This window comes from Triturus cristatus, chromosome 7 (genome assembly GCF_964204655.1).
Source record: "Triturus cristatus chromosome 7, aTriCri1.1, whole genome shotgun sequence".
NCBI classification, from domain to species: domain Eukaryota; kingdom Metazoa; phylum Chordata; class Amphibia; order Caudata; family Salamandridae; genus Triturus; species Triturus cristatus.
In genome coordinates, this window is record NC_140590.1 from 1535842478 (window position 1) to 1535986656 (window position 144179).

Below are 144179 nucleotides of genomic sequence, written 5' to 3' on the forward strand. Positions count from 1 at the left end.
TCCCCTGTCGCACCCCGACAGTTGCTCCACAAGGGCTTGGAGGGTCTGAGTTGCCACCCGCACTTGCTTAGGATAGTTAGCGCCCTACAGCGATTCCGCCTTGCTCACTGGACCGTAGATGCCACACACCCCCCTTAAAGTTCTTACGCTCAATATGCGGGGGCTGAATAATCCCGTCAAATGAAAGGCAGTCCTTAGCTACCTGGAACACTCGAAAGCGGACATATGCCTTCTACAAGAAACCCACCTACTGGCTAAGGACCACCATAGATTGAAATCCCGAGCCTTCCCCACACAGTTGTTTTCCTCTGCCAACTCCAAGACGGCTGGGGTGGCCATTTTGGTTTCCCGCTCCTTCCCTGGCAGGGTCTTACACAAAGGGGCGGAGATCAGGGGTCGACTACTCACCTATCAGATCTTACTGGGAGGGGTGACCCTGGATGTTGGTTCCATCTATGCACCCAATGACGGGCAGATTGCATTCCTCCTCAATGCTCTTGACGACACGGCCGCAGCTTCGGGCCGCTGTCTGCTGCTGGGCGGCGATCTCAATATCGTTTTTGACAACGCACTGGACCGTTCCGGTCAGAGAACTGGTCAGGCAGGTGTTCTCACAGCTGCCGGGCGAGCTCGTCTCCGGGATCCAGGGCTGTCGGACCTGTGGCGTCACTTTCACCCGTCTAGTCGAGGCTACACCTTTTACTCTGGGGCACACAAAACGTATGCACGCTTAGATTACTTCCTTAGCTCCTCATCACTTCAGGCCCATGCATTGAACACGGACATCTTACCGGCCTCCCTCTCTGATCACTCCCCAGTTCTGGCCACCTTCCAGCTACCGCCATCCCTGCAGCCTCTCCGACATTGGCGCCTGCGCGATACACTACTACACCACCCCTCTGTTGTTGAACAGCTCCAGAAATCTATCTCGACCTTCCTCACTCTCAATGCTAATCCGGATACGACTCTAGCGACACAGTGGGTGGCACTGAAGGCTGTTCTGAGGGGGGAATTCATAGCCATATCCTCTGCCCATAACCACGAACGCAGCCGCAAACGGGCGGAACTTTCCCAGCGCGTCTCAGAGCTCGAACAAATGCATCAGCGGACCGGCGCCTCCCGGGCCTGGCGGCAACTTTGCATAGAAAGAAAGCAGCTGGCTGCCTTGGATCAGGACAGGGACGAGTTTGCCGCGCTCAGGCTTCGACACGCGTACTACACAGGAGGAGATAGGTGCGGCCGCCTGCTGGCAAACAAACTGCGGGAGACCAGAACCTGTAACCGACGACGCCGGTATAGCGGAGGCATTCCGCGACTTCTACGCGGGCCTCTATTCCGGGGATCCCCTGGAGACCCAGGTCTGTGCTGATTACGTGGCGGGGGCCCACATGCCTTCCCTAACGCCCGTGCAGGCAGATCTCTTGGAGAGGGATATTCGGATAGAGGAGGTTGTCTCGGCGATCTCACGCCTTAAGCCGGGTAAATCGCCGGGCCCGGACGGCTACACGGCTGCCTTTTATAAGACTTTCTGCACCTGCGTGGCCCCCCTCCTGACGAGTCTATTCAATACCTTCGACCAAGCGGGAGCGATCCCGAGTGAAATGTTAGAGGCCGCGATAGTCGTCATCCCCAAATCAGGGAAGGATCGGACAGCCTGCAGCGCGTACAGACCCATCTCCCTGTTGAACATAGACATTAAATTGTACACTAGCATTCTCGTGGCTCGATTGGCGCCGCATATGGCCAACCTGGTTGAACCTGATCAGGCGGGCTTTATTCCACAGCGGCAAACAAGCGACAACACTAAGCGCATCTTGCATCTGATCGAAAAGGCGTCTCGTACGGAAGGAGAATACATGCTCTTGGCCATCGACGCAGAGAAGGCCTTCGACAGAGTGCACTGGCCGTACCTCGAGATGGTTCTGGAGAGCGCTGGGTTTGGGGAGAAGCTGCGTACCAGGATCTTAAACTGCTATCGCTCCCCCATGGCGACGGTCAGGGTGAATGGCTACACTTCCTCCCGCTTCCCCATTGGGAGGGGTACTAGACAGGGGTGCCCCCTGTCACCCCTTCTGTTCGCCCTCTATATGGAGTCCCTGGCTCTACGAGTGCGGCGACATCCCCTCATCACAGGGATTAAATTTGGAGGCGACATCCATACCATTAGTCTCTACGCGGATGATATACTGCTCTCCCTGTCCGATCCAATACCGGCTCTGCGCGCTCTCTTCATCGAACTGTACGGCTTTGCGCGGGGGTCGGGGTTCAAAATCAATCTAGAGAAATCCATTGCACTTAACGTCTCCCTCTCCCTGCAGACCCTGGCCTATATCCAGGAAGAGCACACCCTGAGTTGGGCAGCCGCCTCGATTCCCTATCTAGGCATTCACCTAGCCCCAACCCTCCAGGCCACCGCGGACATTAATTACTCTGATCTCCGCTCCCGCATTCGTACGGAACTGCGCAGATGGAAAACTTCTACGCTCTCTTGGCTGGGCAGGATTGCGGCCATCAAGATGACTGTCCTCCCACAGATCTTATACCTCTTCCAAACTCTCCCCCTCCGCCCACCGCCTGGCTGGATCCAACAGACTCAGGTGGACCTAGCGCGCTTTATCTGGCATGGCCGTAAACCCCGATTTCGACATGCAGTAGCGACTCTCCCACCGGAACGGGGGGGGGTAGGGGTGCCCGACCTTCAACTATACTATCATGCTTCTCAGCTTAGATACTTAGTGGAATGGCACCAATTGGAATCGGAGAAACACTGGCTGTTCCAAGACCAAGCGATGGCGGCCAGACCGCTGCAGGGCATCCCCTTCCTTCGTAAACAGCATAGACCACCCAATCTCTACGCTTCCTATATCACAAGCACGGTGCTGGAATCCTGGGATCGCACTAACCTTGCCCACCGACTGACCTCCTTTCCGTCACCGCTCACCCCGATATTTGATAACCCAGAGTTTCGTCCTGGTGCGGATGCCCAGGCCTTTCGCGCCTGGCGCTCCTCCTCTTGTAGGTCCTTGGGTTATCTTTTCGATTTTGATGGCATAATCACATTTCAGCAGCTCAAAGAACACTACGGCCTCCCGGAATCAGAGCGCCTGCCGTATTTACAAGTCAGACACTGGGCACTCCACCAACAGGTTAGGCCCCAGGCGCAGCGTCTCCTGACCCCTTATGAGAAATGGCTAATGACACTCACATCCAATAAGAAAATCATTTCTGACCTCTACAAAATGCTTCTGGACACCACCGCACACACATATAACGCAGGCCGGGCTCGGTGGGAAAGGGACCTGGGCAGATCCTTAAGCCACAAGGAATGGGACGGTATCTACCATAGAGCGCGGCACTCTGCGTACCACATGGGTCTCACGGAGACTCTGACTAAAATTGCCACTTACTGGTATTACACGCCAGAGCGCCTGCATCGCTTTGACCCTCGCCGGAGTGCGCTGTGTTGGAGGGACTGTGGAGAAGTGGGCACCCTCGAACACGTTCTCTGGAGCTGTACCTGTATACAACCATACTGGTCCCATGTTTTGGATGAAATTGATCTGCACTTTGAGACAGAGCTACCGCGCTTCCCCGCGTATATTCTTCTGGGCTTGCCCAACCCGCTGACATACCCACTCAAATCCCGGAGGGGCAGGCTGATTGCCATCGCCTTAGGCGCAGCGACACAAAACATACTGATACACTGGTGTTCAGCCCAGCTCCCGACACACTCTGGATGGCTCCAGAGACTCTGGGGGGTGTTGGGTATGGAGAAACTGACACTCATTTTAGCTGGTAGGGGATCCGAATTCCCAGAGTTATGGAGGCCCTTCCTCACCCTACTGGTGTCTGAATTCCGTGAGCTGACCTGTCCCCGTTATCTGCGGTTACTGCACCTGGCAGACACGCAGATCCCAAACGCCACTTCCCAGGATCGCCGCAAGCGGCGGCGTTGACCCTTCAGAGGCTGCCTTCACTTGACCAGTTCACGCGGACGAGGGAAAGGGAGGGGGGAGGTATCATTGGGGTTTGTATGATTTTATTATTTTCATATTTTTTGGTCCGGTTTGTGTCTACTGCCCGTAGTTTTGCTCAGCTTGGCAACCCAGTTGCCTCGTTGGTATTGTGCCTCTGGAATTGAGGGTGTTGTTGTTCACTGTTTGTTTGAAATCAATAAACAGATTTAAACCATAAAAGTAACTATGCCCCCAGCGATGGAGCCTGTCAGGGCTCGAAGACACACAAGGCCCGTGGGAGTCCCTCTGGCCCCTAAACAAATAATGCTGGCCGGCGTGGGAGTCCCTCTGGACTCTACAAAATAATCATGCCCCCAGCGATGGAGCATACTCGCGCTTTGGCCCCCAAAGAAATACCCCCTCTACCTTGGAGCCTCACGGGACTCGGGAGACAACACGGCCCCCGAAGTTGGAGCCTTCTCGGGGCTCTTTAACTACCAATGCGCCCCGTCGGAGCGGCCCGCTGCCAGGCGGGGCCGCTCTGCCTCTCACACTCACCGGCTGTGGGGATGGCAGAGGCGGGACTCCTCTCTCGCGGGTATCGGTGGTCTTCACCCGGGCTCCGGACCAGAGGACAGCACGTCCCAGTGCGGGGTGGGCTCCCGCCTGGGCAGAGGACGCGGCGTTGCTCTTCCGGGCCTCGGCCCCGCCCACACTTAAGGCTGCAGTGATTCCCTTCCGGGTCGTCGTGGGCAGCGCGGCGGACCAAGGTCCCCGGCGCCCGCTTCAAATACAGGGTAGGCTCCCGTGAAGATTACCGCATAAATGGGGTGGGCACCCGATAATCCACTTGACAGCGGCCAGGTCCCTGGCGGGGTGGGCACCCACTAGGGATATCACTTCCCTAACAAAGCGGGGTAAACGCCGGGTGGGCACCGGCTTCCAGAAATAAAGCGCCCCTGAGCGCAAAAGGAAAAATAAAAGCGCTTCCAGGCGCTTAGGGTTGCCAGAAAGCACAAAGCCCAGCAAAGTTCTTAGGAAGGTAGGCAGGGGGACAAGGCTGGGCCAGGGGCCAGCTCACTGGGCCCTCCATGGCAGGAAGGTAGTCCCAAGTGGCGGTTCCTCCTGGCCTCCAGCAGCAGCAGCCCCTCTCAGGATCCTGGAAGAGAACAACTTCTGTGGGGACACAGCCCCATTTTTATACATCTTTTCCCTTTGTTCTGGGTTCAGGGTGAGGGGGAAAACCTGTCGCAGCTGGTTGGGGAGCACCCTTGATGTGCTCAGCCCCTCACTCTATTCACTGGCAGGGCTAGGGTCATCAGTCGCACCACAGGGGGCAGAGCCAGCATTGTGTGGGGAAAACCCTGCCCTATTCAGGACCCAGGTGTACTCCTCCCACCCATCTAGCTGCTGATCTCCCCATTCACCACTGGGTGACTCATCCTGACTCTGGGGAATCCCTAGCCCGTCACATGACCTCAACCAGCCAATCACGCAACAAGGAACACATTTCACACTGCACACCGAAGTGCCCACTTCTAGAAGTGGCACTTCCACACTAGGTACATGCACGCCGCACACATCATCGCGCAGCATTCAATCACACGAGTCCGCACATACCAAACTCAGGCCTGCACACCCCACGCATCAGGAACTACTAGGGACACATACATTCCCCATGCATTCCTATGGGAGGGCAGGCCTATCTCACCACACGCACTCAGAGTGCGCACGCACTTTACCGTGGGACACAGGGAAAGTGCGCAGAAACGAAAAATCACCACACCAAGTCACCAATAAAAAGCAAAAAAAGTTCAGGGGTGAACCTGCCAGAAGGGCCAAGTCCAACACACATTCAAAAATAGAAATTAAAATTTTCAAAACAATGGACATACCAATACCAGTTACAACAACCTATTCAGTAATTGTAAGATCCACATCCACATCCACTCATTCACCAACAGTCCTATACAGTCACTCATACATGTACTCACTCATCATATGTACTCATACACCTATACATCCTGTTACACAACGCCACTCATCCATAAAGTTACTCACACACATAGTCACTCATGCTAATAAAGAATCAAACATCTGTTTACCTGCATATACAGTTATACACACACCACCACACTTACTTCTACAGAAACTTACACATACTTAGTCTTTTTAACAATCACTTATTGAAACACATACTTATTCATACAAGAACTCTTTCAATCTCTCACTCTCACATATACTCACTTATATACACCAATAGTCACATATACTAGTTTAAAACATATGTAGTTACTCATAGAGACACTATTGAGACAGTCATTCACTCACTAACACACCCATGCACACACTCATCCACCCATACAGTCCTGCACACATGCTGTCTTCAACACATACAAACAGTGAGTCACTCATTCATGCACCTATGCACTACGTAATACCCCCCACCGAACCATACAGACATCAGACACTTATACTGATACTCAAAAAAACAACTAATAACCTATATAGACACTCATGTATCTACTCACCAACCCATGCAGCCACTTATACACAAAGTGAGAGACTGATAGATATTTACATATTTAAACATTACTCACTAAGCCATGTATTCACTAAGATACACTTAATCAGTCAGTTATACAATCAATTTTTCAAAAACAAATCATCCATTTAGACACTTATATACCCATTTATTCTTCCATCGACCTTCAGATATACATATATAAAACATATGTAATTTTCAGAAAAACACACATTCACTGGATGATGTCATCAGTGATGTCATTTGAGATGTCATCAGTGATGTCATGAGTGATGTCACTGACCATGTCATGAGTGATGTAATATGTGACGTCATCAGCAGTGCATTGCGGGCGCGCGAGTTATAGTTTGCTGAATTAACTAGAACGGGGGAATTTCTTTGGTTTTGTACGAGTGAAAAGTCCAGCTAACTATAACGCCCCTGAAACCTATGGTTTTTTCAGTGAATATATATAAACATATAGACAGAGAGAGATAAGTGTATAGATAGATATATATATCCCAATACCGTTGAGACGATTGAAGATGGCAATGAAAGTGCCTCAGCTCCAAAGACCACACGGACACGGACCTTCAGTTGAGTGCTGCTTTTATTTTACTGGCAGTGTCGTCTTGACGTTTCGGCTCCCATGAGCCTTGTTCACAGATATATATATATATATATATATATATATATATATATATATATATATATATATATATATATATATATATATATATATATATTCAATGAAAAAAACAAAGGTTTCACACATGTTATAGTTAGCTGGACATTTCACTCGTAAAAAACCATTGAAATTCCCCCGTTATAGTTAGTTCAGCTAACTATAACTCGCGCGCCCGCATAGCACTACTGATGACGTCACATATTACATCACTCATGACATGGTCACTGACATCACTCATGACATCACTGATGACATCTCAAATGACATCACTGATGACATCACTGATGACATCATCCTTGTGATAGAGTGGCAGACCTCCTCTCCCCCTAATATAACCATTGAAACACACATTCAAAAATAGAAACTAAAATGTTCAAAATAATGAACATATCAATATCAGTTACAACAACCTATTCAGTAATTCTAAGAACCACATACACATACAGTAATTCACCAACAGTCCTCTACAGTCACTCATACATGTACTCACTCATCATATGTACTCATACACCTGTACATCCCGTTACACAATGCCACTCATCCATAGAGTAACTCACACACATAGTCACTCATGCTAATAAAGAATCAATCATCCATTTACTTGCATATACAGTTATACACACACCACCACACTTACTTCTACAGAAACTTACATATACTTACTCTTTTAAACAATCGCATATATAGAAACACATACTTATTCATACAGGAACTCTTCCAATCTCTCACTCTCACATATACTCACTTATATACACCAATAGTCACATATACTAGTTTAAAACATATGTAGTTACTCATAAAGACACTATTGAGACAGTCATTCACTCACTAACACACCCATGCACACACTCATCCACCCATACAGTCCTGCACACATGCTGTATTCAACACATACAAACAGTGAGTCACTCATTCATGCACCTATGCACTAAGTAATACCCCCCACCGAACCATACAGAAACTCAGACACTCATAGTGATAAAAAACCAACTAATAACCTATATAGACACTCATGTAGCTACTCACCAACCCATGCAGCCACTTATACACAAAGTAAGAAACTGATACAGATATTTAAATATTTAAAGATTACTCAGTAAGCCATGTATTCACTATGATACACTTAAACAGTCAGTTACACAAAAAAAATTCCAAAAAAAAGTATCCATTTAGACACTTATATACCCATTTATTCTTCCTTTGACCTTGAGATATACATAAATATAAAAAATATATAATTTTCATAAAAACACACAATCACTGGATGATGTCATCAGTGATGTCATCAGTGATGTCATTTGAGATGTCATCAGTGATGTCATGAGTGATGTCAGTGACCATGTCATGAGTGATGTAATATGTGACGTCATCAGTAGTGCATTGCGGGCGCGCGAGTTATAGTTAGCTGAACTAACTATAACGGGGGAATTTCAATGGTTTTTTACGAGTGAAATGTCCAGCTAACTATAACATGTGTGAAACCTTTGTTTTTTTCATTGAATTTCTAAGGTTTTTTAAATGCTAATTCCTAACTATAACGTGTGTGAAACCCATGGTTTTTTCAGTGAATTTCAAAGGTTTTTTAAATGCTAATTTCTAACTATGCCTACAGAGATAGGACATGTGAAGAAAGAAGAAAAAATGCACAGAAAGAAACAAAAGAAGTGCAGAAAGAAGCAACAGAAGTCCTCAAATACGAAGATAAGTGTAGGAAGAAGGATAACGTGCAGAAAGAACAAAAAGAAGAGCAGAAAGAAGCCTTGTTGCAAAATCATCCTGTACCCTCAACTTTTTCAGACGGATACTGGTGGTAACTGAGTCTGACTAACCAGTCCTAGAGCCAGTGCTATGTTAAAAGACACTTAGAATACAGTGAAAACACCTACATACACTAGGGAACATTATGCGTTGGGGTCCCCCTGTGATTAGCATGACCTCCTCTGTAAGCCCCTAGTGTATAATAGGGCATGGGGATTAAAACTACCTCTTAAAACAGGCCACAGGGCGTTTTTGCACACATTAACTCAGGCCCCGTCCCCTCCCTTCACCACTGTGTAAACACGCCCTGTGTCCATTTTTAGTTGGGAGATTAAGTTCATTTGAATCCTGAGGGTCCCTAGGGTCCAACTAGCCCACTAGGTACCTCCAGTAAGTGCCACAGAGCTGCGTTGCAGAGAGGTGTAAAAAGTGGCACGGCCTGGACCACCTCTCTGCAATGCAGCTCAGTGGCGCTTACTGGAAGCACTTGGTGGGCTAGTTAGCCCCCAGGGGCCCTCAGTATTGAAGGGAAATTATATCCCCAATTTAAAACATGCCATAGTGCGTGTTTGCACACGTCACCTCAGGCCCCGTCCCCTCCCTTCACCACTGTGTAAACGCGCCCTGTGGCTGTTCTAAGTTGAGAGTCCCCCTGAATCCTAAGGGTCCCTAGGGTCAAACTAGACCACTAGGTACCTCCAGTAAGCGCCACAGAGCTGCGTTGCAGAGAGGTGTAAAAAGGGGCTTGGCCTCAGAACACCTGGCTGCAGCGCAGCTCCCTGGCGCATACTGGAGATGCCTGTTGGGGGCGCGTTTGCAGAGTGCTGCACGGAGGGGGCATGGCCTCCGGCACGATGCCAGTCTTTTATTTATTTTAGTTTTTTAAGAAGGGGGGCTGTTTGGTTCCCCTTCTTATTCTAATTTATTGGCCCTGATGACCCCATCCCCCAGGGCCAGTCTCCTAATTATATTTTTTTGACCCCAATCCCCAGGGCCGGCCACTGTTTTTTATTATTTTTAAAAAATATATATTTATAGACACACCTAGGACATGCTGGACAAACCGTACGTACCTATCACCATGACGATTTGCGTGATATTCATTAAAAGGCGACTATGCATGCAATGAATCCACGTGGAATGTATTTACACCACTAGTGAAGCTCTGACATGTCTGATGCCCTACCGTGCCTAATCCTGGTAGACACCCTTGTCGTTTATTTATACAAACATGGGTAGCTATTGACGGGCACATTTAATACACATGCACACCAAGCCATTCAAAGGGGATTCGACAAAAATTCGACCAAAACTATGCAAGAAACCCCCCTCACGGTTAATAAAACACACATCCACTGCCGGATGTGTAATACTTTTTATTTTACTCTCTGGAAAGGGGACGAACATCACTTGAGAGTCACAGCGTGCTCCTGACAGAGCCCAATGCTGTGTTACACCCACCATTGCCTGCCGAGTGCCACACACCTCTGTGTTGTATTCCACTAGCTAGTGCATATGCTATGACACTCTCTAGCCCATGTGCACTGTAACACCACCCCGTGAATATGTCATGCCACACTTGTCTTCGCACGGGTTATATTGCCCCATCTAACGTGCCTTTCTCGATGCCTATGTTATAACGCACAGTGCTATGCCATACATATTACAATCTGGGATCCATATATTTGTCACAGTGCATATGCAACGTTACACTCCCCAGCACATATTTTATATTACAACTTTAGAGACTAGTTAGGTTACACAACACTGCCCTGTGCATATTACACTCCAAGGCGCATATCGCATAGCACGCGCTAGTGCCTGTGCTATCTCGCGCTCTCCAATGAATCTGTCATTGCGCACAATGTATTGCAAATTATATTTCACGCCCGGTTCATCTTATATCACACTTTTTGGTGCATAGTTTATACCATACACTATATCTAGTTTTCATTTTCAATCGTGCTCTCAGGACTATGTTCTATATAACACTGTGTTCACCTACCCTTTTCACGGGCATTACATTTTGCGATAGGGGGTGGAGGGTCAGGGGGTGTTTCTGCCAAGTGAGCCCGGAGTCACAGTCACAAACGTCCTCTTCTTCCTGAATAAAAGTGAGATTATGCTGCATACTTGTTCATATTTTAAGTAGTTCGCACAGACACAATGTTTTAAAAACAATAAAGTTCCTAATACCCGCCTTCTCTGAACAGTTAGCTTGCTGCCCCATCCCCTTCCTCCCTATCCTCTGTTGTGTGAATCCATGGACTAGCCTCCTCCCTCCTGCCATGCATGGTCTGATGTGCTGCCACTGCCCTCAATTTAGTATGATGTACCAGTCCAGTCCTCCTGCCCTCCATTGCCCAATTCTATGCCCCATCATTGACCTCCTGCTTAAACTCTGTGCTTAGCTTGCTGCCCCTATTCTCCTTCCCCCTGCCCTCCGATGTCTTTGTGCATGCCCCTGCTCCATCCTTTTTGCCCACCATGTCCCATGGACCTGCCACTCCTATCTACTCTGAGTGTTCTGTTGAGCTGCCACTCCCCTCCCACCTGCCTAGCATTGTCAGATGACTGTAACCTGTCCCTGCCACCTCCACCCTGCCTGTCCACATGCCATGCCCCTATCCTCTTCCTCCTGTCCTACATGGTCCATTGTACTGCCACACCCTTCTGCCCTCCCTGGTCTGTTGTGCTGCAACTGCTCCTCCTGCCTGCCCCGTGTGGTCTGTTGTGAGGTCCCTTCCCCTGAACTTTCTTGTCTGTGCACAGGTCCTGACCCTCCCTTCTATCCTCCATTGTCCTTTGTGCATGCCCCTCCACCCTCCTTCTTGCCCATCATAGCCATTGTGCTGCCACTAACCCTCCCACTTGCCATGCATGGTCTTCTGTGCTGCCATGGCCCCTCCCACCTTCCCTGTGTGGTCAATTAGCTGCCCCTGACCCCCTCCCACCTTCCCTCCATGGTCTGTGTGTATGCCATCACAGTCTCACTGTTGCTCTTCATGGTGTGTCTTGCTTCTAGTGCCCATCCTGCCTGACCTCCATGGCTATCTTGCTGCTCCTGCCCTGCCCCCTTGCCCCCAGCCCTACTCCCTCCCTCCTGGCTTGTCTGTTCCATTGTAATGCCCCTGATCCGTCCCTCCTGCCCTTTATGGTCTGTTATGCTGCAGCTTTCTCTCCTGTCTGTCCATTATGGTCAGCTAGCTACCATTGCCTCTTGCCCCTCTGTTCTCTGTTGTCCATGTGCATGGTCCTGTCCCCTCCCTCTTGCTTTCTATGGATTGTTGTGCTGCACTCCCGTCCTGCATGCCCTGTGTGGTGTATTGTGCTGCTGCAAACCCTGATGCCTGCCCTGCAGGGTCAGTTTGGTGCACCTCTCCATGTCCCGCCTGTCCTCTGTTATCCAAGTCCATGTCCCTATCCCATTTCCTTCCATGATCCAATGTACCATACTTGCGAACATTTTGAACTTGGTAAGAGGGAGATTTTGAAAAAAAACTGGGGTATTGATTTTCCCCTTTGAGTTACATTGAAAAAGAGGATATTGTAGACAGGAGACAGATCAAATAAAGCCCATTTGAGCTTAAAAACATTGGACGTTTCCTGGCTGAATCGGGTCTGTTGGCATGTATGGTTGTACTACCATTGCCTCTTCCTTCTGCCCACAATGGTCTATTACATTGCCACAGCCTTGAAGGAGGGTAGATTTTGTATCACAGGGGGCCCCTGGCCCGTTCTGTCCACACCTGAAGTATGAGACCTTTGTCCTTGCCATGCCAGCTGCATTTGTAGGCCGTATTAAATTGACCAGCGGGTCCTGTATTGCTATATAATTATCCTGAGACATCCTTACCACTCAGCCAGCATAAAACCCCTGTGTAGGCCCTTCTGTTCAATATGTAGGCCTCTTTGTTAAATTGACCATAGCTCTGCAATTTTAGTGTATAGCAGTCTGAAGGCAGGTCTGCGAGGCCTTCTGATCCAAACTAGTAGCCCCCACCCTACCCGAGTGCTCCGTGCTCGGTATCAAAGTTCAACATCCCCCTGAAGCTGTCGACATACAGTAGGCTGCATCCTGGACTGGTACTTGCTTCCTGGGCAGGTTTCCCGCTTTTAAGGAAGTGGCAACCGCAGAGCGTCAAGTTAGGAGAACTGAGGAGATTTTATACATGAATATATTGAATTCCCGTACAATACCCATTATATTCTGCTTGCTCTATGGAACTTACGATAAGCGATTGGCCTGAGAGACTGACCTTTTCACCCAGTCCATTGTCAGCATTAAGTGGGTAAATGACGAAATGTCTGGTAAAATCTGCAGTCGAAGCTTTTGGGTAGCATACGTAGGTAGATGTAGCGTGCAAAGGAGCCCACAAAATGATATAAAAAGGGAGCACCCACAGATATCGACGGACTACCTCGCCGTCTGTATGTAGGTTAACAGGCAGTGCAGGTTTTCCCCAAGAGCTGGGAGCTCTTGTCTTCCTTTGCTTAAAATGTCTTGCTCTGCTTTGCTTGAAGTATCTTATTCTATTTTACCTATATGAAATGTCATGTTATGTTTAACCATTGTTCTCTTTACTTTTGGATTTAAAAGATTTTGTATTGTAATTGCAGGAATGCTTGCTCTAAGAGTAAACGTGAGTGTTCCTAGGTAACATTTTCCTTGGTGTAACTTGTTTCTCATGATGCATTTATAGATGTGTTTTCTCTCTCTCTCTGTCAGTACATTAATTGAGATACAGAGAATATTATGACAGCTGTATGATTATCTGGATTCTGTTTTTTGTACTTTATGTCTCTATTCTGCGGTTTCTTTGAAGTTGCATCTTCTCATTAAACTGCCATTGTATTCTGCCTCCAATTCCATGTCTCATATGTCTGTTTTCTTCATTTTTGGAGCAAGCGTTCCTAGGCACCCCGGCTCAAATTAAGGTGCCCCTTTTGTCCCTGACTCACTCTCCTGCTCAGTTCTGTGGTGGCTCCCGGGGATCTGGGGACCGCCTCTAGCTTCCTTGACCCGTAATAGATCTTCCCTCCAACAGCCTCTCTTGCAAGTCCTGTATTGTTGGTTTGTTGCCCCTGCCCCCCTTTCCACTGCCCTCCATAGTCTGTTGTGCTTCCACGGCCCTTCCTGCCTGCTCAGTGTGGTTAAATTGTTGCCTTTGCACCCTCCTACCTGCCTTCAATTTTCAGAGTCCGTGCCCCTGGCCTCTGCCTCTCAACAGTATCCTAATGAACAACTAGATTGCTAACATTCTATATTTATTACAAAAGTGTGGAACGCCTGACATCATCTTGATGTAATCAAAACTGTAATACCTAGAGCATTTCCTTTAGAAATTACATATATGAGAGGGTCTTATTGGCATCAAAATTATGGTTAGTGCTCTAAAAGACTAAAATAAGGACATATTTTCTGAGTTTTCAAATAGCGACAAAGCACTTTTAAATTATTTGTTATCTTTATGTTTTTTTATCCAGTTGACCACTTGATTAAATGTTGCACTTAGGGGAGAGGATGTGGTGTTACTTCCAGAACTGCAGACTTTGCAACTGGGGAACCAGGTTGAAGTTTCTGCTTCAGCTCGACATTCTGTGATTCTGGTCAAATCACTTAGTCTCCCCATGTCTACAACCAAAATGAATTTGTTCTTGTGTGATGTAACCAATGCTCATGTAAAGCACTCCAATACCTGACAAGTCTGCACTATATAACACTGCAAAAACACAAAATAATAAGTGTTTTGCACACTTCTGTCATTGGGCTATATTTGGGCTACATCTGGTTGATTTTGGGCTACATTTGGGCTCTTTTGTCTCCGGTGGCCATCTTGGGAGATTTATTTGTTATGAAGTTTCCTAATTTCCTCATGTACTGCAGTCTCCTCAGTAGGAAATGCTTTCAGTGTTTTACTTTGATTCCATCATGAAGGTATTCAGATATGTCACACATTTGCCATAAATTCTGAATGTTAGCACTCTAGTTGCTCATTAGATCACTGTAGTAAAACTACTCCACCATGGAAGTCTGCTCCTGGTATTAAAAGTGCATGTTTCAGTCTGCATGTCAGAATTTTTTAATGAAATAGAAGAGGATTTGAGAAGTCACTCAAAATGTGCCCTCATTTTCTTTCTTCAGTATTAATCATAATTTCTATGGCAAAATGAACCTCCTCATTGTGTTCCTTTTTAAATTAAATGTTTTAAGTGTTACCAGTTTATTCCAATCAAGATGGCTTCAGGTGTGCCATACTTTTGTCATAATGAAGACAGTAAGCGCTCTAGTTGTTTTTAAGAACATTCTGGGACATTCTGTCATTGGGCTATACTTGGGCTACATCTGGGTGATATTTGGGCTACATTTGGGCTCTTTTGTCTCTGGTGGCCATCTTGGGAGACTTATTTGTTATGAAGTTTCCTAATTTCCTCATTTACTGCAGTCTCCTCAGTAGGAAATACTTTCAGTTTTTTACTTTGATTCCATCAAGAAGGCATTCAGATGTGTCACACATTTGCCATAAATTCAGAATGTTAGCACTCTTTTTGCTCATTAGATCACTGTAGTAAAGCTACTGCTCACCAGGGAAAACTGCTGCTGGTATTGAAAGTGCATGTTTCAGTCTGCATGTCAGAATTTTTTAATGAAATAGAAGAGGATTTGAGAAGTCACTCAAAATGTGCCCTAATTTTTCTTTCTGCAGCACTAATCATACTTTTTATGGAAAAATGAACCCCCTCATTTTGTTCCTTTTTAAATTAAATGTTTTAAGAGTTACCACTTTAATCCAAGCAAGATGGCTTCAGGTGTGCCATACGTTTATCATAAGTAGGACTGTTAGCGCTCTAGTAGTTCTTTGGAACACTCTGGGAAGCTGCAGTAGAACACAAAGGAATCAACTGACAGTCTCTGCCCTTGTTGGATGTACATGTTTTACTGAGAATATCAGACTTCATTCTCACATGACTGAGAAAGATAATGTGAATTTACAGAAAATAAGCTCTCAGTTTAGCCTATAGATCACCTTCCAAACCTCTGTGGTAAAAGCATGAGAAAATATTTTTCTCTCAATCATGATATCCCAGCAGAAGGCTTTTTCACATGGTGAAATCACCTTAGAACATACCACAATTCCTAAAATGAGTATGGTACCATCAACAAATGATTTATAATGTAACTAAAGTCTTAAAACCTTCTATTAACTGCAATGCTTTTTAATGAGGTGCTATCATGTATATTTGTCCCAAGATGGCTGCCAACACTTCTTGGATGAAGTGCTGACAGCCAATCAGATCTCAGGATGAGATGTGTGGTTAGGCTCCGCCCACATATATATATGCTTTTAAATGCTATTTACTCAGGAAATACTGAACAGATTTACACCAGACCTGCAAAAGGCACTTCCTTGACCTTATGGCTACCTCTCTGCCAAATTTCTAGTAATTCTGTTCAGCCGTTCGGGCTGTAGCTCGTTCTAAAGGTCCTATGGAAAAATGCATGGGAAAAACGCGTTTTGGGACCCCCCTTTTATCTCAGCCCCCGCTTGACGAATCCCCCCGAGACTTTCAGGGTAGGAGCGGAGCGTAGCGCCCCACCTATTTTGAGAAATTCGCGAGGATTCATCGACCGGCGCCAAAGTTATTCAAAATAGAATGTTGCGGATTTCCTATGGAAAAGGGGTCCTAACTATAACTACCTACTGGCGACCGCCAGTAGGTAATATATATATATATATATTTGCAAACACGATTCCACCTGGGCCACCGAACCTCGGTGGGTGCATCCGTATAACGGGGGTGGAACCCGTTTGTTTAATGTCCAAAAAAGTTTGGTGCACTCACGGGGCCTTCCGCAGGCCCACTTCATCCGCAGACGCGTTTCTGGCTTCTGCCTTCCTCAGTGCGGAAAGCCTCAATTCCTGGAGCATTCGTGACATTCAAACCACCTGGAATCTAATAGGTGGTGCTGTAGCCAATGGGAGAGCTGTATTCCTCAAAGGCCGGCAGTGGGGTCTACGTTACGATGTTATCTTATTAGAGCCTTGATGCTCCATTTCGTACTTTCAGTTTACCATATTCCACCGCCTTCAATCATAGTCACTGTGCCCCCATGCCCCTCGCCTGCCGCTGGATGGAATATACGATTGCCAAGTGGGTGTCCCTCTTATGGTAGAGCACCCCGGCTTTGTATAAGCCACGACCATCATGGGTCGACAAGGTCCGTCAGCGGCGGTTCTGTTAGCCCCATATTAACTTGCAAACACGATTCCACCTGGGCCACCGAACCTCGGTGGGTGCATCCGTATAACGGGGGTGGAACCGTTTGTTTAATGTCCAAAAAAGTTTGGTGCACTCACGGGGCCTTCCGCAGGCCCACTTCATCCGCAGACGCGTTTCTGGCTTCTGCCTTCCTCAGTGCGGAAAGCCTCAATTCCTGGAGCATTCGTGACATTCAAACCACCTGGAATCTAATAGGTGGTGCTGTAGCCAATGGGAGAGCTGTATTCCTCAAAGGCCGGCAGTGGGGTCTACGTTACGATGTTATCTTATTAGAGCCTTGATGCTCCATTTCGTACTTTCAGTTTACCATATTCCACCGCCCTCAATCATAGTCACTGTGCCCCCATGCCCCTCGCCTGCCGCTGGATGGAATATACGATTGCCAAGTGGGTGTCCCTCTTATGGTAGAGCACCCCGGCTTTGTATAAGCCACGACCATCATGGGTCGACAAGGTCCGTCAGCGGCGGTTCTGGTAGCCCCATATTAACTTGCAAACACGATTCCACCTGGGCCACCGAACCTCGGTGGGTGCATCCGTATAACGGGGGTGGAACCCGTTTGTTTAATGTCCAAAAAAGTTTGGTGCACTCACGGGGCCTTCCGCAGGCCCACTTCATCCGCAGACGCGTTTCTGGCTTCTGCCTTCCTCAGTGCGGAAAGCCTCAATTCCTGGAGCATTCGTGACATTCAAACCACCTGGAATCTAATAGGTGGTGCTGTAGCCAATGGGAGAGCTGTATTCCTCAAAGGCCGGCAGTGGGGTCTACGTTACGATGTTATCTTATTAGAGCCTTGATGCTCCATTTCGTACTTTCAGTTTACCATATTCCACCGCCTTCAATCATAGTCACTGTACCCCCATGCCCCTCGCCTGCCGCTGGATGGAATATCCGATTGCCAAGTGGGTGTCCCTCTTATGGTAGAGCACCCCGGCTTTGTATAAGCCACGACCATCATGGGTCGACAAGGTCCGTCAGCGGCGGTTCTGGTAGCCCCATATTAACTTGCAAACACGATTCCACCTGGGCCACCGAACCTCGGTGGGTGCATCCGTATATCGGGGGTGGAACCCGTTTGTTTAATGTCCAAAAAAGTTTGGTGCACTCACGGGGCCTTCCGCAGGCCCACTTCATCCGCAGACGCGTTTCTGGCTTCTGCCTTCCTCAGTGCGGAAAGCCTCAATTCCTGGAGCATTCATGACATTCAAACCACCTGGAATCTAATAGGTGGTGCTGTAGCCAATGGGAGAGCTGTATTCCTCAAAGGCCGGCAGTGGGGTCTACGTTACGATGTTATCTTATTAGAGCCTTGATGCTACATTTCGTACTTTCAGTTTACCATATTCCACCGCCTTCAATCATAGTCACTGTGCCCCCATGCCCCTCGCCTGCCGCTGGATGGAATATACGATGACTATGATTGAAGGCGGCATCAGGGTTTGCAGCAGCACAATACACCACACAGGGCATGCGGGACGGGAGTGCAGCACAACAATCCATAGAAAGCAAGAGGGAGGGGACAGGACCATGCACATGGACAACAGAGAACAGAGGGGCAAGAGGCAATGGTAGCTAGCTGACCATAATGGACAGACAGGAGAGAAAGCTGCAGCATAACAGACCATAAAGGGCAGGAGGGACGGATCAGGGGCATTACAATGGAACAGACAAGCCAGGAGGGAGAGAGTAGGGGTCTGCACATGTAAACAGAGGGCTGGGGGCAAGGGGGCAGGGCAGGAGCAGCAAGATAGCCATGGAGGTCAGGCAGGATGGGCACTAGAAGCAAGACACACCATGAAGAGCAACAGTGAGACTGTGATGGCATGCACACAGACCATGGAGGGAAGGTGGGAGGGGGTCAGGGGCAGCTATCTGACCACACAGGGAAGGTGGGAGGGGCCATGGCAGCACAGAAGACCATGCATGGCAAGTGGGAGGGTTAGTGGCAGCACAATGGCTATGATGGGCAAGAAGGAGGGTGCAGGGGCATGCACAAAGGACGATGGAGGATAGAAGGGAGGGTCAGGACCTGTGCACAGACAAGAAAGTTCAGGGGAAGGGGCCTCACAACAGACCGCACGGGGCAGGCAGGAGGAGCAGTTGCAGCACAACAGACCAGGGAGGGCAGAAGGGTGTGGCAGTACAATGGACCATGTAGGACAGGAGGAAGAGGATAGGGGCATGGCATGTGGACAGGCAGGGTGGAGGTGGCAGGGACAGGTTACAGTCATCTGACAATGCTTGGCAGGTGGGAGGGGAGTGGCAGCTCAACAGAACACTCAGAGTAGATAGGAGTGGCAGGTCCATGGAACATGGTGGGCAAAAAGGATGGAGCAGGGGCATGCACAAAGACATCGGAGGGCAGGGGGAAGGAGAATAGGGGCAGCAAGCTAAGCACAGAGTTTAAGCAGGAGGTCAATGATGGGGCATAGAATTGGGCAATGGAGGGCAGGAGGAGGGGACTGGTACATCATACTAAATTGAGGGCAGTGGCAGCACATCAGACCATGCATGGCAGGAGGGAGGAGGCTAGTCCATGGATTCACACAACAGAGGATAGAGAGGAGGGGGATGGGGCAGCAAGCTAACTGTTCAGAGAAGTCGGGTATTAGGAACTTTATTGTTTTTAAAACCTGTGTCTGTGCGAACTACTTAAAATATGAACAAGTATGCAGCATAATCTCACTTTTATTCAGGAAGAAGAGGACGTTTGTGACTGTGACTCCGGGCTCATTTGGCAGAAACACCCCCTGACCCTCCACCCCCTATCGCAAAATGTAATGCCCGTGAAAAGGGTAGGTGAACACAGTGTTATATAGAACATAGTCCTGAGAGCACGATTGAAAATGAAAACTAGATATAGTGTATGGTATAAACTATGCACCAAAAAGTGTGATGTAAGATGAACCGGGCGTGAAATATAATATGCAATACATTGTGCGTAATGACAGATTAATTGGAGAGCGCGAGATAGCACAGACACTAGCGCGTGCTATGCGATGTGCGCCTTGGAGTGTAATATGCACAGGGCAGTGTTGTGTAACCTAACTAGTCTCTAAAGTTGTAATATAAAATATGTGCTGGGGAGTGTAACGTTGCATATGCACTGTGACAAAGATATGGATCCCAGATTGTAATATGTATGGCATAGCACTGTGCGTTATAATATAGGCATCGAGGAAGGCACGTTAGATGGGGCAATATAACCCGTGCGAAGACAAGTGTGGCATGACATATTCACGGGGTGGTGTTACAGTGCGCATGGGCTAGAGAGTGTCATAGCATATGCACTAGCTGGTGGAATACAACACAGAGGTGTGTGGCACTCGGCAGGCAATGGTGGGTGTAACACAGCATTGGGCTCTGCCAGGAGCGCGCTGTGACTCTCAAGTGATGTTCGTCCCCTTTCCAGAGAGTAAAATAAAAAGTATTACACATCCGGCAGTGGATGTGTGTTTTATTAACCGTGAGGGGGGTTTCTTACATAGTTTTGGTCGAATTTTTGTCGAATCCCCTTTGAATGGCTTGGTGTGCATGTGTATTAAATGTGCCCGTCAATAGCTACCCATGTTTGTATAAATAAACGACAAGGGTGTCTACCGGGATTAGGCACGGTAGGGCATCAGACATGTCAGAGCTTCACTAGTGGTGTAAATACATTCCACGTGGATTCATTGTATGCATAGTCGCCTTTTCATGAATATCACTCAAATTGTCATGGCGATAGGTACGTACGATTTGTCCAGCATGTCCTAGGTGTGTCTATAAATATATATTTTTTAAAAATAATAAAAAACAGTGGCCGGCCCTGGGGATTGGGGTAAAAAAATATAATTAGGAGACAGGCCCTGGGGGATGGGGTCATCAGGGCCAATAAATTAGAATAAGAAGGGGAACCACACAGCCCCCCGTCTTAAAAAATTAAAATAAATAAAAGACTGGCATCGTGCCGGAGGCCACGCCCCCTCCTTGCAGCACTCTGCAAACGCGCCCCCTGGCGAGTTGTAAGTTGGGGAATTAATTCCTCTTCAATACTGAGGGTCCCTGAGGGCCAACTAGCCCAACAGGCATCTCCAGTATGCGCCAGGGAGCTGCATTGCAGAGAGGGGGTCCAGGCTGTGCCACTTTTTGCACCTCTCTGCAACGCAGCTCTGTGGCACTTACTGGAGGTACCTAGTGGGCTAGTTGGACCCTAGGGACCCTCAGGATTCAAATGAACTTAATCTCCCAACTAAAAACGGACACAGGGTGTGTTTACACAGTGGTGAAGGGAGGGGACGGGGCCTGAGTTAACGTGTGCAAAAACGCCCTGTGGCCTGTTTTAAGAGGTAGGTTTAATCCCCCTGCCCTATTATATACTAGGGGCTTACAGAGGAGGTCATGCTAATCACAGGGGACCCCAACGCATAATGTTCCCTAGTGTATGTAGGTGTTTTCACTGTATTCTAAGTGTCTTTTAACATAGCACTGGCTCTAGGACTGGTTAGTCAGACTCAGTTACCACCACTATCCGTCTGAAAAAGTTGAGGGTACAGGATGATTTTGCAACAAGGATTCTTTCTGCTCTTCTTTTTGTTCTTTCTGCACGTCATCCTTCTTCCTGCACTTTTCTTCGTCTTTGAGGACTTCTGTTGCTTCTTTCTGCACTTCTTTTTTTTCTTTCTGTGCATTTTTTCTTCTTTCTTCACATGTCCTATCTCTGTAGGCATAGTTAGAAATTAGCATTTAAAAAACCTTTGAAATTCACAGAAAAAACCATAGGTTTCAGGCACGTTATAGTTAGGAATTAGCATTTAAAAAACCTCATATATTCACTGAAAAAACCATAGGTTTCAGGGGTGTTATAGTTAGCTGGACTTTTCACTTGTACAAAACCATTGAAATTCCCCCGTTATAGTTAGTTCAGCTAACTATAACTCGCGCGCCCGCAATGCACTGCTGATGACGTCACATATTACATCACTCATGACATGGTCAGTGACATCACTCATGACATCACTGATGACATCTCAAATGACATCACTGATGACATCACTGATGACATCATCCTTGTGATAGAGTGGCAGACCTCCTCTCACCCTAATATAACCTTTGATACACACATTCAAAAATAGAGACTAAAATTTTCAAAACAATGGACATACCAATACCAGTTGCAACAACCTCTTCAGTAATTCTAAGATCCACATACACATCCACTCATTCACCAACAGTCCTATACAGTCACTCATACATGTACTCACTCATCATATGTACTCATACACCTATACATCCTGTTACACAATGCCACTCATCCATAGAGTTACTCACACACATAGTCACTCATGCTAATAAAGAATCAAACATACATTTACTTGCATATACAGTTATACACACACCACCACACTTACTTCTACGGAAACTTACACATACTTAGTCTTTTAAACAATCACTTATAGAAACACATACTTATTCATACAGGAACTCTTTCAATCTCTCACTCTCACATATACTCACTTATATACACCAATAGTCACATATACTAGTTTACAACATATGTAGTTACTCATAAAGACACTATTGAGACAGTCATTCACTCACTAACACACCCATACACACACTCATCCACCCATACAGTCCTGCACACATGCTGTCTTCAACACATACAAACAGTGAGTCACTCATTCATGCACCTATGCACTACGTAATACCCCCCACCGAACCATGCAGACACTCAGACTGATACTCAAAAAACCAGCTAATAACCTATATAGACACCCATGTAGCTACTCACCAACCCATGCAGCCACTTATACACAAAGTGAGAGACTGATACAGATATTTACATATTTAAACATTACTCACTAAGCCATGTATTCACTATGATACATTTAATCAGTCAGTTACACAATCAATTTTTCAAAAACAAATCATCCATTTAGACACTTATATACCCATTTATTCTTCCATCGACCTTGAGATATACATATATAAAACAAACTTAATTTTCAGAAAAACAGACATTCACTGGATGATGTAATCAGTGATGTCATCAGTGATGTCATTTGAGATGTCATCAGTGATGTCATGAGTGATGTCACTGACCATGTCATGAGTGATGTAATATGTGACGTCATCAGCAGTGCATTGCGGGCGCGCAAGTTATAGTTAGCTGAACTAACTATAATGGGGGAATTTCAATAGTTTTGTACAAGTGAAAAGTCCAGCTAACTATAACACCCCTGAAACCTATGGTTTTTTCAGTGAATATATATATATATATATATATATATATATATATATATATATAGAGAGAGAGAGAGGGGGAGAGAGAGAGCGGGAGAGAAAGAGAGAGGAGTGAGTAAGAGAGAGCTAGCAGCGACACGCTTCTCTGGTGTTGCAGCGACGATCAGCAGCATCGCGCTTCCTTAGCGATGCGACGGCCCTGCGACATGCTTCTCCGGTGATGCGACGGCACCCTCTGTGCGGCGGCACGCTTCTCTGGTGAAGTGACAGCGAACAGCGGCAGCGGCGACACGCTTCTTTGCCAACCCCAGACACACAGCAAGGGCAGTACTTCTCAGTCTCTTCAGCTGACCTTCTTTGGCAGGGATTCCTCTTGATCACGAAGTAGTCTAACTTTCAGGGGTTTCAGCCCTCATATTTAAACCCCAAAAGTCTATGTTCTCTATGTGTGTGGGGTCCTGGACCCAGTCCAAACCAGTTCTGTGTGCACTGTGCCAGTGCACAACTTCTTTCTTTGTCAGTGTTGGCCAGGGTCATCAGACACACCGCAGGAGGTGGAGCCGGCATTGTGGAAGGCAGGCACAGCCCTATTCATGCCCTGGTGCTACTCCTCCCACCACTCCAAATGGAGAAAGGTCTATTCAGCCTAGTGCTGACTCACCCAGACTCCTGGAGCCACCCACCCCAGCCCCTGCCACTCTCAAACTAGGCAGTCAATCCACAAACAGGCAGAGGCACACAGAAGGGTTGAACACGAAAATAGCCACTTTCTAAAAGTGCTATTTTTAAACACAGAATTTAAAAACCATCCCTCCTAAAAGATGTGTTATTAAATTCTGAGTTCAGGGGTACCAGATTTCAAATTTCTGTCTTGCTCCTATGGGAAGATATGCAGGTAAACATGTGACACAGCATTCCCCATTCTGGCCTATGGGCAAGAAAGCCCTTCAATAGTGAAAAACGAAATTGGCAGTATTTCACTATCTGGACATGTTACCCCTACTAGTACATGTCCTGCCTTTTACATACACTGCACCCTGCCCATGGGAGTACCTTGGGCCTACCATAGGGGTGTCCTAGGTGTAAGAAAGGGTAAGGCCTGACAAGTGGGTACATTGGACAGGTCGACATGGCAGTTATCAAACTGCATACAGGCACTGCAGTGGCAGGTCTGAGACCTCTTTTCAGCGCTACTCGTGTGGGTGGCACAATCAGTTCTGCAAGCCCACTAGTAGCATTTGAATTACCAGCCATGGCACACTCAGTGCACTTTACTAGGGACCTACTGGTAAAACAAATAAGCCAATCATAGATAGCCAATCACAATAACAATTTACATAAGGAGAGCTTGCACTTTGGCACTGATCAGAAGTGGCAAAGTGCCTAAAGCATCTAAACCAGCAAACACAAAATCCAGCACAGTGTTAAAAATACAGGAGGTAGAGGAAAAAAGTCTGGGAACACCACGCCAAGGTTAGGTGTTGAAATGAGATAAGAACTGAGCTCAGACTTTACTTTGTTTAACATGGTGTACTATTACTTCCCAGACTTTACTGATTTGTACATGGTGCACACAGTATGACTTTAAATATAACTTTAAACATGGACAACCACACTTGCCTCAAGGCTCACACTATTTCCTTTCCATGCATCCACACGTGTATAAACTGTAACTCTATGCTGTATGCGACTATAGACCTTTTACTAACAACTTTCTTTTTTTTTAAATGACATAAGGGCTAATGGCATAATGTGAAAAGCAGGGTCATAAATCATGTGATTTTAAATGCGCAGGAAAGTGTAATATTATGCGGTATGGTTGGGTGGCCTTGCCATGTAATATATATCATCACAATACCCCAAAGAATTTCCTCATGCCAGCTCCCCCTGAGAGAGTTCTCCTGTTCAGCTTGCCTGCTACCCTTTGCTGCCTGTCTACCTGCTGCCCTTTGTTTGTGCCTCCTCGTCTGCTCGTTTCTTGCTTACCATTTCTGTTTGCTTTCCTGCCCTCTGTTTTGCCTTTCCTGCTAGTTTTTCTGCCCTCCGTATTGTCTTTACTGCTCGTATTTCTGCATTCGGTTTAACCCTCTTCTGCTCTGTTTTGCCTTTCTGCTCATTTTTCTGGCCTCTAATTTGCTGTTTCTGCTGTTTTGCCTTGTCTGCTCATTTTTGTGCTCTCTGTTTTGCTTTTCTGCTCATTTTTCTGCCTACTGTTTTGCCTTTTTCTGCTAGTTTCTTCCCTCCTCCCGCTATTTCACTCCTCCCCCCATCCAGCGCCGTGCTCTCCCCCCAGGACCTACTTAAATGAGGCCGCAGAGCCTACTTATTGGAGGCTGCAGCGTGACCCCATTGAGCAGGTCCCCGTGCCAGCTCCCCCTGCAACCTTTCTCTTGTCTAGCTTGCTGCAGTCCACTATCCTCTGCTGCCTGTCCCCTTCTGCCCTCTGTTTGCGCTTCCTCTGCTCGTTTCCTGCTCTGTTTTGCCTTTTCTGCTAGTTATTCTGCCCTTTGTTTTGCCTTTTCTGCTCGTTTCTCTGCCCTCTGTTTTGCATTTTCTGCTTGTTTTTTTGCCCTCTGTTTTTCCCTCTTCTGTTTTGCCTTTTCTCCTTTTTTCTGTGCTCTCTTTTGCCTTTTCTGCTTGTTTTTCTGCCCTCTGTTTTGCCTTTTGTGCTAGTTTTTCTGCACCCAGTTTTGCCTTTTCTGCTCGCTCATTTTTCTGCCCTCTCTTTTGGCTTTTCTGCTCGTTTCTTCCCTCTTCCCGCCATTTCCTCGAGACCAGGCTTTTCGACGCAGACCTCGCACCCAGGTTGACAGTGCTGTACAAATGCTGATTGATTGATTGATTTGATTCACACTAATAAATCCTTAGCTCTGTCCTGGTAGAGTGGCAAAGAGTAGTGAAGCTTCACTAGAGGAACATGTGTTCAGCATTTCAGAGTACTAACATCGACGATAAGTAATTGACACAATTTTAGCGAAATCGGACATCAGTTTACACAAATCGAGTGCATTTTTATCTTAATTAAGACACCAAAATGAATGGAATAGCATGCATTTAACTGGAATTATAGATTATTTTGAAGCAATAATAAATCAGTGCAGTAAAATACATAGAAAAAATAACATTGCAGTCAATGGGAAAAACCACTGGTGACAATCGGTCACTTGAAGGTTGAGTTACTTGGAACCGTTATAGTTTTATGGTCATGTGGGCCACAGGACCAGGCCAAATCAGTCAGATCAATTTTACCTTGCCTTCTGGAGTCCGGGTGCAGAGTTGGCTGATCGGGTGCTGCGGGTGGTGCTAATTTTACCACTTACACAGTGCTGCAAGAAACAAAATTCAAAACACAGCAGGAACACAGCTGCTGATGCCATATGATGGTTGCACTGTGTTCTCTGTAGTTGCAGCATCGAGTGTGGGGGTTGGCTACTGGATTGGTGACCAACAAACCTTGGCAGCTTCTGGAACTTCACTGGGTCAGGGGGTGTTACGTAGCGGCCTGAAACTTTGAGGCAGGTGAGAAAACAACTCCCATAATGCACTAGACCACCTGGATTTAGGCGAACCTACAGAGGGCGCGATGGCCAGCTATACTTTGCATCCGGTGAGTGTTTTTACCTGCAGTTTGCAGGGGACTAGTGCCACTAGTCCAGGGGAGACTAAGGGGGCTTCCACAGAGGTCCCCTCTTCGGGAGTGTCAAGTTTTAGCCAAGAACGAGGGTCGATCTCTCAGTTCCAAGTCTGTTGCCTCAGGGACAAAGTATCCCTCTTTTGCTTTGTGCTGATGGGCAAAGTCCTATTGTCGGCGACACGGGTCTCCACTTGGTCCTTCTTCGAAGTAAATGTTCTTATCTGAGGTTCTGGTGTTAGTGGGATTCCAAAAAACATAGATTTAGGGGAGTTAGGGATATGGAAGCTAGTAGCCAATGGGCAGCTATTCCCTGCCGCAAGTCCGTCCCTGAGGTGATCACATCTGGTGGTGTAGGCCACCTTTTCTACCCAGAACCCACTATTTTTTGCCCTCCTAAAGATGGCAGAATTCCGTTGTAGTTGTACAGACCAGGCTACAAACACAAGAGGTGTGGTCAGCCTCCCTGGCGGTGTACACCTCCTGCATAGTTAAAATCCCATTGCTCAGGTGCAAGCTCACCTGGGGCAAGGGGAGGGCTGTGTCCTCCTCAGGGGGACAGTCCAGATGCATAGATGGGAAGTCAGAATCCTGTCTTGGCTGCAGCAGGCGCGGGAAAAGGCGGGCTGGTCAGCCAGAGACCAGTGAAGCTGAGGCAACCAGGTGGGTACTCTCTAAGATGCATGCCAGCTTTCTCTGGGCACCAGATATGTGTCAGGAGAGAGAAGGCATGTTGTTTGACACCAAACTCAACAAATTTAGGTGGTATCATAATGGAGCTAGCAGCCCGGGTCTGCCTGTGTCCTATTGACCGCCTATTTCTTGAAGTGTTCTTTAATGGTAAAGACACTACAAAGACATATAAACTTGTACTTACATGTCTACTGTCTTAATATGCTGCACACTACCTCCTGGGCACAGGAGGCCTTCTGTAGGGGTGAATGGCATATACTAAAAGCAGTGCATTTGACTGTGCCATATATGGTGACGGCACAGCTGAGTTCGAGCAGTTGGTACTGGTCCTGCAGTCTGAAATAGAGGGCCTGCTGTCAGTAGGTTGTTTGGATCACCCAGAGCGGCACAAAACCATGCTGCAGGCCTGGGGATCCATATACCACCTAGGCCCTGGGTACCCTGGTACCATATACCAGGGACTTATAAGGGGGTCATGACTGTCAATTTGGATTGCCCATCCACACATAACAGTTTTGAGGAAAGAGCACAGGTGCCTGGTTAGCATCCTACAGAGCACTGTCAGAGTCGAAAACCAGCATCTAGTAGTCCAAATGGGGGCAACAAGTGGGGGTACTTCTGCAAAATGTCCTGTTTTCGTACAAGATGTCATCAGTGATGTCATCAGTGAAGTAATTTAATGTTAACATGGCATGAGTGATGTCATACGTGAGGTAATAAGCAGTGCATGATGGGTTCTAGTTATGGTAAGTTCACTAAACTATTGCTGGCAAATTTCAGTAGTCTTTTGGTTTTTAAATGTTAGTTCTTATCTCATATCATATCGTTAGTTCTTATCTACATCTGACTGTAATGTCACTTCAACCCTTGCTTTTTCAGTAGAACTCTGGAATTTATTTTTTTTAATGTGAGCTTATATCTCATTACCTTACCTAAATGTAACTTTATTTTAAACTTGTTGTTTTTCCAGTGAATTTCTGTGTTTTTTTAATCAGATTCAAATTTGAGCCCAACCTCTTTGAACAACCTGCTGCCAACACCCCCACAGGTGCCCAAAACTCTGCTGCGCACAGCCTTCAGGGGGTTGGCCATAGGTCCTGACCTCTGACCAGCCCCTGCACCCTACCCCCACCAATGTAAGAACGTGGGTTTTTAGTTGGGAAGGATGTGCGTTCTTTTCAAGTAATAACTCTGCAACCTTCAGTCTACTGGGAGCCATGCACCTTGATATTGCACTGGACTCTCTCAGGGTAGTGAGACAGAACAGTCCAAGGCCTACTCACAAATGAATAAATCATAGCCCAGCCAGTGCTTTATTTATAAACGCACTCACTAATCAATACTATGCATTTCTTTACAAATATTTGCCAAGAAGCTTGTGGAAATACCTAGGTGCCGATTCCGATCCGTTAAAAAAAATTACCGTACGACTCCTACCCGTATTTTTTTACGTACGAATCGTACAAGTCCCGTACAAATGGTGAAGTACGATTCGTACGTTAAAAAATACATATGAATCGTATCGGGAAAAGGTCTACGAGACGTCCCCGGACAGTTTTACGTACAAGTCGGAAAACTGAAGTCCGAGCGCACAAGTCCAATCCGTACCGGCGTTCCGAGTACACAAGCGTATGGAAAACGTCCTGTACGGAGCGAACTTTGTACGACCCCTACCCCGGGTACACTTGTGCTTGGGGTATGAGTCGTACGGCCCCCCCCAGCCTCCCCCCACCCGCGTATGTCTGCACCGTACCCCCACACCTGCATATGTCCGCACCATACCCCCACACCCGCGTATGTCTGCACCGTACCCCAGGCGTACCCCAAACCTCGCGTATGTACGGACCATACATACACGAGGATTGGGGTACGCCTGGGGTATGGTGTGGACATACGCGGGTGTGGGGGTACGGTGTGGACATATGCGGGTGTGGGGGTACGGTGCAGACATACGCACCGTACATACGCACTGTTGGCCTATGTACGGTGCGTACCCCAACAGCGCGTATGTACGCACCGTACATATGCAATGATGGGGTACGCACCATACATGATGACACGTATGATGTGGTTGATGGCGTGTACATCGCATACCGGGCCCCCTTTTCGTCGTGCATTGCAGCGTACTTCGCTTTTCCGGCACTTTTTGGCTCCCGTAAAAAAATAGCTGTGCGGAGTGCTGTAGGTACGAATCGTACTTGCTGGTCCGTAAAACGCTGCCTGTCCAGGATCAGAATAGTAGGTATTTTTTATCCGTACGGTGTTTTTTACGATTCGTCCGGAAATGGTATTTCGTACCCGGGTTTTACAGGATCGAAATCGGCACCCTAATGTTGGACCTGGTCCTTTTGCAGGATTATCTTCAAACGTTTTGCCTTTTGCCTCCTATTTTTCTGACCTTCTTTTTGTTGGCATTAGGACTCTGGGCACTTCACCACTACTAATCAGTGCTAAAGTTCATATGCTTGCTGTGTAAATTGTATTGGTTATTGGTTTATCCATGATTGGCATATTTAACCCCTTCCCTGAGGGGGTAATTCCCCTGCGGTGCGGGGGGGGGGCCCGCGGCGCCGCTGTGCTCACAGTGACTCACAGTGCCCACTCATTAATTCTCCCGCACATGAGGGGAATTAATTGCGCGTGGGCAGGCCGCGTCTGTTATGATGAGCTCAGCTCATCATGAGCACAGCTCCACTGTGACTCATGACGAGCTGAGTTCGTCATGAGCAAACAACGGGTTAATTTACTGGTAAGACCCAAGTAAAGTGCACTGTGTGTGCCTAGGGCCCGTAAATCAAATGCTACTAGTGGGCCTGCAGCACTGGTTGTGCCACCCACATGTGTAGCCCTGTAAACATGTTTCAGACCTGCCAAGGCAGGGCCTGTGAGTGCAGTTTTAAACTGCCATGTCGACCTGGAAAGTACACCCATTGCCAGGCCCTAACCTTCCATTTTACTACATGTAATTCACCCCTAAGGTAGACCCAAGGTACCCCCATGGTCAGGATGCAGTGTCTGTGAAAGGTAGGACATTTGCTAATGTGTTTTTCATGTTCTGATAGTGAAATACTGCCGAATTTGTTGTTTTCTATTGCAAGGGCTAGCTCTTTTATAGGCTAGAATTAGAGCTGACTTGTAACATTTTACAAGTGTAACTTTAGATTGGGAACAGCTGAAGATTTGGAGTTTGGGCTCTCCGAGCTCAGAATGTAATGACACATCTTCTAGTAAAGTTGGTTTTTATAATGTTTGTTTTAAAATCCCACTTTTGGAAAGTTGGTAATTTCTTGCCTTACTGTCCTGTGTGCCTCTGCCTGCTAGTGGATTCACCATCTGGTTTTACACTGACAGGGGCTATTTGTGCATTCACTCCAGACACTCACACAAAGGGAGCAGAGGTGTGCCCTACACATGCTGATGAGCCATCCTGGGCTAGAGTGGTTGGAGGAGTTGCCACAAGCACCTGAATAGGCGCTGGCTGCCCTGCACAATGCTGTCTCCACCCCCTGTGGTGTGGCTGGACCAGGGAGGACAGAATTGGTTTCTACAGAGCAAGGGAGACTTCCTGACAAATCTTCAAAGGGAAAAAGGGGTATAAGTATTAGAGCTAAAATCCCAAACTGTAGATTGCTTCTGGACCAAGAGGAACCTCTGCTAAGGAGAAGGGCTGAAGAGCTGCGAGGAGGAGCACTGCCCCTTTGCTGTGTTTTGCTTTGCCTAGTTGGCCTGCAGTTGTCTGCTTCTACTTAAAAGAGGACTAAGACTGAACTTTGCTGTGTATCCTGCTTGAGAAGATCTCCAAGGGCTTGATGTAGAGCTAGCCTCCTGTTTTGAAGGCACAGGGACATAAAGACTTCACCTGCGCATCCACTGCTGGGAGTTCTGACATGCCTTGTGGTGCCAAATTCCAGTTCTTGGCCCCTGGAGGTTGTTTTGCTGCTCCTGTTGGTTAAAATCCATTAATTGCCCTTGAGGTTCTGTAGCGATCCGAACCCGTGAATTCGGTATCGTAGTACTGACACGATTTTGGTACCAATGAACCGCAAATGATCCATTGTATACGTGACAGTGTTTTCGCTGCGCAACTTGCATGAATTCACTGGAAAATAGGGCATCCTGTCATCCAAGTCACGGCATCCATTTTAGTTACGACATCCATCTTGTTTCTTGCCCTCACATAGTCAATGAACGGACGATGACCCCGGCAAGATCACCTTGTTAAGGACACGTAAGCTCGAGCCCGAGAAAGGCTGACGCTGCATGACTAGGCAGAATCAAGCTGCCTCCCTTGCCTGAGGCCAGTCCTGCTATACTGGTTCTCGTGTCCGTTGTCCTGACTGAAAGACCGAAGACGATTGCCCTGCCCGTTTATGATCCATAAACACCTCTTATCCTACATTTCAATCCTTTGCACCTGGCTCTGCTCCTTTCCTTCTGGGCTTTTACAATGGGGAGGTTGCGATTTTTATGACAGGGAGGATCAAGTAGAGAATGAAGAACTGACAAGAGAACCTGATCGAATACAGAAAACCCACAACTAATCATTGTTTGATATTTATTTATTACCTGTTTGGGATACCGGGTTGGGCATGAGAAATATTCGTGTAATGTTGCCCCGAGACATTTTTCTTGTATTTAAGAAGCGACCCACTTAATACAATTTGAACAGTCTCCTAGATTCTACCTCTGTGTGGTTCCTATGATTTCTGTGTCCCTGCAGTAAATAAACCTTGGTCCTTGATGCCGCCATCGAGAAGCCCGTGTCTCTGTTTATTTGTGCACCGAGACAGGAGGAACTCAGGGGTCTTCGGGTGTTGTTTCCCTGACACCTCTGGACTCTTAAAAGTCCAGAACCTCAAATTGGCGCCCAACGTGGGGCGACGTCATCCGGTACCGGTCCAAAGCCTGAAAAGTTCGAGAAGTTTCGTGTGAAGATTCCGGAGGGAGGTACCCCGCTTCATCGATCCCTGCATGTCGTAAAAGTGGCCCGACGATCTCTTCCACGAGGGTTCCCGTTCCCAGACGGCTACAGAGGACCGCTGCCTTGACTGTCGCCCTGTCTTGGACCCGAGGTGCAGACCTTAGTACGGCGAGACGTAGACGGGTTCTCCTTGGTGACGTCTTCCACATTTCAGTTAAGTATTAAGTGGGTTGTGCTCAGTTGGTTATTTGGATACGTTTGTTTTGGATTTGTAGATTATCATTGGTTGCTCTTGTTAAGATAATCTTTGTATTTGGTATTGGTTCATTTTGGTAGGCCTAAGTTCTCTGCGCATTTTGGTTGGAATATTCTTTGTAGTCATGACTAAGGGTAGCAACTGTTTTTTGTCCTGGTTACGTTGCAACGGGGATTCACGGTTGGAGGATTCATGTTCGGTTCCTCCGATTGGGACTCCTACATATGAGCTCTATTGTAAACATGGTGTGGGTCCTATTACGTATAATGAAGTATGGGTCCGTTATACCAAGAAAGATGGTGTCCTTAGTTGGCCACCGCATGGTAGTTTCGAAAGTGAAATCCTAGACAATCTAGAAATGAAGTTGTTCAAGAAAAAAGCCCGGCCGGCAATGTTTGATTCTTTTCGTGTATGGCGTAAAGAAGCCAAACAGAGAGAAATTAGGAAAACAAAGAAAGAACAGAAAGAGAAAGGGTTGACCTTAATGGAGTCTGCTAGGCAGCTGCATGTCAACGAGACTGAGAAAGCAATGGAGATGGCGAATAGAAAATATAATTTGGCAATCGATAAATGTTACCCTGTATTGCCATCATGTCCTGCTAAGCCGATAGAGGACCCTGAAAAGGATCCCCTGTTGTCTTACCTGTTAAGTTCACCTCCACCGTATGCACAGGGTATTACAGCACCACAGTTATTACCTGTTGTACAGCCAGCTGCTGGTCAGCCTGGGATAGGTGCTCCACTTCCTTTGAATCCAGCTCCTGTCTTTCCCGTGATCAATGATCCTACGGCACCCCCTCTTCCTGGGTCGCCTATTCCGCCTTTGCCTGTCGTTTCGCAAACTGCTTTACCTACTACTCCTACTCTTACTGTATCATCTGCTTCAGCTACCCTGTCCCCAAGCCCTGTCATTCTGACTCCGCTTTCCGTTCGTCGGAAGATAACCGACTCTGTAACTAATATCTTAACTCCTCTCTACAGGTCCTTAATTGGGACCCCCGTTTCTGACTCTATACAGAGACGTAGCCAGCTTCCTGGTCCCGAGGAACGAGACACGTTAGATTCGACAGCTCTTAGGTGGATGTCGAAAGCTGCGAAGTATGATGCACGAAGAGTGTTAGACACATTTATGCAGTGGAATGAACCAACTCAACGTTATGTTTTTGACGTGATGTGTTCTCTTGTGCGTGAGGAATGGGAAGATGATGACTTAGATTCCGTCCCTTCTGATTTAATAAATATTCAGCAGAAATTCGCCGCAGGAATGGTGATAGGTTCAGAAGTGGGGAGAGCGATAGAATTAATTTTAGCTTATAGGGATGAGTCCCCTTTTCGGGCGACAAGAGACCCTGATGGTACACCGATAACTAGGAAAAGACGAGGTCAGTATCCGATGAGAGAAGTTCCGCCCATATGGCGTGAAGCAGTTGCCGCTGATGGAGCTAATAATATTGTAGCTGCTCCAGCACAATTCCAGAGAGTGTGGATACACATTCCTTGGAAACGGGCTGAAGTATTAGCAGTAAAGCAAGCATTACCAGACCCGCGTAAAAATCCTGCTGGTTATTACAAAGAATTAACGCAGACAGTTCAAGCATGTATCATGAATTTGGCAGACATTGAAATGCTATTTGGTAATGTAGTGCCACAGCCTATATGGGCCAAGATTCGGCAAGAGAACCACCCAGTCGCCTTAGGAGGTGATTGGCCAGCTATCGTAGCGGCAGACGCACAACAGGTTGGTGGAGCTAAACCTGAACCTCTGATTGCTGACTTACCTGGCAGAATAATTAATCTGATGAAAACGCTGATGCCAGCGTTACGAGTAAATTGGGATAAACTATCAGCATGCAAGCAAAAGAAGGACGAAAGCGTCTCTGACTTCTTCACTAGATTTGAAGAGACCTTCGTAGACCACAGTGGGCAAGATATGAGTACCGAGGGAGGTCAGAGGTTGTTTGTTGATAAGTTTGTGTTTAATTTACTACCTGAGCTTAGTAATAAATTAAAGGATTCTGAAAGTGCATGGGCAGTGTCGACGACAGCACAGATACTTGCAACCGCACAGTATTACGAGAATAGAGAGAAAGAAGAGAAGGAAAAATCAGAAAAGAAAACGAAAGATTTAAAAACCAAAGTTCTTTTGCAACAGGCATATCCGCCTCGTTCGAATCAGTCAGATTCACAGCAGCGACCCCAATTTCAGCAACAGCCACAATTCCAGCAAGGGACGGTTCAAAGGTTTAATTATAATCTTCCCCGACAACAGTTAGCATGGAATCAATGTGCTTATTGTAAAAAGGAGGGTCATTATAAGAATGAGTGTCCAGTACTGCACCCACAAACTAGTGGTGTCCCAGCTCAGAGAGGTAATGTTGGATTTATGCAAACTCCTAGAGGTAGAGGGCGTGATACGATGACACCACAGGCTGATCGCCAATCGAATTATTTCGACCAGCGAAATATACAACCTACGCAACCAGGTAGATCTCCACAGTATCATGTTGAAGATTACTACGATCATAATGAAGAGATCCATAGAAGCGAGCAATAGGACAGCCGTAGGCAAAGAGAGGGAGTAGTATCAGTTCCAGTTGATCAGAATGGACCTTATGTCACAGTAGTTACCTCAGGCGTGGTCGAACCGTTTCTATTGGATACTGGTGCGGCAAAAAGTTCAATCATGCGTGCGAAACTCCCTGGCGCACCTCTGTCCGGCTTAACGAACACTTCAGTAGGTTTCTCAGGAGCCCCTGTTCACAATCCTGTGTCCAGTCCTTCATCTATCACTGTTGGGCCATGCGAGCTAGAAGCACCACTCATTTTAACAACCGGTTGTAATGAGAATCTGCTTGGTTTAGACCTGTTGAAACGCCTGCATGCGACGTTGTACTGTTCTCCTTCGGGAGTACAGCTCACATTAGGCAAAAGAGTCATCTCTCCGATGTACATGTCGATGGACAAGCTCCCACCGGAGCTGCGTTCTCTCCCTGATACTCTTTGGGCAACTGGTCCTAACGATGTAGGCCTCTTGGAAATTCCCCCTTACGTGGTAAGTCTAAAAGCGAATGTTAAATTTCCACGAATCCCACAGTATCGGATTTCAAATGAAGGTGAACAAGCACTTTTACTGATTGTAAAAGACTTGATACAGAAAGATGTGATAGAAGAAACGAGAGGAAACGTCTGCAATAGTCCTGTCCTGCCGATTTTGAAACGTACTGACCCTTCTAAACCTCCAATCTACAGATTTGTGATTGACCTCAGAGAGGTTAATAAAATTGTGATTCCACAGTTTCCAGTGGTACCAGATATCACTGCTTTATTGACGTTGATTCCTGCATCGGCATCATGGTTTACAGTGATCGACTTGAAAAATTCATTTTTCAGCATTCCGATAGCCGAAGAAAGTAGAGACATTTTTGGTTTCTCCTTAGGAGGACGCAGTTTCAGATTCAAACGCGCTCCACAAGGTTATTGTGAAAGCCCTTCAATTTATAGCCAAGCATTAAAAAGTCAATTAGACGCTCTTGTACTTCCTCATGGTGTTGCTCTGATCCAATACGTAGACGATCTTTTACTAGCCGCTGACGACAAGGAAACTTGCAAAGCAGCTACAATTTCTTTATTACGCCATTTGTCAGACTTACATCACAAGGTGTCACCTTCTAAACTGCAATATTGTTGCCAAGAAGTGACCTACTTAGGTCATCTTTTGTCAAAGGAGGGAAGAAGGCTGACCCCAGAGAAAATCAAAGCAATCTCGCAGATGACTGTACCAAGCACACAGAGAGAAGTGCGTGCGTTTTTGGGTATTACGTCATACTGTAGGCAATGGATCCCAAATTTTTCTCTCATGGCAAAACCGTTGGTAGCCCTGACTGGAAAAGGTGTTCCGAGCCCTTTGCCATGGTCTGATGAATGTCAACAGAGTTTCTCTGACTTACGTGATGCGCTGTGTTCAGCTCCTGTGTTGGGTACTCCTGACTACAGTAAGTCGTTTACACTATATGTCCATGAAAGAGAAGGTTGTGCATTAAGTGTATTAACACAACAATTTGGCGACAAATAGCGGCCTTGTGCGTACTATTCATCCACATTAGATCCGGTAGCCAGAGCATTGCCAAGTTGTTTAAGAGCTACGGCAGCAGCCGCAGTGTCTATACAACAGTCTGCTGGACTAGTCATGAACAACATGTTAGTAGTCATGGTTCCACATGCTGTGGATACACTCATGAATCGAACGAAAACTCAGCACCTCACCAGTGCCAGATTATCAGGCTACGAGCTAACACTTTTGGCAAGTCACATTCAGATCAAGCGATGTAACATATTGAATCCAGCAACGCTGTTGCCGACTGCTCAGGAGTCGAGTGATTCAGAGCCCCATGATTGTTGTTTCAGAACTGAGGAAGAGACAAAAGGTAGAATTGATTTAAAAGATACTCCGTTATCAGACCCAGACGGCACGTTATATGTCGATGGGTCCTGTTTTAAACTCCAGAATGGTGATGTGACGGCCGCGTATGCAGTTACGACTTTGAGTACGATTGTTGAGGCTGCAAGAGTGAGTCAGAATTCCGCCCAAGCTGCAGAATTAATTGCATTGACAAGAGCGTGTGTTCTAGCTGAGGGAAAGAGAGTGAATGTGTTTACAGATAGCCAGTACGCCTTCGGCGTTGCACATAGTTTTGGACGTCTCTGGAGAGAAAGAGGTTTTCTCACATCCCATGGAACTAAGATCCAACATGGACAGCTAGTCAGCGATCTATTAGAATCCCTGACCCTACCGAATGAAGTTGCGATTGTGAAGTGCAGTGCACATCGAAAGATTACGGATGATGTTGGCCGAGGGAATGCGTTTGCTGATGAGGTCGCTAAAGAAACGGCCAAGAACATGATGAGCCGAATGTATGTTGCAACATCTGCAAGGTGGATTGCTGAATCAGGAATGTGTGAGAATACGATTGACAGTGTGAAAGCAATCCAGAATGAGGCAACTGAAAATGAGAAGAATGAATGGAAGGAGAAAACGGGTAAAATGGATTCAAGTGGATGTTGGGTTGATTTGTCTGAGCAGCAACGCTGAATGTTACCTGATGCGTATGTACTTGCGGTAGTCACGATGGCGCATGGAGCGGCACACATCAGTTCAAAAGGGATCTGTAAAATGTTAGCTCCAGTATGGAAGAACGATGGAATTACTAAGTGTGCGGAAAGAGTGGTGAAAAACTGCATGGTATGCCTGATGCATAATCCTGGCAAGGGAACCCCAACCCCAACTGGTCATTTTGCTCCCCCTTCTTGTCCCTTTGAAGTGATTCAGTTGGATTTTATCCACATGGACAGGTGTAACAATCTTAAGTATGTCCTAGTGGTAGTATGTGCCTTTTCAAGATGGATTGAGGCATATCCGTTAAAGGATAACACTGCTATTTCCACTGCCAAAATCCTCCTCAAAGAATACTTCCCTAGGTATGGTATGCCACGGATTGTTTGGTCAGACAACGGAAGTGAGTTTGTAGGGAAAGTTATGAAGAGTGTGTGTGCAGGTCTAGGAATTGTACAAAAATTCCACAGTGCGAATCATCCACAGTCAGCAGGTTTGGTGGAAGGGTACAATGGCACCCTGAAGCTGAAGCTTGCGAAAATTCAAGCTTCCACTGGTCTCTCTTGGCCAGACGCACTGCCTCTTGCTTTACTGTCCACCAGAGCGACTGTACACTCTCGAGTAGGGCTTAGCCCATATGAGATTGTGTTCGGACGCCCTGCTAATGTTTGGGGAGTCCCTAGGCCAAAGGAATTCAAACAAATAGAATACCCAATGTTGATTGATTACATTCATGATCTGACTGCTAAACTAAGCCTTATTCATCAACAGGTGTTCGAATCCTTGCCTAAACTGCCGGAGAGTCCAGGCCACACGTTGAAACCCGGTGACCAGGTCGTGGTCCGGAACTTTGAACGTAGCCGGAACCTTCAGCCAAGATTCGTGGGTCCGTTCCAGGTCCTCCTCGTAACCAGAACTGCAGTACGCCTAGCTGGAAGGAAGAATTGGGTGCACGCTAGCCATACGAAGCGTGTCCCTCTTCCACTCCCCTATGACAATTGGGTTAGACAGGGAATTGGTGTATCCGAGACAGAACCTGTTCCTAGGCACATCCCTTTCAGTGATGCAGAGTACCTAACGGACCATTCACGAACTGAAACGCAGAACTTTGGCACCTCAGCAGAAACCGCTCCTTTGAATCCTGAACCGAGTATTGTACAAAGTGAACACTTGTCACCTGTGGAATCGAACATTTCTGCACCTGTGGACCAGCTATTTCAAGACCAAACAAGACCTGGAAAATACAGATATAATCTACGTTCTCATGTGATGAACTGATGACATTGCATTATTACATTTCTGTTTGAGAACTGTAAACCTGTATTGATCGTATTGCATCCCGTACAGTCAGGAAGTTTTTTTTTCCCTTTTTGCTATCCTCTTACCTTGCCATCTGGGTTACCGTAGGGTCGTAACGTGTGCCTTGTTTTAATTTACAGGGAATCAGACATTAGGTCGGTTTCTTATGTTTGTCTTGGGAACTCCCAGGATAGACAGAGGTAAGTTTTTAACAGGTACAAACCATCCGTTGCGAACGGTTGTAGAAGATGGAGCTTCCTGAATTACGACGGGTTAAAGTCATAAATGTGCACAAGACAAAATTATATGACATATTGTATAGTAAATGTTTCCTAATGCAATGTGCCCTGACACTTCTGATTGTTTTTATAACTCTAGTAGGCGGAATTATTTTTGGTATTCAATTGATCTTTGCACCTGTTACGTCTACAGTATCTCCTCATATTTCTGTTTCCCCAACTATTGGCACTATTCACTCTTTTCACCCTTTTCCTGCCCACGAGCAAGCTCGACGCTCTGAGTTTATAAATAACACTTTCATTCAGCTCTTGCACCAACATCAACTAGTGGTTAACACAACAAACTGCTGGGTGTGTGGCTTAATACCACATACCATGGACAAAGGCATCCCTTATTTGGTTCTGCCTTTCAGTTATAATGGATCATTCTGGGCATTTCAGACCATGTTCGCCTATGCTCTAGAGACCTACCCTCCACGACCTCCGCGCTCCACCCGGTATAACTCTGCTAATAGAGCCTTGGTAAAAGGAATCACTGATATGGTGAGAGATGTCACTAATACTCCGTACATTCCCAAGGATGAGTTGCGAGTTTACATGGGGTGGAACATTACAGATTATGGCATCACTCTGGGTGAGAACAAACGTAAGAGCTCAACTCCGATCTGGGTCGTACCCCACCAAGGTCAGGTCTGTCTGCAAGGAAATGGGAGGAATCCGAAAGCTCGACTAGAGAAGAGTGACTGTATTGAAACATACGTGTTCCCGTCACAATCTTCCCCTGCATTCTTAGCCGCTAAGGGTACCTATTTTTTTTGCCAAGACAGAGCATATACATGGCTGCCCGCTGACTTCTCAGGCTCATGTTATATCGCTCGACTGTTACCTCCGACATACACTGCTGCACCGGACTATCACAAAACAAGAGTTGTGAGAGGTGTATTCAGTAAAGAGGATACTGCTGGCCAAGAAGCAGGAGACTTTTTCAAAGGTTACCTTCCGTTCTGGGGGCCTATGGTCAACAGTAGAAACCTGCGTCAACTAACACGAGTAGTTGAATCCACCATTATCGAAACTACAGGTGCCCTTAGTAACCTGACAGCTGAGCTTCAAGCGGATCGCCTCATGACGTTACAGAACCGTATGGTTCTTGATGTGTTACTTGCAGATCGAGGTGGGGTATGCAAGATGATCCAATCAAGTTGCTGCCTTTTTATCCCAGATAATGCGCCAACAGTATACAAGGCCATCTCTAAGTTACACAAAATCTCCGATTCTATTCATGTAGAGGAAGGTGACTGGTCACTAATGGGATGGTTATCTGCATGGGGGTGGAAGGTTCTAATGGTCATTGGTGTTACGTTAGTATTTTTATTTTCGTGCTGTCTCATTATTCAGTGTGGCCCTGCCTTATGTAGCGTTTGTGTTTCATTGTGCGTAAGAGGACCACCTGTTTCCAGAGATACACCACGGGATAGAGTAATGCTACAACAACATATCAGTGACCTGATGAACATAGAAATGGACTCTGACATAGAGTGAGTTATTGCCTATGTAAGGGCAAAAGGACGGTCTGAGGTTCTGTAGCGATCCGAACCCGTGAATTCGGTATCGTAGTACTGACACGATTTTGGTACCAATGAACCGCAAATGATCCATTGTATACGTGACCGTGTTTTCGCTGCGCAACTTGCATGAATTCACTGGAAAATAGGGCATCCTGTCATCCAAGTCACGGCATCCATTTTAGTTACGACATCCATCTTGTTTCTTGCCCTCACATAGTCAATGAACGGACGATGACCCCGGCAAGATCACCTTGTTAAGGACACGTAAGCTCGAGCCCGAGAAAGGCTGACGCTGCATGACTAGGCAGAATCAAGCTGCCTCCCTTGCCTGAGGCCAGTCCTGCTATACTGGTTCTCGTGTCCGTTGTCCTGACTGAAAGACCGAAGACGATTGCCCTGCCCGTTTATGATCCATAAACACCTCTTATCCTACATTTCAATCCTTTGCACCTGGCTCTACTCCTTTCCTTCTGGGCTTTTACAATGGGGAGGTTGCGATTTTTATGACAGGGAGGATCAAGTAGAGAATGAAGAACTGACAAGAGAACCTGATCGAATACCGAAAACCCACAACTAATCATTGTTTGATATTTATTTATTACCTGTTTGGGATACCGGGTTGGGCATGAGAAATATTCGTGTAATGTTGCCCCGAGACATTTTTCTTGTATTTAAGAAGCGACCCACTTAATACAATTTGAACAGTCTCCTAGATTCTACCTCTGTGTGGTTCCTATGATTTCTGTGTCCCTGCAGTAAATAAACCTTGGTCCTTGACGCCGCCATCGAGAAGCCCGTGTCTCTGTTTATTTGTGCACCGAGACAGGAGGAACTCAGGGGTCTTCGGGTGTTGTTTCCCTGACACCTCTGGACTCTTAAAAGTCCAGAACCTCACCCTTCCAGCACCTGTTTTTGGGACGCAGCCCCGCCATGCAGGAAGAAATTCCACACACCGCCACCGTGCGGCTGAAGAAATTGACGCAACGCCAATTCGCGGGCCAAAGAATTGCCGCCGCCCGAGTCACGAGCACTGAGTCTCCAAAGTCGGAGACCACCACTCCAAGTCTGACCAATACTCTGCTGTGCACCTGGAAGAAATGACGCATCACCTGTCTGCAGCTGCAGAAATTGACGTAGTGCCTGGATTGCTGCTGCATCGGCCCGCAGCACCTGAATTTTCTCAAACATCACACCTGTGCACCAAATCTAGAACAACACTGGGCTTTTCAGTAAGAAACTGACGCATCGTCACCCCTTGCAGTAAGAAACAAACGCATCACTTCCTCTTCAGTAAGGAACTGACGAATCACCTCCCCTAAACCAAGGATTTGATGCATCACCTTCCCTGAGAGCAAGGAACCAACACATCACCTTCCCTGCTCCTGTTTTCGCCCTGTAATTTTGATGCATCTAAGGTACTTTTTTCAAAAAGTGACGCATCTATAGTTTTCTGTGGACAGAACTGTTTTTACCTTTTAAAAGTGATATTTTTATATCTGTATGTCGAATTTTTGTTGTTTTGTTCGTTCTTGTTTGGTTTAGATAAAGATACTTTATTTTTCTAAACTGGTGTGGTGTCCATTTGTAGTGTTTTCACTGTATTACTGTATGTGTGCAACAAATGCTTTACACGTTGCCTCTGTAGTTTAGCCTGACTGCTCTGTGCCAAGCTACCAGAGTGTGAGCACAGACAAACTTAGGTGTGTACTTTACTCATCCTGACTAGAAGGAAGGGTCTCTGCTTGGACAGGGTGTATACACTGCCAACTAGAGACCCCCAATGCTAACACCTATGGTGACATTCTCCTAACAGTCCAAAGCCCTAGGGAGTTCAAAACCACAGATCATGATACCCCACCTGCACATTTAGTAGACACAATATAAGCGGGTGCAGTTATCAAAGGGAAGGCCTACTAGTCAGGGAAGGGGTACTGTCTTTGTTAGGGTGTCACCACATTCATAAAAGGAGAAACATCATAACAAACCTTTACAACACCAGTACAACTGCTAAGGATTATACCACATTACAATGACATTAAAACTTGTATTGACTCACTTCTAGCTTGGGCTACTCAACGAAACAGTCTAATGATTTTCATTAGGATATATAAAACATTATTGCCCATTTTATCATTGTCAATAAAGCATCACATTTTAATTAAACCATAAACATGATTTCTTTTATATTTTTTATTTCAACATGCTGAAAGGCTTTTGACAAACTTTTAAAGGTCTATATGAACCTAAAATTGTCTGTAAATTCTCCTGGGGCTACCAATTTTACCACCTCAATGTACAGATTTGAACAATTAAACAGGTGGAAATACCTATGGTGACAGCATTGTAACAGTCCACACATCTAGCCAGCCTGAACCCTATGACCAGGATACACCCCCTCATATACTAGACAATATAAGGGTGGATAGTTATCAAAAGGCAGACCTATTGGCTTTTTCAGAGTGTGACTACATTGATTAAAGCAAAAACATACCATAATAGACCAATGCACCACTATTAAAACTGCCACGGATGGTACCCACTTACACTGATATTCATTAGAACGTGTAATGACACACTTTTAACCTTGTGAGTATCATTACAGAAATATAAAGCATTGTTGTCAATGTTATCCTTGTCAATAAAGCATTACCATTTTAATGATATCTCTGCATGACATTTTCTTTTACTTTCAACATGCTGTAAGCACAGCATTACTACCAACCAACAGAGATCCCAAAAACGCTGAACAAAAGCCCAATCTATAAGTAGCATTTGAAGCTACTCAAAAACTCTTCTGTCACCAATTAAACCCCACATGAGACTTAGGGAGAACTTGAAAAAAACATAGAGAGGCTCTTTCGAGGACTGTCTCATTTGTGGCAGCCCCACAAACATCTAGGGACATGCCTGCAATCTCTAGGGCACCACAAATGCAAATTTGAAATAGCCCTTGCAAGGCCTGATGGGGGTTCAAAGTCCCCGCTGACTGGAACCCTCTCAGGGGCCATTTGATCCATCTGCTGTGGAGAAAATGTGTTTTTTACTTTAAAATAATGTATTCATTTTATTTTGTGTTAGGAGCTGCAGGAGGAGCCGCAAGGCATACACAAGCCCTGCTGGCTCCACGCATGGTCAGCATAGCTGCTGTATGCCTCGTCGGAGCCGACTCTTCTCTGCTTCCTCTCACGCTGATCGTGGGCGGGAGCAGAAATGAAGCACTCTTCCTGCCTGCACTGGTGGTAGACAAGAGGTGGGGCACTCCCGCCCCTTAAACATTCGCACAGGGGCTGGGAGCATGCCCCTTGGCCTTGCAGGACGGGGGGTTGGACACCAGCGGGGGGTTGGGTACAGGTTCTTCAATTGGTGCCAAAGTTATTAGAAAAACAAAAACACTCTTCTTATGGAAACTCAGACCTAACTATAACTACACGGTGGCATTCACTACTGTGTCATAAATGAAAAAACAAATATATAATATGCGGGGGCGCGAGTTATAGTTAGCTGAACTAACTATAACGGGGAATTTCAATGGTTTTGTACGAGGGAAATGTCCAGCTAACTATAACGCCCCTGAAACCTATGGTTTTTTCAGTGAATTTCTAAGTTTAAAAAAAATGCTAATTCCTAACTATAACATACCTGAAACCTATGGTTTTTTAAGTGAATTTCAAAGGTTTTTTAAATGCTAATTCCTATCTATAACTTATCTATAAACCTATGATGTTTAATGATTTTCATAGGATTTCTAAATGTTTATATTTGTGTATCAATTCCTTTAATTATTTTTCATATTGTTTTTCACCATTTTTATAATTTTTTTTCACTTAATTCTTTTAAAAATAAAAAAAAATATTTGTTTTTAATGATTTAAAAAAAAAAAATATGTGTAAATTTTTTAAACTATTTTTTATATTTTTTAACATTTTTTAAACTATATTTTTAATAGTTTATTATTTTTTTTTACAAGTTTTTTTTGGATTCACGCACCCTATGCGCACCTTTCTCGATCCCTGCGCAGAACATAGTCGCCATTTTAAGATTGTAGTGTAGGATCCGCGTACGGTATGTGTTGGGTACGTATTTTCGTGCGCGATTGCTATGCGTCCGGTACGTGACTCCAAGCCCATACGCGACACGTACGAAGTACGTTACGCGACGCTTGCGTGCTTCCGCGTGATGTCATATATGGACTCAATGCGGTGGATGCGTTAGGAACCGCGCACCCTACGCAAGAGAAATCGTGCACCCAACGCGTTAGGATGCGCGACTCCTAATTTTACAGTAAAAAAAAAATCGCTCCTATCACAATTTTTTATTATCCCCGGGGACCCCATCCCTCGGGGCTTATAAAAACACATTGGGGACCGTGGGGGGAGCCCCCAACGCCCCCACGGTCCCAGCCAGCTCCCCGCGTCCTTCGGGAGCCGGCATTGCTTTTCCACATGGGGAGCTGCTGACATGCAGCTCCCCGTGTGGAAAAGCAATATGGTTTGGATTTTGAAAGAGAGAGCAGGTTTCCCTGCTCTATCTTTCAAAATCCAAACAAAGTTTGCTATGGGAGGGCGGGAGAGTCCCGCCTTCTCATAGCAAACAACAGTGTCCTGGGGTTGGGCACCCCAGGACACTGTAAGAGCTGGCCCTGGGGGGTGGCGGTCCCCAGGGCCCTCGAAGGCTCCAGGAGGGGGGCCACGCAGCCCCCCTCCCTCAATAAATAAAGCCCCGGGGGGGTGGTTGTCCCCGGAGCTTGGGGGGGCCGTTCAGCCCCCCCACCCTTTTTTATTTTCTAGCCCCGGGGTAGCAGTACCCGGGGCTGGGGGGCCCCCCTGGGCCCCCTTTTAATTTTGCTCCTGAGATTTGGCACCCAGGGGGCTAATTATTAAGGAAGCGCGAAAGCCTGAGCTTTTTTTTTTTTTTACGGCCGGATCCACGCACCCTGCACGCATTTTGCCGTTTAAAAAAAAAAGGGGCCCTGGGAGTCCTTCTGGGACCCCCTAAGCAACACTAGAGGGTCAGAATATTTCTACCCTGCCCCCTTTACATCTTTCACACACTTATTTCCCCTACTTCTTCAGCCTCGCTTCTACCGAGGCACAAAATGGCTGCCAACAGTTCCTGGTTTCGAATGTTGACAGACACTTGACAGCCAATTAGCATTCAGCGCGTGATCGGGAGGGTGCACGCACAGTTTGCAGAGAGTGCGCTCAGGGTGCGCATAGGGTGCGCGGATCCTCCGAGGCCATAGATATATATGTACTTTTAACTCTAATTTTCTCAGGAACTACTGAACGGATTTACACCATTTAAACAAAAGGCACGAGTCTGAACTGAGGACTACCTTTTTGCCAAATTTGGTGTAATTCCATTCAGCAGTTCGGGCTGTAGCTGCGTCAAAAGGTCCTATGGGAAATTGCATGGGGAAAACGTGTTTTGGGACCCCCCCTTTTTTCTCGGCCCCCGCTTGACGAATCACCCCGAAACTTTCAGGATAGGAGCGGACCGGAGCTGGCCAAAAGTTTGGAAAATTTCGCGAAGATTCGTCAACCGGGGCCAGACGTATTGGGACTAGAATGTTGCGGATTTCCTATGGAAAATAGGTCCTAACTATAACTACCTACTGGCAACCGCCAGTAGGTAATATATATATCTACACACACATATATATATATATGCACACATACATATATATTTGTTTTCTATAACTTTTTATAAGTATGCATCTTTAAAAAATATATATTTTAGCGATGTTTTGGTCATGTCTCTTTTGTTTCATTGTATTGATGATATTTTTTTTTTATTTTTTCGATTTATGTGTTTTAGATGCTTTTTCATGGTTATGTTTTTGTAGTCCATATTTGTATTTTGTGTTTTATGTATAGGTTGGTGATATTTGTGTTCTCAATATTTTTTTAACAATCATTTTATATGCTGTTTACTTTCATCCTGATGTTATGTCTTTAGGAAAGACTAGTCAGCAATCCCTTACTAATTGGTCTTCATGGAATTTCTAAAGGTAGCCATGTCTCCATTCTCTCTTACTTCAGTATCTAGGTCTCCTCCCTCCTGCCACAGTAATGCAGGTAATGCACTTTCACAGTTTGTGGAAGGTATATCTACTCTCTCTCTTTTGTGCCATGCTAACCCAAGGGCACTCCAAAAGTGATCCCACTGATCCCAGCAATCTTACTCTCACCACGGAGCCTTGCTACAGTACATGTTTCAATCTACCACGAATACACGCAGTTGACATGCTCACCGATTGTCAGCCCAAGAGTTTAGGTGTTACATCTCAGCCCAACCTGACATGACTGGGACTGCTAAGTGCACCTCTAGAAAAAGAGAAAATAGTCTGGTACGACTATAAATCCCCAAAAATCGGTATTCAGCATTCTTTGCTGTATGGCAACAACCCAGGACACACTGATACAGAGGCTACACTATAGGTTCAGGACATCGGCTTCATCATGGACTGACCTAGACCTCAACGCACAAGCTGGTTAAGATTGTTAGCTAAGGCCAGAAATAGGTCAGGATATCAGGTTTACATGGAGTCAGGTCACTCAGGACTAGGGTATACATCTGTCCATCATGCAGGGGTCATACCAGTTACAACATTAGTATTCTAGTTGTTCATTCAAACTATGTAGTACAGTTTCAGTAGAACACTGGGAAATCAACTGACAAGCTGCTCATGTTGCTGTTGGAAGGCCATGTTTCACTCAGCTTATCAGACTTTTTTTCACAGATAAGTTATTTGTGAATTTGCAGAAAATGTGTCCATTGAAGCTTCTGGGCCACTAACAGTACATTCTACGAGAAAATCGAGCAAGAAAACTGTTTTCCCTCAATAATTGTTTAGTGGATCCCAGCAGAGGATCAGTATTTTTCACATGGTGAAATTACCACATTTTTTTCACAAGAGGAGAGTGAGAGTTGCACAGTTGCAATCTCCCAAATGCTATATTTTCACTAAAGGCAACTGCTGTTTTCTGTTCTCCCAACCTGGGATATACAGACTTTCAGAATTCAATCTTTATGAGAAGTTCCCTGAACAATTGATATCTTAATACATAACCACTCAAAGAAGATGGAATATCCAATGATATTGGACAAGATGCCTCACTCACTAATAGTGACATGCTTCATCATTGGCGTCTTTCCACACCCAGGTAAGATGGTGCTACCTGGGCGGACTCAACCACAGATGTTATGGGAGTTCTTATATAAAGTGACAACTGGTTATGCAGGGAACCAGATAGGTGATATAATAAAAATACCTCCAGGTATACCTCAACTATATACATTATTCCTAAGGTACCTGGGGTATAAGATAAAATCGTGAAAATGGTGGGGTTCTTTTGAATTTGATTTATTCAAATATACCCTCTGTAAAATGTCAACATGTTTCGGCCCTTAATTACAGCCCTTCCGGGTCTAGGGCCTTCTTCACGGCTAAGGTGTCTACTCTACGGAGTCCCTGCCTTCTGTTTAGAAAATTATTCATGCAACACAGAAATGAGGCCTAATGCACTCACCTATAATCATATCTCTTCCAGTAGATTTTCTAAAAGACACAAAAATAAGGATATGATAATAAAAATTATATTGGATATGTATTTAAGAATCTCATATGCGTACTTTATACGTATATTATTTACACCCTGATTAATGTGTTCAGTCAGAGTGGTTGTGGTAATCAGTGTCAACGAACTATCGATTCACCGGTGCTACTACCATGGAATTAATGTGTTTCCCATTTGTGCTCTCTGTAGTCGTGATAAAAATCAGTTAAAATTAACGATGTGAATTATTGGTCCGTTGTATAGTTAGACCCTCACATAGTTCAGAGTATGATTTCTAATGGGGACCATGCTTTGTGAACATGCTATGTAACCCAGGTCAAAACCAGTACACCACGAGTACCCAGACTTGTTGTTATACCATGCAACAAAGTGCCTATCAATCTTTCCATATGACTATTCTCACCTACTGAATGGTGCTATTAAGCACCATGCGGGTCTTGTGTGTTACGGTGTCGTCTTGTAGTCACACACTGAAAAATATATATACATATGAAGGATTTTAATTTAATCCTTTCCTTTTGTAAACCTTAACAATAGTTTCTCAGCATTGAAATGACTGTCTAATCTATGTAGACCCTCTCTTAGGAGCTTCCGCTTTTCAAAAGGGACCACATTCATCACATCGAGCTATCCAGAAATCATCTAAGGTTTATAATAATTCCTAAAAAGTGCCTCTGTCGTGATTCTGTTTATGGTGTTCACTGTTTATTTACTCATTTCGTGGTGTACTCATTACAGTCACTATCTTCATATCCACATATTGTTTGAATGCTCTTTAACAAATCAAGCCAGACCAGTGTTATCTTCTTTCTCGTGATTTGACCCCTCTGAAACTGAAGGAAAATCCCTTGCATACGTCATCCGCAACACCAGTGCCTCGTAAATTTTTTGTTTGGATTCACTTATCTCCGTGCATACACCAATCTCCCTGAAGCGAATCAACAAAGCTGTATCACTGTTGTGGTAAGGAGGCCTGATATATGCTGTCCACTAGTTCTAGTGGGCACCTTGTATCAGTCCAAACAAACCCTTATGGTGATAGGTTAAAGACAACCTTTATTGAAAGCTATCCTAGTGGTAGCTATGGAGAGCAGCCTTCAGGCTAAGTCTTGAAGGAATGTAAAGCAGCTTGTTTACCAGTCTATAATCTCTTGAATGATAAAATGAAAGGACAACCACACCAGGTGTATATTTAAAATATATGTATTTAGGTTAACACACACCCCTCTATTCTCTTTATGAGACTGGAGTTCGAAGTACTTAAGTTACAAGATAGCAATCATCAGTAATAGCACAAATATACGTTTGGGCCCTAGGGGCGTACCAAACCATATACCAAAAAAGTGGTATAAGAACCACGACTGAACTAGACACAATGCCTAGAGCCTGTAGAATCGCTGGGACCCCAAGGAACCACCCAAGGTAGTGACACAGGGGACCCACGGGGACTGTATGCAGTGTGAGAACACAACCGCGGGTTCCCGTTATCTTCTATGGGCAATGTCGTGGTTGGAATTTTAAAGATTAGGGACACTTCTAATTGAGTCAGGACAAAACCCTTTTGGACTTAAGAAGTTCTAGGGCCAGCACCCACTGGAGCACCGGAGTACTCGAGTTACCTCACCCAGGGAAGCCGGGTGCATAGGTGTCTTTTGGTGTCGGGTCTCGTCGTCGATTTCAATGGAAGCCTGCAAAGAACTGCTGCTGCCGTGAAGAGGAGAAGTGTCTGAAGAGATCCAAGCCTGGATCTGGGATGGAAGGAATCTGAAACCAGATGGGACAGAGTCTGGGTCACTAGCCAGTGACCAAGGGCAGGATGGACCAATGCCCACAGATGTCGGGTGCTTCAGGTGAGTTGATGGGTGTCTTGACTCTTCAGCCACGAGGTCCAGGAGGCGTTGACGAAGTCCATGAGCCGGATTCGAGCTTTCCCACGAAGTTTGTCGAGTGTTGCAGTGTCGGCGACCAGATTGGACCCAACAAGCCTTGGCAACGGCAAGTCACTGGAATTCAGAGAAAGGACTGCGGTGCAGACCAGCAAGGTCTGAGGGACTCACCCAGCGAGGATAAGTAAGGGCACATCTCGAGCAACCAGGAAAGCCCAAGCAGAAAAGGAGTTGCCTTCGTGGGGACCTGCTAGCCAACGGGCTAGTGATCGCAAAGTATGCCTCGAGCAGTCGTGCTTGAAACTGACCCACGGGTCACTCGTGGAGTGGAGGCCAGCAATCTTTGGTGCAAGAGGTGCTCAAGGCTGGGGCTTCTCAGAGCCCAAAACACAACTTCGAGGAAGCCCAGGAAGATGCTGTTGCTGCAAACGATCACGGTGTCCAGGGGTCACGGTTCCACGTCACCCACGATAGCCACGGGCCTCATCTTTGCTGTGGGCTCAGGGTAGCCTCGGGGAAGTCTGGAAATCCACCTCTGGTGATGCAAAGACTTCGGCGTCTGGCGGGAGCTTCAGCGATGCAGACCGGTCAGTTGCTTCTTTGGTGCCTGCCAAGCAGGCGAGTCACTCCTTGACCCCAAGGGAGATTTCTTCTGTCTTCTAGTCGTGATAGAAAGTCGAAGGTCCAGGATATATGTTGCAGAGTTTCATCCAGGGTAATCTAAAGTCCTAGGGACTGGATTCCTATACTTATAGTAAGTTTAGGGGATGGACTAACTTTAAGGCCCCACCTATGGGTGGGCTTGGAAAGAGGGGTGGTTACACCCATTTCCTTTGTCCAGTTTCACACCAGAGCAGGTAGCCCCTGCAACCGGTTTGAACTGGACTATGCACAGGGACACCAAGTGTGCCCCCAGTGCAGGACTTCAAAGCACCAGAGAGTGCTCCCGCCCAGCCCCAATACACATCTGCCTGTCTGGGGAGGTGGTTACACCTCCCTTCAACAGGAAACCTATTGTCCAGGCCTCCCCTGCCGGAGTTTCGGTCAGCAGCAGGAGGCCAGACCCGTGTCTGTGGCAGAGGCATCCATTTTGTGATGCCAGGGCTCAGGAAAGTCCTACCGTGTTTAGCCAGTGTGAACATGTCTCCCCCTCTAGAAGGGCGGAATGCTACCCCCACTGCCAGAATTGGCGGGGGCGGGGTAGTATTCCAAATCGTTTGAAACCGAACACCACATGTTTTGATGCAGCCATTCCAAAGTTAGCATTTACTGCGAGGTTATAATGCACTTGAGAGTATATGGTATGGCTGTTTCACAGAACAGCCATAAGGAACGATTTCTGAATGCTGTAGACGGGCTCAGCTCATGCTTGGGCACCCTCTCACACAAAACCAATCACTCTGCCTTCAGGATTGTCAAGGCCTGCCATAGGAGTGGCTTATAGGTTTATATGTGTCTGTATATGTATATGGATATAGGTAGCCTATACCACTGTAAGGGGTGCAAGCACACCCTTACCCAGGCTGCAGTAGCTGACCTGTGGTGCCATTTTGGAGTGCTTCCCAGGGGTGGCATAGTACATGACTCAGCTCCTGGTAGGTCTCTGAGGTACCTATGCCCTAGGTACATAGTATACCATATACTAGGGGCTTATAAGGCACTCCAGAATCCAATTAGATATGTACCTAATGTACATGGAAACCATTTTAGAGAGGAAGCAGCTAGGCTGTGGTCCTGATTAGCAGGGCCACAGCCAGACTAAGGTCGAAAAACAGTGAAACACCAGCAAGAAGTGGGTGTACCCATGTGAAGCAGATCCTACTCACCTACAACTGTTGTTTCCGGGTTTTGCATCTTTCTATATAACAGGGGGTTTGTCTTTGTTCATGCGTTTAAACCATTCATCTAAACATATATCGCGCCCACTTGGTAAGCGGTTGGCGTCATACACAACATACTCCCATTCATCCAGCATACAACTTACTTCGTCAAAGAACTGACACCGTAGAACTACCTACGGTTTTCACACCTCCCGCCGTCGAGAAACATCAAAGGCGGCGTGGCGTCTTGAATACTTAGTTTATGTTTTGCAAGCTCATTGAGTAGGAGGGACGTATGCCGTACGTCTCCGCGTCCATGGGTGGGCGTGTCTCTGTCGATAAATTCCCTTTCCGGCGCTTAGAGGAAACCCAGGCTTATTGGAAATCGTGCATGAATACGTATCATTGTTCCAGAGTGTGATGTTCCCCTGATTACACTATTTACATGTATCAGCCGGCAATATCTTTTTTCGACGTCTGAGTGTGACAATGGCTCAGAGGACGTGTAGTGTATTGCCGTATATGATGATCTTATCCAGTTATTTGTTTGTTATTCCTTCCAAGTCAGACATACTACACTTATTGAATACACTATTGACGCTTAAGAGTTTTATAATATGCATATATGCTCCCTTCAGATGAAGGCATCAATTTTTAATACCGTATATATATGTCTAAGCGCTCCAATGTCTTGGAGAACCTGGGGGAAGAGGATCGATTCACTCGTGCTGTATGATAAAATGTTGGTTTGAATGAACTAATCACAGGGTAATCACTCCACTGTGGTGATTATTGACCCCGTGTTGGATTTGTTCCTGTGTTTCTCTGTATTTTTCATACTTTGGACACTAGCAGGGTAATGATTTCCTTTATATATACGTTTTCTTTTTCTTCTACAATGTCGCTGGCTTACTGGTCTTATTAGATGATGGGTGTATTTACATCAACATGGTCCACGGCATTTCCTCATTAAGCCCATGTGCCACGCTTGACACGCGATAGATCCATCATTGTTCAAGCTTCAAGAGTTGTTTTTCACTGCATGTGTTGGGTAGTCTTTCGATCACTGACCATGTGAAGTCATTCTCGGTATGTCCAGTTGATTGGAAATGGCACATCATTTTTGTGGTTGTTTTTCCGCATCTGAACGTACTGCGATGTTCATTTAGTCGTATCTTGACTTTCCGAGTGGTCATTCCGATGTATTTTAAATGGAATTTACAAGTCATGATGTATATGACATTGTGGCTGTTGCAATTCGAAAACTTTCTCTGCTCCCATGGAGTTTTCAGGCCCAGCTCAATGTCTTTGCTGGCTTTAGTTAGACAGCATACATTGCATATCCCACAGGAGAAGAGACCCATTACTTCCGGGAGGTTCCACAGTGTATTATTTTGTTGCCTTCCACCTGCTTTGTTCTTTGGACGGGTGTGTATGATCGAGAACCGAAGTGACTTGCCTCGTTTAAAGGCAAACATTGGTTTTTCCAGTTTCAATGGTCCTGAGTTCAGAGTTCTCCAATGTCGTAGGATGATTCTTTTTACCCTATTAGACTCTGTACCATACATTGTGACAAACTAGTCTTTTGTTTTCAGGTTACCACATACCTCACTAAAATTCATAAAATTATTATAAAACCACCAATAAATATACATTGTGACTAATATCTATTATAAACCTTTCGATGCGCTCCTTTTAGTAATCCTCAAAACAGCTATTCATTACAATGGATTTCAATTGGACAAAAATGACAGAGCCTCAATATTAAAAAACATCCAAAAGGTATGTATCTTGTAACTAGGCCATGGCGGAAGAATTTCATTCTGCTTGTGGAATTGGTGGAATTTGGTGAGTCGCATTACTCTTGTAAAGTGGAGTTCCGGCCAGATACCACCAATCGACGCGTGGCAGAATGTTTGCTCCAATAAGGCTCCAGAAATGCGAACTGGTGAGCACGAGCAAGATTTGGTGTCCCCAGTGCGATTTCCGGTCACTGGGAGGACTTTTCTAGCTAAGGCTGCAAGCGGTTGCTGTCAGAGGGCTGCTTCTCAAGTACATTTTCTATTTGAGCAGCAGAAAAAGCAACTTGAACGGCTATGTGATCTCGCGCACTGCGTGGTGTGATCAGAGTTTTCAGCATGGAATGCGCTACCAGTGCTAAATCGCAGCACAATGTGCATATTGCCACCCACTGGCAAACTCTGCAGAATCCTGCAGAGTTGTTCTGCAACTCTGTGGAATTCCGTAGAGTGGAATTCCACAAGTTCCTCCCACCCCTACTAGTAACCTTCAATGAATGCAGTACCACATAATCACACCATCTATCAAACAGTTTTGCAAATTTTACCCCAAATGTTGAGGGTCTTAATGAGAACAGCAGTATTATCCAAGGGGAAGAACACTTCCAGGTAATTATTTATGGGCATTAAGTAAGACCTTTGGCTTTATTTCAGACCTTCTAAATCCACCTTGGTTAATAATTTCCTGGGAGTGCCCTGTTGCTTAATTAGTATGTGAGACTGATGAAAGCTGAAAATGCTTGTCATTTAGTGTGTTCCTGTTAGTCTAGGACATCCTATTTTATATGGCGCAGTGTGCTCAGGCCTATAACACAAGTTCAGGGCCATTAACAACTAGAGTAGCCATCAGGGCTGGCTTTAGGGCAGTGCGACAGGTGCAGCAGCACTGGGCATTGACCTGTGGAGGGGGCGCTGACCTCAGGGGGGCGCTGCGTTTAGCAATATCTTATGATTGGAGAGATGAGGAGCACTTTGGCCCAGTGGTAGTGAGAAAATCTGAGGAGGCGGTCATGGGGCATGGGGGGGGCGCCAAAAGTGATTGTCGCACCGGGTGCCACCAGTGCTAAAGCCGGCCCTGGTAGCCATTAAGAGTGGGCTAAAATGGTATAACCCTTTAGGGAGTCAAAAGTGTGAAGTTAAACAGTGCAAGTCAGACATATTACAAAATAGTTGTGAAAGAACTGTTATGAAAATTAAACTTCAGCTTTGAACATTGAGGCATGTAGTTGACTTGGATGCCATGGTATAGAAAACAACAAAGAACAAAAACAAAGCAGCGCAGGACAAAGTAGTTAATGCAGTGGGTCAAAGAATTTTACTTTAGTGTGCAAATTGCAATTGCACAGACTTTACCCGGGTGCCTCAGTAATTCAGGGCACAACAGGCACAACCAAACGTTTTGCCATCCAAGCAATTACAGCTTCTGTGCTCCATGACAGCAGACTTGAAAATGAGTGGGAAAAACAAATTAAAATGCCTTTAAAAGAGTGTTCCACAACACCCGTTCAGACGTATTCAATTTTATATACTTCATAGGCCATACTGGTCCCCCTGACAGATGGCCCTTATCTTTGCAAGCGCATTAGACACATACACCAGATGTAACGCCCCTAGGGCATACCTTAAACACACTGTGGAACTGGCCTCAGATATGCACGTACTGGACTACCATACACTCCCAGCTGGAACTCCTCACAGGAATACCAAATATGTTTTCCTGGGAGTTGGGAGTACTGGGACAACGCAAATTTAAAATCGTGACGCGCTTTCTAGATTTGCCCCTCATACTGGCCAAGAAAATTATTACAATGCGCTGAAAATGACCTAGGCCACCTCCCCCATGCCCGGCTCCAAGGATCACCTTTTATCACCCACTGGGCAAAATCAGAGGCAGTGACGTTACACGGAGAGGATGCTGGGGGCTAAACCATTGCCCAATGGCAATAGGCTGGGAGTCACTAGTTTCAAACTGATTACCCTGTCCCCAGAGTCCTCTTCAGAATCCATAGCTGCAGTATCCTGCATCGCCCACCGCACATAAGGAATGACCGACCCCATACCTATTACACTCCCTTCTCCAACTCCAATATACCTGTGCTCTGACCTGGCAGACCCACATCCAACCCTCACCCGTACCCTACTTTCCTCCACCCTGTCCTCTTGGTCATCCTACCTTAACCGCACAGTAGGGCAGAATATTTCTGTGGGTGAACGTCTTATTCGGATAGTCGCATTTATAACCGATATATATATAAACTGTACAAGCATCAACATTGTGAACGCACTCAAAGAATGATAAATGTGTACTGATTCTATGTTTGTTAAAAAACTTAAAAACAAACGTGTTGAAAATAGATAACTAAAACATTGCAATTGAATGTATGTCAAGAAAGCATGGTTGCAAAAAACTAAAAAAATGACAGCAGTGTCAAAGCAGGTATTCAATAGAGCTGAACAGCAAAACAAAACAGAACTAAGAAAGTATACCTATAATAATTGATAAAACAAATACATCAGAGAAAATAATTGTAAATGCAGCAAAAGCTCATAAAGGAAGAAAACAATGTGTGCAACCAAGTGAGCCACAACTGCAAAGGACATGGAGAGAAAGAGGCATTAAACAAAAGAAGAGTTAAAGACACAACAAACTGTTGTACAACAGTCAAAAAATAGAAGCAGAAAAAACAGGAAATGAAGTCCAAGTTTCCACAGCGGAGAGTAATGGAGAATTTGCTAGTGAAAGAAAAATAAGTGAAGCAACGAAGGAAACAACTGCAACAGAAGCAATATGTTGAAGGAGAGACAGAAGAATACATTACAATGGAAGCTGTTCATACTGGATTGAACTGGATGGAAAGTTTGCCATGGTTAGTGAAGGTCAAGCAGGAGGAGAATTAAGGCAGGTAAAATAGATGAGTGAAAATTCAAGGGTAAATTAATGCATGCCTCCAATACAGAGGGTGTACTTTTGTGAATAAAGATATATAGAGGGAGTAAGTCTTAGCATGCCAATGATATTGATGGATGCAGGTTTCAAATAATAGATGCAAACCAGTGAAAAAGAGCTAATTCCAGTAAAAATGCTGATGAAGCTCTAATAATTATGGACGACAGGTGACATCCTAAGCTCGTCTATCAATAGAACTATTTCACTTTATGCAATGTAAGACATAAAGGTATCCACAAACTGAGAATGCTTCTAAATAAAAACACAAGAGTGAAACAGAAAATAAATATTCTGCACAAGTTAAATCCAAGCAGAGTAAACAGAAATCATACAGGCAGCTCACTTGCACGTTTACCTCACAATTAATATGACAATACATTCCATCCCATAAGAATGTTGTCTATCCATCATTTTCACATGTCAGTTGATGCAAAAAGTGTACCCTGCTAAGTATTGCAGCACGTCTTCTTCAAGGTCTAAATGATGCACTTCTAACAGCTAATGATGTTAGAGTTGCGAACCTCTCTATACACAGTCATGACAAATAGTTTGGAAACCACAGCAAGAGGAAGGCATAGACGTAAAACAGAAAACAGCCAAGCAGAAGGCTTAAGGCCTGATTTAGGGTTTGACAGATGGAATGAAGGCAGACGTGGTGGAGGAGGATTTTGCATCCGCCACCCTGCCTGACAAATTTAGAGATGTTCGCTATCCTGGCAGACACCTCTATACATTGGTAGCAACCAACGTTATGGCATTTCCTGTCATTATGGGAAAAGTTTGCGAATGGCTCCATCAAACATGGCAGCTGGCCATCAAACTTTTCCAAAGTTTTTTATTTTTCAAAAACAAGCTTCCAAAGTGGGAGTTTGTTTTTTGAAACATAAAAAACTAATGACCCTCACATCATGAGGTCTGCCACCGCACACTACGAACACGCCTATACGATGCCGGAATCCAAGGCCCTGGCCTGGACCTCCTCCTTCCTCTCCGGCAGAACACAGAGCGCCCGCCTCCCCCCCTTCCGCTCCAAAGCCACCGAGATCATCTGCGGCGTACCCCAAGGCTCATCTCTCAGCCCAACGTTGTTCAATGTCTACATGGCACCACTCGCCCACAATGCATGACGGCACGACCTCAACATCATCTCATACACCGACGACACCCAGCTGATCCTCTCCCTCACCAAGGACCTCCACACCGCCAAAACCAACCTCCACGAACGAATGAAGGCCGTCGCCGACTGGATGAGGAACAGCCGACTGAAGCTGAACTCGGACAAGACGGAGATCCTCATCCTCGGATCCACCCCTTCGGCCAGGGATGACTCCTGGTGGCCGACTGCACTAGGAACACCCCCAACACCCACCGACCACGCACGCAACCTAGTAGTCATCCTCGACTCTACCCTCTCTATGACGAAGCAGGTGAACACCGTCTCCTCCTCCTGTTTCAACACCCTCCGCATGCTTCGCAGGATCTTCAAGTGGATCCTCACCGAAACAAGAAGGACGGTCACCCAGGCCCTCGTCAGCAGTAGACTGGACTACGGAAACGCACTCTACGCAGGAGCCCCGGACAAACTCCTGATTCGGCTTCAACGCATCCAGAACGCCTCCGCACACCTGATCCTCGACATCCCTCGCCACAGCCGCATCACACCCCACCTGAGAGACCTGCACTGGCTCCCTGTCAACAAGAGGATAACCTTCAAACTCCTCACCCACGCACACAAGGCACTCCACAACACCGGACCAACGTACCTCAACAGCCGACTCAGCCTCTACACCCCCACCCGCCAGCACCGCTCTGCAGACAGCGCCCTCGCCACCATCCCCCGCTTCCGAAGAGTGACCACCAGTGGCAGATCATTCTCCCACCTCGCCGCCAAGACATGGAACACCCTCCCCATCCGCCTACGGCAGACCGAAAACCTTCTGACCTTCAGAAGTCTTCTCAAGACCTGTCTCTTCGAAAAGTAGCAGCTCCTCCCCCCCCCCCAGTGCCTTGAGACCCTCGCGGTTATGTAGTGCGCTTTACAAATGCCATGATTGATTGATTGATCATGGGAGTTGCAAAAAATAAGACGAAGAAATATATAAACACTACACAATCCAGCCCTTGCAATCCATGGACTCAATAGGAGATGCCATTGTGATGTACCAGATGCAAAACGCTGAAGAAGTGTGTGGGAGAAAATATTTGAGGCACTCTATTTTGCCACACTGTTCCCATCTAGAACAGGAAGACATTACGATGAATGTCCAGTTCAATGATTCTGCATCCTAATACCAGACAAGAAGATGTACCCATCTTACACACAGACGATGGGGCATGTTTTCCATCGTCTGTTGGAGCATGAAATTGTTAATCTTAGCAACTCTAGCACATTAAATCTAGGGGCATTTTTTTTAAAAACATGTGCTAGTGAGCTGCTACAAATAATACGGAGCAAAGAAGATGTGCTGCAGTCAAACATTATTAATAAATTTACCACTCACTTAGGGCCTGATTCTGATGTCGGGTGGACTTGCGTCTGCCTGACACCGTCTTGGTCCTGGGACCGACCGGCCTCCGGTTGGCGGTCCTCACCAGCTTATTACAATGCGACCAAACACTGCTTGGTCGCATACTCTCATTTCTCAATGGGAGCTCGTGTTACGGCCGTAAACCGGCCATAACACAAGCTTCCATTGGGAGGGTTTTTTCATCCTTGCACCCCGTGGCAGGCACTCATGGTGCCTGCCACAAGGTGCAGGGATCAACAGGGGGGCACCATAGGTGCCGCCTCGGCCCCCAACCAGAGGCACACACAAGTGTACCCTGCTGGGGTGCCCTAAACACGCTTTCTGACATGGTTTCCATGTCGGACAGGCCGGCTTGGAAACACTGTCAGAAACCGTGCATCGTAATCCCAAAGGTGGAAAGGCCTGCCCTTTGGGATTAGCCATGAGCCTGTTTTAAGCCAGCTGGAATGACCGGACGGTTTACTTTCTGACTGCCAGCATCAGGCTAGAGGTGTACCTCATATCAGCTGTTACTTTGTATAAAATGTACACAGAAATTTGGAAAAGACTGTGATGAAGCGCTCATGAACTGCATTGTGGAGCATATGGCATGCAGACTCATCAGTCAGAAAAGTGTTGTGGGAGAAGGTTTGATTTTTCCAAGAGCACAATTGTGTAAAGTACTCCCACCGCTGCTTCAGGCAGAACGGCAAATACGCAAGTGCAGGTTTGATTTTCCCATATCAGATTTAAAAGCATTGAGATGTTAATAGCAAAATGTCTTCAGTGTCTAGGAATTAGTCAGCGTACGCTTACACTATACCACGTGGAGAAGCTTCAAAATTCATAGATGACTATAGTTCAGTCACCTTGACCTGGTGGAATACCTTCATAGATGTGCTGATTGTGGTAGACAACTGACCTACAGTATCTATATATAAAATGTAATACATTACCAAGTCAGAAAAAAACAGAGAGAAAGGATCTCTATGATGAGATTTCATCCTACCAATGTCTAACTCGTAAGCTATCAAACTATGGCATTCACATTGCTACCTCATCAAGAACGTGGGATGACTGAGGGCTGTGATTGCATTGTTGGGGTCTGCTTTATGTGAAGTTCCTTTGACTTACTTTAGGGCCGGTTTTATCTTGCAAGACAGTGTTATTTTCGTTTTGGAAAATGTATAACCTGCCTATATAGGATGCAGAAAAATGCAGACATTGTCACGGCAAAAATGCTGGACACATAGGGCTATATCGCCACTATTTTTATCGCCCTATTATCAAGCCTGCGCTATCATGCATTAGCTGTCGCTGTTACTATCGCCTTGCATGTCAGCGATATGTATCGCTAATGACATGCAAGGTAGGCATTCCTAACCAAAATAACACGTTAAATGTCGCTAACAGCACTTCCCTGTATTACCAATGTTGTCCCGCGATAACAAGATACGAGCTAAGTCACGATGAACGCAGATTTTTAACACCTGATTAAAACCTGACTAAACATGGTGATACAAGGGAGACTAGCCTTGATCTCCCTCACAGACACCAAAGAGGTAGAGCTCATGCTGCATCATTAGCCCCTTAACATGTACAAAGGTGCCGTTGTGCAGTACAACGTAAGATCACAGCATCCGGCATGCCACATTACATTAATGGTAGCATTACATACACTTTAAAGTGTTTTTCATGCTGCAGAGTGCGCGGTGGCTGCCAGGTTAATTGTACCAGTGATCGTGTCATACAGGGTGTTTTAAGGGGGTTTGAAGGGGGTTTTAAGGCATATTCTCACGTTAGCTGAAATGTTATCGTCGCTAACGCCCCAATGCCACCGTATCGCATGAATCACTACCGCATGTTAGCGGCAGTTACCGCGTACTTTTACTGCCAGTATCGCTTGCTCCCAAACTCTTAATAATACCACAGTAACAATGCGAAAGTCCTCGGGGAAAGTATGCGATAAAAAAGCACGATATCTGCCGCAGGCGAAGATTATCGCCCGTACTTTATAAGATGCCCCAAACTCTTCAAAATGGAGACCAGCCTTGGAAAGTATCTGTTTGCACAAAGTAGGCCAGTACTTCCAATAAGGAAGGGGAGTGGCACTGAATGAGGCAGCTGGGCACATTCCGGTAGCTAGATGTGAAGATAGCTTGGTGAATCAGAACAAATCAATCCTAATCAATCACTGCTGCCTTTTCATTTCAGATCGCAGAAAAAGAAAGTGGTTTAGCAGATGGCTTAGCTGCAGCTTTTCAAGATATTGACAGAAGAAAGTAAGTTACAAGAAGCAAGGTTGCTGAAGAAATTCCTAAGGATACGCCAGAAGACTGAGTTTCATCCCAAAATAGGAGACCCAATCAGTTTAGAATGAATTGCAAGTAGCCATTAATGAGTCTTTAACAGCCATGGGGCAATTACCATGAGACATAGTTGACTTGAATGCCAGGTACAAAAATTAATGAAGAACAAAAAGCAGCATAGGACAAACTGGTTTATGCAGTGGTTCATAGAAATTTACATGAGATTGCCAGAGGCATTTGCACAAAGTTTGCCCCAGTAAGTCATGGCACAAGCAGATACAGCCAAAACACTTTGGCATCCAAGCACTAACAGCCTCCGTGCCCCTGACAACAGGCTTGAAACTGTTGTTAATTGTAACTGCTCCTACAGGACTGTCTACTTGCAACATTAAGGGCCACATTTATCATGCAGTTGTGTCGATTTTGCACCACACAATGGTGTGCATGCGCAACACAACTTCTAAGTGAGAATTATCAAGCCACGCAAGGCCATCTTGCGTGACCCTAAGTGGCATGATGAATCTGGATTAACGTAACTCAGCTCAAATCTCTGCATTGCGTTACTGTGCCCCAAGCGTTCCACGGGTGGTGCTTGGGTGTTCCCACACAACATCCATGGATTTTTATGCATTTCCAGATTTACCATTACCGGGAGACCTGGGAATGTGCCAAAATCCACAGCTTCCCAGGAGAGATATAACGAGGAGAAATATCTTCATTTTTCCTCAGTTTTTCCTCTTTCTATGTGTGCTAAATTGTGCAGCACACATAGAAAGAGGAAAATGCCTCGGAAATTGTTTTTTGTGCAGGAAGGTGTCCTTTCCTTCACAAAACAATCCTGCTTACAACGGCACCTTGCAAGAGTGCCTGCTTTCTTGCTAAACAGCACAATGTGCGCCAGCCCTGGGAAATGGCATGAATACGTTGTCTTTTGTTAAATACGGCACATTCCTGCCCTTTCTCTGTTTCACGCAGGGCAGCAAGGGGGCTTGCTCCACTGCGTGACATAATGATAACTATGGCCCTGAAGGTGTAACAACTCATTGTGACTTAATGTTGGCTGTTGAACTTGGCAATACGTTAGACTTCAAGAAACTATCAGAAGAATTATTAGATGAACTGCATCATGTCTTGCAGAAAAGGAAGGTGTTGACCATTAAAAGTAAGAATAGTATTTAATTTGATGCTGACCTTGGTACACCTATTGATAATGGAGGTTATGAAACCAAAGTACGAGTTGTTTGTCACTTAGCATATAGACCTTTTTTCAGACTTACTGCAGCTTACACCTGTCTAACGACAGCTATTGATAAAAAAGTAAACTCATGATAAGATTAGAAATAGTTCTGGTTGTACTGGGAATGTGAACATTTGGCTGCATTTTCCATATGAAGAATTGTGACAAAACATGCATCAGGCTGCAGACTTGGAGTACAGAGAATTGCTGAATCAGATCAAATCAGAATTCTCAGTGAAGCAGCAAAAAATTATTTTTATACTAGGATTGCTGAAAACATGCATGTAAAAGAGTTAATAGGACCACAACTTATGCAGAAAGGTATATCGCAAAAGCAAATGCCAGGGTTTCTAAAGCACAGCTTTGCGCAATGCACACATTTACCTCTGCCATGCAAGACTCAGAAAAACAAACACTTGTAGAACTAAAAGCTGTTTATTAACTGAAACATCATGGCTTGAACTTTGCTCTAGGTCATCGGGCATCACAGAGTGGATGATCTGGAAGACAGTGTCTCAAAAACAACAGGGTTGGATAAGTTCTCAAGGCAGTATTAACTGTTGTATCATTTTATGCAGCAACCTGAATGTAGAGTCAAGATTGGTAAATGGAACATATATGCAATGAAGTTATTTGTATACCAAAATAAAGGCTAACATTGAGTTTATCCTTATGCAGTTTCAGTGTATTTAGGAACCACAGAAACTGACAAGATGCAGTGCTAGATTCTTGCTGTTTAAAGATGTGTTTGTTTATGTTTGAAGACAACAATTTCTAATACTCTTAGGATATTCTGTGACCATCCACAAGTCCCAATTCCGCAGTGGACATCAGCGATAAGTTTCCAGGGAGCAATTGCCTATGTGGCATTTTCAAGAGCAAGAAAACACTTGAAGGATTGTACCTGCTAGACTTTGATGACAAAGTCCCTGCAGATGCCAGCTGTCTCAGAGAGTTCAATAGAATACAAGTGCAATAGAATAAAAAGTCTCAGTGCCTCTCCTCCAGAACAATATGAGATTCCAGTCGAAAAGCACAGACGGGAGTGTAGGAGAACTAAGAAACTGAAAACTGATTTAAAATAATGAAAAGCAAATAAATACGTTCTTAGACAAGGAGTAGAAAAGTAAAAAAAAATACTGTAAGAGAAAGTTGTGTTTCATTTTTCGAACAAATGTAGTGTTAACTGTTACATAAATTTAACAACAAATGTACTGCTGGTCCTAAAATCGCTCTGTGAATTCCAACGAGATGTGGGACAAGAACCACTTACTGAAGATCTAATGATTTTAAGAAGGGAACTGGAAAAAGCCAGAAGTACAGCGTACAGTACATGTATTCAACAGGAAGTCTGTCAGAAGCAGCATTACGAAATGTAGAAACAACAAGATATGGAAGAATTTGTGAAGAATATCTAAAAGGCCTCATTACCAAGAGGGGGTGCACTCTAGCTCTTTGATGCAGCTGCGAACAGTTTCTTTTCATTTTCTGTTTTAAAGCATCCACTTGGTATTTTAAATTCAAGGGGGAAAATTGAGATGCAGTGATCGGTAACTATGCCGAAGCCTCTGCTTTGTGGTCTTTTGTTCATCTGACCACTAGTCTTGGTCAGTAGTCAGCATTTGCTGCCTTCCTCTCCTGTGCTTCTCACTTCCTGATGGCCCAGGGGAGGTGGCAGACCACATGCAGAGCACCTGAAGGCCTTGGGAGTAGCTAGCAAATCCAATTTCCAAGTTAACAAGCTCAGGGGCGGAGGAGGAGCCAAGATGGCGACCGGGACGGCAGCGTAGACTCCCGGCTCCGTGAACCTCCGCATCCCGCACGGATATCCTGCATGAGATCCTCAGCCGGCGCTATGCGCTCGTGTTTGTGAACGAGAGTGGCACCCGATCGTGTGACTCCGAAGTTTCTGGCGGCGGTACCGCCGGAGAAATGGGCATTTGAAATTTGCGGCCCGTGCAGCCCTGGAGCCAGGACCTCGAGTGGACGCCTTGGCCGGGTGGCAGTTCAACAACAGCGGCCTGTGGTGACTGGGTGGAGTCGGACCCCCGGAGCGGTGCAAACCTCGGCCTACATTTCACCGTGGTCGTTCCTACCGCTCAGCGTAGCGGACCGAGTGCATGCCCGGGGTGGCAATTCTAAGATTCTCCGGGGATTGCCCCTGCCTTTGACGGTGAGCTGCCCGGACGCCGCCCGTAGCTCGCTCTGATTCTTGCGGGCTGCTCCCGGATTTTCGCGGGCGCTGGTCCGTGGTGGGGACGACTGTTGCCCGTGACCACACAACGGATAAATTTCTGCCTGCCCCCGGCACCCTGTTTCCAGCGACGTGGACCTTGAGGCGCTTGTCCCTGGGTCCCGGTCCCAATACGGGTCGGGCCTACCCGGCGGCCATCTTGTTGTGATGAAGCCTACCATCCTCTCCACCGGGCTACAGCAGGATTGGGAGTGTGTGACTTTTGGGAGTGTGGCGGAGCGATCGCAGAGAGCTGTGCTGGGGTACGGCGACCTCCTCGGGGCTCTCGGTGCCCTTCATTCCTCCTTTGTTCATGGCGTCGGGGTCTTGGGGAGTAAGCTCGATGGTGTGGCATCAGCGTTGGGGCAGTTGCGGCCTGTCTGTCCTCAGGTACCCAGGGACTTCCCACACTGCACACAGGAGGACAATGTCGCAGCCACCCCTGAGATTAGTGAACAGCTGGACACTCCGGACAGTATGCTATCGTGTGATCGGCTGGCTGTGGGTCTGCTCTGTTCCGAAGGTATTGGACCTGAGTGTGAGGTGGTGGCCTCGTCCCGTGCACGGCCTCCGGCGACCCAGGGCAAATTCAAGCAACAGTTGTCTACTTTGGCTGATTCCGCCTTCCTGGACCTTGTGTGCGGTGCAGATCCTGGGGCAGCACTGGGAAAGACGTCCCTCCATGAGGCGGACTGTGTTGGTACTCAGAGACTTCCACCCCACCTGTGTGCGTCGCTTCCCGGTTGTTTTTGGACACTCCGTTACCTTGTAACATTGGACATGGCGCTGGGTCGAGGGGTAGGCATGGGCAGATTTGCAAGGACTGGTCAAGGATAAGGCTGATCCTTCAGGGGTGGTCATCTAGTAGACGGGCGGGCTCAGGGGTTGCGTGCTCTCATGGCATAGCTATTAGTATAATAGGTGCATAATGCTCCCCATCTTTCTTTGACGGTGTCGAATTTGTGCTGCTTACTGTCTGCCTTGGGGAAAACTTACCGTGCGGGATGGAGCAGCCGGGGGTATGTCTTTAAGGCCCTCCTCCAGTTTATTAATGCTTTCTCTACCCCCCCGTCTGGTGGGGTTCTTTTCTTACTTCCGTTTCTCTGTTCTTCTATATTTCGGGTCTGGTTCCAGGGCGACAGGCACACTGCTGGGGGGGGGGGGCGTACTCATCTGCAGAGGTGCAGGGTGGGGGGTTGGGGGACGGGGATTCTGTAGTCTTTACCCTTTTTTTTCCATGGCCTCTTTTTTCATCTCTGATTCTCCTTTGTTTTTCTTTTCTGGGATCAGCGTGGTACAACTCCTTTGGTGTGAATCACTGCTTTTTCATGTGTGCCACAAATTTCCGGGGTGTTTTCTGGGCTTTCGGGCAGGGGACGGTAGGCGCAACTGGTTATGATACTCCTCTACATCCTGTAATTCCTGTTTTAGCACCATTGACTCGATAGATTGCCGTTTATTGTTTACGTTTGTCATTCTGCCTGCCATTTTTCGCTGCTGGGAAATTGTATGGCACCTGATCCTTTTGTTTTTCCCTATTATAAAATGAAAGCCTTCTTAATCCTGGTGTCCTACTTGCGCCGTTCACTGGCCGAGAATATATTAGCATGGAGATTCTGCTCCCCGAGGTGCTGCCTGTGTTAACATTGGATCTCTGTTGCTCTGATTGCTTAGCGGCCGGCCCCGGGGGGTTGTAGGCCCATACTTGTTATTGGTTGCAATGCTAATAAAGGTTTTAAAAAAAAAAAAAAAAAAAAAAAAAAACAAGCTCAGGGGCTCCCTGGGCAGGGTAAAGAAGTGGCTCACCCACCTCTAATCTAGGGACCACAATCAAAGCGCAATGGTGCTTAGGGCATGTGATTGGTCGGTCATACCTGGACCTAATAATGTGGGGAGATATCCAGTGCATCAGGGCACTGTTGCAAACAGCATCATCCGTTGCACAAGCTGCCCAAGCCAGAGATGCCTCATCATGCCTCCACCCTTGACAGACATTTTCCAGGAACAGTCCACTGGCTCGTCTACCTATTCACAAAGCATGATAGGATATTTAAAGATGGCAACTCTTAGGGGTCGATTCACAGAACTAATCTGAGACAAAATCCTAAACGTACGACTTTTGGTATTCACAGAAGGCATTTAGTAGTAGTAAAGTTAGGACTACTAACTTTACTACTACTAAGACAAAATCCTAAACTTACTACTTTTGGTATTCACAGAAGGCACTTAGTAGTTTAGTGGTGCCTTCTGTGAATACCAAAAGTAGTAAGTTTAGGATTTTGTCTCAGATTAGTTCTGTGAATCGGCCCCTCAGTTTACAACATCTGTATCCTTGGCCATAGCTCCAGCCCTAACTCCAAGACTCCAAAAAGGAGCCCTGGCATTAGTGGTGCCAGAGGTCAGCCTGCCCCATTTGTCTCTGTGAGAAAGGCATGCCTAGGCTTGTCAAGGATGAACTATTTAATTTACTTATGCAAAATTCTCTCGCATATATCTACCAAGAGAAGCCCTAATTCTTCCAAATTGACCGAATGTCTTGCAGAGGTTTTGATCTACCTGCTTGCAGGCTGAGTAATTAACTTGTTCCAGAAGGGTAGTTTAAAGCACAAACTCGTTAAGAGCTGACTAGGAAAGTACAGCATACGAAGTAGCGCAAATATGGCCAAATGATTATTATATTTACCTTTGTCACCTTTTTAATCATATAGGAAGTGATTTCAATGATTTCTCTATGTTAAACCTTTGTAAAGTTAATATTTGGTGCAGCTTTCATCTTGACCAGCATTATGAGTAATGTGTTTAATCTCAGATAAATATTGCACCTGTTAATTAACAATACAGAGGAGTAAATATGATGTCATTATGGGTTTTTACAGTACCCTTGAAAGCAGTATTTAGCAGCTGTGGAAATCATTGTATGTGATGAATATTGTATCGAAATGTTAATTATTTATTGTTTGTGATATTTACCAAATTTGAAAAATAGTGTTTGCTATATGTTATATGCATGTGCAAATGTACAGGAAGTAGCCATTTCATGAGCCATGGAGTGATAGGAGAGTTGGCTATTATTGGGATCTTTCATCAAAAAGAGAATACCTGGATTTAGACCTTATTTAACCATCTCTAGGCTCTAAAAATACCCTAAAAATAATGGACACTGAATGTAGGAAGGAGGCAATCATTTTGTTTTCACATTGATGAAGAATATTGTGAATTTACAATTGACATCCATTTTACTAAATAATTCATTCCCTGTTACCATAAAGAACATATATCAACAAGATGGACCCCAGCAGGCAACATAAATATACACTTTCAGACCCAGAACCTAAAGCAGTTGCTAGAATTTGAAAGAATTTTAAAGCGCCTGATGTTAAAAACACCTTCCAAGGTCTGTACCCATCTTTAGAAAGAAATTACTCACCAAATCAATGCAGTGTCATCGTTGCTGCATGAGGTGGATGAGCTAAACAAATTTTACCCAATTCAGAATTTTTCCAGAACATAGTGATTTTGTGCTTACCTCAACAAAATGTACAAGTCTCTGTTAAAACTAGGCCTTTCCCCTTTGTTTAATTCCAGCAGGTTTTACCTCGCAAAAATTAAAAGGTGGTGGGATATTTCTCACACCTGGTAATTAGTGAGAGTGATGAGCCTAGCACCACTTGCAATGACGATCCATCTGCTATCAAGTGTTTGCCCATTGGTGCGCAGTGTACATATCACTCAATAGATGGCCTCATTGGGATATGCATGGTAGTATATTCTTCATTATAACACAAACCATTTGTGTTACAGTTCAATGTCTCCCTAAAGTGGATGCCGAAGAAGAAGATTGTGAATCTACATCAATAGCAGGCCCATCATCAGTTAGAAGAACATCTGGAAATAGTGGCCTAATCAGACCACCAAGACAGCAAATTTCACTTCAGGACATACTTTCAAAATCTTCCCACCAAAGAAACCACCTACTGCATTTGAAAAAACCCACAAAGAAGCCCATGTCAGAAGAATATCATGTGATTTTGAAGAAAACCGAAGCCTTCGCTGTACAGTGCTAGGCAGCATTTATAACACAGTCTAAACCTCAAAACAGCACCAGTGTTGCCTGCCACAACTTCAGATTCAATGAAAACTTCAGCCAAAGTATGTTGAATTAGTATGTCTACAACAAACAACACATCAGAAATGCTGGTTTGCACCAGTAACAGCTCAATTGTGACTAATCCCATATCAATACTAGAAATAAATAAAGGATTGGTAGGAATGATGCCATCACAATTAGAATTCATTGAGGTAGAGAAAAAGGAGACAGTTCCAGTAGCTTCTACTAATGTGGAATGGAGTCCACCATGTTAGGAAGAGGGGATATTAGATATGTCGGATAGTGAACATAAAAAAACCCAACACCAGTACAAATCAATGAACATCTAAGCTGATGCATAACAAAACTAAAAGAAGGACAAGAACAGTTACTGGACTCATTTAAAAATCAGTTTGAGTCACATTCTGCAATTAATCAGGTCAGTAAACCCCTGAGAGAACAGTTTTTGCCTATGAAGCATTCAGGTATATAACAGGGATGTCGTCTAAGATCTTAATACGCAGTGTTATTTTATTAGTGTTAGTACTGGGCCTTTTAACATAACTATTACACCGTAGTACTTCCCTAATCTTGGTGCCATGTTCGTACAGTTGAGGGATTTCCATCAATTTATTTGAATAGAGGTTTGATTGTATATAGTTTGTGGAGATGTGTTACTATGGGCCTGATTAGGATGGCGGGCGGATTTAACGGCGATGGGGACAGCCTGACAAAGTGTCGGGGGTCCCACATGCCAAATTACAATGCGACCACCACCGTAGCGGGTGCTGTAGGCTGCAGCACTCACCGCAATAGAAAACAGGGATGTGTAACACATCCCTGTACTATGTGACAGGCACCATGCGGTGCCTGTCACTTGGTACAGGGATCTGTCAGAGGGCACCATAGGTGCTCCCCCACACCCAAAGAAAAGGACCCGGGGTGAAGGGGGGCCCGCTACGGGACCTCAATGCCCATCCCCGCCAGCCTTTCCATGGTGGGTGAACCGCCATGGAAAGGCTGGTGGGGAGGGACCATCCTAATCCCTACAACGGTGCCTGGTAGGCACCACCACCATTGTAGGGATTGGGAGGCCCTATGCAGCACCAGCGGGCTCAAGGAGCCCGTCGGATGCGTGGCGGTCGGGCTTTCTGCCGGCCTGCCCACCGCCCATCATCAAAATCTGGTGGGCGGAAAAGCTGCTTAGGATGGCGGGGGAGACCGCCACCGATAGCCTGTTGGTTGCGAGGTCCCCGCCATCCTAATCAGCCCCCAAGTGTCTCGAGAAAATCTTATTGGATTGATTGGCGCTATTAACTATTTCTTCCCCTCTATGCTTCCAATCTGCTAAAACAAACCATCAGATTGTGATTCTAGAACAGGTCCAGAACTTATGGACCCGGCCCTTTCAGTTGCAACAAAGATACACCCATCCTATGCATTTTCGACTGTTTGTACAGTTTATGTGTATTATCTAGTGTCTTCAGTGGAGGCTGGTGACATTTTAAAGTGGTGAGCATAAAACAATTATCGTACTGCACTGCGGCGAGTGAGCATAGCAAGCGAGCCTGAACCACCTACTGGGTGTTCGGGGGGGTTTGGGAGGGATTATCCTCCCTGAGAAAAGTTTGAAAAAAGAGTGGGCAAATGGTACATTTTCAAGCAGATTTGTGAGGTCTACTCGCTTTGTAAAGTCCACCGGGCATGAACATTTTGCCAGGGCTTAATTTGGTTCCCTGTCCGGCCCAGTATAAAGTAATACATTTGTGACATCTACCCCACAAAAGGGATCTTTCGTGGATGGACAATGCCAGTCACTCCTTTCCGTGGTACTGGCTGGAGGTGGGAATATACTTTTGTTTAGACATGGCTTAGTGCGAGCCCTGGCAGGGTTTATCATGTCAGCCCAGGCCCTTTCAGGCACACACTGGAGCACTCTCATCAGGGTGAGCTCACCCACAGAGCCACTTGGACAAAGAGGACCAAAGCCACAATGAGGAGGGACATATACTGCGGGAGTGGGAGCGGAGGGTGACTCACCTGGATCAGCCCTGGCTGCTGAAAGGACTTCAGTCCCCAGTATTCTGTAGCGACTGTAGAACAATATCAGACACGTTGGTGCTCTGAAACAATGGCTTCCTAGGAGCCACCTTCTTACATAGGAGTGACTTGTGCCCACCTGCCTCTACCTGGACTTGAGTGCTGTCTGAGACTGCAGAAATATGCGTTTTATGTGTTTTCCACAGGCTGCCTCTTATACAGCAGCAGACAACCTTTGTCTCAACCAGCAGCATGAAAAGAAGTGAACGCAGGTTCTGAGCACCCAGCCACCCTCTATTCTGCTATAGTCCAACTCCTGTCATTCACACAGAGCACCCCAATCTTTATGGGACTACAAGTACCACTATCAGTGAGCCAAATGTGGGCCAAAGATAGCCATGATTTGATGAGGACCTGAGATGCAGTGACTCTGTCTTATGCAGTTTTCCCATGTGACGGCTCAGACATTCTCTGACAGATCATAGGTACCCCTGTGTTTTACAGCTCACCACTACCCCCACAGTGTGCCCCCTGCGGGATACGGCTTATGTCTGAACCTGCAGTGTGCATGTGTTATCACACTGTATGCAGTCCAATACCGGGTGCCTGGGTGTGTCCTACATTGCAGTAAAACCTGAACATTAATAAATAATTAGACACAACCTATTGAACCTGAGCATCTACACAACTAATCCATTTAGTGCTTAACTGCATTTCTGCACTGTGACCTGCGAGAGGCACTAGAGAAGCAAAAGAGTGATGAAAAGACAGAAACAGCATGTCAGAGTCGCACACGTGTGCACCAGATTTCAGAATGATTTAATCTGTGCATACCCACTGTGTGCTCATCGATTTATAGATGGTGCGAACAGAAGACGAGCTATTGGTTCCTCACTCTCTCTGACAACTTAGGAGTTACCAATCCCCAACAGGCTGCTACCCTAACTCTGGCTTGCAGCAGACTGTGACTTGGAGCATTAATAAACGAGTACCACACACGCAGTCGCGGCCGGCATGACGGGAGTGGAAATGGGGTCGTCGCAGGGGGATGGGGGGGAAGGCGGTAGGGGTTTAATAATTAAAATAAAACTCACCGTCCCGCGCCGCCTCAGCTCCTGGCCGGGTCCCGACTCCCGCTGTCCTACGTTTTCCTGCAGCTCTCCTCAGGAAAGCCACCCACAGGCAGCCTCCCTCCCCTCCGCCAATCACAACGCTGCCATGGCAGCGTTGTGATTGGTGCGGTGCAGACGCACAGCACCCCAGCCGTTCACCTAATGGGAGGCCCTTTTCTCTATGTAGGCTGCATGCAACCTACCTAGAGGAAAGGGAGAGTGTGCATGACTGCTTTGGTCGGCCCCAGGCCGACCAAAGCAGTCAGGGCCCACAACAGTGGGCAAGCCACTCCCCCCCTGCCCTCGAGCAGGACCGCCCACCCGCCCGCCTCCAACGAGGCATTTCTGCTTCCTCGAGCAGGACCGCCCACCCGCCCGCCCACAACCAGGCACTTCTGCTTTCTCGCAATGCGAGAAGCAGAAACATAAAATGGTAGTTTTACCATTTTATGTTTCTGCTTCTCGCACTGCGAGAAAGCAGTAGGGCGATGCCACCACGCCCCTATGGAGGAGCTGCTACTGAGTGTCTCCAATGTAGCATATTTACTGCACATGCTGCAATTATGTGCTGTTTGCTGTTTTGGGGATCATACATACCCAGAGGAGGCTGGTAGTACTATCATGGTGGTGAAGCTAACATTTAACATTGCATGCTTTGACTCAGATCACTGTGCCAGTATCTTAGCGGCAGACAACAAAACCCCAAACTTGTCCATTGCAGACTGGAGAAGATGCATCCACAGAGCAAACAACACTAATCCAGCAAAAAGGGGAGAATGACTTAACATTAATTTGCCCAGAAGGAGATAACCTTGTAAAACGTCTCTCCCAACACCGACATTTCACTCCCCCAGGCCTCAGACGCCTGCAAAACCACTTACTAGATCTGAGGGGACTGGGGAACAGTATGTAAAGTGATACGAGTAAACTATAGGCAAACATGCATAGATATACATGAATTAACTGTATCTTTTGTGATGATTGAAATTTGCTCTGTGTGATCTGCATCCCTATAGAGGAGTAACCAAAACAGGTTGTATGTCAATATTTCAAGCCTAATAATGATGACCTACAAATATATTTAATCAATTACATTGACTACATCTACATCGACATTGCAAAATGTATTATTTTTACCTTCAAATAGTCTATCTGACTATAGTCTAGTTGTATTAATCTATTATACTTGCTCTGTGATGTAGCGGTTATGTTTAGGTTGTTGATGGAATCTAACTTTCACATGGAAAACAATGCAACGTATGCCTTTGGTTTATTTTTCTTATTAAAAAAATTACTGAAAAAACAAGCAGTGTCCCTTGGGCTCTTCATGCTTGGTAAATGATCTAAATACAAATGATATGATTTAACAATCTGATGAATATTGCATTGAAGTCTATCCCAAAATTGGATTGTGTTAGAATGTTGTCCTGAGGGTGAACTGGAGCGACATAAGAAGTGGGGCCAGCTAATATGATTTCAAGCTATCCATCCTCAGTGGTTTGATTAGGAGAGTTATAATGTGGTGAGAGGTGTTTAGGAATGAGATGGAATTCAGTGGGGTGGTAAAAAAAACTGTGGGGTGAATTGTTGCGTTCAGGTTGCATTTCCATTGTCTATTGTGGTATTGTATAATGATGTGGAGTGAGGTAAGGGGTAAAGGATACATTTGAATGGTGTGTTTTGTTTCAGTGGTGGTATAGTAATAACATTTGGATACATGTTGGTTGATGTGTTGTGTTTTAGCGGTGGTGTGCTGTTGAGAAATTGTTGTATAACAGCCAGGTGCAGAAGTGTATGTGTGTAAACTAGGATACATATGGGCGAGCTTCGAGATTGGGTGCGGGTGTTGAAGAATGTATTGACGTGTAGTGTGGTGGGGAGGATAGCCTGAGAGTCGATGGAAGTGAACTGAAGGAAGTGACAGGAGTAAGAGGGAATAGGGGTTAAATGTAAGATTGTAAAGGTTTAAAGGAGGGCAGCCGCTGGGAAAGGGTAGGTGCTTTAGAGCCGGCACCCGACGCAGCCCCAATAGGGTGTGGGCATCCAGTGGATACTAGCCTTAGGAGACTGCTCGCTCTAACGTGAGGTTACTACCTTTGCTTGGGCACATCTACAAGATTAGATTTTTACACCACACAATAGGGACAATACCCCTGTGGTTATTCCCAAGCCACCCCTCACCCATGTGGGTTACCATCCCTATTTTGAATCCCCATTTTTCAGTGCACATCACATCACATCAGTTAGGTCCTGAAGAAACGCCATTGATCGTTTGGACAACTAAGGCGTGAAACATGTCGACCTTTTGTTAAGTTACACGGGCACATTAGGCCTTACAGTAACTCACCAACCTTCTGGTTTTTTTAATCTACCAGGGGCACCATACTATTAAAGGACTTCCTTGTGGATACTCCTAGGTAGTTTTATTTATCTACTCTCGCATGCACTTTATCACCTCTTCCATCGGATCCTCCCCACACACCCGCACTCACCTAACAGCTTTTCTATTAAAAGATCTCCGCGAAAGTGACCCTTCGGGGGACCATCGAGCATTGCGGCGCCGGCCCGACGAGGAGCTAAAAGCCCAATGATGAAGCATGACATCCTTCTGGGTTTGTGAGGGCAACTAAGCGGCTAGACTTGGCCCTCCCCTTCGGGATTGGTATCCTTGATACTGGGGATGAACCTCTGCCTCTCTCTTTCCTTCTCCTCTTATCCTCTATTCTACTCTTAATCTTTCTTTATATTGACTGGGTGACACATTGCACCCTCGATTTGGAACAGTGTTTCCTATGATTTAACAGTCATTTGTGGAGCACGGACATGGGACCGTAACAGGCTCCTGGTCCCCCCCTCTTTTCTGTTGACCTTACATTCATCAGATTCATATACATAGACAACTAAACACACATACACAGGCACACTTTCTCCATATACCTAAACACAAATCAGCACAGATCCAATCCATGCTTAATGACTCACTTTCTCGCCTCAAACAAAAACACCCACCCTGTCATTACAGGACTGTAAAATGCAGACTGAATAATGTCTAAAAATGCTCTTCCTTTGAACTCACCTCACTGGAGAGGAAGGACAGAGCACTGAACTGGACAGAACCAAAAAAAGTCACTACAAACAGCATACGAACATAAAACCATATTGATCTGCAACCTTATGTAATATTGGACAACTAACCTATGAACTTCTCGACAATGCTGAACTCCTGATGCACACCAACAAATGGGTACAAAAGCACTAACACCTTGCCATAGTAGAGAACTCCATACAGGAGGAATGGACCCTCCTTTACAAATGTACGTTTTCAATATCTTTCCCTTTGGAGAAAATAACCTTTCCCCACCACCCCCAGCAAGTCTGAAAGTCTTCTGTTCCCTTTCTAATCCTGGAAAGGAAGTTACTCTAGTCTAATTCTTGGCTGGAGTAAGTTTCTAACCATTTGCAGGGTGGAAAGGGATCAGAGATGAGCTTGGGAATGCCCACAAAAATATGTTCAGTGGTTAATTTGTGGCGGTGTTTGCCAGCGCTCAGCACAGTACTTATTTCTCAGCACCGGTACTTATTTCCCGACATCTGCACCTATTTTTGACAGTCCACCATACGGTGATGCACAGCACTTCAGCAGAGGGTTTAACAATTCCATAGACATTAAAATTAAACTAACAATCCATTGCAAAGGCCATTCGTAAAACTTTGGAAGAGGGATCAGTCGAAATTGTGACTCTTGTTGGATTGTGGCATTTAGTAGGATACACTTGCAGTGGCCTTTAGCAGTACTCACAGGATCAGTGGTTGGTGCAAGCTGCAGTGGCCTCCCCTGATATACCTTGGGTCCTGGGACAACTTTTGTTTTCAAACTACGCATCTTCCATGGTACACCATGCCTTGGTACTCCTACTTCCTACCACTGAAGTGGGATTTGCTACTGCAGATTTCTCTACACTTGTAGCTGGGAAATCCACAATAGTAAATGCATTTACGCCTGCCAGGGATCCCTTTCTAATCTCGTGGCAGGCATAAAAAAAGGAAATTTTGTCATAAACTTGCGTTTACCAACTAAATTACTTTTGTGAATAGGTCTCCAAATCAATGGTCAACACTGCGCTTAACAAACAACCAGTAAAATGACATTTTGATATTTCATTGTGCCGGTCAGAACGTTACACTGGGTTTCAAGAGGTGAATAGATTATCTCAGGGGCGTAACACAGGCCTGTCGCATCCCCCGCGGTGCGTGGGGGCCCCCCAGCTGCAGGGGGCCCCCTCAGAACAGAACTACGGTTTTAGGCCTCCGGATAAAATGCGGAGTGGGGACCCCTCTGTGTACATTGCAGGGGGGCCCCTTAATCTTACGTTACGCCACTGGATTATCGGAAATGTAAACTGCATTGAACTGGTGTTAAAGGGTTTTTATCGAGTAAATTGTCAAGAAAACTCACACTTGGAGGCTTATTTATGACAGCCCTGCATCACTTTTGAACCATGTTAAGTGGTACATGCGTGATGCAGGGCTCTCATAAAGCTTTATGAAGTCATGCAAAGCCGCCTTGCATAGCTTTGAGTGGCCTCATAAATCATGAGTAAGGCGACAGAACACAAATAGCTGTGTCACCTAACTCTGCGCCCCGCAGGTGTTCCATGGACGTTGCCATGGGTTTTCCCATGCAACGCCCATGGAATTTGATGCTGCTCCCGATATACAAAGAGATGTAAACCTGAGTAAGCTTCAAATTTGTATGCCTCCCAAGGTGATGGATAACGAGGAGAAATATGTTCATTTCCCCTAGTTTTTTCCTATTTCCATGTGCGCTGCAAACTGAGGCACACATAGGAAGAGGAAAACGCCTCGTAGGAATGTTTTTGTGTCTCTTCCTGCTCAAAAGCAATCCTGCCTGCAACCGTGGGTGCGTAGGCCGAAACAGCGCCAGTGCAGGAAGAAAGGACAGCAATGGACCATATTGCTTAAATACGGTGCATTGCTGCCCTTTCACCTTGGCGTGGTGCAGCACAGCAAGGTGCCTTGCTGAGCTGCCCTTCACCGAAATGCCATAAATTAGGCTCTGAGTAGCTGCACTTGGCAGCAGGAAGAAGCCATATATTGTCATCTAAGCTGCTGCACATTACCTTGTCTCAAGCAAAGATTTTCAAAGCCTGACCAGGGGCTTAGCTTCAGGGTGGGTGTTTGGGGTGTTAGGAATGTTACACCCCCCTGATAAATGTATTTTCTGATGAATACTTGGGTTCAGATGCTTTCAGTCAGGTATGGTGCGGTGTCAGTTGGATTTCACCTGGGATTCACGCATGCGCACGGATGTATGACGTTACAACGCATACATTTACATTGCGGTACATTACATCGCTGTTTTTACAACGCAAGTCGTTACAACGACTTGCGTTGGAGGGCGCTGGACTTAGGAGTAGTATAATTTACTATTCCAACTCCAGTCTACGTACAGTAGGGAAGGTGTTGGATAGTAAATTATACTATTCCTTGTCCTAGAGCGCCATCTAGCGCAAGTCGTTGTAACGACTTGCGTTGTAAAAACCGCGATTAATGGCATCGCGATGTAATCCCGTGTTGTAAACGATGTTTCCCCATGCGCACACTGACAAAAACACACACACCCTTTCTCTCATCTCTGTTTTCAAAGTCCTAAAAAATGTTGATCTTTTTTCATGAATATTGTCTTTCTCTCACTTAGCACTCATACCAAAACGCATTATTCTCCCTTTCTCCTGCCGCTTAAGCCCCTATCATGCGCCTGCTTGTCGTATAATTTATTTTAACACTATATGCCAATGGTATTGTCGGGAAATCTGAAGCTCACCCCCCCCCCCCCCCCACCATCTTACTGACCAAGCCACGCACCTGAGCCTGACACTGACTAATGTCACTGCTTTCTGTGTCAGACTTTATTGACCTCAACGTACCTTTAGACTTGATTAAACTGTAGTTTTTTCCTATTTAATTAGACCATTGTCATGGAAACCAAAAAGCTCTTGGCATGAATTAACTTGTTTACTAATAGAAGCCGGGTGCAGGATCTGTCCTAGATTATTCTGTGGCCTAGAACGTAAAGTTTAATACACGAGTCTGACTACATACCTTATGTGTGAGAAACTAAAACAGGTTTCCGTTAATTGAATGAACCCATTGTTATTATGTGTTACACGCTAATAACGCTACACTACCTGGAACTTCCAGACACCTCAACAAAACATTATTTGTTGCAACAAATTTGGCAGATCTGATGCTTTTTTCTGGTGCCAGATTTTGAGGTCACAGGGTTTGCGTCTGTGAAATGCATTTTTCTTGTGTACTTTTGCGATTTGGAAAAGCTTTTCTGAACCGCAGCATGGGGTTAGTAACCCATGCCGAATGGCAGTATGGAAAAGGCATGAAAGGCAGGCTTCCATTGATTAGTTACCGACCCCCAAATTGAAGTTGAAGGAGAAGGTGTCCCTTTTGAGCCTCTTTTGTGATAGGGGGTGGCAGCCTTGAGGGGTGTAGGTGGTTGTCCCAGAGACCACCGCCTCTACCACTTGCAGTTTTCCAAAACTGACAACTTTTTCTAAAACCTTTTTTCCGTTTTGAAATACAATCACACTTTCAGGCCACCATTGCTGTTATTGCAGCAAACGACAGGGGGTCGCAAATTGCGACCCGCCTAATGAATTTTAATTAGACACGTCCTTCTGTGATCCTCTGTAAGTCGTTATTTTGTGAATCGAACTATTTGTACATGTTCGTTCTACAAAATCTGGTTCGATTTGCTAAAAGTCTGTGCACATTTAGCGACTTGTTTTTGAAAATCAATTCCTAGTACCTGACCTCCTCTTTAAGCTCTGGAGGGTTTTGTTATTTCAGTTAAGGGTAAATGGTTTTGTATGTAGATTAATTCTTCACAACATAAGACTTTAAAAGTTCATGTGCATATTGATCGCTATTTGTTTGGGTGTATCAGTGAAAGGGAGCAGGTCTTAGCCTATGATATGATTTTAGTCTTTAAACGTGGACATCTTTCAACTCACCAACAATTGGAGAGTGCAGCCATCACCTTCAATGTGATAGCATGTCATATTATTTCAAGTCCTGGCAACTGCATATATTTGTTCACTCCTAGCGCTAAGTCAAAAAATCACTTCTTTCACAAAGTCTCCATTGAGGTCAATAGCACATGATGTCAACATCGTTGATTTGCAAAATGTATCAGAAATCGACAAGGTTGGTAAAGCTAAAAGTAGGTACCAATGATTTTTGTAGAGTACACCCATTTGTGGTCTTGGTATGTTGGATCTCCATGACTGCATCGTTGCATGTGAAAGTGGGCTACATGGTCAGTCATTGTAGGACTACCACACAGATGTCATATCTGCCAAATGAAAGGTAAATCAGATGTGCTCAGAGGCATCATGACACTCTACATTGTTAGGAGTCTAATTATGACAATGGCCTAGACTTCCGGGAGGTCTCATTTGTGGATGTCAGTGTGATGTTGTTCCCATCTGAGATTAAATGGGGAGACAATTGTCACATTTAATATCATGCATATCATGCACGTTTATTGTGTGTGTGAAGAACAGAGGGTTACCCCTAATTGTTTTTCCTAAATCAGGGTAATAAAGAACTGAATGCGAAGAAACATAGATTTAGGAAAATAGATTCGATAGCAGAAGCAGCGTTACTCTTGAACCCAGAATTAGTAAGAGCTTAAATGCTTTTTGTACATCATTTTATTTTTATAAATTTGTAGAAAAAATATGTATCAATATTTACAATTGCATATTTTAAATTTGCCATTCATATAAAAATTGATCACAGTTCTTCAAATAGTTTGACATGTGTGGAAATATTTGACACAGTTAACATGGGAATTCTCCTCAATGTATACATAAATACAAAGGCTACACATGTGACAAGCAAATGTTCAAGGACTATTAGGCAAAGGGTTGAGCGTTGCTATGGCCTTAGGATGTATCCACAATCCTACGCGCGTTTCGGCATGTGCCTTCATCAGGGGGCCATACAAAGTTTTCACCGGTACCTAGGTGAAATATGAACAACTGTCAAGAGTATGCTGCGTATTGATGTTAACAAAAAACACAGATCTTAATGAATCTCCTATCGTGACATTTTCTACGGTAGAACAATTAAAATCACTAGTCAATTACATCTTATTGGACATCTTCCAGTTGTGAACTAAAAAATGCTGTACACCTTATCTAATCCCATCACCAAATGTGACTTTTGATTAAATGATCTATTGGTGAAAAAGTGTCTAAACTTTAGTGCTGAAAGATTGGAAAAACAAGGAAAAATGGAGAGAAGATAGTAGAGATATGGCTGTGTCCTGAAACTAGGTCAAGTAACCTGGAAGAAATGGAGACTTACGAGTGGAAGATGGAATGAGGGGAACAGACTCATGCGTCTTACTCGTGTATCACAAAAGTTCTCGGTTCCTCGGTGCGTTTACTACTAAATAAGGTCTGGATTAAACAAAAGAAAGGGAGATGTGTATAATGAAAAAGCGAGGACCGGCATGCTCAGTATGTCACATTAAAGAAAGGATAACGCTAACCTGAGTTCTAGTAGACGGAATATATAGTCTCGTTAGGAAGTTTTTTTCAAAGATATATGGAAAGGGGTGGATGGTTTAATGAGCGATCAGTTTAGGTGGACTACGACCCTTTCGATTATCTAAGTGGAGAAGAATAAAATTCATAGTTCAGAACCGGTCTTAGGGATTTGTGAGTATGCTGTATCCTGAGTAAATAGATGTAACTTACAATTTAGACGAATCCGGTTTCTCAGAATATCATGTGATAAGAAAAGGGAATATGGAGGTCTGGTGGTAGAAAAAATGAATAGGAAAAATATATAAGTAGGTGATTATGGCTAACACATTAGGTGGTGTTGGGCGGCAGATTAAAATATGGCTAGTGCTAGTCGACTTACTTAGAAATGTGTCCAAATTCAAACTAGGAAGTCTTGGTGTGTTAAGTGGAATGGAACGGAGAGAGCGTGGCTCCAGTAGATTCAATAGGCGAGCATAGGACTCGGTCGTCGAAATCTAATAAGAGACAGTAGGGCAAATCCATTTGTAAATATGCGTGTCTCCTCTGTAGGTGATATTTTTTCACAAACGTGAATACAATTGCACTTACTTTGCAATAAATTAGAGATCGACCTAGGTGGCGTTCTCTGGTGGCGTCGGTGGGTAAACTCGCGTCTAGTTCTTAAAAATCTAATGAGAGACAAATAGCGTGCAGCACTGCATAAGTAGATATAACCTCTCTAATGTGGTAATATTTGCTAACAGATATACGTGTACTTACTTTGCGAAATGTTAACTACGCGACCCAGAGAAACGTCATGGTTCACTCGGGTGTCTCCGGTAGGACGCCTCGCTACTCTCGCTTTGCCGTTCTGTGAGGTTTTGATGCGAAGCCTGAAGCCTTTCATATAGTGTTTGTGTCGTTTGATTGGACGATGGTGCAGTTTTAGCAGAAACGGAGAGGGGACTGACTTTTAAATGGATCGTACAAGATGGTGATTGTGGCGGCCATCTTGGAGGGGAGTTAGAAACCCAAGTTGTATTGGGAATAGGATGAGGGAGATACATTATAAATTATAAAATTCGACCTAAAACTGATGTAAATATGTAGCCATGGCATAAGTCGTGTATGCAAAATAGGCTGTGCGGATGAAATGAAAGGGGGGGGGGAAGGGGGGGGGGTTTGGCGGGGATGCTGTGGGACAAAATAACCACAATAAGAGTGAAGAGTATTGCGTATACTCAAAACATGGATAGCGATCTACAGCTTAATTGCTATTGTATTTAATGACTTGTTCCCACGGTATTTCACTGTTCATACCCTTAAGGTATGTGTTGAGATGGAAAATCCAAAATACTTCTCTTTTTTTGCGTATACTTGTACTTGTGTTGGTGGAATGGTTTCTGATTTTCTCTAAGATAAGCCACCGTATTTGGTTAGGTGTGTGGTTTGCTTCCATGTAGTGGCGAACCAGGGGGGCTTGAATTTTCTTAGTCCGTATTGCTGACCTGTGTTCCGTTAGTCTAGTGGACAGCATACGAGCTGTCTCTCCAACATAGCCTTGATTACAAGGACATAGTAGCAAGTATACAACGTTGGTGGTCTTGCAATTGGTGAAACTCGTGAGTGGTATGCTTTTGTTGTTGAAGGTGAATTGTTTCGTTTCTATAGCCGAATCACATGCTGTGCAGGACATGCATTTGAAATTGCCCACCAGTTTAGTGAGGCCAGTACTGCAAATTTGTGTTTGAATGACTGCAGGTATGCTTGGTAACCGCGATCTTACTACCAAGTCTTTGAGGTTTTTATTTTTTCTGTATGCATACAGAGGTTTGGGTAAGGCTTGATCTTTAGGTTTAGTTGCATTTAGAATATGCCAGTTCGAATTGATGACATGGCGTACTTTTGCATTCATTGTTGAGTGTCTTGATATGAAGACCAATCTAGAATTAGGGGTTCTGTGGCGGGGTGTTAACAAGTGTTGCCTGTCGTAAAATCTTGCTCTCTTGTACGAGTCTCGTATTAGGCGTTTGGGATAGCCTCTGGTTAGAAATTTTTGTTTCATTTCCTCAGATCTTAAATCAAAATCTCGCAGGTTAGTACAATTACGGCGGAGACGCAAGAACTGACTGAAAGGTATGCTGGTTTTTTGAGTAAGGGGATGGAAGCTGTCAAAGTGAAGGAGTGTGTTACGTGCTGTAGGTTTTACGTAAAGATCAACTTCAAGGTGATCGCTATTGTTTTGGATTTGTATGTCCAAAAATTCCACTTTGACATTGTTAGAGTTAGCTGTAAAGAAAATGTTGTTGTCACATAAGTTCAACCAGGAGACAAATTGTGGAAGATCTTCAGGATCAGCTGTCCAGATGAAGAAGACATCATCTATATATCTGGACCATGATGTTATAGATTCGCTGAAGGGTGCAATTTCATTGTATATGAATCGTGTTTCATATAAAGCCATGTAAATGTTAGCCACTGTGGGAGCACATGATGCTCCCATACTGACTCCCTTCGTTTGTTTATATAGGGAGCCATTAAATTCAAAGGTGTTCTCTGTGAGTATCAACTTTAAACACTCCAAGATGAATAGTCTTGGGCAATCAATGTTAAACGTCTCCATGAACCAGGCTACTGCTTCTAAGGCTCCTGATTGTGGAATGTTGGAGTATAGAGCTGTGATATCCATAGTAACCATGAGGTGCGTATTTTCATTAAAGGGTAGATTTTCAATTTTAGCGATGATATCACTGGTATCCCGGATGTAAGATGGAATCTGCGATACAAATGGTCTTAGAATAGTATCTACATATTTCGAGAGTGGTTCTGTAACAGATCCTATGGTGGTCACTATTGGTCTGTACGGTGGATTAGTACTATCCTTATGTATTTTGGGGATGCCATAAATGGCTGCCATTTTGGGTTCTGTGATGTTGAGAAATTCCCATTCTTTTTCACAAATTAGTTCCTGTTCAAGAGCTTGTGTGGTAAGCTGAAGTATGGTGTTTTGTACCCTTTTGGTAGGGTCTTTGATGATCTTGGAGTAATGACAAGGGTCATTCAACATTTGATCCATCTGCTGGATATATTGGGATTTATCTAGAATGACTATCCCTCCGCCTTTGTCACAACTCTTGATAATAAGGTCTTTGTTGAGTTTTAGTGATTCTAATGCTAGATGTTCTTCGTACGTGATGTTATACTGAGGTGGTAAAATATATTTGGTAATCGCAGAGAGTTTATTGAACACGACATGTTCAAATACTGAAATTTCCGGTGCCACCTGTTCTAGAGATGGAAGAAAGGTAGAAATCGGCTTAAGGCCTGATCTGTTTACTACTGAGGATTCTTCTTGATTATCTTCGAAGAAATTCTGTAGTCTTATTTTGCCGAAGAAGGCCATCATGTCTTTGAATAATTCAAATTGGTTGATGTTACGATGTGGAACAAAAGAAAGACCCTTAGAGAGAAGTGTTTCCGTGGTGTTATCTAGAGGGTGACTACTCAAATTGAAAATTGGAATTTCTGTTAGTCGCGCCAGTACTGTGCATTTCTGGTCACCAGATATTGGTTCTGGTTGGTATACGTAGCAGGAGCTTGTTGGTAGTTCTGGGGCGAGGGGTATTGTTGGTTCGGTGGTGGGGGACCTTGTTGGTAATTTTGGGGCGGGGGGTATTGTTGATTTTGTGGTTGTTGAAAATTGCCCCTGTATCTGGGTTGGTATCGTGTTCTCCAACGTGGTTGGGAATTCCTGCGCCTGGATAAAAAAGGCGGGGTGTATGTTCCTCTGCTATTTTGTGCTCTACTGGGGCCACTTGGTTGATGTTGATGGGGTGCCTCACTATCTGAATCCGTAGTGTCCGAGAAAGTAACTACTTTCTTGTGGGACCAATTGGCAGTATATGAATCAAAGGAATCTCCACTTGGCTCTGGTTGGTAATAGTGCTCCGCCAAATAGGGGTATACTTTTTCTTGACTAAAGAATTTGATGTCTCTATTAAGTTTATCTGTCTTTCTTTTGAGTAGATAATCATTGTAGGAATTCATTTCCTTTTCTACTTCCGTCAGTTTGATCTTGGCTTCTTCTACTGCGTAACTGTCTTTAAGTTTAGCTTCCAGTTCAGCAATTTCTGTGAGTAGTGTTTGGACTAATTCCTTAGCTGTTTCAACGATTAGGATCATATAGTCCCGTGAACATCTATTGGAGATTAAAGACCAACGTTCTAAAAATTTACGTATCTGAACAAATAAGCCTGGAATGTTGCGTACTCTAAGGCCTTGGGGTATGACCCCTGCTTTCAAATACTCTAGCATGAATCGTCCATGGAGTTCGATTCTTTTGGTCTTTTTCATAAGTGCTAAGAGTTTTTGGGTGTCTGTATTGCTTTGCCAAGATGAGGCTGTGGCAGTAGTCATAGTGGACGTCGATTGTCCTACTAGGGAAGCAAAGTCTTCGTCAGTGAATCCAAAGGTGGGTAATTTATCCATGTTGGTAGATGGAGTGGGATCAAGTCGTGGAAATCGACTTCGGATGTGTGCTGTATATAACAGGGCAATGTTCAGGATCAGAGAAGAAAGTAGGGTTATATATAAGAGGGAGTAAAGGGAAATACGTGTTATTGACCTTTATCTTAGACGTTAGACTAGTGAAAAAAATATATATAAAAAAGGTTGGGGGTATATTGAAGAATAATTATACCTCTTTGACAAAACCCTCGCACAGACAGGCTGTGGAGCAATTATATGTGTGAAGAACAGAGGGTTACCCCTAATTGTTTTTCCTAAATCAGGGTAATAAAGAACTGAATGCGAAGAAACATAGATTTAGGAAAATAGATTCAATAGCAGAAGCAGCGTTACTCTTGAACCCAGAATTAGTAAGAGCTTAAATGCTTTTTGTACATCATTTTATTTTTATAAATTTGTAGAAAAAATATGTATCAATATTTACAATTGCATATTTTAAATTTGCCATTCATATAAAAATTGATCACAGTTCTTCAAATAGTTTGACATGTGTGGAAATATTTGACACAGTTAACATGGGAATTCTCCTCAATGTATACATAAATACAAAGGCTACACATGTGACAAGCAAATGTTCAAGGACTATTAGGCAAAGGGTTGAGCGTTGCTATGGCCTTAGGATGTATCCACAATCCTACGCGCGTTTCGGCATGTGCCTTCATCAGGGGGCCATACAAAGTTTTCACCGGTACCTAGGTGAAATATGAACAACTGTCAAGAGTATGCTGCGTATTGATGTTAACAAAAAACACAGATCTTAATGAATCTCCTATCGTGACATTTTCTACGGTAGAACAATTAAAATCACTAGTCAATTACATCTTATTGGACATCTTCCAGTTGTGAACTAAAAAATGCTGTACACCTTATCTAATCCCATCACCAAATGTGACTTTTGATTAAATGATCTATTGGTGAAAAAGTGTCTAAACTTTAGTGCTGAAAGATTGGAAAAACAAGGAAAAATGGAGAGAAGATAGTAGAGATATGGCTGTGTCCTGAAACTAGGTCAAGTAACCTGGAAGAAATGGAGACTTACGAGTGGAAGATGGAATGAGGGGAACAGACTCATGCGTCTTACTCGTGTATCACAAAAGTTCTCGGTTCCTCGGTGTGTTTACTACTAAATAAGGTCTGGATTAAACAAAAGAAAGGGAGATGTGTATAATGAAAAAGCGAGGACCGGCATGCTCAGTATGTCACATTAAAGAAAGGATAACGCTAACCTGATTTCTAGTAGACGGAATATATAGTCTCGTTAGGAAGTTTTTTTCAAAGATATATGGAAAGGGGTGGATGGTTTAATGAGCGATCAGTTTAGGTGGACTACGACCCTTTCGATTATCTAAGTGGAGAAGAATAAAATTCATAGTTCAGAACCGGTCTTAGGGATTTGTGAGTATGCTGTATCCTGAGTAAATAGATGTAACTTACAATTTAGACGAATCCGGTTTCTCAGAATGTCATGTGATAAGAAAAGGGAATATGGAGGTCTGGTGGTAGAAAACATGAATAGGAAAAATATATAAGTAGGTGATTATGGCTAACACATTAGGTGGTGTTGGGCGGCAGATTAAAATATGGCTAGTGCTAGTCGACTTACTTAGAAATGTGTCCAAATTCAAACTAGGAAGTCTTGGTGTGATAAGTGGAATGGAACGGAGAGAGCGTGGCTCCAGTAGATTCAATGGGCGAGCATAGGACTCGGTCGTCGAAATCTAATAAGAGACAGTAGGGCAAATCCATTTGTAAATATGCGTGTCTCCTCTGTAGGTGATATTTTTTCACAAACGTGAATACAATTGCACTTACTTTGCAATAAGTTAGAGATCGACCTAGGTGGCGTTCTCTGGTGGCGTCGGTGGGTAAACTCGCGTCTAGTTCTTAAAAATCTAATGAGAGACAAATAGCGTGCAGCACTGCATAAGTAGATATAACCTCTCTAATGTGGTAATATTTGCTAACAGATATACGTGTACTTACTTTGCGAAATGTTAACTACGCGACCCAGAGAAACGTCATGGTTCACTCGGGTGTCTCCGGTAGGACGCCTCGCTACTCTCGCTTTGCCGTTCTGTGAGGTTTTGATGCGAAGCCTGAAGCCTTTCATATAGTGTTTGTGTCGTTTGATTGGACGATGGTGCAGTTTTAGCAGAAACGGAGAGGGGACTGACGTTTAAATGGATCGTACAAGATGGTGATTGTGGCGGCCATCTTGGAGGGGAGTTAGAAACCCAAGTTGTATTGGGAATAGGATGAGGGAGATACATTATAAATTATAAAATTCGACCTAAAACTGATGTAAATATGTAGCCATGGCATAAGTCGTGTATGCAAAATAGGCTGTGCGGATGAAATGAAAGGGGGGGGGGGAAGGGGGGGGGTTTTGGCGGGGATGCTGTGGGACAAAATAACCACAATAAGAGTGAAGAGTATTGCGTATACTCAAAACATGGATAGCGATCTACAGCTTAATTGCTATTGTATTTAATGACTTGTTCCCACGGTATTTCACTGTTCATACCCTTAAGGTATGTGTTGAGATGGAAAATCCAAAATACTTCTCTTTTTTTGCGTATACTTGTACTTGTGTTGGTGGAATGGTTTCTGATTTTCTCTAAGATAAGCCACCGTATTTGGTTAGGTGTGTGGTTTGCTTCCATGTAGTGGCGAACCAGGGGGGCTTGAATTTTCTTAGTCCGTATTGCTGACCTGTGTTCCGTTAGTCTAGTGGACAGCATACGAGCTGTCTCTCCAACATAGCCTTGATTACAAGGACATAGTAGCAAGTATACAACGTTGGTGGTCTTGCAATTGGTGAAACTCGTGAGTGGTATGCTTTTGTTGTTGAAGGTGAATTGTTTCGTTTCTATAGCCGAATCACATGCTGTGCAGGACATGCATTTGAAATTGCCCACCAGTTTAGTGAGGCCAGTACTGCAAATTTGTGTTTGAATGACTGCAGGTATGCTTGGTAACCGCGATCTTACTACCAAGTCTTTGAGGTTTTTATTTTTTCTGTATGCATACAGAGGTTTGGGTAAGGCTTGATCTTTAGGTTTAGTTGCATTTAGAATATGCCAGTTCGAATTGATGACATGGCGTACTTTTGCATTCATTGTTGAGTGTCTTGATATGAAGACCAATCTAGAATTAGGGGTTCTGTGGCGGGGTGTTAACAAGTGTTGCCTGTCGTAAAATCTTGCTCTCTTGTACGAGTGTCGTATTAGGCGTTTGGGATAGCCTCTGGTTAGAAATTTTTGTTTCATTTCCTCAGATCTTAAATCAAAATCTCGCAGGTTAGTACAATTACGGCGGAGACGCAAGAACTGACTGAAAGGTATGCTGGTTTTTTGCGTAAGGGGATGGAAGCTGTCAAAGTGAAGGAGTGTGTTACGTGCTGTAGGTTTTACGTAAAGATCAACTTCAAGGTGATCGCTATTGTTTTGGATTTGTATGTCCAAAAATTCCACTTTGACATTGTTAGAGTTAGCTGTAAAGAAAATGTTGTTGTCGCATAAGTTCAACCACCTATTAAGGGTGTTGATGACTCCAGTGTTTCGTCTATGGCATACTGCCACAGCTGCTGCACATGTCAACCTGTGAGCAGTCAGTGACATCTATGCTCTTTTCACCATCATCTGGACCAGAGAGGACTGGATGTACATTTCCGTAATATTTATATGTACATTGCAGCATATTATATGCATTGACTGTAATGTGTGGCTGCTAGATGTGGCCTAAGTGACTATTTTTGTAATGTTTATGTGCAGATGTTGGTCTAAGCATCTGATTAATGGAATTTTAGTTTTTTTATTTTTGTCTGATGGCCCAAGCCAGATTGGTCAGCCAGAAGCAAGATGGGTCAAGTAAGAGAGAGAGCAATGGCCCAGGAGTGGGTAACTACCACAACACACTTGGGGGAGAAGGAGTTGAAGCATGGCATCAGCCTATGCCCAAATTATCCAGTCTGACATGAAACCAACTCTTGAGCTCTGGTAAGGAGAGAGATGTGGTGGCCATTGGCACCACTGCGGTCAAAGACCACACAGAGAAAGAAGGAGTATCTGAGCCAGAAACACAATGATTCTACCCTTTGATACAATGAAAGTTCTGGGAGCAAAACCTCAATAATCTCCCGAACTCCAATATGTGTATGAATCCCAAATTTTACCTAAGGCAGTTCAGCTCCGTGAGGTTTCATATTGGTCTAGTGGAATAAGACTACCCTCACCATCAATGACTCAAACTTAGCAGAGTACAGTCATAATTAAAATCTGGCAGCACTCAAGAATTGAGTACTAGATCAGCATTAGGTTAACAAGACTTAAATCAGAATTGTTAATAAAACATTACAGAGGAAATGTCTAATTTGCTATGAAGGCTTAGTTACAGAATACAGAACCACAAATCATAATGAAAACCCTAGTTACTCAATAAGAATCTCTTTAAATTCTCAGGGCCATATTCTCAAGGAGCTATCGCCGAGTTATCGGCACCTTAACACAGCCGAATTTGTGATAAACTTACCACCCCATTCACAAGCTGGTGCACACAGCCCATATCACCACTTTTCCGGTGATTGCAGCCGCAAAAAACATCGCCAAGGATGATCCTGGCAACTATCGCTAATGAGATGCAGAGTAGGCGTTCCCGAGCAGAAAGCCACAACACCACCACTCCACAACATTCTCAACAACCAGCCACATCAGTGATAAGATCACAAAACATGCGATAAGGCATGTTAGCACCAGGAAACTAACACCTGCTCCGACCTGGTGCAAAGTCAGACTACAACCTGCACCACAATAGGGAGCCCAGCCCAGAGCCACACCTGAAGAACAACATATGCAATGGAGCCACAGAACATGCATCCCGGAGCCCCAAGAGGGAAACACCCACCGCCATCACTCCCAGGACCCCCACTCCCCCCCTCCCCCTGGGGCTCCCCTCTGGGCACCCCCCACCCACCCCCGGACAAATATATGTCACATCAACCACATGGAACCATATACCAAATAACACGCATGATGTCGCACAATCACATCTGGTGACATGCATGTGTCGTCACAAAAATGAGCATCACACATTCACCATCGAAGCATCAAATGAAAATTTATTAAAATAAACACAGAACAGAAATGAAGACACATGTCGGCTCCCCTCGGGACAATCCGTAGGTCACAGCCTGCAAGACAAAAACCATGATGAGAATGTGTGTCCTGCGGACATCAAGGGACAGAGAGAGAGCGAAGGAGAGAGAGAGAGAGAGATAGAAGGACTGAGAGGGGGAGCGAGAGAAAGACGGACAGAGAGGGAGAGAGAGAGATAGACGGGCAGAGAGGAGGAGAGAGAGATAGACGGACAGAGAGGGGGAGAGAGAGAGATAGATGGACAGAGAGGGGGAGAGAGAGACATAGAAAAAAAGAGAGGGGCAGGGAGAGAGATTGCCTACACTGCCCACCCTGGCCACACTGATCACCTGTTGCCACCGGTGTGTCTCCAACCACGTGCCGATATGTAGTGCAGTCCACCAGGTCCCACATCTGAGACTGCCCCATCATCTGAAACAGAGTCCAGATACCTGAATGGCAAAGTACAAGCAAATGCACAGCACACCATCGCCTGTCTGCCCCTGAACACCCAGGCAGATGCACCCCAGCCCCTCCCGCCACCCAGCGGTGCATGCCCGCCCCTGTGCATGCAGGCCGCACTGCTCACTTTCTGCCACAGTGTAGAAAAGAGGGCCCACCACGTGTCGCTGCAAGCCACAAGCCCAGGTCCCGCAGGCATGGCACCCTCCACATCCTGCAGCCTCGCTTCGCAGTCCACCAGGTCTCACATTTGGTGCTGGGTCTTGATTACTCTATGGCAGAGGACATGCACCAGGCATCACCGCAGGCTGCACACCCACTCAGCCTCATAGGTGCTACTAACTCTGTGATCCCAGAGGCGATGCCACGTGGTGGTAGGACTGCGCTGCCTGCTAGCTCAGGTCTACACTGCGGTCCAGCAGGGCACACAAAACCTGAGCCGTCCGGGGCGCCGGGACGGGGCATCATCGCAGGCTGCACACCCGCTCAGCACTTAAGGTGCCCCTACCTCAGTGCACTGAAAGTCACTGTCCCGTGGCGGTGTGCCTGTACCGGCTGCAGGTTATCCGGTGCCACCAAGTCTGTGCCCCGCTAGTCACAGACCCTCTATGATTGGGCATCGTGGTGCAGATGCCATCATGTCCCCTCCGGACCCTCGGAATATGATGTCGCAGGCCCCTGGGCCCCCATGCCTACATGCACATGGTGCAGATTGGGGTGTACAAATTCTCCCTACTTCCACGGATAGATTAAATTCACAGATACACGCACATACACTCATCATACGCTTGGGCCCATTTCGCTAACATACACTCAGATTACTCTATCAGCACTGAACCTGTGGGAAGAAAACCTTCTAAACACCCTGCATCTACACTACGGTCGATAGGACCTAATTGACACTGTCTTGAGTCATGATTTAACCAATAATAATCAACAATAATCAAAATAGAGTACTCAATAATTGACAAGAAATAACCACCAACACAGTATTTCAAATAATGGTAATTTATCTAAAATTAGTTCAAAGAAAATCAATTCAAAAGCAAAATCATTATTCTCATAATTACCTATTCTAGCTAAAATGTCATAAATGAGTCAGGACAGGTCTCTCGATAGAAGTCTCTCAAGTCGCCGTCCTCACAGCATCGATCCTCACCAACGCAAGTTCGGAAAGAAGTGGCCTCAGAATCCAAAATGCAATGACCACAGACCCTCTCTAGTCTAGTATATTTATAATAAATTTAACAAAAGAAGGGAACATAAAATGTTTTAGATATCCGCTGAACCGCTGAGCAGAGCGAGCAGGAAAGGATGTAGCATCGCTACATTTGGAAAAATCTCTGCTCAGAAAAAAACACAAAAATAAAAAGACGGAAGACGGAACTAAATCTTGAAAATGTTTCTTTTCATGTTCATATTTCCTCGGAACCAGCATGGTGATCACAAAGTTTATTATGGCTCCTTTGTCTTCCAAGGACGCTTGGATGTCCGCCCAGAGCTGCTGTCCTCACGGAAAACTTTTTAACCAGGCGAAGACTGTGGTCAGATGACTCTCGACCATGTTCAGCAAGGCCTTCTCATCAAAATCTCAGCACTCAAATACAGGCTTTAAACGGCAGCCATCTTTCACTAGGCCAAAACGTACCATCTTAATTAAAAGAGACAAAAACAACGTTACCACAGCATAGTGATTAAACAGTGTTAACCCCACTAATACCCTTATGTGTATGTAATTATCTAGCCTTTGCAACACAAGAAAAGCATTAGTACACGACATTTCAAAAGCGTTTTTGTGCTTTAAAATAAACAGCACTCAGCAACATTTATTAATAAAACATGCACATTATTAGTAAACAACACAAACGCATCCCCACGTATAGTTTTCTCTTGTTAATTCGTATTGGTTAATCAGAACATTTACACAAAACAAATAATTAATAATTATGAATTAATATTTTTATTTTTGACAAATAGACAAACCAGAGCTTAAAAAACCCAATAGATTTTCAACAGAAAACTCTGCTCCAGCAATCCCCCCTTTGGTGATATTATCACCAAATAAACAACCCAAAAAAAAAAAATTAGTAACATTTTAATCCCAATTTTTAGGAGAAACTGGAAATGTCTTTTTCTTCTTCACAACACTAGACACCAGACTCCCTTTCATCATCCCTCTTTGTTTCCAAATAAACACTCTCCCTCAATTCTTCTAATTCTATTTCTTGTGGATCCCTTTTTCTTTTATTTCTCCTTTCAATATTTCTTTTAATTAATTTCTTTTTCCCTCCCCTGTTTTTACAACACAAACACACCAATCTTAGTATCAATAAAGCAACAATTATACAAGTTAAAGGAAACAATATCTTACCTATAATAGTACTACCTATTTTTGCAATAAAACTCTTAACAGCAACTATTTTATTAGCTATTTTAGTCCAAATACTCTCAGCTTCCAGTGGTACTAATTCTTCATGCAAATCAGTAATATTTTTGATATAGACCTTCAAGTCTTTGCTTTCGTCTGGAATGTAAGTGCAACAATGTTGAACTTTCAGCATTCCACAGACCCCACCCTCCTTGGCTAATAGAATATCAAGGGCAAGTCGATTTTGCATAGACATGGCACGTACGGCAATCAATTCCGTATTTACCAAAACAAACCCTCCAGCAGTATTTGTCGATAAGCGATCCACCACTGTTGACAGTTTCCGAATTCCATATGCATTTTGTGGAAATATAGATTTTTCTGGTCAGTTATGTCCCCTATCTTGGACCCCAACGGTTCTATGTACATGTTACAAGTACATGTATGTTCCCTCCAGTTCCAGCTATGAAGACGCAAATACATGTGCGTCCACCGTTAACATGTCCTCTTTAAGATCCGCCATGAATGGGCCGGATATTCCATTCCTAAGTACGAAAGGCCACCGCCTTTATATGGTTCACTTATGCCATTTTACAGTCCAGGCAAGTAGGCCCTGATTCTGTCATCAAGCTTTTCTTGCTTTCTGTCTCTGAAGCTCCAGTCCGAGCCTGCATCTGTGACCATGAACTTTGTCTCATCCTCTGCGCGGCTCACGAAGCCTGACATCAGCCTGCTGCCTGCCAAGAACTGTATTTCACCTTCAGAAATTATCTGCTCCGCTCCCTGCCCAATGCATTCCTGTCTAGTAGTTTAAGTAAACATTCTTCCAGCTACCGAGCAAAAGGCCCGGCTTCTCTGTCTTCATGAAAGTAATTCATAGCCCTGTTATTATGGAAGACTCCCGCCCTCGCATCTAGTGTAGACACTTAGACGCTTGTACACGCACTAACATTCGGTATAGTCAGTATAGAATAAGATTCTACTCTGAGAGACCTCTCTTCTGGATAACACAGTTCTTTAAACATAGGATGTTAGATATGATTTGGGATTAGGTTGACTTGACCCTCCAGACTTCTGTCGCCACATGTAGAGCTAAATGTCAAGTCCCCTTCACCCCCTAGTTGCACGTCAATCACACGTCATGCTGCTGTGCGCGCATTTCTGTCAAGTATTTCTGCTGACATTGCGAAATTCTTTCATGTAACCACCCTCTTATGACATCACATCTGATGACGTTCTTTAAAACATACCCAGTTACGCCTATCTTTGCCACGTATGAATATATTATCTCCACTATCAATTGTTACGCCTCTTGTATTTGCTTTACTGTAATGCTTATTGTATAAAAGTAATTGATTGTCAATAACGTATGTACTTCACTTCCTGAACCTTCGTGGTGATGGAACTTGGAGCAACCGATTATAATCGACCATTGGAATAAAGCCCATTCCGAACCTCTAATACCACGGATTCTGCCTCTTATTTACTGAGCTATTTTTATTATGTTTCTGTATCAAATTAAGTCCCGGTAATTAAATTATTTACCACATAAATGGCGCCCGAACAGGGACACTTTCTCATCTCACGCGCCGGCGGTGCGTTGCAGGCCCGGTCTCCTGCCACAGCTGGACGGACAACAACGCGTACCAGCAGGATTTCCTGTATCTCCCTCCGGTCAAGCGGGGGCGACTGAGGCTGCGATCAACACCCAGACGAGGCGGTGAGAAGTGCGAAGATCCCGACCAGAGCCTAGCTGAGAGAGCAAGATCCGAGGTATACAGAGGCCCACCAGTTTCCGAAGTCCTACAAGTCGAGTCCGGTTTCCGAAGCGTTCAAATCGAGTCCAGTCCGGTTCAAGTTCAGTTCAGTTTCCGAGGCCTTCCGTTTCCGAGCTACCCGGTGAGTACCATTACTGGGGAGGCGTTCTGACGTGCACATAGGTTGTGCCGGTCAAGACGGATTTGGGTACACAAATCCGGTCTGCACTGTTTCAGCAGTGTATCTGTACTGTTTAGCAGTATATCTAGTATATCAAGTATATGAATTCAGAATAATTCAGTTAAAGTCGAGTATTATGTTTAGTGATTAAAATTTTCTTAAATCGTCATCATCATTGTTGCCTAGTTAAATGTTAAATGTTAAATGTTTTAAATACGTTCTGTATATTGTGGTATGAATGACTGTTCATTATTGTGATTACTGTATTAAGTTTGTTCAAAATCAAGTATCAGATCAGTTCTCAATATGCCGCTCTTTTCGAAACTAAGACAGATCACGACTAGAAAAGGGGTACTCGAAGAAGCTGTTCCTATTCCTCCTAGGGACACTCCAGGGTACTTTATGTATCATAAGCATGGCCTAGACGCTATATTATTTCTCGATTTATGGGTAGACTACACTAAGGAATTACCAGAAAGTCAGAGGTGGCCCGCAGCTGGGACCTGGGATGCAGAGTGCATCGTGAAAGTAGAGGAAGAATTATGGAAAAGGAAAGCTAGACAATCACAGAAGGACGCCATTGAATTATGGCGTAAAGAATCGTATAGACGCACAGAAAAAGCACGTAGACAGGAAGAGAAGAGTAAAGAGAATTCAAATGAAGTCCGAGAAAATCTAGTAATGGAAGAAGGTGCACGAGTAAAATCAGAACAAGTAGACAGACAAAGACATGCCCTTATGAAGGGTATGTATCCCCTTCTGGCCGAGGGATTACCTAAGGCTACTGCGGGGATACCAAAAGACTTGCCACCCCCATTATTTCCAATAAAAGTACATCCTAAGGGGCATCCTAGAACCGCAGAAGATGTTTTTCTTTCCTCATATTTAGATGACGCAGCTCCCGAGTATGCTAATCCCGCCCCACATAGACCGCCTGCCAGGGAGGTTCAACGCCAAGATCCAGTACCCGTATCTTTACAGCAACAAGTTCTGACACAAGTTCCGGCAAGCACATCTGTTTCCACATCTGTTCCTACAGCTACTTCTATAGCTGTGTCCACACCTATAGTTGCTGTATCACGTTCTACGAATCCTTTCACGCCCGATACTCCAGACGGGGCTACCGGAGGTGCTACCAATATTTTTTCTACGCCACCCAGAATAAATAAACTTACCTTTCAAGAGTCAGCACATTCACGTACCCCCAAACTCATAAATGCCCGTACGCTTAAGGAACTTCTTGTAGATTGTAGATATGACCCTGTGCCCGGCAAAGAGGACGAAATGATCATGGCATCATTACGTATCAGACGAGCCGCAGTGTATTTAGGGAAGTTACCAGGAATGGCTGCGCATCTAGATAATATATACCATTTTGTCCAAACAGGGCGAGATTCAGAATGTATTAATAGAGCTATGGAATACCAGAAAGTGGAGATACAGGGGGAACTATTACGTTTCCTTATAAATTGTGTGATCAGAAATCAAGACCGACCGGGGGTAGACCCGGAAGCAATGCAAATTCTTACCAGATGGAGTCAGAATATATCAGAAGGGAGACATGATAAGCAAAACTGTATAATAGCCATGTGCCGAAAGATCCGTAAAGAAATAGAACGCCTACACGAAGAAAGATTAGCGGTAGACCAGTTCGAACAAAGCGAGGAGGAAGGATCAGGACTGCCCATAGGACAGTCAGACACCATAGCCTATGTAGGTAGAGGAAGATCTTGTAATAGTACCAGATGTTTTACTGACCCGATACGTCCGATATGTCCAGATAATAACAGGAATTTCCAAACACCTATAATAAATATAAGGTCCCCCGAGCATTCGTTCCAAGCCGTTGACAAGTTACTCCGAGAACGAAGGGGTTATCATTTTCTCGATTCTATGGATGAACAAGAATTAGCCAGGTCAGCCGTTCATTGGATTGACAGTCCCGGAAAATATGATGATGATACAGTAGCACACACATTTTTGAATCTCACCCCGGATGAACAGCGTTTAGCTGGGATTTCTATGATTCAACAACTTCTTATACTATATAAAAGCCAACATTCAGATCCTGGTCCCTTACCAGATATATTGACTGAATTACTCACGAATAGATGGAAAGGTTCAGGTACTAAGTTAATTAAGGAAATACTAGAATCTAGAAGACAGTACATTCTTTTTGTATGTCCAGAACATGTTTCATTGCCCATCAAGGAAAGACCGATGTATTACATGGACAGACAGAATCCCTTACGAGAAGTACACCCAATAAAAGGCGAGGACAATGAGTTTAAACGTGTATATGTATATACGCCCATATCAAAAATAGAATTGTTAGAAATGAAGAAAGTGGTACCCAGTCATGACAAAGACCCAGCGGGTTTCCACCGAGAAATTAAAGACATGTTACTCATGGGAGAGTATACCTATCCCGACATTATGACAATATTGAAGGTATTAATGCCTGCTGGCATTTATGAAAAACTCAAGGAAAAAGAGTGGGAGGTAGGAGACCAAAAGATAGATTGGACAGCATTAGAAGCAGAAGAAAAGGCCCGAGGTCCAGGTTCGGGGCTTGGGGACAAAACTAAAGCACTGCCAGGTTTATTAGTACAGGTACTGCCACGTTTATTAACTACGAAAAAGGAAGACTGGGGTGCAATTTCAGCCTGTAAACAAAAGCAAGATGAAGACACTAGTGATTTCTATGCCCGATTCGAAAAATGTTTTGGTATAAATAGTGGTATAAAAGCAAGTAGCGAGTCATACCCACATCTGTTTGTGACAAAATTAGTTGAAAATTCTTTGCCCCAAGTGAAGAATAGAGTATTAAAATTCGAGAGTACATGGCAAGGTAATACCCCATCACAAATGTTACAAATGTTACAGTATCATTACAATAGAATTAGAGAAGAACAAGAACATGAACAAAGACGCATGAAAGACACGAAAATGAAAATGCTAGTCTCTCAGACAGTTCCAGCTGAAGGACATAAAAAGGGTACGACACATTCCGGTGATTCAACAGGACCTGTAAAAGGGACATGCAATTACTGTAAAAGGCCAGGTCATTACGTACACGATTGTCCAGTTTTAAAACATAATATCGCCATAGGTAATACAAAGGAAAGACCACGGCCACCCAGACAGGATCAGAATGAACAAGGAGCTCCGCAACATGCCCAAGCCATGCCAGTTCCACCACAGTCTATACAGTTTGTGCCAGCTGCACCAGCGCTGCCGGCTGCTGCCACACAAACCACGACACGACAGCTGTACCAGACCGCACAGTATGATTATCCTGATTATCAACGATACGCATGAACCAGCCTGGAGAGGGAAGTTGACTTACCCCTTATTGAGGTCCCTGTAGATCAAGAAGGACCTTATGTACATAGTGAATTATTAGGCCAAGATAGAAAATTTTTACTCGATACAGGGGCAAGTCGAACAACCATAAAACGTAGTGAAGTTCCAGGGGCACCCCTCTCAGGCTCACAGAATATCTCCCTTGGTTTTTCGGGAAAACCTATTGTTAATGAAGTGTCACAGCCTCTTCCACTTACGATAGGACCTTTGACCCGAACTACAGATTTATTGCTTACTAAATCATGCCCAGAAAACTTGTTAGGAATCAAAACACTGAAAGCTCTAGGAGCTATAATATGTTGTTCTCCGGAAGGAGTAAGATTGTTTTTACGTGATTTTAAAGGTCATTATGTGTCTCGAGACATGGATTCCCGACTGCAGACTTTACCCACACATTTATGGGCACAAGGCCCTACAGATGTTGGTTGCATGAACATTACACCATATCGAGTCACACTAAAAGCAGGAGTGGTACTACCACGAATGCGACAATACAAGTTACCCCCAGATGCTGTAGTGGCTTTACTGCAAATCATTGACGAACTTACCGGCCAAGGAGTGGTTGTGGAGACCGACTCCAATGTATGTAATTCACCGATAATTCCGATTCTTAAACGAACAGATCCGAAGGCCCCGCCAGTATATCGATTGGTTATTGATCTGCGCGAATTAAATAAATGTATTGTACCACAATACCCCGTAGTTCCAGACATCTCTTCATTACTGACAGCTATTGATTCCGAAGCAACATTCTTTACTGTAATTGATCTCAAAAATGCCTTTTTCAGCGTCCCAATAGATCCGGAAAGCCAATATTTGTTCGGATTTAGTTTAAATGGACGTAGCTTTAAATTCACACGCGCACCTCAAGGATTTACAGAGAGCCCCAGCATCTATAGCCAAGCACTGAAACGAGAACTCGACAGTATCCACATGCCAGTTAACACTGCTTTGCTTCAATATGTCGATGATCTGCTGATCACCGCCCGAAGCGAACCTGAATGTGAAAAAGCATCATTGACGGTTTTACAATTTCTAGCCGAAAAGGGGCACAAGGTGTCCCCTTCTAAGCTGCAATTCTGTGTCCAGCGAGTAATTTACCTTGGTCACTCGCTGTCCAAGGAGGGAAGGCAGCTTACACCCGACCGCATTCAGTTAATAGCTAACATGCCAATACCCAAGACACAAAAGGAGGTGCGGGCTTTCATAGGCCTCACTTCATATTGTAGACAGTGGATCCCTCAGTATGCATTTCTAGCAAAACCACTCATTCAGTTGACAACACAGGAGGCAGCCACATCGACTGTTCTCCCTTGGACTCAGGAACATACACAAGCTTTTGAAAGCTTAAAGAAGGCTCTATGCCAAGCACCTGTTTTAGCAACACCATGTTACAGAAAACATTTTACACTCTTTGTTACAGAACGAGAAGGTACTGCCTTGTCAGTACTCACACAGGAACAAGCAGGATCACACACACCGTGTGCTTATTTTTCTAGTACATTAGATCCCGTAGCTCAGGCTCTGCCTGCATGCCTGAAATCAGTGGCAGCGACAGCCTTAGCAATCAGACAAAGCGATGCTATAGTGTTAGGACATCCATTGACAGTACAAGTACCACACGCAGTAGAGGTTCTTGTGAATCGAACGCAAACACAACACTTGACTATAGCGCGACTTACAGGTTACGAACTAACATTGTTTCAGCCACATATAGAAATCAGACGTTGTAACACATTGAATCCTGCCACACTTTTACCTGTAATCGGAACAGACCCATTAGCCCATGACTGTATTGATGTTATTACAATCACGACGAAACCCAGACAAGACTTGACGGATGTCCCATTGTCAGATCCAGACCTAACGTTGTATGTAGATGGTTCATGTATGAGAACAGGTACAGGAGAGTTAGTGGCCGCTTACGCAGTCACAACAGACACTGAAATTATTGAAACAAATTGCATAAATACCTTGTCCGCTCAAGCAGCAGAGCTCGTCGCTCTGACACAAGCCTGTGTTCAAGCCACAAATAAAAAAGTCAACATATACACTGATTCACGTTATGCATTCGGAGTTGTACATGACTTCGGCGTGCTATGGCGAGAGAGAGGTTATTTAACTTCTCACGGTGCCCACATTCAGCACGGACCCCTCATTCATGCCTTATTAGATGCAATACATTTGCCCATTGCGATATCGATTATGAAATGTAAAGCTCATACGAAAATTACTGATATCATTTCTCAAGGCAATGATTTAGCTGACAGAACAGCTAAACAGACTGCTCAAACTCAAACATCCGACATGACAAAGACAATAGTCCCGACGCCAACACATTGCATGACGATTAAAGATCCTACTCTTGACGTAATTGATATACAGACACATGCTACACCAGACGAAATAGAGAAATGGACTGAGTTAGGAGGGATCCAAACAGATCAAGGATGGATGACGAAGGAAAAATCTGTGTGGTTCCTTCCTGATTCAATGGTCCAAGTCATTATTAACACTGTCCATAGTCCAGCGCATCTAGGAGAGAAAGCTATGCTAGACAGCATTCAACATATTTGGTTCAACAAGCATTTACGAGCAGCAGCGAAACAAAAAGTTCGTACCTGTATGATCTGTTGTCAGTTCAACCCAGGAAAAAGCATTCCCGTAGAGCAGGGTGGATTTCAGCCTCCTGATCACCCTTTTGAAGTCCTCCAGATGGATTATATCCAGATGGAACGATGTCGAGGATTCAAATATGTTCTCGTAGTTGTTTGTGCTCTTTCCCGTTGGACGGAGGCATACCCGGTTTCAGATTACACTGCCCCGACTACTGCCAAACAGTTGGTTCGAGAATTCTTCCCACGATACGGTTTACCACGTGTTGTTCACTCAGATAACGGCCAGCCGTTCTCCTCCGAATTAATGAAACACGTTTCACTTTTGCTAGGATATCAGTGGAAGTTTCATTGTGTCCGACACCCCGAGGCAGCAGGTCTCGTGGAACGACATAATCAAACTTTGAAAATCAGATTGTCCAAAATATGCAGGGAGAAAGGTGTCGACTGGGTAGTAGCATTACCAGTTGCGCTCTTTTACATGAGAATGGTAGCACACTCTCGAACAGGGCTATCCCCGTATGAAGTGATCTTCGGCAGACCACCAAATATGTGGGGGACGCCTATACCACGTAAAATAACTGATATTGACTGTAATATGCTGACAGATTACCTGGCTTCCTTGATGTCTGCACTACAATCTTGTCGTTCACAGGTAGCTGCAGCTTTTCCTGACAACACTGAAGTGAAACCCCATGACGTAATTCCGGGGGATCTCGTCTTTGTGAGGAATTTTGACCGAAAGACTCAGCTGGACCCTAGGTGGAGGTCGCCTCAGCTCGTGTTATTAACGACGAGGACAGCCGTGAAGATCGAGGGCAGAAAGGGCTGGATTCATTCAAGTCATATCAAGAAATTTCATGGACTACCAGCAGATGTGAATACCACACCTCGTGTGTCTTCACCCATTGACTCAAAACTTCCTCTTGTTGAAAGAAGTAATTCTGAACATTATAAACTAAAGCTCAGGACCAATCAGTCGAGCAATTTGATTGTTTAAGTCCTCTCCAAGGTGAAGCGGTTGAATTGTCTCTGACATGTATCCCTTGGACCTGAATAGAGATAACACCCGAAAAATGTTGAAACGACAGGCGTACTGTAAATCACTGCAGAGTCATTGCATAGTGACGTTATTAATTTTGTTTTTCTTAAGTCTTTTAATAATTACCGCAAGTATATTGTTGCACATATATTATCCTATTTCTAGACATGTTTACAATGTTACTGCTGAACACTCTTTTAGTGAATTACCTCCGCATGAATTGTCATACAGATTTGCGCTGCGCAATAACACTTTTATTAGTATGTTACATCATTCCCATCAGGTTAGCAATGCTACAAATTGTTGGATATGTGGCCGACTCCCTCCCTATCAGAACTATAAAGGAATTCTACCTTTTTTTCCATACCCGTTCACACACAATGGCTCCTGTGGAGCATGGTTTAGTCTAATTAATTCCCTAGATTCGAATTCTGCACTTTATCAAGACAACTGGGTATGGGGAAATTTGAACTTAGTTTTGCTTAAGGTCTGCTATCCTAACAAGGAGGAACTTCCCAAAAGAACAGGAACTGATCTAGAAAATGAAGTATATGGATTAGGTAATTTTACGCTTAATCTTATGATCCTGAATGTCGAATCCGAAGCTACTCCAATTTTGCCCGCTATGCCAATATTTCCAGTAAAAGGTGAATTATGTGTGAGAAAGAATGGCTCCATACACATGGGCCATAGTAGATGCACCACTGTAGTAGAATTTAGTGATCAAGGCAAGTCGACATTTAGAGCTTCCCGCCATTCCTATTTCATATGTGGTCAGACGGCATATGTACGTTTGCCTCTAGATTGGGATGGTACCTGCTACATTGGATTCCTTTTGCCACCTGTTTTCCTAGCTCCTCCTGATTATCACAGAAATACTCATTTAGTACACAATAGAGAAAGGAGAGATCTCCCAATAGTCGACTACACTGAAACGGCATGGGAAAAATACACAGATTTCAATAAAGGTCTCTTTCCCTATATAGGTACCGTTACTAATAGTAAGCTGATACGTAGATTAACCAGAACCCTTGAAGCAGTAGTGAACGAAACTATTTCCGCCTTAGGCAATTTAACAGAAGAGCAGTCTGCTATGCGGATTGTTGTGCTTCAAAATCGTCTTGTCCTTGACGTCATCCTGGCCGATAGAGGCGGAGCTTGTAGGGTCATCGGATCAAGCTGTTGCATTTTTATACCAGAAAATTCGCCATCTGTATATAAAGCTATAACACACCTTCATAAGATTGTAAGCCAGATACACCAGAATCCAGGCACCTGGACTTGGTCCGGTTGGTTTTGGAGCGTGTTATCAGCCTGGGGATGGAGAGTTCTATCCTTCCTAGGTATTGGCCTTCTCATACTATTCAGTTGCTGCTTATGCCTGCAATGTGGACCAGCGATTTGTGGTCTGTGTGCCACATCGTGCATTCCACATCAAGATTTTCATTCAAGATCCCGGAAGAAGAAAGAAGAACAAATGATGCTATATGAACAGATCAATGGATTAATGAAGATTGATATCTCTTGACGGGCAAGTAGGGGACAAGGAGGGAATGTGGAAATATGGATTTTTCTGGTCAGTTATGTCCCCTATCTTGGACCCCAACGGTTCTATGTACATGTTACAAGTACATGTATGTTCCCTCCAGTTCCAGCTATGAAGACGCAAATACATGTGCGTCCACCGTTAACATGTCCTCTTTAAGATCCGCCATGAATGGGCCGGATATTCCATTCCTAAGTACGAAAGGCCACCGCCTTTATATGGTTCACTTATGCCATTTTACAGTCCAGGCAAGTAGGCCCTGATTCTGTCATCAAGCTTTTCTTGCTTTCTGTCTCTGAAGCTCCAGTCCGAGCCTGCATCTGTGACCATGAACTTTGTCTCATCCTCTGCGCGGCTCACGAAGCCTGACATCAGCCTGCTGCCTGCCAAGAACTGTATTTCACCTTCAGAAATTATCTGCTCCGCTCCCTGCCCAATGCATTCCTGTCTAGTAGTTTAAGTAAACATTCTTCCAGCTACCGAGCAAAAGGCCCGGCTTCTCTGTCTTCATGCAAGTAATTCATAGCCCTGTTATTATGGAAGACTCCCGCCCTCGCATCTAGTGTAGACACTTAGACGCTTGTACACGCACTAACATTCGGTATAGTCAGTATAGAATAAGATTCTACTCTGAGAGACCTCTCTTCTGGATAACACAGTTCTTTAAACATAGGATGTTAGATATGATTTGGGATTAGGTTGACTTGACCCTCCAGACTTCTGTCGCCACATGTAGAGCTAAATGTCAAGTCCCCTTCACCCCCTAGTTGCACGTCAATCACACGTCATGCTGCTGTGCGCGCATTTCTGTCAAGTATTTCTGCTGACATTGCGAAATTCTTTCATGTAACCACCCTCTTATGACATCACATCTGATGACGTTCTTTAAAACATACCCAGTTACGCCTATCTTTGCCACGTATGAATATATTATCTCCACTATCAATTGTTACGCCTCTTGTATTTGCTTTACTGTAATGCTTATTGTATAAAAGTAATTGATTGTCAATAACGTATGTACTTCACTTCCTGAACCTTCGTGGTGATGGAACTTGGAGCAACCGATTATAATCGACCATTGGAATAAAGCCCATTCCGAACCTCTAATACCACGGATTCTGCCTCTTATTTACTGAGCTATTTTTATTATGTTTCTGTATCAAATTAAGTCCCGGTAATTAAATTATTTACCACAATTTAAAGAAATTCCCACTGCTGGAATTAAAGCTCCAAAAATGTCACCCACTATTTCTGACCAAGTTTCTCTCTTAAATCGTGTTAATAAATTAATATGTTCTACATCTTCTATTCTATCTATATGAAAGATCTTTGGAAAGACCAGGCCCACATAACACGTGCCATACCAATGGTCAGGCAACTTGTAATAAGCCTTGTTCCCACAAACATAATACACTCCTGGAAAAACTGGATCCTGTCCTCCTCTAAAACCCCATCCTGTTGCAATGAAGTATGTATCATGACACTCACTAGTCCCAACAAAGTATGTATCATATTGGGATTTCCTTCTTGTAATACACAGCTTACCCTTCTGTGGTGCATCTAAAGCTAAAGTTGGACTAGCTCCATTTCTCAATTCTTTTCCCATCTCAATGTCCCAAATTGTCTCACTCACTTTGTATTTCCCTGCCTTTTCATGCATGCTCAATCTCCTTTCCTCCACCATATTTAGGAAAGCTTTCTCCTCTTCTTTCAAACTGCAAGTTAAATTATTCTTAAAAATGTAATCTAATGTTAATTCTTCTTTTTCAATAAAAATTTCACCAAAAATGTTAGCTTCTTTAGCTGGATTCAGCTTTTTATTCATAGGCAATTGCCCAAAAATACTATCTTTGTTAGACATCTCATAATCTATTTTCCCTAGCAAATAAAAAACACTACTTAACACACTACAAGAAATTCCATACGTAGCTGGTAAATGGTGATAAGTAACACCCTCTGAAACGGATGCAGGTAATTGCATACAAACGTAGCAATCCCTCACTTCCATTGTCTTTACATATTCATACAACAATTTCGAAAAAACATTGCTAGAAAAATCATTAATTGACCTATCTTTATGCATGTAAGTATTACTAATTCTAGTTGGAACTACTTTTTGTGAATTCTTCTCTACATCAGTCTCATTCTCAGTATGTATTTCAAATGTACCTATTGTAACTCTAAATGTAACTAATAAAGCTAAAACACCCCATAGTAGCATTAATAATGCAGTACAGCAACAGCACATTCTACTTCATCTTTTCAAGAAGGCACATTTACTTTGATTATTCTCTGTGTTAGCCATTTTACTACTTTGACCGTGTCTTTTGACTTAGCCTCTACTACTCCACTACTGCTATTCTTTATTTTTGGATCACTTCAGACAGCTGAATTTCAGACTTTCTCCTTTTCACTTTTCTCCAAGTGATTTTTTCAGTTCACTCAATTTGGATATTCATCACTTTTCACTTCTTCTTCTTCAGCAACATCAAATTGTATCAGATCATCAACAACATCCTGTGCATCCGACTCTTCTCCAATGTCAGTCAGGATAACTTTTAAGATTCCAACAGATTTTTCCTTTTCCTCAACCACTTTTCTCAAGATCCTCTCCGGATTGTCTCGATTCACTGTTTCTTCTTCTTCTCCTCCTTTAGACAGTGCCACATAAGACCATTCCGGTGATCTGTACTTTTGGTTGGGTCTTCTAATTCTCTTTATCTCCTCGGGTTCTCTTGACTCCTTTTGCTCCTTTCTTTTTATTTCATTTTGACTCAACACCTCATTCACTTGTTCAGCTTTCGATGTATTTGCTCTTATCAGTCTGTATCTTAGCCTCTTTACTCTGTTGTTAGGCCAAAGATCTCCTCTTACAACCTTTTTCGGTCTTGTTTCTGTATTATTTCTTTCTCCAATCCAAGTTCTCTTTCTCAGAACTCGACCTTCTGATTTTTCATTCTCACTTTCATCCGATTCTGTTTCAAATGCCTCTTGTTCTTCAGCAGTTTTCTTTCGCTCCACAGTCTTTTTCACCACTGTTTGAGACTTCCCTACTTCTTTCCCTCCTCGAGTCTCCGACACGCAATCTTCTTGCTGTCTACTTGTCCCTTCACCTAGCTTATCAGGAATGTTCCCTACACCTCCTCGGGGGTCTTCCGCAATCTGTCCCTCTCTATCTTCTTCTGACCCTACTTCTTCAGGTATAATCTCAAGTGGTTCTTCAACCTCCTCATCTGATTCAGGAGTAGTCTCTGTGGAATTACTCTTTTCTCTTCTTTTTCCTCCACTGCTTTTTGGAACTTCAGGCTCTCTTACAGAATCTGATCTCTTTTCTGAAACTCTCAATTTTTCTCTTGAAGCTTCTCCTGGAAAGAAAGAATCACCTGACTTTCTTTCTCCTTCACTCCTTCCAGAATTCTGATTCTTTGTCACTGGTTCTGGGTCTTCATCATCACTGGAATCTGATTCTTCAAAATACTCCTTCCTAGTCCCATCCTTTGGGTTTGGAACTCTCAGAGTATGACTCGCATGTACCCAGTTTTTCACACCAGCACACTTCACTGCAGTTGTCGTAGTCAAAATAACTTGTCTTGGCCTTCCCCACCTTGGAACCAAGCAATTTCTTCTTCTGTGCACTTTAATCCTCACCCAGTCCCCTGGACTCAGATCATGAGCTGGCTTCTTCTCAAGTGTGGTAGCTTCTTCTCCAACCTGGTGAAACACAGAATGAACTGCGTCAGCCAGGCCTTTACAGTAATCCAAAATCATGTCATCAGTTATTGTCATCAACTTATTGACAGGTACAAATGCATGACGCATTGCACGTCCCATCAAAATCTCGTGCGGACTCAACCCAGTAGTTCTATCTGGAGTAGATCTAATAGTCATTAGCACTAGAGGCAAGACATCAGGCCATTTCATTCCAGTGGCTAAACACATCTTACCAATCCTGTTCTTGATTGTGCCATTTATCTGTTCAACCACACCAGAAGCCTCTGGCCTGTATGCACAATGTAGCTTCTGCTGTATGCCCAATGCTTCACAAATCAAACTCATGAGCTCATTATAGAAGTGTCCACCTCTATCAGATTCAATCGTTACTGGAAACCCATACCTAGGAATCAACTCTCTTAACAGTAACTTTGCCACTGTTATTCCATCATTTCTCCTAGTCGGATAGGCCTCCACCCATCTTGAGAACAAACAGACTACCACTAGAACATACCTCAGTCTGTTTACTTGGGGCATTTCAATAAAATCTACCTGCATTCTCGTGAAAGGACCACCTTCTCTGCCTATCGTTCCCAGACTCACCACTGTCTTTTTCCCAGTGTTAAATTGCTGGCAAATCAAACATCTTTGACAGATGCTCTCTGCAATTGTCCTGAATTTTGCATTGTACCAAGTTTGTTTAAAAGACCTGATCATCGCATCCCTTCCCAAATGTCCCTGGCCATGATACATCCTTGCCATTGTCGACAACATGGAGTTAGGCATGACTGGTCTGCCATCTCTATAGACCCAAACATGGTCTGTTTCTCTTGGGGCACAACCTGCCTTAATCCAGTCTTTCTTTTCTTCCTTTCCTGCCTCATCCTGCAACTGTTTCACTTCATCCCACGTTTCTAGAACATTAGTAAACATCACAGAACAAAAAGACATTTCTCCTTCTCGTTCCCTATTAATTGAGTGATTGTTCTTAGCGCAATATTGTGCAATGTCGTTGGCAAATCTGTTTCCAACTGTCACAAAATCATCTCCTTGTCCATGAGCAGCACATTTTACAACTGCTAATTCTTTAGGCAGCTGTATCGCCTCAAGCAATTTCCCAATCACTTCAGCATTCTTTATTGGAGTCCCACTCGACGTCAAGAAACCTCTCTGTAGCCAAAGTTGGCCAAAATCATGCACAACTCCAAATCCATACTGACTATCAGTCATCACAGTCACTCTCAGATCTTTCCCAATCTCACAAGCTTTCGTTAATGCCACCAATTCTGCAACTTGTGCAGATTTCACTCCTTTCAATGGTGATGCTTCCATCACTTCTGAAACCTTGCACACTGCATATGCTGCACTCAGCACACCCTCATCATTCCTCAGACATGATCCATCTACAAACTGCACATGATCACTCTCAAGTAAAGGAAGATCCCTTATGTCTGGCTCGGTTTTGTACAATAATCCAGCACATCCAAACAATTGTGATCATCTTCTGTCTTCACACCCACATTGTCAATATCCGGCAACAATGTCGCTGGATTCACATTCACACATCTCTCCAGAGTCACATTTGATGCTCCCAGAATGACTTTCTCATATTTAGTCAGCCGACTATGTGACATGTACTGAGTTCTGCTTCTTGTCAAAAGAATTGCCACATTATGAGGTACGAATACCCTTACAGGATATCCCATTATAATTCCCTCACTCTGTTCCAGACTTCTGCATGTTGCAGCCACAGATTTCAGACAACCTGGTAAACCCACAGCTACAGGGTCAAGTGTCGATGAGAAGTACGCAATAGGCCTTCTCAGTAATCCATGCTTCTGAATTAACACTGAAAGTGCACATCCATTTCTCTCACTACAGTACAATTCAAACTCTTTCTCATAGTCTGGCATACCCAAAGCAGGGGCTTCACACATTCTGCTCTTCAGCTCCTCAAATGCTGCCATTTGTTCTCCATCTAGTTCCAATGGATCTGTCATCTCACTTTTTGTCAGCTTAATCAGTGGCTTTGCTATTAGAGAGAAATTAATTATCCACTGACGACAATAACCCACCATTCCCAGGAACATTCTCACTTCCCTCTGGGTCTTTGGGGCTTTCATTTCTCTGATAATTCTGATCCTGTCATCAGTCACTTTTCTTAGACCTTTTTCAATATTGTGTCCAAGATAATGCACCTCTTTCTTGCAAAATTGCAATTTAGCTGGAGATACCTTTAACCCTCCATCTGCCAGATGATTCAGTAAAGCTATGGTATCTACTTCACAAGCTTCACGTGTCTTTGATGCCACAAGCAAATCATCAATATACTGCACTAGTACTGAATTTTCAGGCATAATCAAGCTCTCCAATGATTTTTTCAATAACTGATTGAATATCGAAGGACTCTCCGTATACCCCTGTGGGATACGACACCATGCTAAAATACGCTGGCCAAACCTAAATGCAAAAATCGGCTGGCTGTCATGATGCAATGGAATTGAAAAGAAAGCATGACACAAATCAATCACTGTGTACCACTCAGCATCATGTGGAATCTGATACAAAATCACTGACGGATTTGGCACAATGGGACAACATGCCACCACAATTTGATTAACTTTTCTCAAATCCTGTACAATCCTGAACTTCCCATTAGGTTTCTTTAGCCCCATTATCGGTGAGTTACACGGACTACTCAATAATTCTCTCAAAACTCCTTGCTGAATCATTTTCTCAATTATAGGAGTTATTCCCTCAATTATTTCTGGTGTCATTTTGTACTGAGGAATGTTAGGATAAGTAATTCCCTCTTTCACTGCAATTTTCACAGGATCTACATTATTCATCAATCCCACATCCTCTCCAGTAAAATCCCAAACTGTCCTTTTCACTGTGTCTCTCAGCTCTTGAGGCAAATCCTCCGGATCAAACACAGCATATGCACCAATTAACTCACTCTGTCTATTTTCTAGAGTCATTCGGTACAAAACATCCTCATCTGGTGTTTCAAAAGCTATTCCATCCGGTGTACAAAAAATTGTACAATTCATTTTACAAAGCAGATCCCTACCTAACAAGTTCACTGGACTAGTGTCACAGACAATAAATCTGTGCATGTCTGAAAATTTCCCTATTTGTACTCCTACTGGTTCAGTAAGACGTGTCTTGATTTGTGTATTGGCTACACCAACTACTTGGATTGCTTCATCCGAGAGAGGAAGATTTCTAATATCTGTTGACCTGACAGTTGATCTCGTCGCACCTGTGTCTACTAAAAAAGTAACACCTTCTTCATTTATTTTCCCATCCACAAATGGTCCTGCCTGGTCTATTTCTAGAGTTGCACCAAGTATGCACTCTTCCTCCTCTCTTCGGCACCGTCAATAATCACCTTCAGACTCACTCCCTTCATTCTTTAACAAGTACTGCTGTACCTGGTTAGAACGCCTTGGTTTGTTTACCTGCTCATCATTGTAGAATCCCGAATCCTGATTGTACTTTTGTGATCCTCTATTCTGCGGCAAGGGCGGTTTTGGCTCTTGACTCTGCTGTTTCACAACAGAAGGTTGTTGCTGCTGTCGATTATTCCCTTCGTTCTGCACCTGTTGATTTAAGTTTTTATTCTCATTATTCACTAATGGTGGATTGGTACATTCAGATCTCCAATGTCCCAGTTGGCCACAGTTGTGACATGGGAACTTCTTTTTGGCTTCCTCAAGATTCCCCTTTCCTTTCCCTGCATATCTGGGCCTATTCCCTGAATTATTTCCTGCATTATTCGCCTGTTCCACCAACTGTGCTTCCTGTCTTTCCGCAAATTTCACTTGTGCCCACATTGCTTTCTCTTTCAGCTTTCTCTGTTTTGCTTCAATTTCATCACTGAAGTATTTTGCATGTCTCAAAATCTCATCTATTTTCTTACTCTGCCAATCCACTGTATGCTCACGAATTCTCTCACTAATCTCAGGTCTCAGGCCATATACAAATCTGTATACAAAATGACTCAAATCCTTGTCACCCAAGTGTTCATCCCCACTGAATTGTTTAAAAGCCAGTATCAGCCTCTCATAAAAAGCATGAACCGATTCTTTTGCTTCCTGGTGTGTTCGATCTATTTTAACCCAGTCTGTCTCTTTTGGAGGGACTTTATTTTTCAGGTATACGATCACCTGCTCATACTTTCTCATTACCTCTGGATCTGGTGCTCCTGTTCTCTGATCTCTTGGATATTCCTCAGTAGGCCAATTTACAACTATTTTACACTCAGCCCACAAGTCTGCTGGAACAATTATATCAAACTGACTATTTAGGTCAATCCACAGCACTTTTGACAATTTCACAAACCTGTCTACCTGCCTATACCACTCGACGGGCTTTTCTCTCAGTCGAGGGAAATCATTCGTAAATGATAAAATATCCTGTCTGGTCCATGGAACATGTACATATCCTCCTCCAGGTATTTCTCTCATAGGATAAGCATCCACTGTTTTCTCTTTTTCTCTCACAGGAAATGCTGAATAAGTCCTATCCCCTGATTCTTCTCTTTTCTTGTACCACCTATCCTTCCACTTCTCAACATCACCCCATTTTCGCAATAAAGCGATCATCTCTTTAATCTGTCCTGTTCTACCAGCACCATTCAGATTCTCAATATCTTTATCTGTGAAATCCATCCTGTAAGACTTCTGCAAAGCTTTCACTTTATCCATGTCAACTCCCTGCTCATTCGCTACTACTCTTAACCTGTCATGTGTATTTTTAGCTCTCTAGGTGATGTTTTTGCACATAAATAACAGTTCACCATCATGATGATTTTTCAGAATTTCCGTAGGAACTGTCCCTACAACAAGCTCTTCTAATTCTACACGTAACCTAGCCACATCAATTGCCTGTGAATCTTTATCCCTCTTTTGAAGAACTTTCATCCATTCATTCAAATCTTCAGCTGTTATTTCAGTAGATTTTCTCACTGGAACCACTTTCTTCTGCGGTTCTAAAATCGGCATCCCTGAACAACTAGCTTCATTAGCATCCAATCTTGAATTAGACTGTATCTCTAATCTTTCACTACATGTCTCATGTCTGGATTGTCTCAAATCATCATTTTCTGTCCTTTTTCCTGAATCTCCTGAAGGACCAGCCAAACTTGTCAATCTATTCCCAACATATAGAATCACCAAACCATTCTCACCTGTCCTCTGCTTATCAAAAACAGGCATAACCGGACCTATTGTTACAGGCACCGTAACAGCTTCTAGATTCTTTGTCAACTCTCTAATCTTTTCAGTCAACTCCGATGTAGTTCTGGCTAATTCTCTCGTATTCTCGTCACCACATCGATTCTCTCTCTCCCTGAAAGGATTACCACTTCTTAACTCAGGTGTCACATTTTCTGTTTCAATAATACGCAATGTATCTCTTATCGGAGAAACAATTGGTGTGCTCTCCTCTGGTTCTGGTCTATATGGAGGTGGTCTCTTGTAAATCATGTCATTCAAGACTTCATCCTCATAATCGCTAACTCCATATCTTCTCACTTCTGCCTCAGGAACCCTCTCCGTACCCTTTTCTTCAACTGTTCTCATAGGGTATAATCCCTCTGACATACTAGCATCTCGCCATCTCTTCATTCGATCATGATGAGTTTCACGATCATGTCTCCTCCCAAACATGTATCTGTAATTTCCCCCAGACCTCTGCTTTTCTCGCTCATGTACTTCCTCTTCCCATTCCACTAAAGCCTCAAACTGTGTCGGCCTTGGTCTTGGGTCAAGACATAACATCTTTTCCCGTAAATTTTTCAACACGGCCAGATTAAATGAACCATGTTCTGGAAATGCTAGAACACCATCTTCTTTAGTATACCTAACCCAATTCTCCAACCATATACAGGTATGATACCCGTATCTCGCAGCCATAAAGGATGCAGGCGTTTTCGATGGAGGTAACAATTCACCTTCTCTCGTTTTAACATCTTTATCCTTGTCGAACCAATTTTTAATCTTTCTGAACAAAGATTTTTTCTTTTTCTCTTCTTGGTAATACATTTTAGCTTTTACCAAACGTTCTAATCCCTTCCGTAATACAACTGAATAGTACGATGTTTTATCCAATAACAGCGCAACTCACACTAACGCACCAATCCTGGAGCGTCTACGTCACTAGAGTACAGAGTGACTCTTTCCAATCTTTGCGCGGCTCACACCAACGCACCAATCTCAGCGCGAGCACTGTACTGATCTAATATCCAATCAGAGCGCGTTCTGTTTGATGTCAGCAGTCGCTGCAGTCTCTCCTACTCCTGTCTCCTGTCAGTCGTCTACCCCTCCTTTACAAAACTTCTCAGTAGACTTCGTGTCAGATTCTACAAAATCTATTAGTTACAACATATAAACATCTCCATTGTCTGCTTCGCTAACCAAAGAATAGTAAAGAAAATCTATTTCACAAGAATCCCGTTGACACAGTAGCACATCCCTCTACTCTGCCCTTCTAACATGCATTCATTAACTGTTTCCTCTAGGACTGCTCCAAAGAGTCTTACAATCAACTAAATGTATGAGCATTCACGCACATCCATACAAGAAAATGTAGTACATACACACAGAATCCTGCTTTTTCCGAGAACAGCGAGCAATCTGCCCCACTACAGAATTATAACATACGTTAACCAAGCAGTGTTTACCTCTGCCCAGTCCTTCAAACAAGCTCAGAGAATACCTATTACTTCTCCCGCGATAAGCTTTAACGGTGAACCTTACGGATCCCTGGGACTTAAGACCAGAGTTTCACAGATAACCTTCGCTACCATACACACTCCTTTTTATACCAGAAATATTTCTAATAGTAACACATAACGATGTCACTAATTCCGAACACAGACAATGTGACGCGCAACTTCAATTGTCACACGGTTTTTTCCTGCATACGTACAGGACCAACAATCCCGTCTTTCCCGAGAGCAGCATATACTTCTCTCTGCCCTACTACGAAACTGCTACCAGCTCCCAAATTCCAGAAGCACTACATAAAACTCAACATGACGACTTCAACATATAGTATTAGTACATATACCATCATCAATTAATAATCAATAAATCAAAAAGCCAATGTACAAGCAATCTAATCAGATCAAGACAATCATCAATAACCATCAAATTCTGCTACCAGGAAATTGGTGCAGATTGGGGTGTACAAATTCTCCCTACTTCCACGGATAGAGTAAATTCACAGATAAACGCACATACACTCATCATACGCTTGGGCCCATTTCGCTAACATACACTCAGATTACTCTATCAGCACTGAACCTGTGGGAAGAAAACCTTCTAAACACCCTGCATCTACACTACGGTCGATAGGACCTAATTGACACTGTCTTGAGTCATGATTTAACCAATAATAATCAACAATAATCAAAATAGAGTACTCAATAATTGACAAGAAATAACCACCAACACAGTATTTCAAATAATGGTAATTTATCTAAAATTAGTTCAAAGAAAATCAATTCAAAAGCAAAATCATTATTCTCATAATTACCTATTCTAGCTAAAATGTCATAAACGAGTCAGGACAGGTCTCTCGATAGAAGTCTCTCAAGTCGCCGTCCTCACAGCATCGATCCTCACCAACGCAAGTTCGGAAAGAAGTGGCCTCAGAATCCAAAATGCAATGACCACAGACCCTCTCTAGTCTAGTATATTTATAATAAATTTAACAAAAGAAGGCAACATAAAATGTTTTAGATATCCGCTGAACCGCTGAGCAGAGCGAGCAGGAAAGGATGTAGCATCGCTACATTTGGAAAAATCTCCGCTCAGAAAAAACCACAAAAATAAAAAGACGGAAGACGGAACTAAATCTTGAAAATGTTTCTTTTCATGTTCATATTTCCTCGGAACCAGCATGGTGATCACAAAGTTTATTATGGCTCCTTTGTCTTCCAAGGACGCTTGGATGTCCGCCCAGAGCTGCTGTCCTCACGGAAAACTTTTTAACCAGGCGAAGACTGTGGTCAGATGACTCTCGACCAAATACAGGCTTTAAACGGCAGCCATCTTTCACTAGGCCAAAACGTACCATCTTAATTAAAAGAGACAAAAACAACGTTACCACAGCATAGTGATTAAACAGTGTTAACCCCACTAATACCCTTATGTGTATGTAATTATCTAGCCTTTGCAACACAAGAAAAGCATTAGTATACGACATTTCAAAAGCGTTTTTGTGCTTTAAAATAAACAGCACTCAGCAACATTTATTAATAAAACATGCACATTATTAGTAAACAACACAAACGCATCCCCACGTATAGTTTTCTCTTGTTAATTCGTATTGGTTAATCAGAACATTTACACAAAACAAATAATTAATAATTATGAATTAATATTTTTATTTTTGACAAATAGACAAACCAGAGCTTAAAAAACCCAATAGATTTTCAACAGAAAACTCTGCTCCAGCACACACCACACGGATACACCCCAGGAGAGGTTGGAAATGGCATCGTGCACGTGCGCCCGGCCCATTTTATTGGCAGGGTCACATGTGCGGTGACCCCGTGTGCTGCATGGGTGTGGTGTGGGTGTAAACCAGCCTGTGAGGGTGTGGCCGTGGCATGCTGACAACTAGACCTGTGAGCAGCAGATCACTACAGGGGAGTCCGGGCACATGTGGCGTTGTTGTCCCCCCCAGAGCGTAAGCATAGTGGGCTGACCTGGCGTAAGCCAGTACAGCGTAAAGGTTTGAACAATCACCCCGGGGCTCTGTGCATGGTTCCGTATGGGGCTGGACAAGGGAGTTACAAATGTGTATGTCGCTGTTGTTGCGTCGGCGCCACACGGACGACAATCGGCAATGTGTCACACTGTGACCCAAGTCCAACGACATGAGCCACATGGATGTAAGAGGAATTCACTGAGCCCACATTCATCCATACTACCACACTTGAAAGACCATAGAGACAACACATCTGTGTGATTCGGAATGTTTAATGCACATTCAGTGGGGAGTTGCATCTGGAGCAGTACAGGGCCATGCAAACCACAGTTTGCCCATGGAGGGCCCCCAGAGTCATTCAGGGAATGACAGGTACAAAGGAAGTGGAAGAGTTCAGTCCGCAGCCTCATAGCTGGGTCATTAGCGAACAAACAGAATATGGCAGTCCATGTCGAAGTCCAAGGTGAGTGTCGCGGGGGACAGTGGAAGGTGATGATGCAGAGGGCAGAACCAAGCTGAATCGGCCATGTGGCGGAGATGAATGCTACTGCATCCTTCTTAACACCAAGCCAGATTCATCCGCATCTTCGTCCTCTGCTGTCTTATGTGCCTCACGTGTGGGTGGTGCTGGCCTCTCTCCAGCACTGTGTGGCAGTGACACCTCAGGTGCCGCTGGTGGAATGTCTGCCGCACTGTGAGGCACTGACACTTCAGGGGGCGGAGATGTGGCTGTAGTGGTAGCAGCAGCATGCATCTGCGCCAGGCCTTGTGGCAGCAATGCCATGAGGATGGTTTTGAGGTCATCGTGGAACCCAGCCAACTCTCGCTGGTGTGCAGCCGCATCAGCCACTCTTTCTGCATAGGCCCGCTCCATGTTCTTCATGAGCCTCCGCATGAGTCCCAACTCCCGTGCGAGCTCACTGGAGCCACTCTCACTAGACAGTCGTTCTTGTCTCACAGTCAGGACTCTAGCGATGTCAGCCATGGTTTGTTGGAGAGCATGGAGCGGACTGTTGGTGTCAGTTAGGGACTGTGAGGGGTCCCTGATGGAACTTAAACACCCACGTATGACATCTAGTTTGTCTGCTATGCGGTCAAAGCCTACCCGCACCTGTTCAGCCAGCTGCTCCTGGCATTCCAACACACTGCGTTGGAAGGCCACGTGCTCTTCATGGGGGTTCTGGGAGGCAGCCATGGTGGTGGGTGCTGCCTGCAGTGTGGTCTGTGCAGGGGGTGGGTTCTCCTCGTTGCAGCTGGCCTGCCCTGCTCCTGGAGGTGTGCTGCTGAGACTGTCAATGAACTCTCGGAGGGCGTCGGAGTCAAAGGTGTCGTGGTCCTCTTCGTCATCAGAGAAGAGCGGTTGGGACTGCTCTGCAGGAGGTGGTGATTGTCCCTCTGCAATGTGAAGGGGAGATTAATTAATTAATTAATTAATTGTGGGTTTATATAGCGCTAGAATCGACTCCCAGAGGAGTATCTCCGCGCTTCGACCGCTGGGGAACCCGTCCTGGCTCACCCTGAGAGATGGTCCCTAATGGGTATCTCTAAGGTGCGACCAAGCATCCCCGGCGGTCTGGGGGGGCCGTTGTGAAGATGAGGCAAGCTAATGCCCAGAGTTGCCGAGTGTGGTCCCTGACTGGAGTAGGCACCGAGGCGAGAATTATCGAGCCCGCTGACCCTGGTCCACGACCCTGCCGCGTCGGGAATCGAACCCTGGTCCCGGGCCGTCCTCTGCTTACGGGTCTGCCGCCTCTAACCAGTGAGCCACACCTCTCCACAGAGATGCAGTTTAACAATGTGTTCACATGTGTGTTGTCGCATTTTACATGTTTGCATACACACTGCATGACTGTGTACATCGTGGCTGTTTCATGGGGGCTGCCCATTTGCTGCTGGACAGTGGACATTCTGACAACATCACAGCTGTGTGTTTGTACTTGTACATTTTCAACTAACATTTCCCTGCAATGCCACTTGTGATTGGCCAGTGTCTACACCCAGTCGGCACCAGTTGTGTCCTTGGTTCTGTGGTGAACGTGTTGCAGTTTGTGCCACTTTGTTGTCAATGTTGATGTGCTGTGCCGCATTTTGGGGGAGTCACCCCTGCAGCTCTGATTTGGCTGCCCCTTATCCCTTACATTTATTTTGACGGTTTTATATAGCATGAACAAGACTCTTGCGAGTAACAGAGCGCCTTACAGGTCATAAGTGCAGATCTGAAAGTCATAAAGATTAAGCTAAACAGAGGGACAACTGAAGAGAGTGAAAACAGCATACGTTAAACATAAAATACAGAAAACCGTTACAGAGTTCATGTGAATTTAGCCATGAGGATCGCTTTCACTTCTTTTTTGAATGCGGCAGAGGAAGGGTTCATTCTTGTTTCACTGGGTAAGGCATTCCAGATCCTAGGAGCCATACCAGAAAAGGTTTGGTTATAGGTTTTTTTTGGGCAAATCTTTGAGGTTTCAGAAGAAGAGTCTTGGCACTCCTGGAGGCTCTGCTGCCCGATGAGAGCACCAGTTTCTGGGCTAGGTAGTGGGGGGCATTGTGGTGGAGGGCCTTGTGTGTCATACAAGCGATTTTCAGATGTATTCTGGCCTCAAACGGAAGCCAGTTGAGTGCTCTCAGGTCTGGTGAAATGTGGGAGTTTCTCATTGAGCCAGTGATGAGTCTCGCAGCAGAGTTGATCGTGGCTCTTAGCGGGGCTGTCGATGCCCTCTGGAGGCCGCAAAGGGTAACCGCCCCATATTCCACATGAGGGATTACTAGGGTTTGGATCGCTAGTTTGAAATCTTGGGCCGGTAGAAAGGGTTTTAGTTTTCGAAGAGTCTTCAGATGGAAGTTAGCTCCTTTTGTGGCAGCGCTGATTTGTTTCTGCATCTTTAGGTTACTGTCAAGCGTGACCCTCAGCGATTTCGCTGAGTCCACGACTAGCGGATGTCCATTAAGAGCTGTTAGGTGTTTCATCCATTCCAGTATAATTGGAGTTTTGTTGGGGGGAGCGATTAAGAGGAATTCAGTTTTGAGGGAGTTTAGTTTTAAGTGGTTTTCGGCCAGCCAGGTTTGGGTTTTTTGTAGCGTGGAGTTGAGTGATTTGATGTCATCAAGAGAATGAATCTTGATTTATATTTCGGTATCGTCAGCGTACATGTGGTGTGCCTCTGACTTCTGTGCTCATACAGTGCTGAGATGCTGCATACTTGGGTACATAGTTCTCTTTGTGGCAGTTGGGTCTGGGGCATGATTTGTCCGCAGCTGTGCCCTACTTACTTATGCATGTGTGCCATTGTGCCCATCTCCCCCGTCCACCCAGTCCCTGGTTGTTACAAACCCTTGTGCTGTTGTGTCCGGTCCTGTTGAGCAGTGTCCGGTCCCCCAACTCCTGCCATCGCCTCCCCACTGATGACTGTGGAAACCAATTCCTCCATGTCTTCCAGCTCCTCCTGTGGCGCAGGACTGCCACCTCCAGTCTGCATTGCTGCCTTCCGGTTGTTGGAGAGTTTCAGCTTGGTTTTGCGCTTGAAGTCATTCCAGCGCCTCTTGACCTTGTCCATTGTCCTCTTCAGCACTCTGACTGCATTCACCTTGTCCACGATGGCCTGCCATAGTCCATTTTTTGTCGCCAATGACACAGTGGAGGTGACGAACAGTTGTTGATGGTGTTCGACCACCTCCGTCATCAGGATCCTGTTCTCCTGCAAACTGAAGTGCGAATTTCGTAGCGCTCGCAGTATCCAATGCGAGGCAGCGCGCGCTACGAAATTTGTTTTATTTATTTAATTGTTTACTTACCTGTAATTATCCATATTCCGGTTTTTAGAACCCCCCACCCTGCCCCTCCCCAGCCCCGCCTTACCGCCCCAGGGAACTCCCTCCACGGGCCGCGGCTGCCGGCAACATCCATTGTGCTTGGCTGTTGTTTGCCATTTGTTTGCCAGTTTCTTTTCTACTTTTATGGTGATTGTTCCCGCATGACGCGTGTGAATTGCAGGCCTGTAGCTGGTTTTCACTGATTTTCGTATCGCGATTGGCCTCATTGCAGCTTTTTTTGCGTTCGTGTTTTGCATTTTTGCCGTGTGGCATCGATTTTATCGCGGTCAGTTGACGCGTTATCGGGTGATTATCGTATGGTACCGCCGTGTTGTGAATGCCTGGATAACACGGCATAAAATTCCCGCGATAGACTGCGATGTTGGGAGTTGCGTTAAGTAACTTTTGCGATGATTATCACACATTCTTGATAATATGCCCCTCAGCGTCAAACTTATGAAGAAGACTAACAGCATCCAAAGTGTTGAAAGGAAAATTATGAAATAAATGAACAAAGTCTCGGGAGGAAAATGGAAAGTCACCCCAGGTCTATCAAAAACAGTGGGGTTCAATACACAAGTTATGCACATTAATTAATAAAACTGCATATTCAGCATGGTATGCTCATGGTTAGATCGCAAAGGGAAATCAAGAACAATTTCGTCAATCTAAGCACTGACCCATTTCCTAAGGTTAGATAAATCTTCTGCTTTCTTCCTCAGCAACTGCACTCCAGACATGCACAACATAATTTGAAACACTTCTTAACAATAGCTAAAAGAATCATGTTCTTCTGTAACCTGCATTAGAATTTCCAGCGGAAATCCTTAAAAATGTACACCAGGTACACAATGGAAATCTTCGGTCCTATACATGCTTTCTAATACATCAGTCTATATGTGTCATAGCGTTCTGTGTTGCGCAGAAACTGTGACGAGAGAAGACTCACAGTGGGTAGCTTGTTGGGAGGGTGAATAAGCAGGAGCAAGATGAGCAGAACACCAGAAACTGCATCCATTTTAATTAACAGGGACCTCACACCAATATGTGGCATAACTATACTACATTATTTATCACACTTCTAAATTAAATGATTATGGTGCTGATTATGATGTCGGGTGGACTGACACTGACTCGGGTTGGTGCCGGTCCCACCGACATCTGCCCCTAACACGTAATGTGACATCTGCCTGCCACATTACGATGCAGCGGGCAGAGGCATCAGGCGGAGTACATTGCACTTCTGACAGGCTTAAAGAGTCCGTCAGTGTAGACCCAGACTCGGCTCCGCTGGATTATGATGGCACTTTCTGACAGACTTTTCATGTTGGCCTTTCCGACATGGAAAGGTTGTCGTAAAGTGTCTTTGGGGGTCCCTATCAGGGCTCTCTCCCCCTGGTTCTCCACTATGGGGCCTATCCCAGCACCGCATAGCAGGTTCCACATGGTGCCTGCCACATGATGCAGGGATGTTTCAAAACATGCATTTTACAATGGCAGCTTGTGCTGCGTGCCTTTTCCTCCCACCGCACTAACTTCTATTGTGAAATGCATGTTTGCGATCTCCCTATGGGCGGTAGCATTCAAATACTGAGGTTGGAAGTGCCAACCGAAGGTCAGGCGGTTCCAGACCGATACAGTGTTGGGCAGACGCAGGTCCACCCGACATTGTAATTAGGCCCTATATCGTTTTAAGTGCCAAATCATTATTTCATTGGTTACAGACATATGCACCATTAACATTTCTAACCCACACAAATTATTTGTCACCCAAATTTGCACATCATCAACAATCTTTCACAACCTCACCTCACCACGTAACACCCCTTTGGTACATGTTTTTATTGAAGCTGGACAAAGTAGTGATGGGTGGGCAGACTAAGCATATCTTAAAGTCATTGATTTAATAAGTGCCATATGCGGTATATAAAAGCATGAAAGTAACATTGCGTTGATGTGAGTGGGAAGGTTGAGGAGAGTAGCTTCCTCGAGGGACATTGTTTGTGAAGATGAAATAGAAGCTTGCTTGCTACCCGTCTTGGCCACAATGTTGGTCTGCAATGCATGCCCTGTCTCAATATCAACGCCTTCACATCCACCGGTAGTGTATTTTAGGATCAGGGAGATTTTGAGACTTTAGCTCTGGAATAATACACAGTGGGAATATGTTCTGTTTATAGTGGAGATACTTCATTATTAAAATGCCAAAAATGTGTCATGCAGTGCACCTTTTTACCATATAACAAAATATGGCAACATTATTTAGGTAACTAAAAGGAATGTATGCAGTTGAAATGAGATATGTTAGTAAACATGTACCCAGTTCTGTGTCAGAGGTAGCCTATATAATATAGCACATTGGCACCACAGGAACAACAACACCGATGGTGGTGGAGACAGATTGCAAGGAATTTTGTAATACTGGACCTGCAATAGGAGACCAATCAGGGCATGTATGCATGCAATACACCTTGCGGTTGCAAATTGATAGAAGTTTATGCATAACATATATGATCATGCAAAATGTCACGCAAAGGGAAACAAGTGATGGACTGGGCAGACAACATGGGAATGTGATGAAGGGAATTAAGTTATTTCTGGACTTTGTGGTACTAAAAGACCAAAAGACCTACCTGGAGGTGTCATGAGATAGGTCATATGTTGAGTTCAGGTTGTATCATGATGACACCTCTAATGAATTTTGGATAGCTGTGGAGCCGGTGGGAGTAGAAAGTTAAGATTTGCAGGGATCAGCATGATACATTAAGTGTGTGTGGCTATGTTAGAAATGGGATTTCTGGTTGGCTAAGGCTTGAGACAAAGCCAGGCAGAAACCACCACTCTAGTTAGGGCAAGGAAGTTACACGCTGAAGATAACCTCTGCTCACCCCCTTGGTAGCTTGGCACGAGCAGTCTGGCTTATCCCAGAGGCAATGTGTAAAGCATTTGCGCAACACACACACAGCAGCAACACAGTAGGCACACCACAAAAGAAACTCCACACAAGGTTATATATAAAAATAGCCTTTGTATTATCCAAAACATATTAGAATAGTAATCACACAATATACACTGTGCCAACTGGCACTAGGCAATATTTACAGGGGATTATATACACATTACAGGGCCGATTGGGCCTCTGTCCGAACCATCACAAAGCACAAATAGTAAATGTAGAACACAACCAGTAATTACTGGCAAAATACTGTACTCAGCATTATATCCTGCAACATTATTCATATTATGCAATCAGCATCACATTAGGCGTAAAACACAGTATGCAATAACCTCATAAGCATAAATACATTATGCAATCACCTCATAAACATAAACATCAGAGGCATAAATCATGGTGCATAAATCACATTTATCATAGGCACCACTTAGGGCATGGTGCCCTACCAACCTAACACTGACCCCTGGCCAACTGGCCTACTCTCTGGGGCTCAAATGCCCTATTTCCCAAATGTCAGGGCTGGGCTGCCAATGCAGCAGAATCAAAGTGTGCAATTGCGCTTGGGCAGGGCAGGAGTGTATCTCACGCCTTTCTTCACAAATGAATAAAAAATGCCCCCAAAGAAATGTTGGCACTGGCACTCCTGTGCCTCCTGGGTCCCCACTGGGACTCTTCACAAATGATCTGGCCTAAACGTTGCAGCTGCAGCTAACTGCGGTGCAGCTGTGAAAATAATTGTAGACACTGGCACTCATTGTGCCCTGTGGAGGGGTTCCCACTGGGACTCTACAACCAAAATTACCCCCTCGGTGCACCTGCCCGCAACTGCAGCACAGCTGTGAAATTTGACCAGGCATCACTGTGACTGGGGAGCCCCTCCATCTCGGGGCTCCTCTCTTGGAAAAATGCCCCCTGGCCAAGGAGGCCTCCAAACTGGCACGGGCACCCCGGTGCCACTCGAGCCCCACTCACCGGGCTCTCCTGGGGCCGCCCTCGGCAGCAACGATTCACCACTAGGAGTACCCACTCACGGGAGACTCCTCGGGGACTCTGCTCCAGCCTGGCTCACTTTCGAGGACACGCAGGGCTCCCACTAGCACACGGGAGCCCTGCTCGGGCAGGCGTGGTCTTCCTCCCTCCCTCCCGGAGGCGGGGTGGGCACCCGCCCTCCTGTAGGCACCACACTGCCTACAACGCACTGCCTCCTCTTTGGCCCCGCCCACAAACAGGCAAGGACGTCTGGCTTCTGGATCGCTAGGGGAGGCGGTGGCTTTTCATCTCCCTCGATCTCGGCGTATTGCGGGGTGGGCACCCGCTCTAAAGGTACCGATGCGGGGTGGGCACCTGCTCAGTTTTCAAGCAGATATGCGGGGTGGGCACCTGCTCTAAAGGCACCACAATGCGGGGTGGGCACGCGCCTTTAAAATATTCATAAAGCGGGGTAGGCTCCCGCTCGGTTTGGCAAAATGCGGGGTGGGCTCCTGCTGAAGAAAACAGTGCAGGGGGAATCCCACCCACCAGGATTCCTTCGGGACGGGTCACAACCCCGCGCTGCCAGGCCACACGCTCCTGGAAAGGTAAATAGAGCGCCCAGGAGGTCCTTGGAAGTCCTTAGAGGTTAAGGGGGCACAGCTAGGCCCAGGCAGGCCAGCACACAGGGCCCTCCAGCTGGGAGGCAGTCCCTCGTGGCGGTTCCTCCTGAGGCCAAGCAGCAGCAAGCCCCCCAAGCACAGGAACAACACATTCATGGAGTCACAGCCGCTATATTTATATGGCATCTTGGCTTTGTCTGCCCTGGCACAGGGCTTGGGGGAACCAGCCAAAACTGGTTCAGGGGGGAATTGGAGCACTTTGTTTACCAGGCTCCTCTTCCCCTTTGTCAGGTGGGGGCTCATCATCAGACACACCACAGGGGGGCGGAGCCAGCATTGTAGAGGCTAGGCACAGACCTATTCAGGGACCAGGGACTTCTCCTCCCACTACTCCAAATGCAGTTGTCCCATTCAGCCTAGTGCTGACTCACCCTGCCCCTCCTGGAGCCACACACACCTCACCAGCCCCTGTCACTCAAAAGCCAGACATGCAATTCACATCAGGCAGGCAGACACATAGCACACAGAAATGCCAACTTCTAAAAGTGGCATTTCTAAAATAGTTATAATAAATCTGCGCACACCATTGTGTAGCATTTATTATTACTATTTCAAGCATAACAAACTTGACCACGCTGCTCCTCTCATATCAGGAATTACCACTTAAACACTTATCAGGGAATCCCCAATGCATTCCTATGGGAGGGCAGCCTCACAGTAGTGAGAAACCAAAATGGCTGTTTGTCACTACCAGGACATGTCACACACTTAAGGTACATGTCCTACCTTTTACCTACAATGCACCCTGCCCATAGGGCTAGTTAGGGCCTACCTTAGGGGTGACTGACAGGTAGTCAAAGGGGGGTCACAGACATGGCACACACTTTAGGTGCCACGTCATAGCGGCAGTAACACTGCGCGCACAGGCTCTGCAACGGCAGCGGTCTGAGATATGTTTGCAAGGTTACTTTGGTGGGTGACGCAATCAGCGTTGCAAGCCCACCAGTAGCATTTAATTTACCAGCCATGGGTATGTGAGATACCACTTTACAAGGGACCACTTTACAAGGGACTGACAGGTAAATTAAATAGGCTAAACAGGTGTAGACCAATCTTACCATATTTACCACAGAGAGCACACGCACTTTACACTGAACAGAAGTGCTAAAGTGCCCAGAGTCCTAACACCACCAACACCATGTCAGAAAAAAGGCTAGGAAAAAGGCAAAAAGTCTAGGGATGACCCTTCAAAAAGGGCCAAGTTCAATAGGCTACATTGCAGACAGGTGGAAACCAGGTTTAGTGGTTTAAGGGTGTTTAAAGGTGTTAGTGAGGAAGTGTCATGGACATGTTGTGATGCTTTGACACCCCAATTTAGATGGAAAGTCATTGGCATACCTTGCCAGTCGGCTTCATCTTTAAAACCAGTTGCAACATTTACAAAGCTATCACAACCAGCACCCAGTTTATCTTGCAGACAAGCTCACCATCTCTGATGGCTCTTGTCCCACAGCCAGAATACCACAGACTGCAAACTACAGGCCTCATTACAAGTTTGGTGGAATAAGTAAGCTATTTACCACACATGGTAAAAACAATTACCCCCGGAGTGAAGTATTTAACCTTTGTGGTAAATACCTTCTATTCTGACTTTTTATCTTGTGAATTAGGCATAACATGTAAAATCGTTTTTTAACACACCAAATTCTTTATGTTTTGCCTTTTTTCCTGGCCTTTTCCTGCAAACTCTTTTACCAGGTTTGACCTGCCAGAATTTATCAGTGGAAAACCGCTAGTGTGTGATAATTATCACACAACGCATAATTCCGATCCCTGTGCAAACATGTGTTTGCACAGGGATCAGATTGTAGCCCTGAACTTGTAATCAGGCCCTAAGAAGTGTAACCCAGGATCTGGAACAACATCCTCCCATCTATCAGGATCACTTCGACCTTGCGCTAATTTCGAAACAGTTGCAAACTCAGCTCTTTAAAGAACACCACATCACAATGCATTAACGGTCCACCACTCAGCTTCCTCTCCTATTACTTGTTGACTTTAAGCTTTCCCTTGACCATGTACAGTGCTCCTCTTCCTTTTAGCTAGTAGAGAAGGGGAATCTTGATTCCCTCCAATATATAGCAGGAGTGCATCCTATTCATGCGTAGTCCGCACTCGAATATATTCTGTGTAATTAGCGTCACTAAATAGAGTGCAGCATTGCATATTTAAAGGATTTCACATTACATACTCGTATATAGAACGTGATTAATAAGGGTTTATGTGACACTTGCTTATTAATGTGATAGGATAAGTGAACATAGATGTGTTCCATTTTGAGGTTGTTAAATTTAAATATGTGTAAACTAATGTTTAAGCATTTATACATGTAACAAGAATTTATTTCATGCAGGTGCATTTAGAATGACATCTTCGCAATTCTTTACAATTTATACATGTATTAAGGAGCTGTATTTATTGTGTGTTTAGAAATGTGCATACATTCTGTAACCCTGTTCACTACTAGAATTGTCTAGAATGGGCCTTGAGAAATAGTTTGGTCCATGCTCACGTTTAGAGTCTAACATGTAATTTGTATTTATCCTTCAATGTAGCAGGTGTGTAATGGTATTCTGTTTCCACTGCAGGTATGGAGAGAGAAAGCTGCATTAGTTAAGCATAGGAGGGTTTTATTTTCTTTAGATAGCCAGGTATGAGAAGATTAAGTTGACAAGGAGAAGCGCTGTAACAAGCAAAGAGGAGAGTTCTCATGAGAGAGGAGAGGAATGACCTAGGACGTGGGAAAGGTGGTGAAAGTATCCAGTTGGGCTCGAGCTATCGAAATTCACATGCAAAGATCATGTGGGATTGTCTACTCTGACTAAAATTGATATTTTATGCAGAACGAAGTGAGGGACAAGAGAGCCATCTTAGGTTTTCACAGGGAGCAGACCTATGCTTCTGCTTGCATGGCTGTATGCTACTTGACCCATGGTTGGAGGGCCTTCTACTGAAGACTCTGACAGCTGACACCTTTCTGATTTTACCCTTACCGAATGCTTTTTAGCTTAGGTTTGCCCTTTTAAGGCAGTGTAGGGAGCGATAGCTTGCTCATGCTTACTTTGGAGAATCATCAGATGAAATTTAATACGCATTTCTTTTTCCTGATTGTCTGCATCATCGTCACAGAGCTAGTCATCTGCTTTGTATGATATAGGGTAAATCTCTTCAGGAGATGTGGTCTTATCTTGGTCTTTCTGTACTTTTATATGATTATGTTGTGATTGGTCTACATTGATTTGTTTCTAAATGTATAATTAGGCTCTACTAAAGTCCGATTAAGTTGTCAAGTGGATGTTGAGTGGCCACATTAGTTACATTAAAATGAGATGTTAATAGGTGATAGTTTTCTCCCTTTGCCTTTCTTGTTGCTAGAAAGGTCGCTACTCTCGAGGTAACTGTGTGACTGGTCCCAAGCTCCAACACTAGCTTTGCCCTATACAAATTACATGTAACACATATATACATACATTAATACTTTGCAAGGAAGAATTTTGTTTTACCCATCACTAGTCTTTTGACTGTCACCTCTGCAACACACAAGCCATATGGCACGTGGCTGTGCATGATATTGATGACGGACTGCTGCCAGACTGCGTGGAATGTGATCCAGGTCTGCACCAGGCCAAGCAGTTACCACTTACATTTATGTTTAGTTCTCCTTCATAAGTGTGCAGTGGTAAACCCAAGAGTTCCCAATATTGGTCTTCCACATAGATTACCATAGTGTCTGCCTAGCACTCAATGACGTTTATCTTCCGATTTGCATTATCTGAATCTTGAGAATGTATTACTTGTACAATGTGCAATTAAAACTGATGAGGGAAAGGCGTATTATGTGTTTGGGTATTTGATCTGGTGAGAGTGATTGGGGTCAGAGATGTCCGGGTTCATCAACTCTGCATTTGTAATGTTGCAGCACACATCTGGTGGTGTGAATGCAATATTACACCTGATTACATATTTTGTTAACACAAATCTTTGACTCATAACGTTACAAATGCAAAATAGGTGTCAAATGTCTCACTGTCTTTTTATGTAAATTGGGGGTGAGACTTTGTAGACCTCTGGACTGATGCTGTAGCACACAATGGTTTTCTGACTTAATTGAAGTCTGGGTTTTATGCATCTGTGTAGTCAATTTTATAGATAAAATTACTGATGCAAATATTTGTTTCTGAGACAGGCTCACAGAGTTTAGGTTAAGGCAAGCGGCCATTTCCAGCACACTGTGGTCCTAAAGTGTGAATACAGGCCATATCCGTCATTCACTCTCCTTTACTGCAGAGTCCACACACCTAGAATGATGTTCGTTTGTGCACAGTGCCTTGGATAAAGTTAATGGACTTTGGCTGCACCCTGTTCTCATTCCTTGTTCCTGCTCTCACGAGTGTACTGCACTCACTCTCCTTACATGTAAAGTCCACTGTGCACTCTGCCTTTGGACACCTGCAGTGGCTTTGGATCTCGGCAATAGCTTTTTACGTTTCAAAATAAGTTTATTTAAGAATAATAATTGATCAACAGTAGTTTGTACATACAATCAATTGATGAAAATAAAAGGTATTGATAATGTAAAATTATAGTAATTATAAAAAGAGAGGTACATTAAGAGATACACAACTACAGGCAAGAAAGGACTGGTTCATGTTGAAGAATATATAGAATAAAAAGAAACTGTAATGTCAATTCAATATATAATCATGTAATAATAAAAAGACATATAATATTTGATAATACAAAATAAAGGAAGTCATGGAGGCTTAGTAACTTCTTGTATTGAGGGGTGAGGAATAAAGGATCTTTTTGCACTACTATCTAAAAATTGTGTAATAGGGGGCCATAGGTGTAATCGCTGCGTGGCAAATGCAATTGGATGAACAAGGGTTGTGTCTAATCTGTGATAATGGCAAATAGCATACCACCAAGCGAGGTAAGACAGCTTGGAGGTATCCTTCCAATTCTTAGTTATCTGTTGAAAAGCAACTGCTAATAATAAATCAAGGATTTGACATTGTGAAGGGGCCTTTTGCCAGTCTGGGGATAAACTACCTAAGAATATATTAGTAAAGGACAAGGGAACCATGGTATTAAAAATGATATTAATTTGAGACCAAGCCTGTTCCCAAAACTTGAAGACAAATGGGCATGTAAAGATCATGTGTTTTAAGTCAGCATTGTCATAAGAGCAAGTCCAGCATGTATTAGGAGTACCAACAAGTATCTTATGTAAGTGTACAGGTGTAAAAAGCAGTCTGTTATAAATAAAAAAGATTGTTTGGGTGGTGTTTGCCGCTCTAGAGGCTTTCCTTAGTTTTAGACATATTTTATTCCATAAAGAAATGGGCCAGTCAACTTCCAAATCAATCTCCCAAGAGAGTTCAATTTTAGATTTGTCTCTAATTGTGAGAGGTTGTATTAAACGAGAGTAGATAGTAGAGGCTTTAGGATGTACGGGCTGAAGGTTGCTCCAACCGTCACTAGGCAAAGAGGATCATGAGGAGGGAGGGTGCGAGAACTTTACATATGAGGCAGAAATTGCACTTTGCAAGGCTGAAAATTTGTGTTTGAAAGAAGTCAGTAGATGATATAGAGTTTGTGCTTGCGAGAATTGAAGAAGTGAGTCTTGATCAAACATTTGATATATCCAAATTAAACCTTTGTTTCTCCAAATCTTCCAATAAATAGGTTTATTTTAATTAGTATAAGTTTGATGTGCCAAATGGTGGAGTGGAGAAAAGTTTCAAGATTATGTGGGACCATAGAAAGAGTGGTTTGTAATAATTTACACAAATGTTTAATTACTGGTGTGTAATTTTTATGCGGTTTGCAAGTAAAAGAATTAGAAGGTATTTTTGGAATGAAAAAGGTGTTAAAAATGAAGCTTCTAGATCAACCCATAGGGGCTTGTTGGATAAATTGGGAGAAGTCCAATGTGAAAGCTGTTTTAGTTGGAAAGCTTTACGATAACTAGGGAAGTGGGGGAAGTTGACCCCTCCTTCTGATTTTGGACGTGTTAATTTGTGTAGTGCCATTGTTGGTCTTTTGTTATTCCATAAAAAAACTATCAATATGGAACTAATCTTGTGAAAGTATTTAGCTGGTATAGATAATGGTATGTTGGAAATAATATAAAGGGTTATGGGGGTAAGCATCATTTTGATGGTATCTAAGCGACCCCACCAAGAGAGATGAAGCGGATGCCATTTCATAGTGAGCGATTGCAATTTATCTATGCATTTATCTAAGTTGAAGGAAATAGATGCGGCTATGGATGGGGAGAACCAAAGTCCTAGATATTTTATATGTTTAGAGTTCCAAGTAAACTTGGATATCTGAAAATCTTCTTTAAATGTATATTTGGTTAAAGGCAGAACCTCGCATTTGTGCGTGTTTAATTTATAGCCCGATATCGACAGTAAGCTTCAACCTCCTGTAGGAACGCGGGGAGTGAGGATTGTGGTTGAGATAGGAAAACCAATATATCATCCGCATAAGCAGCAAGTTTAATATGTTGAGAATCAGACTTAAAACCCGTAATGGAACGATTTTGTCGAATTCGAGAAAGAAAAGGTTCTAATGCTAAATTAAAAAGAAAAGGAGAAAAAGGACAACATTGTCGAACCCCCCTATGCAAGGTAGAGTAAGAGGATACAAGTCCATTAGCAGAAATTGCCACCTTGGGTTCCGAGTATAGCAAAGCGATCAAGGAAGTAATTTTTGGCCCAAAGCCGAACCATTTAAGGGCATGAAAAATAAAAGGCCATGAGACTCTATCGAAGGCTTTCTCAGCATCAAGAGCAATTGCAGCCAATGAGTCTGAATGATGAGACATCTTAGATAAAATGTTGAAGAACAATCTAGTATTATCTGTAATATTGCGATTTTTGACAAAGCCTGATTGCTCCTTGCCAAGTAATATGGGAAGAAGTGGTTCTAAGCGTCTAGCCAAAGCTTTTGAGAAAATTTTATAATCCACATTGACTAACGAAATGGGTCTATAATTCTTGCAATATCTAGAGTCTTTACCCTCTTTTGGTATCAAACAAATCAATGCTTCCAAAAATGAACCTGATGAAAATTACATGAAGAAACAAAGGAAGAGATAAGAAGGTGACGTTTCAGGATCAGGAGCTGGGCAAAGTGTGAGAAAAATTCAACTGTGAAACCATCGGGACCTGGAGCCTTATCTTTTTTTAGAATCTTGAGTGCAGTTAATAATTCGTCTTGTGTAACCTCAGACTCCAAAATATCAAGGTTGGAAGGAGGGAGATCACATTTCTGGATATTAAAAAAATAATGAGAGATAGTGTTGTCTGGGGGAATAATTTCTGGTGCGTAAAGAGATTCATAAAAGTGTACAAATTCTTGTAGGATTTCGGGGTCTTTATATTTTGCTGTTTGAGTATCATCTATAATAGAGTCAATATGAAGCCTATTTTGTTTGATCTTAAGACAATTGCTAGCAATTTGCCTGATTTATTTTGACCTCCGTAAAATTTCGCGCTGGTCTTTAATAGAAATAAGTAGGCACTCTCATTTGAGGATCTATTAAAGGCTAACTTTGCATTTATGAGATCGTGTAGGCTGTCTTTTGTTTTGGAAGTGTAGAAGGCATGTTCTAAAGTTTTAATTTTAGCAAGAAGTGCATAGTGAATTGTTTTGAAAGACTTACGCTTATTGGATGAGTATCTAATGATAAATTCTCGGGTGGTAGCTTTGAAAGCGTCCCAAATTGAAGCAAAAGGGGAGAGCATCAGTTTGATTGATTTGGAAGTATTTGTGTATGAAGGTAGTAAAAGAAGTAGTGAAATTGGAGTTGAGAAGAGGGGAATTATTAAAACGCCATCTCTTGGGGGAATGGGAATGTTGAAGAATATCCAATTGAATCATAACAGGAGTGTGATCAGAGATGAGAATGGGACCTATATCAGCTGAAAGCAGAGATTGGGAGATATTACGTGTGATGAAAATGTGGTCAATTCTAGATTGTGTTGGTGAGGTGGAGAATAAAAGGAATATTCTCTCAAGTCTGGGTTGCAGATTCTCCAAGCGTCTACTAAATTTCTCTGCTCAATGGTATGTAAAAAAGCGTTATGTGGTTTATTTGGGACAAAGGATACCTTGGAATTTCTATCAAGAAAGAGATCAACTACTTGGTTACAATCACCTGCAAAAATGAGGTTTTCTGCTGGATTTTGTAAGAGTGTCTGGGATATGCGGGTCCAAAATGAGACGTCACCAGTGGTAGGGGCATATATATTAAAAAGGGATATGGGAATTTTCCCTATCAAAAGATTGGTGAGTAACCATCTAGCTTCATTGTCTGATTCCTGTGAGACGAGTTTAACATTTAGTGCTTTATGAAAATAGGTTATGACTCCATTTTGTTTACCGTCACCTGGTGAGAAGAAGATTTCACCTACCCAATTCCTTTTAAGCTTTAATGACTCATTTTCAGTGAGATGGGTCTCCTGTATCAGAGCTATGTTGGCATCTATTTTGGATAAGTGGGAAAGAACTCGTTGTCTTTTGATAGGGGAATTTAAGCTTCTGAAATTCCAGGTGACAATTTATAGAGACATATAAAAATCAAAAATTCAGGCGAACCAATCGAAACATGAACAATTTTAAATATAAAACATCTATTAAATACTATAAAAAACAACCAGTGAATATATAAGTAACAAATGAAATGTACAATAGACATAGAAACATTCATTGTATAAACCAATAGGAGAAATTTTGAAGTAACTATGAAAACTGGAATAAAAACAACCAATAAATCCAATCGAACATCTTTTATATTAAGTACGAAGAAATAAAGCAACAAAACAATATGAATTGAGGTAAAAAAGAAGGGAATAGAAAAGTAATAAAAGATGATAAGATATAAGCTATAGTGAAAGGAATGAGACAAGAGAAGTGCGAAGAAGAGATAACAAAGAATGGAAATCAATAATCAAAGGAAGATTATACCTCCATAAAATCCAAAACATGTAAGAAAGGGGGGGGAGGGAGGCCACATGGAAAGATGAGACGTCCAGACTCCGCAGGGTCGGGTGTAGAGACTCCGAGAGGAGACGACAAAATAGACTGAGACATCAAATAAACAGGAATGGGAACCTGCAGAAGAAAAAATATGTTAATAATCATCAAAAATCATTGTTTAACAAGAACAATCACTAAATCCTATAAATAGAAGCAAGGCAAGTGAAGAAGCATAATATGCTAATATTTAAAACTAAGACTTTATATTAGACATCTAAAGCGAAGAAAAAGGGATGTGTTAAGCCAATAAAGCTGGGATAAAGTCATTTGAATCGTGTGCTGGAAATATCAATTTTTCCGGACAATGCGCGTTGAGAAAACTTTGTAACTTCACTGGATCCTCATATTTAATAGTATTGTTATTGAAGGTGCCTTTGAAGAGACATGGGTGAAATAGGCCAAACCGAGCTCCAATTGATCAAAGGATGGCTCGCAATGCTAAGAACTCTTTACGTCTGTCTGCCGTAGATTTCACATAGTCTTGTGAGAAGAACAGTTGTGATCCTGAAAAGGAGATGCACTTAATGGATCTGGTCGCCGTTAGTATCTTGAGGAGATCTGTGCATTCAAGGAAGTATAATATAATCCCCCTTGGTTTCCTCATATTTGAAGTCGATGAATGTTGAGGGCCTAGTCAGTGTGCATGTTGAATGTTGAGAGGGGTGCCCTCTGGTAAGTGCAAGATTTTTGGGAAGAAAGTCTTGAAGAAATTAATAGGGTCCGAACCTTCGGAACCCTCGGTTAGACCATAAATACGAAGGTTATTTCGTCGGTACCTATTTTCCAGGTTTTCAACTTGTTTCTGTAAAGAAGTGATCTGTGAATGGAGACTTTCAACTTTGGCTATGGATGGACCCATGGCTTCCACATTATGTTCTACGTTTGAAAGTCGTTCTCCCATCTTTGACCAGCTTTCAGTCAAAATTTGCAATTTAGAATTTGTTTCTACAACAAAAGGGCACAGAGCTTGAATTTCTTCTAAAACCAGATCCATGGATACAGAAGAAGCTTGTTTTGGTGGGGAAGGAGGATCTTTTTTCAGTATTTCGGATGTTGCTTTATTAGCTGCGCTTAAGGAGGATACCATTGATGAAGAAGTCAGTTTAGGAGATGAGGTCGCAGATTTTTCCATTTGAATGAGAGGAGTGCGCAGCTTTGAATGAATGATGAAAGTACACCTGGTGGATGCCAACACTAATTTTGCCTTCTTCAGTGTGCCTATATAATACTATGACAAGTATGTATATAATTTCAGTAGAGCAGTCTTATTTGAGCAATATTAACCTTGGTGAAAGTGCCTAAGCTTGTCCAGACCTAATAATGGTAAATTCGCTGAGTGAAAAGTCAGGTCAAATCCAGTATTATGTGCCAACGATTTAAGTCATAAAATACACAATACTTCATAAGTTTGGGCAGAAAATCCTGAAGAAAAGAACTGTGTGGCGGTGTATTTAACAAATATAAAAGACAATGTTTCTCAAAAAACACTGTAGGAGGTGGCGAAATCACGAGCTTCGTACTTGGCAGATGTGCAGGGAGAAATGCGCAGCTTTGAATGAATGATGAAAGTATGCCTGGTGGATGCCAACACTAATTTTGCCTTCTTAAGTCTGCCCATATAACACTATGACGAGTATGCATATAATTTCAGTAGAACAGACTTATTTGAACAATATTAACCTTGTTGAAAGTGTCTAAGCTTGTCGGGATCTAATAATGGTAAATTCGCTGAGTGAAAAGTCAGGTCAAATCCAGTATTATGTGCCAACTCTTTAAGTCATAAAAGACACAACACCTCATAAGTTTGGGCAGAAAATCCTGAAGAAAAGAACTGTGTGGCGGTGTATTTAACAAATATAAAAGACAATGTTTCTCAAAAAACACTGTAGGAGGTGGCGAAATCACGAGCTTCATACTTGGCAGATGTGCGGTAAGAAATGCGCAGCTTTGAATGAATGATGAAAGTAGGCCTGGTGGATGCCAACACTAATTTTGCCTTCTTAAGTCTGCCCATATAACATTCTGTAAAGAAGTGATCTGTGAATGGAGACTTTCAACTTTGGCTATGGATGGACCCATGGCTTCCACATTATGTTCTACGTTTGAAAGTCGTTCTCCCATCTTTGACCAGCTTTCAGTCAAAATTTGCAATTTAGAATTTGTTTCTACAACAAAAGGGCACAGAGCTTGAATTTCTTCTAAAACCAGATCCATGGATACAGAAGAAGCTTGTTTTGGTGGGGAAGGAGGATCTTTTTTCAGTATTTCGGATGTTGCTTTATTAGCTGCGCTTAAGGAGGATACCATTGATGAAGAAGTCAGTTTAGGAGATGAGGTCGCAGATTTTTCCATTTGAATGAGAGGAGTGCGCAGCTTTGAATGAATGATGAAAGTACACCTGGTGGATGCCAACACTAATTTTGCCTTCTTCAGTGTGCCTATATAATACTATGACGAGTATGTATATAATTTCAGTAGAGCAGTCTTATTTGAGCAATATTAACCTTGGTGAAAGTGCCTAAGCTTGTCCAGACCTAATAATGGTAAATTCGCTGAGTGAAAAGTCAGGTCAAATCCAGTATTATGTGCCAACGATTTAAGTCATAAAATACACAATACTTCATAAGTTTGGGCAGAAAATCCTGAAGAAAAGAACTGTGTGGCGGTGTATTTAACAAATATAAAAGACAATGTTTCTCAAAAAACACTGTAGGAGGTGGCGAAATCACGAGCTTCATACTTGGCAGATGTGCGGTAAGAAATGCGCAGCTTTGAATGAATGATGAAAGTAGGCCTGGTGGATGCCAACACTAATTTTGCCTTCTTAAGTCTGCCCATATAACACTATGATGAGTATGCGTATAATTTCAGCAGAAAAGTCTTATTTGAACAATATTAACCTTGTTGAAAGTGTCTAAGCTTGTCCAGATCTAATAATGGTAAATTCGCTGAGGAAAAAGTCAGGTCAAATCCAGTATTATATGCCAACTCGTTAAGTCATAAAAGATACAACACCTCATAAGTTTGGGCAGAAAATCCTGAAGAAAAGAACTGTGTGGCGGTGTATTTAACAAATATAAAAGACAATGTTTCTCAAAAAACACTGTAGGAGGTGACAAAACCACGAGCTTCGTGCAGATGTGCGGTAAACAATGCCCTTCAGGGGGTGAACACTGGTATTATAAATCGAAAATTGAGCATTGGATAAAAGCGCAATGTATTGCAAATTCAGTAAAATATTACTTGGAGAAAAGGGATGAGTCGGCATTACAAATTGGCTTCATGTTACTCACAATAACACCTGGATTATGTAAACATTGAGCAGGATGTGCCACATCTGAGAATCAAGCAAAAGCTGAGTAGTTCAATAAAGCATCGTTTTCCTCAGCACGCTGACAGAAATCAAAATGACGGATTCCATTCCTGTCACGGGAGGATTGTTGAAGGTTAGTCGTCAGAAACCTTGCATTTGCTCACGATGTTTACAGCGTCAGCATCCCTGGTTGGAACCAGAGCTCAACATTGCTCATCATCACTGAGAAAGGGATACATTTATTATCAAACACCAAAGCACATTTGTATTTAATTTATCTACAGAGAGTTCTGATCTGTCACTGCTGTCTTTCCTTTCAAAGAGTATCAAGCAATGGTATGGTGAATGTCTTCAGCTGATATGCAGTACCTGTTCTTAACCAGTGTCTCCAGCATGGCGGGAACCGGGAACCAAAAGCTGACCTGGCAAAAAATGCTCAAACCAGCTGTGCTCCTTTTGTTTTCTTCTGCTATCTCTCTCTTTCCATCCATCGAATATTTATTCTCCTTCCCTCCTCTTCTGCTATCTCTCTCTTTTGATCCATTCCATCTTTCTCTCTCCTTCCCTTCTCTATCTTCCCTCTCTGATCACCTTCAGTCTACTTCCCCCCTCCCTCCCTCTCTAGCTCTTTCTCTTGAAGGCTGCAGGGCCTGCTGTAATTAACCTTGGTGATATAGGCTCTAGGAGTTGCCTTGGGCTTTCCGGCCTCCAAGGGCACCAGCCCACCGGGGAAATGCCAAGGTGGAGTAAAAGGCCATTTTAGCCCTGGTCTCCAGTGTCTCTCCCTTTCCACATTTCCACCTCAGTTCCTAATGGAGATATTTTTCTCATACTGTATTTTATTTGGAAGAAGTGGAGAGTGGGATTCTTCGCAGGTTCCTTTTTAAAAACCTCTTCCTGACAATGACCTTCAAATAGGGTATAACCCCCAAGGAGCACCACACTTATACTGTGCACTAAACCATTTCCAAAAACAAATTCTCATGTACAAAGCAATTTTACGTTCGGAAAGGCTCCGATTCGTAAAATCAGAGCCTTTGTGACTGCAAAAATTATTTTTTGTTGTCACAAAACGCAAATTGCAATTTGGTAACATGCTATTGAATCGCAATGATACTGGTGGGCCTTCAAGTAGGATTTTTAAAAAGCGGCTGACAGTCTAAAAATGGTTCGGTTGCCATATGTGACCAAGTACCATGTGCGCATTGATGCACGCATGGTGTGGAAAGAGAAAGGAGATGTCATAAAATGTTTAAGATGGAAGGGGGGTGGTGAAAATATAATCACCTTAAAAATAGAGGCAACAAAAGGAGGGAAATGCCTCATCCTAGATGTCCAGTCAAATATAGGTAAAATTGTATGCATTGTATGGACACTAACAAACCAAGCTGTAAATGCCAGACGAATGATAGTCAAGAAAAATTCTTAGCACTCACAAACCAACATGAGGAAACCCAGATGAAGGCTAGTTAAGAGATTCTCTCTATAGTATATAGCCTGATAGGTAACATCACTGACGTGTGGTGTTAGAGAGGATGAAACCAGTTGGAAAATATATTTTAAGTGAGTTAGCTGTTCGGATGTAACAGTATGTCTGTGGGAGAGATCACATACTCCAGGTGGTTACGCCTCACACCATGGTATGTCATCATTGAGTCCCTGGGTATTGGTAGAGCGATGGAAGAGCTACTTATCATACAATAAGATACTAAAAGGATACATCTTAAACACTATCCAACTTGCAACAGTAGTCTGATGGTAAAAGTTGTTCAGTTGTATACAACATGCTGTGCATTTCACGCAATGTTTAGTGTTAATTTCCAAGCAAATTAATTTGAGAGAAATTCATGGCACTTACCAACTTTCCATGTACCAAAATAAAGCACTGATTGTATATTGATGTCAGTGTCTGTTATTTCCTATGCGATTCTAAATCTGACTTCCAAACCTTCTTCTGCTGCTTGAGGAAGCCTTGAATGATCGTCCTCGCTACCCTGAGAGAATAAAGTGCTTAAGGTGAGTAACCTAATTATCCAATTGGAGTGCAGCAGGATTATGTCCCTATGCCACCAATAGAAAACAATTGTACCCACACTGGATGCTGCCCACGAACGACTGACTGCCTCTGGATCCCAGAAAAGCCATTGTTATCAAGAACATTGCCTCTAACTGAGGCGTGCAAGTGTCCAGGAATTCACATTGGCTAGTTTCAATAACCTATCGGACCTATTAATGAGATTGATAATTCCAGCCTTGGACCTGCAACAATTAGTTCATAGCCCTACTCATATTGCTGGACATATACCTGATCCTATATTTCCAAACCTGTCTTCCCTTGCTGTAGACTCCTCCAATTCCTTTGACATGGTCGGATCACCTGGCCATTCCTATGTCACTGTTATTGATGCGGGAAGGCCTCTTCCCAGGTGCTTCCTACTTACTAGCTGATGGGGTAAACTTAACCACACAGCTTTCTGCATTCATCTTCAGAACAATGTCCCTGATTTTATTGGCCCACTGGAGGACAATGTTAGTGCAGTTGAGAAGTGGATTTGTTCTACATATGACACTTTGCTGCCAATGACTACTGCCAACATGCAGAAAGCCCCTTGGTTCTGTGATTCCGTTTTTGCTCTGAAGAAAAAACTGCAAACACCCGGAGCTCATATGGAACTACAATCAAGGTGGTAATGCCAAGCTTCTAGGGATTGTCATGATGATTGCCGAGCTGCTCAAGCAGCCTTTTATGCTGATAAGTTCAATTGTCTCAAAATTCTTCCAGATAACGTTTTTCAAATAGTGAAGTCTCTTATGGACCCTACTAAAACCTCTGCACCCCTTTCTCTCTCACAGGCAAAGTGCAATGAATTGGTTAACTTCTTTTTTAGAACGGTCACTGATATTCATGCTTGTTTTATTAGCTCTACAGAGGAGGAAATGGTTAATGGATGCAGATGCAAATCTGAATAGTATTTTTCAACTTTTAATCCTATTTATAAACAAAAACTGGTGACTGAAAGTGCTGTCAAATCTAGCTCACCTCTGGACCTTTTCCCACCTGGAATTTTAAGAATAGCTAATCTCAATCTGCCTCCTCTTTTGGTGAAATTGCTGAGCTCCTCCATGTTAGAGGATATGGTCCCCTTGTCCTGGAAACATGCCATGGTGGTACCTCTGCTGGAGAAACCTGAACCTGAATAGATCAGACAATATATAAATGGAGAGGCAGAGGGCAAAATCAAGGTCCAGTATACAGGCCCCAGAGGTATGCAGTTCCTAAGGTAGGAAGGGGGGAGGCGAGAGGTCGAAGGTACCTGATGTGTCAGGTCAGTGGATCTGATCCATCAAGATCAAGAGCCCTCACACACCCAAAGGGGTGTCATGCTTCATCATCGGGCAGCAGTGTGAGGGGCTTTATGAAGGTGCTGTAAGTGAGTAGGCTGGTGTATGGTGAATCTAAAAATAACTAGAGGAAACATAGTGGATTATTTTCATGTGTGGGTCTCTTGGTTATAATAAAAACAGGTGTTTGCCAGTGGTGGAAATAATGGTTCACATTGCCTCTAAAATAAAGTATAGATCAACATTTTTCTTGCCATTAGTGTGTCAAAAATGATTGAGGCTATTCTTCAGGACTGTAAAAAGTGCAAACTAGACTACTCAAGGTTAGGCCGGTCAAAAGTACATGTGTTTTCTAAAGCCATACCTTAACCCCAGCTGTAATTGGTATATAATATACCTTAGGACAATTAGGGGCCGATTCCAATCCGGGTCGGAAAGCACTCCGACCGAGCCGGATCCGGAGTGTTTTCCAACCGAGCCAGAGGCCTACAGTCCGACCAAGTGAGTACGATGCGGCCGTATGCTGCTGGACTCGGTTCGGTCGGACACCTATAGAAGTCAATGGGAGCCGGTCGTACGACGTGTACATGGGCTCCCATTGACTGAATGGGTACGTCGTGGACAAGTGCACCCCCTACAGTAGGTACGCATCGGTGCTATCCGCACTGTACATGCCTGTGTTGGGGAGACCCATGGGTCTCCCCCTGTGTCTGAGTCGTAGGGCTGCGAGTGTCAGGGAGTCGGACGCGGACCCCCAAAGGCAACCACTCGGACATTTTGTGTGCCGGACACTCGGCTCGCACAGGCTGTCCGATGCGTGCATCGTACTGGCTTGGTCATAAATCGCATTCATTGCACGCCACGGTTAACTTTCGACTGAGACGTACGGAGCGGTTCGTACCCGGAAACGACTCGGTCGGTGAATTTCACGTAGCCCGCATCGTACTTGCTCGCACGTACAGCTGTATGAGTCGGCCCGAAAACACACACACGACTCGAAGTTTTTCCGGCCGGATCGCGTTCGGTGCACTTCCGACCCGGATCGGAATCGGCCCCTTAGTGTATAAACTGACCACCTACAAGGTGGGATCCAACCCCATAGTCAGTAGCGGAGTCACACTAATAAGCATCAGACCGCGGTCAGAAGTCACTGCATCTGGCGTTCAACTTACCCCGGGCTTTCTGCTCCAACCTCTCCCCTCCTAGCCTCCTTACCTTAGGAAGTGCATACCTCTGAATGGATCAGAGCCTGCAACATCTAGCCCATTTCACCCTTACCTATATGGATGAAGATTTTTGAAAAATGTATCAATTGCCAACTGTCCAAACATCTAGAGCTTCATGACCACCTTCTTCCATCGCAATCGGGCTTTCGCCTGGGTCACGGTACTGAGTATGCGCTCTTAGGGCTAACAGAGAAACTTAGATTGATCGTGGAAAATGGAGTTACAGCAGACTTTATTCTGCAGGATCTGTGTGCAACATTTAACAATGTATCTCACCCAGTGCTCCTGAGGAGATTAGCAGACAGCAGTATTCAAGATACTGCCTTGCTATAGTTCTGCTCATTTCTGCATAATCGTTCTTTTCAAGCGGTTTCAAAACCTTATGCATCCTCATGAAGCTATTACCTTATGGTGTTTCTCAAGGTTCCTCCTTGAGCCCCACATTGTTCAATGTCTATGCCTGCCCTTTGGCGGACATAGTAGAGGCTCACAGTCATGCTTTGTTCTCTTATGCTGATGACACACAGATTATTGTGTCTCTGTGCTCAATGGATTTTACCATGTCATCCAACTTGAGTACTGGTCCGGCTGAGGTCACACATACTAGATGGGTAAAAGTGTCTCAAAATCAATGGCAACAAGACTGAGTTACCAGTTGTTGGGAATCAGCCTAATGTCTGGGAATTCAATAGTGGCCTGTAGATCTTAAGCCTCTCCCTTCTCACAATCAAGTAGTCGAATATGTAGGATTCAGGTTTGACAAAAAATCTATGGACTTTCAAATCAACTAGGTGGCCACTGGCTGCTTTGACTTATTCATATGTTAAGGAAATTCTTATGGTTACTGCCCTTATCATCTCAAAGTACTGTTATTCAGGCTTTGATCATCTCTCATCTTGGTTATGGCACTGTTCGAAATCTGGGTGCCACTAAATCCTTTGTGAAAAGGCTTCAAATTATCCAGAATGCAGAATCTCACCTGCTATGCCACATTCCAAAGTATGAGTCTGTTTCCTCCCATCTCCAGAAGCTTCACTGGTTCCCCATAGACAAGACAATCAAGTTCAAAGCTCTCTGCTATATGCATAAAGCTATGATGAGGTCCAGGCCTAAGAGGGTCATTAGGATGGCGGGCGGACATGTTGTGCATGGAACTGCAAGGGGGTACCATAGGTACCCCCCATGTGCACCCCCCACCCCCCAGAATCAGTGGGGGCCCGCTACGGGCCCCCTATGGCAAAGAACGCCTGCCTTTCTGTGGCGGTAACGCCGCCACGGAAAGGCACATCCCCGCATTCATGCTAATATGGATGGCGGTGTCTCCCTGACACCGCCACCATGTTAGCTGCTTTTCCGCCCGGTCGCCTCTGCGACCGGGCGGAAAACCGGCAGACGGTCTTTCCGTCCGCCGGAGTCCCCCCCGCCATGGTAATGTGGCAAGGGGAATTTGGAAGTGAGCGGTGGTTTTTAGCGGGCGGATCGCCACCGCCATACGGGCGGTCGCGATACACCCGCTATCCAACTGAACCCCTAAGTCTTTAAGAGGGATTGGCAATCCTTACTTTCCAGAATAACCCTTGCGTTTGGAGAGTTTGAATCTGGCAGTGATCCCCTGAGTTAAATTAGCCAGACAAGGTGGATGCTCTTTCGCCATCTTGGGACCCAAGCTATGGAACTCTCTTCCCGCTGTGCTGCGACTGTGCTACACCTTTGAGAAGTTCAAGAAATTGCTGAAAACCTGGCTTTTATAGTTATTTTCTGCTGGCATCTTTATGCCTCCTGCTGTTTCAGTGCTAGGCAGCCCCGTTGGGGCAGCCATGTGCTTTACAAATCAGATTAACATAACATAGCAACCCACACGGTGACTGGTACCAAGTGGTATGGTAACTTCATGTGGTGGAAAAGCATATCATTATGAATTTGGCCTCTGAGGGTCCAGTGTGAAATAAAAAAAAAAGGTGAATTCCTTATCTTGGCCGCATTTTCACTTGGTTTTTCCAGATGCTTTGAACTTCCTGAGTCCACAGAGGAAATTTCCTGGGCTTGTGAATATACCGCTTTATGTGTAATCCCAATGGGCCTATTACCTGGCCCATAACAGTTTATAAGCAATG